Raw genomic sequence first — 136,118 nt, forward strand, 5'->3', positions numbered from 1 at the left:
TGTCCAACTGTACATTAAGTCCAGTGTATTTAAAAAAAGAAGTCAATAGAATCTTCTAGCAAAGAATATGTGCATAAAATGGTAGGGATAAAGATGTTAGGAGTGGGGAAGGTTGGGGTGGATGTCCGAGTCACACCTGGGCTCAACTGGCCTTTCTATCTTTTCACTGTGTCACGTAAGTAGCTGCTTTTTGTCCCGCCTGGCGCTCAGGCTTCCCCAGACTCACCCTGAAGATAAGTTAGCGACATCTTCGAGCTGTAGGAGCTGGTCCCGGCATTGACCTGAAGGCAAACGCTGAATTTTTTCCATAAGAATGATGTTACAGGTTGCAATTGGAGAAAACAGTTCCCAGACTGTAGGAGTTAACTAAAGATATTGACACGATTAAAAAAAAAAACAACAAAAAATAGTAAAGGAATGTATATAATACTGCTCTGTGTTTTACAGTAAGATTTGTTGCTCTCAGACTGTGTAAAACAAAATTTATTCATGTTTTCTGCATATTAAAAAAATCTTATTGTACCAATTGGTAAACTATTAAATGCATATAAAACTAGATGTGTTTTCGTTTCCTTGGACGCAGTGTTAAATGATGAACCGATGGTGCTGTTCCAGCGGCTGCTGCTGCGCGTCTGCTTTGCTGCCCCGCTTCAGTCCAGGTGGGGCCGCGGGCGCACAGCGCCGGCCCCAAGGCTGTGCTGTGAGGATGTGTGCTAACTTAGGAAGCTGCTGGCTTTAATGCTGAGCAGGGCTGGGTTCCTGCTCCCGCACGGCAGCGGAGGGGCTCAGCGCGCCGGCCTCCGCAGCTTTCCTTGCCGGTGTTGCTCAGAAAAGCGCTGTGAGGACGGACGGCTGTGAGGACAGACGGCTGAGGCGGCGGCACGGGGCGGCCCTCCTGGTGCGCCGCAGCCGCCGTGCGGTTTTCCCGTCGTGTGGCCCTACTTGGCTCGAGTGCTGTCTATAAATGGGCAGTAACGAAGGGCAGTGAGCGTTCTGTCACTGACAGAAGCACGAGGATGTGCTGACCTCAGTGCGGGGAGAGTGAATGCAGCGCTCCTGCAGCTCCGTTCTGAGCAAGCTGGGAGGGGGCAAGGAGCAGAGATGTGCCAGCCCAGAGGGCACCATGGGGTACATCACCGTGTGTCACTGCCAGGGGTGGGATGGGGAAGAATTCCCTCTCTCCCTTGTCTCCTGATTGGTACAAAAGACGGTCAGGAGGAGAAAAAGGTGATGCATTGCAAGAGAGGGCTGTGCTGCAACCGTGTGCTGCTGCCAGCAGGCAGGCTGTTATCCAGCTCCGGGATGGTAAAGAAACTGATAGCGTTCACATTAGTTTCAAAAGCTTTTAATGGACTAAAAGACACTAGTGAAAGAAGGTTCTTGTAGGAAAGATGCACTGTAGTTGTTTATTGATTGCTTTCCATGGAACTCAGATTTTTCCAATAGGAGCAAGTTCTTGTGCAGGAGCCTCCTCCTGCTTCACCCCTAACGCCTCAGCGCTGCGCCCGCCTGGCCTTGCTCCCCTCCCCAGTACCTGCTGTGCTGTACAGGAGCCCGAGGTACAGAGCACAGTGACAGCACTTGTTTCTCCAGAAGGTCAGTAAAAGAAGTGATGCAAATTAGCACAGGGTACTTAGCTATGACAGACAGAATGAGAGCCCGGGCTCCTCTGTCAGCACAGTGCAGGGTGCGTTAGCAACCACAAGTTGCTCTACAGCTCAATCTGTTGGGAAAAAAAGGACATTCCACTCCGTCGGCATCCCGTGGCCTGCAGAGGTGAACCCTGACCTGCTGCGTGACCGGCGCTGCCGGGAGCCTGCATCGAGAATGACGATGGGACGTGCGTGGTGGAGAGGGGGAAATACAGACACACTCATTTAAAGGCCTCCGCCATTTCAGTAACATCCATTGCCAGCAATGGAAACTCCCCTGGGGACAATCCCAAACCCAGTGTGCAAAGATATTCATTACGAAGGTATTGGCCACAGGTTTCAGTGCCGGGAGAGACGGCTCCCCCACCCCAAAGCCCACAATGTCAGGCTGTGACACCTGCGATGCCAATTCAGATACATTTGGCAGCGGGGTTAACAGCGCTGAGCTCTGAGTTACGGTTACTTCAGATAAGATCAAGTGCCCATTGCTGACTTCTCCCCTCTTCTCCCCTCTGTTAATAGGGCCACTGTTAGCTCCTCACTCAGACCTCAGACGCTGCCATTACCAGTCTCTCCCAGGCACTCGGGTTTCCACTGGAATGGAAGTTTGTGCGCTTTAAACATCAAGACCAAGCCCTCACTCTTTGGGTACAGTATCCTGTTACTCAGCTGCAAGCAGAGCAGAGGTGGAACTGTGAGTATCATATATATATTTATATATATTTATATATATACTTATCTCTGTCTCTTGACAATTAGAACATGAATGTTACAAAAAAAAAAAAAACCCTGACCTGCCAAACTGCCAACCAAAAGTAGAAAAAATGGTTAAAAGGAATCCAATAGCTATATATCCTGATGTAGAAAATGCTGTACATTCCCCACTTACTCACATTACAGGCTTCAGTCATCTCAACAATACAAATATGGCTGCTTCATTTTCCTTAGCACAAATTGGGACATGGACTGGGGAGAAATGAATCTCTTGGCTTGGAATCCACATTTTACAAGAATGCTGAGCAGTGGTTAGGGGCTTTTTTGTACTGGTTTTTAGCAAAGCTGTGTCCTTAGTCAACATAAAAATGACCTGAGAAATGTTATATACCTCAAGACAGTTCATTTGGAATTCATATGTACAGAGTAGAAATAACTGATGACATGTGCACACACACACGTACACACACACAGGCACAACAGCCTCTGGCTGTGCTCACCAAAGATGGGTCTTTCGTATGCTGCTGCATCCTGGCCCCCTGCCCCCTTCACGTGGCAGATACAAGCTCGGTCAGACAGATTACATTTCTCAGATTAGTTCTTTGCATTGTGTATTAATTGTACCAGTGCAATAACATTGTCAAAAAAAAAAAAAAAAAAAAAAGAGGAGCTGCTCCAGGGGAGTCCAAGACCCTGGTTCAGATTCAGAAAAGGGTGGTTTAACTTTTTTAAGCGAGGTACACATTAAGCAGGGCTCTGTGTTAAGGGGATGGCAGCAGAAGGCATGCTTGGCTCAGCTTCTTTATCCTCCCCGGCTCTGTCCTCTGGTTCCAGCTGTTCACCACTTTTTATGCTTTCTTGGAGCTGCTGGCGTCTCTGCACCTCTGCTTTAAGGTTCTCCAAGTCTTTTTGGCTGAGTGGGAAAACCAGGAACGGTAACTAACGTTAGACCAGCTTCAGGAATGGAGTGAAACACAGGGGCAAAGGCAGCCACTGCTGTTTGCTACAGATGGCAGTGCTGCTCATTTCATTTATGGGCAGAGACCTCCCCTGCTCTTCAAATGGAGCTGAACAGAAGAACCCTTTCACTGCCAGGGAGACAGGCTGAGAACAGCTCCAATGGGCACTACCAGCTCTGTGAGCAACCCACGGGCAGAGCTGCACACCATGGTCTTGGCCACTGATGGGCACATCAGTTCTCTGCCCAATTTCCTTAAGATGCATGGAGCAGGTCTGGATTTTAGGTTTGATGATAGCAGATAACTTCAGGGGACCACATCACCTTGAAGCAAGAGGTACCTAACCTCTGGAAACTACATCTTGGGTCAGAATGACTCTCAAGGGAAGCACTGGGTTTATAGTGTCTCAGGAACAAAGACTGCACACAAAGAACGCCTGATTGGGAAAGCTGTGAGTTAGGGCACTCTACCTTAGCGGAATGAAGAGAATTCCATTAATAATGTTGAGCTGCTCCAGGACACTGGTCATACTGGGAGCTGTGAACTACAGCATGAGATAGAAAAAAAAGGTTAAAAGTCAAAATTCAGACAGAACAACACAGAGCTCCTGAGCATATCTTGACCAAGCAACAACCTTCCTTCCCCCTCTAGAAGAGGCAGTACGTACAGACAACTCACATGGCAGCCTCATAGTTGTGAAGTGGCACAGCACTTATTTTTGTACCTCTTCACAGCCCCAAGTTAAAAAGAGGCAATTATAGATTTCTAGCACTTAGGGTAACAACTTCTACAAATTTAGAGCTCCTTGCTCCGTTACAGCAAGTAGCATTAGGGATTTATTTACTCGCACACGAACAGAGGAACAAGCTCACAGTGCGGGCGGTCAGTCCATCACAAGGACAGTCTCAGATACATTGGTTTCATAACAGTGCCTCTCATGTCTCTCTGCACATACATTATCCTTGCTCCAGGCAAAGAATAATTCCCTTACCGTGGTTTTGGGACAAAAGTCTGTGCAGCACTTTGTGGTTACAGAGCACCTGTGCCTATGTGCACAACCACAAACAGCCGTGGGACAAAGCTGCAGTTAAATACTCTGATGAGGGTAGAAATTAATTTCTAGGATAGACTGTCTCTCAGTAGCACCGCTACTTCACGGGCTGTCGTTCTGCATCAACTGTGAAATCAAACAACTCCACTTTCCTGCTTTTTCCCTCCCTCCAAGCATCATAACAAGGCATCCATTCCTGTTTAAAGGGTTTGAGCTGCCCATCCAAATACCGTCTCTTAGACATGACCATTTACCCAATTCAAGGTACTTAAGCTCAAATCATTCTGCCATGAACTCCTCACTTATCCACCCTGTTCCACATAGTGAGAAGAAAACCCAACCACCTCCACAGGGAATCATCCTGCTTTGCCTTTCTACTGGGAGTCACTCTGCAGCAGGAAGCCACACTCTCAGCCCTGCAGTGCTCCAGCAGCCACTCGTGTACAGCACAGCAGGGAGAGCACTCGCCCCAAAAGTCACTGCAGCTCCCCTAGGAGACACCACACAAGCTGGTGGGACCTGCCAGGTGCACGTGCAGATAAGGGCTGTCAGTTCCTGATGCGTGGAAGTCAAGGCAAGGCAAGGCAGCCCCCCTGGCTCTGCTCTGCTGCCCAGCCTCCCCTCACCACAATGTCCTTAGAAGGAGAACAATGCACCTGGGGAAAGACGTCAGCCTTTTTCTTTTCTTCCCTCAAATAGGATGAGGAAACCGAAGTATTTTTTAATTGAGCAACCTGCCTGCAGCCTGTGAGTCAGAGCAGTGGCACTTTTGGGTGTAGGTGCTCCAGGCTCCCACGCTACAGCGCCCAGTGTGGGCTGTCGGATTCCCCTGGGTGCCCCTTGCAAAGCAGTCAGCTTTGCTCATTTGCCTGAGCTCAGAAGAGCTGTACACAGAAACAGAGTAAGCAAATACTTAGTCCTGACAGCACTTCATTGTGTCTGACCCTCTGCCTTTCCAGGGACCTCCTACTCTAAGTGTCCGAACTGGCACAGCTGTTCCTGCTCTGCACAGGCAGAAGTCTGCATTCTTATGCTCACATGTCCTTCAGTAACAGCAGAATACCAATATGCCTCCACAGCAAGTGTTCTCAATTGCTCTCACATGAGGTTACCTTGAGTGGCATGATGTTAGCGTTGGAGCCGTTCTTGTAGATCTCATTCATTGTGCGTTGAAGAGCAACAGCTTGCTGAGTCAGGTATTTCAAGTACTCAGAGCTCTCTTTGGTCTTTTCATGGTGTTCTCCAAGCTAATCAGAAAAAGAAAAAAAAAAGAAAAAAGATTGCATTACAAATCAGAACAGGACTCAAACTAGGATGCACTCCTCCTATCTTTGCCAGCTCAGCATCCCTACAGAAAACTATCAGAACTACACCCATTTAAAAACAAAACTAAAAATCATTTGTGTAGGAACCTTGTTGTCAAAATTACACCTTTCCATCAAGTAGAAGCATGTCTGCAGGGCGAGAGGCATCCCCTCCACCAGGCTGTGCTTTCAGCACCAGCACTGAATCACAGCGTGCAGCTGCAGACGTGTTCAGACAGACCCAGGCTGATGCAGAAGTTTCACTGTGCATCAGCGAAGGCTCCAAGCAGGAGAGGCAACTGCCCACAGAACAGCTCAACGACCAAACTAGTTTGGGGCTGGCATTAAAAGACAGCTGATGCACAGTGGGAAGAATCAGCCATCTCTTGCCATACCCTGCCAGAACACGGGGCTCAGCCACTACCAGAAGTTCTGTCCAACGACGGGTACAGCAAGAACAAACTTGCAGCAGTCGGATCATAGACTTTCAGCATCACCACCAGCAAGCTATTGCACAGGACAGCAATTCTGCCCCATCCTTCAAAAGAAGGCTCCTTGGCACCCGCCAGAGCTGTTCATGAGAAAGGCCTCCCTGAGTTCAGGTTGTGGCGTTGGTTCGCAGTCAGTCCTTGCTTCTAGCAGGAAAACACCACACGAGCAGCACGCAGGCTCCTCACCTGGTTTTTGTAGATGGTGTAGCCTTCCTTCTCATGCTGCAGTGCTGACCGGAATTCTGCTTTGCTCTCATACACTCGAGCTACCAAGTGGTGGCTGAGGGAAAGAAAAAGGTTTAAAGGTATCTCAATGATGAAGCAGCATTTCTGTGCTACGCAGAGCACAACCAGCAACACAAAGGTTAGGCTACAAGTCTTAACAGCAGTGTCAAAGGTGGCAAATACAGGACTACATATAGCACCCTGGTGTGTTTACTTCTCCCCACCCAGCTGCAGATTAACATACTGCACTGATGTAGGCTGGATTGCTGAAATGCTGAGGAGGAACCTGACAAAGAAGAGACTGAGCTTGGGACTTTTTCCTGCTGCAACCAGGAAAGCTGAAGGTCACAGTGGTGCACTGTACATAGGCAAGGATGTGTTGGCCCAGACTTGTTAAGTGGAAAAAGAAGAGGCAGTTATAAGCTTTTCTCCTCTAAAAAAAGACCCTTTTGTTTCTTGAAAGCAGATGTGTGAATAACTCGGTCAGTCAAACCAAAAAACAAAGTTTTCCAGCACAGAAACAACCAGCAAACAGTGGCAAAGCTGGGATCCAAGTTTTTGTTTTCCAGCTGGGAGGGTTAACTTGGCTTGAACTTTGCTTCCTTAATGTTTATGGAAGAAAAAAGACTTCTATTTTTGGCAGTGATACTCCCTGGGAAATGAAGGGTCTCAACGAGCATCCCAGTGCTACTGAGAGAAGGAAGGATTATTTCTGCAGAATACACATCCATCAACTGCTAGAAAATAAATCAGACTCTTGCGGGCACTTAATAAGATTTATTTTCACTCTGATGAAGAACAGATGGGATGCAAGGTGTTAGTAGTAATGAGGAATGGACCACTATTTGGTTGTTTGTGAGCCAGGTCTGTATTCAAGGACAGAGCATACAGCACTGCCTTGGAAACAGAAAGCTGCTCAGTGTTTTAGTGAAATAAAAGGTTTTAATAGTGAAGGACAGAAGCAAATTATGTTTCCTCAAAGGTAGCTCCCCGAGGGCCAAAGCAATTACATACAAGTGTTTATATATCATGCTCGTCTCCCAGTATAATTACATGAACACTGCTCTCCAACACTCCCTTGCCACATGCTTGAGAATCTGGGAGGGTCAGGCTCATCCTGACATATTTTTGAATCATTAAGCAGATCCCCCAATTAATCTTAAGAACAAGGGATCTCTGTTCCAGACCGACCTGGATGCTGCAGCACGGCCACGACTGCAGGCAGCCCCGCGCTCCCAGTGGGGCTGGCAGCTGGCACTAGAAAGAGCCTCTGGTTTAAGAGCACACAGCTGGACACAGGTCAGAGCACTCCCACCCAATGTACACTGAGCACTCACTCACAGGATGGGGACTCAGCCCAGCGCTCCACCCTGCCTCACCTGAGTGCAACTTTCAAAGACTTGGAGCCGTGATACTTGGAGCTGATGGCCAGTGCGTTCTCCAGGAAGCGGAGGGACAGGTCGTACTCCATAACGCCGTGGAGCACCAAGCCGATGTTGTTCTGCACAGATCCACCACAGAGGTAGTCAAATAGGCATTCAGAAACATCAATTCCAAGTACACATTTACTGCTTCCCAGTTCCCATCCAGGTGCTTAGCTGCTTGAAAAGGCTCTTATGGCCAGAAGTCCTCAGTGGATCTTGCTCTAGCACATAACATACGACATTTTCTTCCTTGGGAGCTCAGCCCAAACAAGCCAGACAGAAGGAAAATAAAGAATCTCCTTTCTTAGACCATTCAAAAGCTGCCTGGACACAGTCCTGGGCAACCTGCCTGAGCAGGGAGAGGTTAGACCAGACGGACCCCAGAGGCCCCTTCAAACCTCAACCACTCTGATTCCATGAACCCTCTCCATTTTACCTTCCCAAGCCAAACAATCATACTTCTTTCCCCTTCCTCTAATGGTACTAATGGGTAGTAACTAATGGGTAGTTTTATAATGGTAAAAAAAAAAAAAAAAAAAAGCAACGTCTCAACACACAGTTTAAACAGCCAGCAGTATGCATGGTTTTAAGTCCAAGAAGTCTTAGAGATTAGATTCTCAAAGATATTGATTACTTACATCCAAGAGTGCCATTTCTGGGTGATCCTCCCCAAATACCAATAGCATGAGGTAGCGTGCACGGTACAATAAGTTTAATGCTGTAGAGAGTTGGCTGTTTGCAAAGCAGTACAAAGCAAGGTGCATCTATAATAGAAGACAAAATCCAGCATTCATGTTTTAACACTCTGTAAATCAAAGTGATCTCTCCTTTCTGCTCCTTTCCCCAGCTGGTCACACCACTGCAGTACCCACATAAAATACAGCACAGAGGAAGAAATTGCCAGTTGAAATGTTTCACTTCAATATCTCTTATGAACCTCAAGATGTATTTCAAAATTGACGTATATTTATAAGATGCTGTGATTGTGCTCTTTGGGAAGGCTCTTGAATTTCTTGTTTTGGCACAAGCCCAAGGTAAAAGCCAGAAGAATTAATGAATGTATGTAAATGCTCAGCAGACAAAACCCCTAAAGTCTCAGTGGGGACAAATACTGACCATGTGCAACGCTTATAATGCAAACACTTTCATATGGAGCTTACAAAATCGTAAGCATGAAGCTTGTGATGAAAATGGAGGATTCTGGGAGGAGAACTGCAACTGTTCTCCAGATTCAGGTGTGAATTAAGGCTCTCAGACTCCAGGTGCACACATGGTGTGCTGCTTCTCTCCCCATACCCTATACTTACATATTCTTGAATGGTGTTGGGATGTTCGATACCCAGGACCCTCTCACTCATTAGCACCGCTTTCTGCTGATTACTTAAGGCCTAAACAGAACAGAAGGCCCAGAGCAAGTCACACAGATGTTGTGCACTTGAGCAAGTAAGCACAAGACACAAGTAAGAGGACAAATGGGCCCTGCCTGAGCCCTCTGCTTACCTCTGAATAATCTCCCATAATATAATTGAGACGAGCTAGCAGCCTCAGGCAGGCACAGATTTCTACATGCATAGCACCATACACATTGTTGAACAAGTTTAAGGCTTCATTGATGAGCTCACAGCCCTCCTTCAAGAAACCTGAAAAAATATATATATATTCATGTATGTTCCCATATTAAATAACCTTTAGTAGAATGGGAGAAGTGATGCACGTGAAGCAAGATCTACATGAACTGGCACAAACAGTGGTGGGATGTGCAGCTTTAGGTCACTGCCCTAAGCAAGGACTAAAACTAAAACTGTCCTGCATCCTTCCTTGCTCACAGCTGGTGACTCCATGGCAGATGTGTGCTTCAGGTGGCCTCCGAGATCGCAACTCCTAAGAGACCACGATCCTCAACTACCAGAAGGCAGGTGGAGGATGTGCCATGTCACACACACCCTGCTCTCCCTTCCATCAGCAGCAGCCTCAAGAGGCAGAGGCATGCTGGAACTGTACCTTGCTGAACCTTTGCTTGCCCGCTCTGGAAGAAGTGGAAAGCATCTGAGGCTTTAGGGTTTACATGCTTCACTACAGGGAAGATGTTGAGAATGTCTTCCTCGGTGAAGGTGGGCTTGTGCCTGTTGTCAAAGTTGTACTCCTTCAGCAGTATCTAGAGGAACCAAAAAAAAGACAGGAGGTCATGGCCACCACTTTCAGAGGTGCTTGGCAAGGAGAGAGAGAAAAAGGAGCCTGGAATTCTGCACATGGAATCATAGTCACAGCTAACTGCTCATGTATCACTACTTGGAGACAGCATTTTGAAGGGTCCCATGAAGGTGTGCCCCACCACAAGCATGTGCTGGGAGCTCTGCATGCAAAGGCACAGCTGTGCTGGCACTAGATGTCAGAGCAAGTGACAGGAATTCAGACTGGGCAGGAGATGCACGATCAATTAACCCTAAAAGGAACTGGATTTTAAAGATCTTCTCATGGGATTAGACCCTGTATTCCAGGATTAATGCCTCAAAGACCTCTCAGGGCCTGCACTGTGTGCCTGCAAGGCTAACCCTGCCAAGCAGTTTGCACTGCACGCTTCTCCGTACCGAAGATGATGGGAGGAGGGAAGATATTGATCTTACTTGGACTCCAGTTTTGAGGGAGATTTCACGAAGAAGGGTGATTTTCTGTAGGTTATACATTTCGGCTGCTTGGTCAGCATTCTCACTGCAAAAAGCACACAAAGGCTTGAGCTCCCAGAGAAGTTTCTGCTCAGGAACATCCCTACTCTGCAGTGTACCATGCATGGCTCCCTCTCAGCTAAGACAGAAACCAGCAGCAATACCTTGGGTGCTAATGGTGCTTACAGAGCTGCACAGCAGTACTGAAATTCGGTATGCTCTTCACATCTCCCTGTAGGGTCTGAATAAGTTTGAGTACCTTCAGCTCCTGGCACGCAGTAAGCTGTCCCTGACATGGAAGGAGCGATCACTGGCTTCAGCAGCTCATCATCATTTCTCTTGGGCCCTGTTTGCTCCCACTTTCAGTTCAACATTCAATGTCTGCATGTTCCAGCACCATCCCTGGCCATCCCTGTTTCAGATGTTTTAGGAACAGCTGCCTTCAGCCTAAATCATCTTTCTTATTGGCAAGTGTTTTTTGCCTACACTCTTCACACTCTGCTCATGTCCACAGCACTAGGGAGAGCTTTCCCCTTCTTCCCTTTGCCTCACAGGCTTCATCTCAGTGCAGATTGCAGCTACTTCCCTCTGCTGCTCCTTGCCTGATTTCTTTCCATTATATGCCCACAAGATTTCCTCAAGAATACAAACTTTCATGCAAACAGAAATCAAAAAAGGAAGGTCATATTAGGTAACAATAAGAGCTACAGACATTTGTAAGAGTTCAGGCACAAGTAAGGGTAATTTTATTTGCTTACCATTCAAGACTAAAATCAAAGTAGCTCTTTGCTTCTGAACAAATATTCTTCCACAGCTCCTGAGGGGTCATGCTGGCCCAAGCTGTGTTATCAGCATTTCCAAGATTCCTGTTTTTCCTTTTCTTATTTTTTTTCTTGGAGACCAGCTCATCAGCTGGAAGATGGGCAATGGGGTTTGGAAAGGAGCTTAGAAAGCAATTGAGGAAGTGGCTGATGGCTGCTGATAAACCCGACAGCTCCACACCCTACAGTGAGACACAGAAGTCAGTTGTGGAACACATCTGCCATCACACAGCATTACTCTGATCCAACACTTGCACAAACCCAATCCTCCTAGAAATAGGAATATCTCCCAAGTGAAGGAGAGAAGAAAGGAAGAGGCAAATATTTGCAACTAGCACAGACAGAATTACGTAGATAATAAATAAAGGTACAACACACATGCAAATATACAGTCCTACTTTGGGTTGCCACTTGGGACACAGAAACTAGAGACTGTAAAGCAGATCTGACATTGGAATAAAACCAGGTGCACTGCCATGCTACATATGTACAGGATGCTCATCAGTGCTCATTCAATTCAGAAAAGCTCCTTATGAGGGTAAAAGCAACAAAAGAAAAGGCATTACAAGGAAAACCAGCTGTGATTTGTAAAAGCCTTCAGCGTAAGGAATGAGGATCGGGGAAAGAGAAGCATGAACATTTCTTCTCTGGGAAAACCAATCTTCAAGTGGGGACTTGTTTTCCCTTGCACACAGGCCTACACCTATTTTAGCTCTAATGAGACTGTAGCCCTGTTGCTAGGCAACACCCACGAACACTCTAATGAGAGAGGAAACTAAACAGCGCTCTATTTGCAAAAAAAAAATCATTAGAGAGGACACACGAGGCGAGAGGTTAGGCTGCAGGTCATACCTGGAGGTACGTCTTGAAGATGTGTTTCGCTGATCGAGTGATCAGTTCACTGATGCCAATTTTCTACCCCGAGGAATAAAAAGCGAAGACTAAGAGTCAGTCAATAACAACAATGAAAAACACACTTTCCTTTTGAAGTGGGCTTTTATCAAGATGCACAGAAGGCACCTAATTCTGCCCTTACCCTACAGCACAGAACTATTTGGCATTTGACAACGCTCCTGGGGATGGGGAAAGGCCCCCCCAGATCACCACCAGCCCCCCGGTACCGCAGAGCTCACCCTGCAGCCCCACGCAGCCGTGCTCACAACACCACCTTCCAGTCAGACCCAAAGCCTTGCCAGGTATTAGAGGCTTAAAAATGAACAGCTTAAAATCCAGCTGCGTGCTGCCTGCTATTACACCAGGGAATCCTTCAACAACTTTTCTATCCTAAAGGATACTCAAACAGCCTAACACAGCGAGAGCCATTAAGGAAATGGGAGTATAACTCCCCCATCAAACACCTACAGGTCCTTCTCCTTCCTTCTCTATTTTTGAAGCTGGTTTGTTTTCACAGAGAAACCAATTAGCCAAGCTGCAATCTGTACAGGACATGTTAGGCCAGAGGCAGCTGGAGCTGACAGTCTGAAGTTAAGGCTAATGCTTACAAAGATGTGATCCAGCTGAGCATGGCCGGGGGTCTTGGTGATGAAGTGGATCACTTTGCCTAGATATCGCATGTTGATGCCCCTCTGGTGCATGGCTTCTGCTAAGGTAGCCCCATCCATGGGGAGCACCGTGTGATCCAGGCAGTCCTTGACCTGCAGGGTACATGCAAATGTTGGTTATGAAGGACAGACATGAAGGCCACAGCCCGGGGTTCCCCTGCACAGGTACAGGACAGGGCAGGGACAGCTTTCAGCCCATGGGAGAACTGCTGTTTGTGTACAGCTTCATTGGTCTTTTCACTGGAAATGTTTTTAATCGCTGACTGTAAGGCACTTTGCTGATAATGGGAAATGGCACTTGCATTTCAAGATGTGTTGCAGTGCTGATAAAGAGTCATTAATCTGCATCACAGAGTAACACAGTTACATTCCAACACACAGAGCAGAGAGGACAGTGCCTGTGCAGCATGTCACACTGCATACTAGTGTATCACAACCCTTGCAAAACAGCAGTCACCATCATGTCCTTTTCTGATTCACTTCCCCTCTTTTTTTATTTTCAGACTGAATAGCTAGCCTTAAAAGCTTATGCTGACTAAGGAACCAGGGAATTTATAAGGAGGTACAGTTCAAAAGAAGTTTTCCAGTAATGAAAAACCAACAGCCCCAAGACCTCTCAGAGTGGAGATCAGCAGTCCCAGCTTCCCAGTTACAATGACAGCTGCAACACCGCAGTCACTTTAGAGAGAACAGCTGGTATTTCTTATCAGGCCAGGCACATGGGTAGGCACCCAAAATGCCTAAGACCTGCAGAAGGAGTTTTTAGATATGAGCAAGAACAACTTCCCAGTGCACTCCAAGTTATTAGCCACCGAGTCACAATCAAGGTCAGATAACACAAAAGCAGTGTGTGATGCCCAGGACTAGGGAGGATTACTTCTGTGGTCCTTACTGTCTCCAATTCTCAGCAATAATGTTGATGGCTAGTGCCAAAAATTCTTTGTTGGAGTGAGTGGGAAAACTGTTCTGTAAGACAGGAAATGGAAAACTCCTCTTGTGCTTGCACCAGAGATGCTGGCACTGTTTACCACAATGCACCCCTGGTGCCAGAACTTGGCTACCAGCAGCAGAGCACAGCATCTGCCTGGGAGGTGAAGTCAGCATACCATTATTGCAGTGCTTGCTCAGGGTGGCCAAGCTAAAAGTAAGCTTCCAAGAGAATACTGCTGGCCCTTAGCTGCTTACCAAACCTGGGATCTGGCACGAGAGCAAGAATGCAGCAGCATCCTTCAGTAACTGCTTCTGATCCTGCACCTCCTCTTTGCTAGACTCGGGAAAACGAACACCTATCAGGGCAAGAGGAAAACATCAAACATCAACTTAAAAGGAAAACTAACTCATGTACAGAAAACGTGTGGTAACAGCAGGTAAAAAGCTGAAGTGGATCTGCCTCCCTTAAATTACAAATGCTTCTTCAAAGCTTATCTAATCTGCAACATTTTGATGGGAAGAGTATTACCTCCTTCTCTCAGATACTGGTTGCGCTGTCCGTGCCCACTCATTCCCTTTTAACATAACTTCTGATGGCTCAAATCTCATCCTACCTATTAGCGAGTGCTGAGCACACTGCCAGCGCAAAAGAGTCCAGGCTAGGCTGGAGCACCACGTACAGCAGTTGGGCCAACAAACACTTCAAGTGCTGGAAGCTCAGAGCCTTTGCTTTGGCACATGAAAATTAAAACAAAGTTAAGTTCAAGCTGAAAAGTCAGTGCCAAAGCACTAGTTTTCACCAGACTCCAAAACATGTGCTCCTTCTGACACATTTATTCCAAACTAAACTCAACTATGTGGCCATTCCCCTGCAATCTGCACACACACAGCCTCTGCATTTGCCCCACTTAACATTTCGGAAGCCTTACTGAATTTCCAAATAAAGTGTGTTGATTCCAGACACTAAAAGCTACATCGGATGCCTGTGATCAGTGCATGTATTTCAAAGGGCACCATGACCTACTGACCGCAGTGTTACTAAAATAAACCCTGCCCTTCGCTGACGATCCAACATCATTCATTCCACTACAACTGTGTGGGTTTTTTTTGTGTGTGAACAAAAAAAATAGGATCAAATGTAACCTGTCCCCCCCCACATCCACCTCTTTTCACGTGGTCCAGCAGCTGGGGTGCTGGAGAGTCTCAAGATTTTTGGCAGCACTCTCAAAACCTCCCCGAGTGCAGCAGTGGGAGACAGCTCACTGCCTGCATTTGGTAGTTTGAGCACTGCGATTTTAGCTCTCTCTTTTCTGTGTCTTTGAGCTGCACGGGGAACTCTGCACCAAAAGCCAGTGGTATCAGTTAAGGCTTTGGAACATAATTTTGTCTGTAGCTGGCTGCATACAGCAATCCTCTGAAAACGGACCGGCACGAGCTCTTTATGCACATACCTGGTGAGAAAATATCTGGGTTAAACCGAATGTCAAATGATGTGTCACTAATGGAGCCCACAGCCTTGCAAGCATTTCGAATCACTTCTCTGCTTTTGGGATCGACTGGAGAAGGAAGAAAAAGGGAACAAATGAATGTGGATTTCAGAAAAGGACAACCTGGCTATTAAAGAGAAAAGTTTTGTTATTAAAAGCAATAATGATGGCACATTTTGCAGAAATCCATTATAAATGCAATCAATTGTAAGATATAAGGAAGGGAGAATAGCTGCAAAAATGCAAAATCAGATACTTTGGGATTTCTGAAGGTGTTTGAGCACTGCACGCTTCCCAGCCCTGGCTGCTGGCTCTGCAGAGCAGCTTGCTGGTGAGGCTCTCATTCCTGCATCAGAGCTGGTAGGCTCGTGCTTCAGAGACACTAACAACCTACCCCCAGGCAGTCAGGGTGATTGATGAACTGGTGTGTGAATGGCTCTATGCAAAGAGCTAAAACATTATCAATAGCAGAAGCCAGTACTTGTCCTGTTTAACAACAAATGATCACCCTAAGTGCCTCTGGTTTGGCATAGCTCCCATCAGAGGCACAGCCACCAGCAGGGCAGCAGGCCTGGGCTGCTTCTGATGCAGAGGATTAAATACCTGTTCCATCATCAGATGCAATGGTCTCAGCCAGCTCTTTAACCTGATCAAGTCCAGTCACGTTGTCATCTGTTTTACCATCATCTGACTCAGACTTCTCGCTTTCTGCTGTACCATTCTCCGGAGAGGTGCCATTTTCCAGTGCAGCTGAGCTCTCCTGTTTGTTGGCTTTCTGTTGCATCAGCTGCAATGCAGCCAGCTTCATGAATAAGAGATACCTACAGAGAAGTAAGAGAGGAATTCAGTACAGCAGGAGAATCTAAGAGGATCACCATTCTGCTATGAGGGGAAAAGCTCAGAGCTGGGGTAACAGATCACCCAGTTTCCCTCTGCAAAGGCAAAACTGACCCTCTATCAGTGAACTTTCTGAAATTAGAGAGTGCACATTATTCTAATATCTTCCATTAGCATGTCAGAAGAGACAAAGAAGTGGGTTTTCATTACATATCATGATGGAAAACTCATCTCCTTGCAGTAGTTACAAGTAGCTTTCCACACGCAACACAAGCAAACAGCTCAGGAAGACTCTTACTGCCAAATCCACAGAACTGACAAACAAAATCCAGCAGCAATTTTACTATGAAACCTGAGCACAGGGAGCTTTGCAAGCCATGCAGTGGCAGCCTCCAGCCAGGTCCTGCAGGCTGCTGGTCTGGAACCTCTCCCAGGCAGAAGTGAAGGTGCCTGTGGGCACAGGGCAGGATGGGGCAGGGTGCTGACTGCAGAACTGGTTGCTCAGCTGGCAGAGCTCCCCTGGCAGCAGCTGAGGGCTCACCTTCCTGGCAAGTGGAGCACAGACTCTGACTGTCTGTGGTAGCAGAGCACCCTGCAGCCCCCGACATGGGAAGCAGGAGCATTACCCCATGCAGCTGCACCACGTAACTGCCTGCTCCCAGAGCTCCCAGTCCCTCTCCTGCATTGTATGAGCCCAACACCAACACACTCCACCACAGAACTCCCTACAGCAGTTCCCACAGGTCATTTTTTTCAGCCATTAGTAAAAAAAGTAGCGTTTGAGATGTCTGGAGAGCCTAAAAAACTAAGCATAAATCCTTTCCATTCCCTAGATATCAGGTGACCAGAGCATCTGCAGAGAAAGGACATGAAACATCAAAACAAATCTGGATACTAAAGAGCAAACCACTTCTTCCCCAGTTCCCTACAGCCCTGTCAGAATCTCTACTGTTCCATCTCTCACTAGGTAAGCCTCTGTAATTGCACCTGCAGGGCTCTCAGCTGGGGCAATCAGCTGCCTGCTCCCAGGAGCTCTGACTTTGACCATTACCAGTTGCAAGCAGAAGACGTGGGAAGCTCAGCTCACCTGTGCTCTACAAAGGCATCAACAAGCTCTTGCCGGAGACAGCAAAGCTTGTGTCTGTGTTGCTTAGGGAACCCCATTTTCTTACACTCCTCTGGCATTTCCTCCCCTTCAACAGGTAGGAAGTTTAGATCTGGAGGGAAAGTGCGGAGCAGGTCCAGAATGTAGTGACGCCCATCGTTTCCAATAATGCCTTTGCACTCCACTGAGGAGCACAGCTCCACCTCCTCATTCTTGTCATTCAGGACTTTGTGCTTCTGGATCTTAAGCGGTCTGCTGGTCTTCTCTAGCAGCTCCAGGTACTTAGAATGTGAGACAACTGTCTTGCCAAAGTCTATTGACCCATAGATGACACTCTGTTCCTGTTCCCTTTCCAAGATCCCAGGAATAATAGACTGAGCTGTCACTCTGTAACCTCTGTAATCCACCACTACAGTCCCCAGAGTGTACAGCCCTTCTACATCCACAGCATTATAGGTCCGCACACCATTGAGATCATTGGTAGGTGCTACATAAGCAGCAACATCCCCACCAAAGTCCTTGTAGTGGTCACGGACGTCGAAGCCCAGACTGAAGAATATATTGTTCCAGATGAACATCTGCATCTTGGTCTCTTCACTGGGGTTGATGGCCATGACATTGCCATCAATGACAGCCATGGCACCTCTTGTTGCTGCTGCAGTGAAGTCACTGTGAACCTGGAGGCCGCCAGAAAGAAAGTCAGGTAAGAAATGGATAACATCCTCCCCACACCTCACTCTCAAAGCTCTCTGCAAATTTCTCCTTTGCTCCTCACCTCCTCATGGCCCTCCAGCAGGCAGGCAGGTCAGCTGACTTTTGCTCTTGTGAGCCTGGCCAGTGGCTTGGATACAAGCTCCAGGAGCCAGAGCACTAGGGATCACCACGGCTCAGTCTCATGAGCTCTCTGCGGAGGAGGGTTTAGTTTTAATCATGTCCACCCCTACCCCTGCTCCTGCTCCTCCTACCCACTTGAAGGAGGACTGGATCAAACACAACAGCAGAGGATTAAGAGGAGACCATCTCATGGTCAGCTGGGAGATACAGGGTCAAGGACTACAATTCTTCCCTGCAAAGCTGGGAGCAGAAGGCAGATATTGGTCAAGCACTGGAACAGATTGCCCAAGGAGGTCGCGATTAGGGTGGAGTCCCCATCGCTAGAGGTACTCAAGAGATATGTGGACATGGCACTAAAGGACATGGTTTAGTGATGGGATTTGGTAACTGAGATTGATGGCTGGATGTGATGTTCTTGAAGGCCTTTTCCAACATAGATGATTATATGATTATATGATTATATGATATGTGAGAGAGAACAAGACCCCTTAGCTCACAAACAGGGACTCCCATCTTGCAGTTTCTAAAGGGCAGCCCAGATGAAATGTCTAGGTGTGACATGGGCAGCAGCGAAGGGGCTGTGTAATGGAAGTTGCCTGCAGATCCCAAAGTTACCTTGAAAATGGCTCGTTCTCTCAGCAGCCTCTCAGGCAGGTTCTTGCGTGGCAGCTCTCGCGTGGTCTGCAGCTCTTCATTCCAGTCTCTGGTCTGAAAGAGTGAAAGCCTTGTGGGAAGCAATATGTGCTGTAGGTGGGTGCTGGCAAGCCAACATTTCTCATTTACAAGGGAAAGGAGAAGGAAAGAACTCAGGCTGCCATGATGTTCAGAGGAAAAGAATTAGCATCAGGATCACTCCTCATGAGTTGATCTCATTCCACATCCACATGGGATAGATCCTGTTAGTCCACGTTACTCAACATAGTTTATATGAAATGCCAGATTGCTAACACCAGAATAACCCAGTGCAGACCTGGCTAGCCAGCACACTGCAACACGGTCACCCCACAGACACTGCCTACATGCAGCCATGACAGTCCAGCACAATGCACATCCTGGCACATTTTATGCTATGAGGCTGCAACTGACACCCTTAGAAAAGTTTGCCGAGAGATATGAGAGCTTTTCCAGGCTTGACCAGAACAGAGGAACAGTCTAGTGCTCGCAAGGAGCAGTAGTGCCAATCAGAGTAGGGACACAGGATTTATAAGTACTTAAGAAGTTGCTGAAACTCCCACATACTCAGGGAAGTTGCAGCCTCAGCAGCTCAGCCCCCATCATTGAAGATACTGTTGAGAACAAAGACTCGTGCAAGTTTTCCTTGATGTACAAAACCCTTTCAAAATACCAAAGGTCTACTTGCTGGTAAAAGTTAACTGGTTCCCAGTGCAGTGAGCAGCAGGACTATTGCTAGGGTTCTCAGAGAGAGCTAGACTGATACCTGTCCAGGTATGTGCTCTTCATAGCCCAGCCTAGAAGTGTATGCATCTTCTGCTCGGACGCAGTCCATGGCATGTTCTGCTTGTGGAGCTGTCCAGCTGTACACTTGGAAAGGAGTTGCTATTCTTTCAAAAGGATGTCTCTGAACCCTAATTAGGGAGTGAACACAATTAGATATTTTCCAAATGAAGATTTTTTTCTATTCTAAGAGAATTTTCCCTCAGCTGCAATGGCAATTTCTAACAGCAGAACAAGTCATTAAACATGCAGTGACACCCCTTAACGACTGAGCTGGCAGAATCTCTCAGCTGCTATCTGTAGAATAAACTGGGCTCTCCTCATTCCCCTGTCCTCAGTTCCATCTCCCAAGCACACTCCCCATTCAGCACAAAACAGGAGCACATGCAGAGGATCACCACTCCCAGCCACCTCAGTCAGACTGGCTCTCAGCTTTCACTGCAGTCCGTAAGGGCTGCATTATAAACAAGCCTATAGCACCATCCACTAATGAAGTGAAAAAGCAAGCTTCCCCTAATGGCTTAGGAGAAGCTTGCTGTAATCTGTCTGCTCTCAGCAGGTGCCAGAGTCTCATCTGTATTTACTTCTGGCCTCACAAGCAATGCAATATAATCATTTTTAAATGGCCAGATAGTCGCTGTGGTGACTGGGAGGCCACTGCTAATTTCCAGCCCTTGTATGGTGTCACTTTCATCTTCCTAATGAGAGCAGAAGCAGAACTCTTGAAAGCCACACCATGTGCCTGTCAATTTGCATCCTGCTGAGCTGAGGCAGTTCATTAAGCGGACTCTAAAGAATGACAGGCTTCTGCAAAGGATCCACTGTCCTGGAGTAGAATAGATGGTCCCTGCAGCAAGGACAGGAAAATAAAACAATCTATTATTGCTCCTTATTAATATAGGAGCAAAAGGAAATTAGAGAAAAGAAATATGCATAAATGTTTCAAGTAATCATTCTCGCTCCACTGTAAGCCTGTGAAAAGCCATCGTGTGTTAGGGTTCCTGATATGTTATGCTTCAGTTTCTTTGTATTCAGAGAGAAGTGATGAGGTTATCAGTCTGACCCTGCTGCAGCACGAGGTCTGCTCTGCATCAGCTGCTGCTGAGGACAAACCAGCCATGCACCCTGGCCTCACCAAGCAACATCACATCACCAAAGGTGACTAGAGAGGAAGAAGTGCTGCTACCGTTTCTTCTGCAGAGCAGAGAAGTTTTTTTTGAAGGTAGGGCTGATCTGGTTAAGTAGTTCCACCAGGGAATGACTGAGAAAACTGGGGTTTGCAGGTTTGGGATTGAAGTTGTATGCAGTAGACCTGTAAGAGGAAAGAAACATGCTGTTGTCATAACTGAGACTGCCGGTTCCATAGGCAACCATGGAATACAAACTACTTTTTCCGCAAGTCAGGGTAACACAGAACAGTTCCAATTCATAATGGGACAGAGGGTAAAAACGTGCTCGAGTTTTGTTTTTTTTCAATACAGTCACTCTTACATTCCCAGCACTGTGCAGTTACAGTCTCTCACAGACACTATTTGAAAAAAAATCCTAGTCAAACCTGTGCCCAGGTTAGGAAGTGCTGGCAGACTGTGCTTTTCCTTTAGGGCAAAATGAGCTAGTTGCAATGGTCAGGAAGGAATTCCCTCCACCACTCAAAATACTATAATTAGTTGATGTCATTATGGGACGTTTCAACTTTCCCTAAAGCATCAGGCATTTATCCACAGCAGAGAAGTGGTACCAGGCATAAGTAAACAGCCCAATCCAGTAGAACAACTCCTACAAACCCCATGTGAGCAGTGAACTGAAATAAGCTGCTTTCCACACATACACAGAAAACAATCAAAATAAAAAAAATCAAGCACGTTTTTTGCATGTTCTTTTCCAATTGGGTATTACAAGATCTCTGCTGCAGGGAAGGGTAGAAGGAATGCTGGTTACTCACTGATTCAAGTAAAATCCTCTAGTGGATGCAGTGATACTGACATGTCGATCCTCCACTGTGATGACGTATAAATACATGAGGTCTCCATGCATCTTCCTGTTACCAGGTGGAGGGTTCCAGCCACTCATTGTCAATACCTTCAGGCACTGCAAAGGCTACAGAATACAATAGAAGCAGTTCCTGTCAGTAGGAATTAATACCCTTGAGTTACAGAGCCACTTGATGCGCAAGCCAGAGTCTTTTTACCTGCTGCCTTTGTTTGGTTCCACAAACAGAGCTTACAAAAGAATTGGTCTTTATAGCATAGCCTTCCTGAAGCCACTTGCAGTCCACTAATCTGCCTCAGTTTGCAGCTTTTCACACATAAGACACAGGTAAAAACAGACACCCTGGGCCTCTGGGCTGCACAAGGCATGCATTTCTTGCTGTACTGGTTTTCAAATGGCAGCTTCTAAAAGCAAGAATCCAAGTGCAAGGGCATGGGAAACCTAAGGATAATCTGTACTCTGATCTGCAGATCCTGTCTCCAGGACTTTTTAAATCAATGCAGGTCTCCCTTCACTGCTTCCCCTCCCCAGCAAGACTGGCCATGTTATGCTCTGCAGATGTCCAGACTTTGCATCCAGCATTTTGCACACTGGCTCTTGGACTTTATTCTCTTGGCTAAGCAGTGCTTTTCCAGCACTCATTAAGCACCAAGCAGAGCAAATCCCAAAGTCCAGCTCAGCGCAGTTTTCAATCCCTGAACACGTTTGCTGCAAGGTATATGCCGACAGCTGTTGCAATTGCACAGGAGAACTCTACCTTCCAGTCTCTGTTCTGGGGCTGAAGGGCACACAGGGGTCTCTCTTTGCTACCTGGCAGGATATGTTCAGGAGGGGTGCAGTCAATTTGTTCCATTTCAGTACCTTTTTTCTTTCGTTTTCCGCTGTCTACAATGGAGAAAGATGGAAAATCAGTGCTGAAAAACGTACCAGTCCATCCTTCAAGCAGAAGTTCTCAGAGTGTTTCTCTGCACTCCTGAGTGAGGTGGGCCAGCTGATTGTTACACTGTGTTTTAATGAAGCAGGAAGTCAGGGGAATGAGAACAGTGACCACACCATATAAGCCTTTTTGCCCCATACCTCCCAGGTCTCCTTCAGTGAAGACACTCAGGAATGACAGAGAATTACAGTCCACACCATTGAAAGCATCTGAAGGGTCAAGACTCTTCAGAAGGTCCCGAATGTGACGCACATGTATCCTGGCCTCTCGCACTGTGTATGGCTCTGATAAGCAGAAAGGGAGGAAAAAAACTGGAATTACACAGATGCTTAATGCTTCAGCGCACAATTCTCAAAAAGGAACCATAAGGAAGGGCTGCAAGGTGACCAGAACCACTTCCTCCCAAAGGAACTTGCCTTCCACCACTTTCAGCAGTGAGCCCTCTTGCAGTCCTTCAATAGTTTTCAGCTCAGCAAAATTATCAAGGACATTGCCATCCAGTTGCAGGGAGAAGCAAGTCCGATGGCAGGTGTCCTCACGGTCCATTAAGACTTGGTGGATCTCTTGCACCATCTCTTGAGGAGACACCTTAAGAAGGGAACAACCCAGCCAGTTATTCTTAGCCAGCTCACCCTCAAGCATGCATCCAAAGAAGACTCAAGAGCACAAACACACTAGGGACATTTCTGCTCTCCTAGCAACACTCAGCATGTCAGCATGCTCCAGTGGCAACAGGCATGTAGAGCTGCTCTGGAGTACACGCAAAGCTGCCACCTCTGGCAGGGTCAGCACCCGGAGGTGTCTCAGCCTTGCATTGTGCTGAGCACAGGGCAGGGAAGGAAATGAAGGTGAGGGGAAACCAGGGGCTCATCCCTTATCCATCCACACTGCATGTCTGTGCTGAGGATCAGAATGATGTGAGAAGAGAAGAGGCCATTTCCTACACTCACCTGCAGTGGTACCCACTGCATGGTGCTGCCCTCCGGGCACATGAACACACGGCTCCAGCCACACAGGATCCATGCTGAACCTGTGGTCCCGGGCTGCTCCCCTGCCTGCCTGCCCTGGCTCCAGCACCACTGACGTTGCTCTCAAGCTACAAGGACTGAGGGTAGTTTACATAAGCTGCTGTAAACAACGTGGCCTGCTATTATTAGCCTATTAAAACTAACAGCCAAAGGGATTTAAAGGAAGAAAAAAGCTGCCTGAGATACAGCTATTTCCACGGGGAATGTAATCTCACTGTTCTCTCTACTGATTTGGGGAGCTAAGGCTTCCTTCCTGCTGGGTTTAGACTCAAAATGCCTCCCCCCATATTAAAGATACTTCATCCAAATGGTTTTCGGTGAAGTGCGGAGCTAAATCACAGAATCAGCTGGGCATGTCAAAGCCTGTCCTGGCGTCATGGCCCATGTAACACACACTGCTGCATGCAGCAGAGCTCTCTGAAGAAACAAAAAGGGAGCTGTGTTGTTCCCTTGATGTTCAGGCAAGTGTGTGCCTTCCCCAAACAGCACCAGCACATGTCACTGTGCCAAACTCATCTTAGCCAGAAGGTGCAGCATGTCAAAATCCCTGGGCAGGCAGGAGGTTTTCCCTTCCTAAGTCAGACCCCGGGGTCACGTTTTCACATCCCTTCTAAAAACAGCCCAGAAATGGGAAAGTCCTTTCCTTGGTGCTCATCTCCATCCCTGAGCCCTGCTGAGATGAACATGGGGCAGCTACACCCTGCCTAATTCCACTTCCCACCCACCTCTGTCCTTCCAAAGCCTGCACAGCCTTTGCCAAACAGCTTTGTGCTCACATCACCTACTCTTTTCTTTCTCTCTAAAAGCCACTGGTTCAGGAGCTTATCTCCTGCACCCTCCATGCTTTGCTGTCTCCCTCTCCACTTAACCCCATCATGGAAACAACAAATCACAGACCCTGTGCTCTGCCCTCTGCCTCCACTAGTTCTGGGGGTCGTGAAACTCGCTCCATGTCCAGCCCACAGCCTGAGATCCTCAGCAGCCCCCACTCATCCCCTCCCGGCTGGCAGAGAGGTACCTGCAGGGAGAAGGGCTCTATCCCGGGTGCACAGATCTTGACAGTAAATCCCGTGTCTTGGATGACAATGACCTCCTGGTCGTTCCCATCTTCCCCTGCGTCAGCCTCCTCATGTCCATTCTGCCTGGCATCCTTCTCACCCTTCAGGCTCTCGTGGGGGCCACTGCCGTTGACAAGTGCCACGCCAGGTGGGTGCTCTGGAGAGAGGGACAGTGGTCAGCACACCAGGGAGGGGAGGATGGCAAGCAAACCAGGGATTAAAACCAGGGGTTAAAGGCAGAAAGCATTTTGTTCTGCAGTTAGTGTTTACTGGACACAAGTGCACCAAGCCCTGCCCTCTCCTTCCTTTGCAATATCAACACAGTCCCACTCGCCTGCAGGGTTTGCACCTTCCACAACCCGTGAGGAGCAGGGAGGGACGGAAGCAGGAGGATGGGGCAGCTTACAGCACATTTGGCTTAGACTTCAGAAGTCTCTTAATTAAAGAATGGGTGTGTGGTGCTCCGCAGCCAGAGGCAGCTGTCCCCGCACCGACACGCTGCGTGGCTCCAACGCACCTCCACAGCACAGCTGCTCAGCTGCAGGCAAAGCAGTGTCACGTGGAGTGCATTACTGCACCGGCAGCTCCACACCCTGCACACAACAAAACCGCCCTCCACATTTCCAGAATATTTTGTGGATATCCCACAGGGCCAGGATGAGGCTTCGCCTAAGCCACTCCATTCAAGAAAAAGGTGATGACACTTTAAGTGTTCACTTAGATGCGTCACAGGGACAGGGAGCTCTGTACCTCCCTCCGAGTTTCTGCAATGGTTTGTTTTCTTTTGAAGCAAGGTGGAGATGTCAGAGCTGAGAAGACTGAGGAAGCTACAGGCTCCCAGAGCAGCCTGCACCCACCAAGCCGGTCTGGGATTACTGCACTGTTGCCCCTGCACGTGCAGGGAGGAGCCCTGCTGGAGCATCCCCGCACAGAGCACAAACTCCTGCCGCACTGCTCCAAAGGCCGCTCGGAGAAACCCGTCTCAAAGATGGCTGGCACAGCTGAACTTACACAGAGTGAAAGGCTGCATGGAACACCAGGAAAGCGTGCTCGTTGCAAGAGGCAGCAGGTAAACACAGCTACCTTCAGCAGCTTCTGCTGCCTTCAACATCGCAGCAGATGCCATTCATGTTCCCTGTCACTTTGTGTAAGTCCCCAGCGTGAGCTGTTCATTTCTTTGACAGACAAAGACACGGGCAAGCAGGGCACAAGGCAAGGCTCTGGGGAGCTCCATCCACACCAGGAAGGAAGGAGAAAACCTCCATAAAGGAGTGCCCCACAGGACCATGCCTGAAATTCAGAAATCACAGCCTGTGCCTGCAGGTCAGGGGATAGCTGTTGGTGACGGCAGGAACAAGCTGCAGCTGCACACTAGGAAAAGTATCAGGAAAACAGCAAAGCCAAATGCTGAAGAGGGGAGGAGGTGGCACAGACACCGTTTCATGGGGAGCACTGAAAATGTGTTTCCTTAACCTGCATTTTATACCTGCTAGAAAGGCCAAGGGAAAGGATTAGGTTTCATCCTTGCTCCCAGACAGCGAGCACCCAAAGTGACCGTGCTATTTCAGTCCTGGTGCTATTTACAGTGAGGCTGCAGGTGTGTGTGCATGGCCTGAGGCAGGCGGCTCAATGCCCAGCTCCTGCCTGGTCTGAGTGCTGCTGAGCACACATGGTGATGGAGCGATCATGGAGAGCATGAGTTAATAACTCTTCAGCATTCAAACACATCTTCTTAGCCCAAGTCAGGCATCATTTTTTTGATGGCCATGTCAAAATGTATTGCTGCAAGCTGGTCTGGTTTGGAGGGTGTGGGAAGTACCAGTACCAACGGCATTCAATGCCTCCAGCCTTCCTTCCTTACATTTAGTAACATAGAGATAAAAAAAATCTGAAGACTAAAATGCTCCCTTTTTCATTAATGAGTTTAAGAATGCATTTCTTGGTACCAGCCCCACTTGCATCAGGGGCACACAAACCCCGCCCTGCTCTTCCCAGCACTGAGCAGCATGGTTCCTGCCCTGCCCCTGCTGGCTGTACAGGGCTGAGCTCCAGGTGCACACGCCAGGCACAGAGCAGACACAGAACAGCACTGAACCTGTGTCACAAAGGTTCCTTTGCATGCAGCACAGCCACAGTTTCATACAACAGCTCCTGCTCCTTTGCTCTGGCTGCAGGAGTTGGCCCTTGTTGCAGCCAGTCAATCATCAGCCACAGAGCCATCCTCACACTTGCTAACAAGGGCAAGGAGAGAGTACCACAGGGGGTACCTCACCACCCTCCTCATCCTCCCCCCACACAGGCTCTGATGGAGCCTCCCCTCCCTTCTCCCACCCCACCACGAGCACACGTAGCCCCCAGCCCTGCACACAGGGCCACCAGAAACACAAAGCACAGCAGGGACCCACGCTATGCACCTATCAGAAGGAGCTTCCTCTTTTTCCTCCTCTTCTGCTGCTTGGATAGCTGCACTGCAGGTCTGGAGTTCCTGGAGCACACAGCCCCCCTCCCAGCGGCCTCCTCCCAGCCAAGTGCAGACGGTGCAGCCACGCCGTGGCCATGCAGGGCCCTTCGGGTCCTCACTGAGTGGGCCGTGCCAGGGCTCTCCGAAGAGGCAGCACGCTGTGACCCATGGCCCAGCAGTGAGGTTGCACCCGGCCTGGGGCCCTCTGGCTGCGCACTGCAGGTCAGAACCCCACAGGCCGCCCCGGGCCCTGCACCGCGTGCCACACCGCAGTCCTCAGGTTTCACGTGGCCCTGGCAGGCCGCAGGCAGCGCGGCACAGCACAGCGGCTCCAACGGCCCTTCCTCAAGGTCGGCGGGAAGGACGGCGGCAGGGAGCGGGGCAGCACCGCCAGCCCCAGAACAGCTGTCGCTGCAGGCTGCAGACACTGCGGCTTCGCCCTCGCCCGCGGGCAGGGCCTGGGCACGTTCGATGCGTTCCTGCAGGCCTCCTCCCGCCGCTGCACTGGGGATGACGTCGGGGAACGGCACAGAGCCCCACGAAGCTCCCAGCGCGTCCGCAGAGCCGGCTGCACTCGGCGGGGCCTTCAGGAGGGGCGAGCGCTCACCGGGCTCACCGTGCAGGCTGCAGCCGCGCGCTGGGAAGAGGAGCTCGGTGACGCGCCTGCAGCAGCTCATCACCGCGCTGTTTCCCATGATTCCGGCTCACACAGCACCGCTCAGAACAGCCAGCTCTGTCTGCAAGTCTCGTCCGCATGCATGTATTTAAGTTCCCAGCAGGCGCACGGCAGAGCTCACCTCCCCGCTCCGGATCTGTCCCACACAGTCACTGTGACTCCTGAGAAATGCTCTCACGACCCCAGGGCGGGGAGCCCAGCGCCGACCCCACACACGTGGTCTCCTCGCAGCCCCCGCTCCAGACCCGCAGCGACCCTCACCCACCGCACGAGGCACAGAGCAGCTCCCACAGCTGGAGGCCGCGGCTCCGCTCACATCAGACGGATGCACACGTGTGTCTCCCCAACAAGTTCTTCAGATGTGCTCCAAGAGCAGATGCCCGCCGACTGCCCCGCTCCGTGAGCTCGATATAAATAGACGAGAGCTGTATCAAGCACTGTACTGGTGCAGCATGGGACAGGCGCTCCGGCTGTGCCAAACTTGTTGGCAGGGAGATGCACTGAGTTACAGGAGGTGGGTGGCTGCGGGGCGTCTCGGCTGGGCCCGGCCGCCCATACTGAGCAGGCGGCACAAAGGGCCTGGGCAGCTGCAGCCAAGTTTTCCCAGACGCATTTTCTGTCTTCTCACACTGCTCCACCGTATCAAACCGGCCACAAAAACACACTGATGGCCTCCTCCAGCCACTCCTCTCTGCTGTTTCTGTAAATCCCAGCAACCGATGCGGGGATTACAGAGTCTGAGCCCTGTGCAAGCAGTGAGAGCTGGGGCAACCCGTGCACACATGGCCCCTCTGGAGGGGTACCACACATTCCCCTGCCGAGCAGCACAGCTCTGGCCTCAACAACGATCACATTCCCAAAACCAGAGCAGAACCAGGAGTGCAGAGCTCATGGAACCACCGGCCAGGGCTTGACACCCAGGAGGAGACCCCCAGCAGGGAGCCCCGGGAAGACTGAGGCTGCCTGCAGTGCCTCATGCCTCGGCACCAATCTGCTGAGGAGAAAAGCAATGGCTGGCTGAGAGCAGAGCCGGGGATCTCACATGAAATGGTCTCTCTTCCTCTGTTTTAAGAACAGAAAAAGGAAACAGGAGAAATCTCTCCCACTCAAATCCTTTCAAGCCCTCAAAGTTACCCTCCCAGCCAACAGAGAAACCTTGGCTATGGCCAACATCCTCCTCTCAGAAGAGCTGCTCTCCTCAAACAATTCCACAGCAGGAGAGAAGCTAACCTTGAAATCCTGGTAACATGAAGTCTCTGACCTCGGGAGCTAACATCAGGTCTCAGGTTACATCTGCATCTACAACTGAAAGTATTCCTGATATTTCTGAAAGAGTTTAATGTGCGGACGGTGCCAACTCTCTCCTGGCCAGGAGCGCAGCACAGCCCGGGTGCCCGCAGGTCCGAGCTGCTCAGTGCAGGACAGGGCAGCCCAGCTTGGGTTACATTTCAAAGCAGATCACCTGAAGTACAATTTGTTGCAATTAATAAAGTCACTAAGTTTAATGACAATACATCATTACATTTCAGCAGAGCTTACTTCACCCCATAATAGCCATGCAAGCCCAGTCTGATGAAGCAGCTTGCCCACTCGTCAGCTGGAGACGCGCTGGTTCCGAGGAGAGGCGGCCACATCCAACAGGTGGCTGATGCTGTGCAATAGTTCACATGCAGCAATCCGCAGAGATAAAAGACACTGAGGAAAAGCAATACGACGCCATCCTGTATTAGTGATGCAATGGGATTTAATGATGTAGAAATAAGACTGCCAGCATGCCTTGTGCTCAGAAGGCACATAGCAGAACAACTAAGCCACCCATACTCAAATGGGATTATGTGCACCCCTCCCACTCCCACCCTCCTGCTCTGTGCAGCACTGACCCAACCGCAGGCTGACACTGCAGGAGCATCAAAAAGCAGGGCTGTTCAGCAATGGCCCCAGAGGGGCTTCCTTTGTGGGCCCCACCTGGGAGGGGGCAAAGCTCCTCATGGGCAAGAGGTCTGCTCCACGAGCACCGGGAGGCTTTGGTGCAACCAAAACCAGAGTGAGAGCACTGCAGCACGATGGCTTTAGCACAAGAAGGCTGCTGCTGGTCTAGCAAATGCAAATTTCATTTCTGCCTAATAACAAATTAATCAAAAATAAATAGCTTACTGAATCCAAATAAATGAACAGCCACACTGATCACAGATGGCCCCAGTGGAAATGTTTTGGTAGGAGAACACACAGCACAGTCTCCCTCACCTCCTAGAGGAAACCACAGCTTCCCAGAGACCTGCAGAGCTTCCTCAGAGCAACAAGCGCTCCTTTTAATAAGAGCCCACAGTGAAGGGTTAGAGCTGCTCTCTGGCTGTCATTAAGCTTCAGTTGGCTTTAAACCACCAGTGGGAAGAGCTCTAAGCACTGATGTTAGATCTCAGCAACCCCACACCACATTTGCCCGGCACAGGGAGCACAGCGAGGCCACAGCCTGTCCTGAAGAGCCCATGGGGAGCAAGAGGGGCAACCACTCAGCATGAGCATCCAAGCAAAAATCTGGCCACACAGACCTACACAATTTAAGCCATGTTTCAGACTGATTCCAAGGTCTGTGGCTGTTTGTTTTTTTACCAACGTTTGCCTCACAGCCCTGGGGCATTCACAGGTCTCACAGCTACAGCACTTTGAGCCACCAGAACACAGCATGCTCTGCATCCTGCATTGCCTCACTGGTTCTCTGAAACAAATTTAAGCCCATTCATGAGTTTTCAGTTTGTCCAAAACTTCAGAAACATTGTTCTGAGAGCAGTGAGGTGACTGCTACAGATCACTATAGCAGTTCAGCCAGCACAAGGTGGGAGCGAAGACTAGACTAAAAGCAAAGGGCAAAGATTGATGCCAACAGAAACACCAAGGTTACAGCTGAAGCAAAATAAGAAAGAAATACAAACTAAAAACAATGCTCTGGTTTTAAACCATGCCCTTACTTTACTGTTACTTAGGCACAAGGAATCGCGCCTCACTGGACTCTCAGCTGGTCTTTTCCTCAGACCGCTCTGGTGTTCATTTCTGCAGCGTGGATCCATTTTCCCACTCAAAGATGAAGGTTCATCACCTCTAGAAGTGCATTTAAGCTGATTTGTCACAAAAAACACCAGATAACCTCTCGTCTTGGAGTCAGTTTAAAAAAAAAAAAAAGCAAAATACAGAAGAAAACTCAACTGCCTAGGGAGACCCAGCCCTGCCCAGCCCCACACTGCAGCAGATGCACCTCCAGAGCACCACCACTACCCAACATCCAGGCAGCATCAGCACTGTGTGCAAACACTGCCCCATGGACCGGTTTTACTCCTCAAATGCAAATAAAGAAACGCATGAACTTCAGACCTTTAAAACTTTTAGAAATAACAGCTTTCTAGTACAGCTAATGCAGCATGATGCAGGAGAGCAAGCAGGACGCTGCCAAGCCCAGTCATTTACAGACTGCTAAGTCAAACAGTTCTCTGCAACACAAAGTTGTTTTTACTGTGCAGAAGGCAGCCATGTGCCTGCACCTCTCTGTGTGCATATTCCTGACCTACTTCCACTTTCTAACTGGGAAACCCAAGAGCAATGCTGCTCGGGGATAGCTGAGAGCTTCCGGCTCTCAGCATGAGCTCAGTGCCACCCCCCAGCAAAGCTGCACCAAACACCACCCCTTGCTCATGTCCCATCCTCATCACACATGTGCTGCTGTTATCACAGTCCTTTCCTCTGCCTCATAGCAACAATCCTCTCCCTCCTGCGTGATGGTCCAGCTCTCCCCCTGAAGTGTTACAACCGCCCATTAGAAAACCTAGCTGTCAGCGATTCAGCCCCTTCCAAACCATAAGCAAACCTCCAAGGTCAGGCGACAGACAGGGCCAGCAGATCCCCTGATTAGGAATCTGAGTTCTGACTTTGTTGCTAACAGACAGCAGCACTGCCTCCATAGCAGTTCTCCATTAATACCTTCATTCTCTGCTCTTTTAACAGCGAAGGTAAATGAATACATAAGTGGACTGGAACTCTTTTCCTTAGAAAAAAACAGCCTCCAGGCAAAGCACTGACAGGAAGGACTCTATGCCAGGTAGACACACTGCTAACCTGCACACGAGACAAGCTTGTTCTGAAGCACTGACAACTGCAGTAACAAAAATAGTCCAAAAGTGCTGCACACAGTCGCTGTCCTTTGATCTTGTGCTAGTTAACAAGAGAGGTAACTTAACCCATAACTGCTCTTGCTGGAAATCAGTGCAGGTACCCAAAGCATTTGTATATTTTTGCACCCAGAAGGATGAAGCAGCCCAGCACATTTGTCTGTCTGAAGGTGGAGAGGGGCAGTCACAACTCTTGCCACTTTAGAGGCCAAAGAAAGCAGCCCCCCCGTCTCCATGACTAGCACAACAGAAGAGCATATCCTGTTATCCAGGAGCCCATCCCCAGCAGCCACCCCTCTGTGTGGCACAGCCGCCAGGACCCTGATGGGCAGTGCTGGGCACATGGGGATGGAGCACAGCTTTGTGGGCCCTCAGCCAGCTCTGCAATGCCCAGAGCCCGCTGGATGAGGCAGGGGAAGGCTTTACCTCCCTCCCCCAGGACCCAGCTCATGCTGAGCAGGGATCACACGATGTAACTTTTTAACCTGAGCTGTGCTTGGCATCTATTTGAATAAATGGAGCACGGGGGGCGGGGGAGGCTCTCCCCCACACACTTGAATTCCTGCCAACCTTAACGCCAGTGAACTTTGCTTTGAGTGACAAACTTCAAAAAGTCACCTCATCACCATACAAACGGGAGAGGGAGGCAGCAGCAGTCCCTTGCTCAGCCAATGTGACCTATGAGGAGCAGCCACGCAGTGCCACACTTTTACTCTTCTTTTTGCAGGTTACCGAGCACAGCAGCAGGCCGAGCTGCAGAGCAGCACTTGGGACGCTCACCTCTTGGAGGTATGGCACTCTGAGCCCAGGATGACCCAGAATGCTGGGCAGGGCCGGTGCCCACACCCTGAAGCAGATGCAAAGTGCCCAGGTCAGGGCGCAGGGCTGCCCACGTCGCTGCCCCCCTCGTTTATTTGCTGTTGGGGCTTTAACGAGTCAAAGCACACAGCATTCAGCCAAGATCTCTCATGAGCTATCTGCTCTTCCCCGGAAATCCCACACATCTGCTTTTGAGCATTCTCTGAGGTGACAGATTCTTGTAGTTCACAATTTCACGGCGGTTCAGTTGTCTCTCACCTATTACAAAGACACCACCATACCGTGACACCGGCCCCAGCACAACTCAGTTTAGAAGAGCACACGAGGCGAGCTGCATCTTTGTGGCCCCAAGATAACTCCCTTATGAGATTATCTCTTACAGACACATACGCATCCCTCTGCAGTCACCCTGCGGACACCAACACCCAGTGACCTCACGGCAGCCCGCAGGGCCCGGGCAGACCCGAGCCGGGCCAGGCAGCAGTAAGGGACGAGGGCCGCGCCACGGCCACGCGAGGCCCCACACAGCGCGCAGCTCCGGCGCTACGGGAGGGGCTTCGGCGCCGGGCTTCGCACGCAGGGTCCCGGCTCTCAGCTGACCTCGGACACGGCGGTGCTGAGCGGGGCCGACCTGGAGCGCACGGCTCCCAGCGCGGCACGGAGCGGCCTCCCCAGCACTCCGCCCAGGCCCACACCGAGATCCGCCGCCCGGGGAGGGCCGCGAAGGCCCCACCGCCCCCCGCCCGGCCCGGACGGCGCCCGGAGCCCCGCGCCGCCGCCGGCTGCCGGAGTCTGGGGAACGCGGGCCCCTCCCGGCCGCCCCCCACCCCCCCCGGGCGCGCCGCGCCGCGTCCGCTGAAGGTGACCTTCACGGGGCCGGGGCTCCCCGTGCCGCCGCGCCGGGACGGAACGCGCCCGGCCGCCCCCGCTGCTCCGACGCCCCGTCCCCCGTCCAGCGCGGGGCCCGACCGAACCCCCCCAGCTCCACCGCTCCCTCCGGCCCCGAGCGCAGCCCCCGCGGCGCGGTGCGAGGAGGCCCCACCGCCCCGGGCCGCCGTCGCGGAATCCCCCCAATCCTCCCGGGCCGCGCCGTCACCGCCGGGCCGCGGGAGCGCAGCGGCGAAGGCCAGCACCGCTCGCGACGTCCCCGGGGCCTCCGCGTCCGCGCCGACGCGGGCCGGGCCGCGGCTCCTTCTGCGCCGGCCCCGCGCCTCGAGGCGGCGGCGTCCCGCGGCGATCCGGCCCGGGTCCCGTCCAGGCCGCCCGCCGCGGCCCCCTCCTCCCTTTCCCTTACCCTTACCGGGCCGCCGCTCGGCCTCCGCCGCCCTCCTGCCGCGCGGCCCCGGCTCCTGCTGCTCTCCTCCCTGCGCGGAGGCCGGCACGGCGGCCGGCGGCATCTCGTCCGCTTTGCTGACCATGGGCGCCCCGCGCCGTGCCCGCCGTGTCCCGTCCCGCCGCGCCGCGAAGGACAGCGCCGCTCCGGCCCACGTGGTGCGGCGACCCCGCTACGGCGCGCGGCCCGGGACCAACCTCCGCGCCGCCCGCAACGCCTTAAAGGGGCCGCGCGCGCGCAGGGCGGGGGGCGGGGTGGGGCGCGGCGGGCCGGCCAAGGCGGAACGCGGCGCGGGGCGGCGGGGCCGGACGGGCAGGGAGGGGTCGACTCCGCGCTGCCCCGCGCTGCCGCGGCCCGGGCCCGGCGCACGGGCATGAGGCGGGCCTCACCGCGGGCCGGGCGGGCTGGGACCGACTGCGGGCCGCTGCCGACCTTCCCGACGCCTGCAAGGTCGCGCGCGGGGCCCCGGGGCTGCGGTGCCGCCGGAGCGCTGCGTGCGGGACGGGCGGGGGACGGGCGGGACCGGGACGCGGGCGGCCGCCTTCCTCGGGAGTGAAAAACGAACGGCCAAAAGCCGATTCCGTTCGGTTTGCGTCCCGGGACGCCGCGCCACGAGGTGGGCCGGGAACAGCGGCACCGCGGCGGGACCGGGCCGTGGGGCCTCCGGGAGCGCGGAGCTCGGCCGGCCCGCAGCTGTGTCCGGGTACCGGGCTGGGGATGGGGACGAGGACCGGGGCGCTCGGCTTCCAGCCGTGACGGAGCTGGAGCCCGGGGCTGTGGGACGGGGCTGCTGCCGGTGGGAGCTCAGGGGGCTGCGCTGGGGCAGGAAAGGGCAACTCCAAAGGGACTGCATTGTTTTCATCAAGAAATAATAGTGGTATCGCAGTGGCTTCTCACGTACAGCTCACAGCTCCGTTCTCTGCTCTCTGGGTACGTAGAGAATACGTTTTGAAAAGCACTTGGTTAAAAAAGTCAACGTGAACGTGGTGCGGGTGAATAATGGTGCCATGTAGTAAACTGCACCCTCACATAAAGCAGCGCAGTGTCAGAGCGCTGGCTCCCTCCCATCGCCGTGGATCTCCCAGCAGGAGGCACACGGTGCCACTGCCCCGCTTAGCTCTGCTCGTCCAGCTGAGAATGCCCTGCTCTGCTCTGATGGAGCTGCAGCTGCTCGAGCCAGGGCAACTGAGTGCAGGGCCCAGCCTGAGGCTCTGCAGAGCCGGTGGGACAGCAGGCTCCTGCACAGCCCCAGCGGTCCCAGCACGTGGCCCTGCACCCACCGGGGAGATGTGGCTCAGCATCCGCCTGCGGACCTCGGCAAGAAGGTCTGGCTTTACAGACACAGGAAGATGTGGGAGTTCAGGGCTTGGCATATCATTACTGGTGTGACTGCAGTGATGGGAAAGTGGATCTTTGAAAGGGCAGCCTGCAGAAAGCCTCGAATTCTGCCTTGGTCAAACGAGCAACCGGACTGGACCTGGGTGTGGGCAGCTCCTCCTGATGTGCAAGAGGGGTGGGACGCCAGCTGGCAGGCTGGATGCAATCAGGGAGCGCTCTGCCAGGAGGGTGGTAGCACTTCAGATGGGCATTGGGCCCATGCAGCCTCGCTCCCCGGGGATTAAGGCAGGGCTCTGCCAGGCTGTGCTGTGCAGGACAGCACTGACACTTCTGGTGGGTGGTATGAAGTCAGGGCGCTGCTGAGCGCCCCAACAAGCACACCACCAAAGCAGGAAGGATATAGCCAGGGGTGCTTAGGTAGCCCCAGCAAGCACATTCAGAAAATAAGGCTTTTTAATTAATGGGGTCAAGAAGGAGAGCTCCCCAAGCAGCCTGCCTGGGGCACTGTGTAAACCGTGGGGCTGCTTCTGCCACATGCACAGCTCCTCTGCCTCTGCTGCGAGGTTGTGCAACAGGGTGCCCTCCTTGGAGAGCAGCTGCAGCACAGCAGGAAGGATGATCACTACACCAGTGCTCCAGGCACAGTGGGCTGCAAGCAGTGCAGAACAGCAGCAGTGGGTGCAAGAGCAGTGCCTGGCTGTTGGTCTGCACGCAGGAGTTGCCAACATGCTGTTTTATATATATCAGGTAATGTTTAACAATGGAGCATTATTGCTATGCATCCATTTCCAGTCTAATAAGCTTTATGCGTCAACGTTACACATTGCTTGTTCCATACAGAGCATGTAGGTGTCAGCAGTTACACTCCCAGTCTATACGTGTCCATGTACAGAGCTCTGCAGCACAACGTACAGCTAACCGCCCCGACTCACGCGGAGCTGAGCAGCGCTGAGCAATGCAGTGATGGGGCACTGCCCTGTGCTGCAGCCAGAGCTGGGGGCAGTGGACCCCCTGCACACATGGGCAGGGCAGGCACTGCCTGGGGCTCCCTGCTGCTCCGTGAGCTCAGTGCACCCAGCAGCATCCCACAGGTTAAACACAGGAGCACTGCCTTTCTGGGTGTTGGGATCATTTAGATCTCGTCGAACATTTTATATAAATACAAAGATTAAAATAATTTATTTCAACATCATTTCTATTACAATCATACAGTGTTTTCCCTTCAAAGCAAGTGCGTTATGTGTATACATATATATAAGTGCGTATATATTGTACTCTAGAGCTTCCCCCCTTCAGGAGCAGCAGTGACCGCAGTGCAGTGCATGAGGCCGGCCCTTCCCAGCTTAGGGCTGGCTCCAGACTCTCATGGCCCTGCTGCCTCCCTGCCCATTCAGGCTGCCATGGGGTGGGCAGAAGCCACGAGGCACTGAGATGGGATGTGCCCCTGGAACTCAGAGCTGATGGCTGAGAAGGGGGAAGGGTCCTGCAGCTCCCACAGGGTTGCTTCATTTACATACTAGGCACTAAAAATGCTGATTGTTAGGAAGATATTTACAGAGAACAGGAGGGTACTTACACGGCCTCCCCTTTCTAATGCTCAGGTTGGTCATGAACAACATGATTTTATCAATAACTTTATAATAAAAATGCAACACGCTCTGTGTATCAGGATTGTCTAGGAATGAGGGGGAACCAGCTGTGCAAATCACAGCACAGGGACGCACAGAGATGTTTTACCCTCTTTCACATTAAAAGAACACTGGGACGTGCTCTCAGCAGAAGCACTCAGAGCCCGGGAAGAGCAGCCCTGTCCCAAGGCCGGGAGGGGTTTACCCACAAGATGCCAGGCTGTGTCTCACCCACTGCCATGCAGTGCCTTTCTGGGAGCATGGCCAGAGGCCGCTGGGGCAGCACTGGGGGCACTGGGGGGGGCCTCCCACCAGAGTTGGACACTTCTCCCAGTGGGTGCCCATCACAGCCAAAGGGCAGCATGAAAGCTGCTCGCCTCCTGCAGAGCTGATCGTACTTTGGGGTTTGATTTCACCATCTGGAGAGCTGGCCTGAGACTGCGACTGAGAGTCTCCTAAAAGCATTGTAAGTTACAAACACCGAGCTACAAAAATAGAGACCTCTGGCTGCATGGCGCTCTGGGGGCTGGAGGCAGGTGATGGTTCAGAAGGAGGGCCATGCTTTCCCAGGGGTTTGAACTGAGCACGAGGGAGGTGGGCTCCGATGGTTCGGACACCGCAGGCAAAGCGTCATCTGCAGCCTCTGCTCCTGATGGGGCTGCACTGTGGCCAGCTCTGCCCCGTGGGTGGCAGCGCACCAGATCCCGCTTTGCCAGTGCCTTGCTGACATGATTTCAGTCTGTGGTGAGAAAACAGCAGCCGGCTGTAGGTGCCGATGAGGAACACGGTGCTGGCGTGCGGACACCCCGTGCGGGTGACGTGGGTCACAGCCGTGCTCCGGCGGGGAGCAGCGCCGGGTGCTGCAGACGGGCACCTTTCGGTTTGGGGGACCCCTGCAGCAGCCTCGTCCCAGCCTCGTTCCTTCGTCGCCCCTCGGCAAGCCTCGTGCAGCGCTGCCCCAGCCCGCTCCGCACGGCGCAGCCCGGCGGGCTCAGCGCGGGGCCGAGAGCGGAGCGCTGCCTCCCCTGCCCCCTTCCCGGGGGACGGCGACCTCGGCTGCTGCTCAGCACGGTGCTCCGGGGTCAGCGCCTTCCCAGCCGCTCGGGCCGTGCCCGCCTCGATGCTCACTCCCGCGCGCGGGCACCGCGGGGCCCAGGCCCCGGCCGCTTGCCGGGCTCGCCCTTGGCTGGCCGAGCCCCGGCTTCGGGCTCCTGCGGCGGCGGCTGGGGCAGCCGTTGCGCTCGGGGGACCGCGGCAGCGCGGCGGGGCCCGGCGTGGGGCTCCGGCGGTGACGGGCGCTGCGGGGCGGGCGGCCGCGCCGCGTAGAGGAAGAGGGCCGGGTCGGGCATGGCGTCGTGCTCCTCGCGCGCGGGGTCCCCGGGCCGGGCGCCGACCCCGGCCGGGCGCCGCGGATGCACCCTATGGCCGCGGCGCGGCTGCCTGCCCTCGGCCGGGGGCTGCGCGGGGGGCGGCCGCCCGCCGCTGCGGGGGCCCGGCAGGCGCTGGGCGGTGGCGTGCAGCTGCAGGGAGAGGTAGGCGGCCGCTTCCGTCTGCTTCTGCAGCTCCGTGTCGAGGATGGTGACGCGGTGGCTGCGCCGCTTCAGCTCCTCCAGGAAGCGCCGCTCTTTGCTGCGGAGGCTGGAGCGCAGCGCGGCCACCAGCGTCTCCTTGTGCCGCAGCTCCTTGCGCAGCTCCAGGTTGTCCTTCTCCTTCTCCTGCAGCTGAGCCTCCATCGCCCGGCACTTCTCTTCCAGCTCCCGGTCCAGCGCGTCTGCGGGGAGGCAGCGGTTAGGGGAGCTTCGCTCCGTGCGCGGCGCGGTTCCCAGCACGGGGCGGCCGCGCGGGGTGCCGGCATGTCCCAGCCGTGCCGTGGGGTGCTGCGTGCTTCTGGGAGTCGTGGTTGCAAAGCCGCCCACGGGCTGCCCAAGCAGAGGCTCCCTCCCAGTGCACGCAGCCCCTCCCTGTACCCCGTGGTCCCCTCTGCATGTGGACGGTTTCAGGCTGGGAGAGAAGAGTAAAGCCCAGCAGTAAGAACATCAGCCCAGCACGTAGGGTGTTGCTGCCCTTGTGCCAAGAGACTGAAAAGCCAGAGTAGAGAACAGAGAATGCTAATCTGGGATTACCGGGCAGTTGGGCCAGGCTCAGCTGAGCACCTCAGCATAAATGCGTGTATGTGTTTTTCTGGGGGCACACACATACACACGTATATGTATGGGCACACAGGAGCCCATATATCTGAAGCTGTTTTCCCTGCTGCTCTCCTTGCTGAGCGTGCAGGAGGGATCTGAGCTCTTCTGCACAGGCGCTGCCAGCTGCGATGCGCTCCCCATGCTGCCTCCCTGCTCCGAACACCCAACCTGTTCAGCTTCTTTCTGCACTGCAGCAGTCACTGCCAGGCACGGGCCTTGGCAGGACATGTTTGAGCAGTGGTGCCGCAGCAGGCAGCACTTCCCCACGGCTCCCAGCCAGGAGTGGGGACCGTGCCCTGCCTGCCCCAGCCTTTCTGAGTCACCCAGCAACACCTGGAGATCAGTGATTTCACACAAGCCCTGCCTGTGACTCCTGCACACTCTGTACCGCCCTGCCTGGGCTGTGTGGGCTGCTCCACTGCGGCTCCTGCTGCCCGCAGGAGCATGGCACTGGCTCCCACCCACCTATCCCACCTTCCTGTACATGCCAATGCCCTCTGTGGAACACGAGCACGAGCTCAGCACCAGGCCAGGTGCCCCAATTGGCCTGAGCCCCCGCCAACTCCCTGAGGGCTGGGTGCAGGGGGTTGTGGCTTCAGGCTGCCGCCTTTCAATAAAGAGCATTCTCAGTTCTACAGGGAACTACACACTGTTGGTGTGGGGACTCCAGGGATGTGGCACCACGCGGCATTCCCTGCACTCCACCATCAGAGGTGTTGTGAAGATGTGAGCAGTGTGGGGCAGGGGGATGTGGTGGAAGGCGGCCGCTCAAGCACAGCCGGAGAGGTGGATGCACAGCCCTGCACAGCACACAGCGTGCCCAGGCGTGATCCCACAGCTTGCAGGAAGCTCTGCCTGTTGTGATACACACTGCAACAGCTTTACAGCTTTGGCTCTTAAGTACTTTCTGCAAAGGAGAAATGTTTTATAATGAGATCTTAAGGAAAGAAGCTGCACGCAGTAATTATTACTGAGTGGTATTTGAAGAGTGATCATTTGGCGGCATCTTAATTTAGGCTGTTGCCCCATAAATGTAGCAAATGGGATTGTACTCTTTTGGAGCCGTTAAGGCATCTTGACGGGCAGCGCCCTGCGGGTGGTGCTGTGCAGGCGATGGTCGCTGCCATGCACTGGCGCTGCTAACACCGGGCGGGCAGGGAGAGAAGCCGAGCCCGCGGCATGCAGCCATGGCATCGTGCTGGGACGGCGAAGGGATGGGGTTTGGCTTCAACCCAGAGAGGAGGCGGAGCTGCTTCCATAGCATCCTCTGCTGGGCACGGCAGCTGGGCAGTGCTGGGCCCGGACACGAGCGAGGGACGGGATGAGGGCTCAGTGCCACGCAGCTCGCCGTGCTGAGTGCGCCAGGACTTTTCTGTCCCTTTTTTTGGAACGCATGGAGTTTTTTCTCATGGGATGTAATGTTACATAACGTCACTGGAAGAGGTTCCGAATTGACCTCCAAATGCCCAGGACAGCGCACAGGGGTTGGGGGAGTGCAGGGGTCACCGACTGTCTGTGTTTGCTTTCTCCCGGGGCTCAGGGGTCTGCAAGCTTTGAGTCGCTCCCCGGGGATCTGCAGTGCCCCTGCGGGCTCTGTGTAAGGGGATTAGCAAAGCAAACCCGAGGAATGCTTGCTTTCATATGCAAATCCTCCCTGGGGCATCGGCACGGGCACTCAGGGCCGTTCTATCTGAGCACAGAGCCCCAGCGATCCTTCAGGCCGGAGGCCCCGTCCTCCCGCTGGGCCCCCCACCCCTCGGAGCGCTGCAGCCGTCCCCCCGCACACTTACTGCTCTCACCTTGCTGGCGGGCCTCCAGCTCCTTCATCTCAAGGTCGTGGGTCAGCTCTGGAAGAGAAACCAGACGGCAGTGAGACGCGGCGCAGCGCTGCTTCTCTGCCACCGCGAGCGGCCACGGAGCGGCAATGCGGGCAGCAGCGGCGGGCAGCGCTCCGTGCTGGGAGCTCTGCAGCTCCTATCTGCTGAACCATCTTCGGCGCTTTAAACCAGGACAAGAGCGAAGCAATGGACTGAAAATAGACCAAATCTAAACTGCCGCCTGAAGTATTTCATCATTTACTGCCCGCAGAGTGATCTCTGCCTCTGTGCGTGATGCAAGCAGACCCACAGCAACCACAGCCCCACGGACCCCACACAATTTCTCAGCGAATATCACAGACCACCAAACCACCAGCAAACAGGAGGAGCAGAGGGACGGCAGCATTCCGTCATCCCCGAGCTTTTTGTCTTCTGAGTATGAATTTAAACGGTTAATCTCTGCCCTACATTTTTCTTTTAATCTGCTTTCGTGTTGACTCTAATCCCCATCACCGCCACCCTGAAACGGAGCTCTTGGCTGAGGCTGCTCTGCCGTCTGACTTGGAAAACAAATCTGTGGTGAGAATGCAGAGTAACAGAGAACGTAATGCAATTTCTGGAAAGCTTTCAGCACTCCTGCCTGCCCCACGGAAAATCAATGGCAGCTGTGTTATTTTACCGAAGTTAAAATAATGGGTTTGGAGTCTCAGAGAGATTCCAAATGAAACCTAAAGCCGTCTCCTGCTGGAAAAGATGTTGCTGCCTGCACAGTGATGCTCAGGACGGGGTCCCCGCTTCTGTGCTGGGGTGCCTGTGCCTCTGAATCCCTCCCTGTGTCGCTCCCACGACTGGCCCCACATGTGCCCTCCTTCCTATGGGTGTCAGGCTCCTGTGTCCCCACTGGTGCTGCAGCCACATGCAGCAGTGGCTGTGATGCCCTCTCTGCACGATGTGGTTCCAGCAGAGGCCATTGCTGGGCCCCGCAGTGAAGATCCCCAAAGCCCAGCACCATGTGGAGCCCTCACTGCCACCACGGCCCCTCCGGGCAGCACTGCTCTCCTCCTGCTGCTCTGCTAACACTGGGATGTGCTAATTATTGCCACAGCAGCTGAGCTCATCTTCCAGTAAAAGGAGAAACAGAGGAGTCTGAAAGGATCTACTGCTATTTCTGCTGTGTTTATACTTTGCAAATAAAATGGGAGTGGGAGGGGAGCCAGCACTGCTGTAATGAGAGGATCCTTCCAGCAGATGAATCACTCTACGCTGCTTTGCTGCGTTTGTCTTCCTGCAAAGCCTCCATCCGAGGATGTTGCACTGTGGGACTTTACTGGGGTCGGCTTCCCCTGACCCCATGGTGCAGCTGGGGGATTGCTATCCCACTGTCCTGTGCTGGCAGTGCAGCAGAGGGCTCAGTGGGTGCTGCAGTCCCTCTCCAGCTGTCGGCGCTCCATTGGTGCACAGCTGTGAAGCCGAGCTGCAGGAGGACAGGCACTGCTGGCGGTGAGTCCACTGAGACACCAAGGTCATGATGCAAAAACCCAAGGTCATAGCAGCACATACAGGTGCAGCAATAACCTACATGCCTGGACCAGGCAGGAAAGTGCTGACTGACCCATCTACCTCCCTCGTGCAAATGAATAGCAGGCAGTGGCACTGCAAATACATCCAAGGTCACCCCAGAGCTACGTAAGAGCTTGGACCCACCATACCCCACAGATGCAGAGCCGTGTGCCTCATGGATGGGGCACGGTGCTTGTTGCAAAAAGCAAATGGGACAGGGCCATTGCTGCCAGGGCAGCTCAGAACCTCCCCGTATGATTTATGCCTGAGGGTCCCCTGGCCTCACGTATCAGGAGAGGCATGGATACAGCTATTAAAACAATGAAATGGAACAGCAAAAGCTCAGAAAGGATGGGTGGGAATGGACAATTTTAGAAATGCCCTCATGTCTCTGTTTCCCGGGAATCAGTGATGATTAGGAGCTGGAAGACAATGAGTAATTGGCCAGGCTGAATTATTGATGAGAGCCACTGGGGTGGACTCCAGGGGTGGGCAGGAGGACGGGGGGAACTGCCCCAGCCCAGGAACCCACGTTCCTCCAATTCTGAGAGGGAGCTCAGCACAGTCCCATGCCTGCTCATCCATCGTCAGTGGAGTTCAGCCATTTTCCTTCTCTTGGGCAAATGGCATCTGGGAGAAAGGGAGAACCAGCTCTATGTTTTAATAATAGGACTGTCTTTGAGGGCAGGATGGGTTGTGCTGTGCTCCCTGTGCCATAGTGCCCAGTGCTCACCTGAGCAGTGCTTCTGCAGGCGGAGGATCTCCAGATGCAGGCCATGGAGCAGCTCCATCTGCTCCTTCTTCAGGAAAGCAATGTGCCTCTGCACACTCTGGATCTGGTGCTCCAGGGACACGGTCTCCATCGCAACTGAATTTGCAGCCCACGCCTGAGGGAGAAGAGAGGGCTCACAGTCAGAGCACAGCTCGGTGGGTCACCCCAGCAGCACCAGCCCCATGACCCGTGGGACACAGAGCCCTGGGCTCTGCACCCTGTGCTCCACAGGGACGTGGCTGCAGGGCAGCAGCTCTGCACCCACAGCCCCGCAGGACAGCACCCATGCCTCTGTTTGGCCCCACTGCCTCTTGTTGCAGGCTTGGGCTGAGAGCCCCAGCACTGCGAAAACAGAAAATGCACCATACAGACCCTTGTATTGAATGGGCTCATTTCTGTTTTAAGTATGGCCTTAGGAAATCTGCCTCATCACTGAGCAGAGATACAACTGGGGCAGGATCACCCCTATGAGCCACACAGCGGTGATTTCAGTTGCTCAGTGAGCCCCATATTGCAAAGCAGCAACTGCAGAACGAGATCCAGGGCATGAAAAATACAATATGGTCTGTCCAACCCGATCAGCATTGCATGGCAGGAGCTCAGCGCTGCCGCACGCTGGGAGGGTCAGCCCCGGGGCATGGAGTTCAGCAGTGTGCAGTGCTGCGTGCTGCCTACCTGCACGGAGAGGGAAAAATGAACCTCTGAAGGACCCTTAGATCTTGGAAATACCACATGTCCCTGTGCCATGCACCAAGATCAGGAGGAAACCTACAGCAACCCACTGCAGAGGTCACTATGAGTTTTGCCAGCAAGGCCACAGCACAGCACATGCTGTCCTGCTGCTGGGAAGCCAATCCACATTCATTTGCTTCTGATTTTCCATTCTTTTCCACAGAAACTTCAGAAGTAAGCAAATGTTCAGCTTGCATTTATAGCATGCCCAGCCCTTTAACGCAAGACATTTTAAGCTAATTCCCACACTCTATATCAAATCAAACTCCATTTAAGCTTGACTCTGAAGTAAGCAATTTTGGCAGCAGCTCTGGCTCAAAGCTTTGTTCTTGCCAAAGCATCTACAGATATGTGAAAACCTTGAAATCGGGGCTCCATGTACCCTGCCTTCCATAAGGAGGAGAGGATGCTCCAGTGCCCGTGCACTTGGGGCTCATTCCTGCTGTGGCCATTGCCCCACTGCAGCCCCAGCGCTGGGCCACTGCAGGGCCCGTCCCGCACTGGATTCAGGTGCTCTGCTGGCACATCCTGCACAGCTACAGCCACTGTGACAGACAGGGAGAATTTTTAGCCCCCTCCTTCCAGCCCTGATACAAAACCCTACAGCACACTGTGCTCCTGGGTGCTGCACGGCGGGGGAGGCTCTGCGTGTGGGGGTGCTGTGCCTCCTGCAGGCAAGAGGCTGGCTCAGCTCACAGCCTGGCTGGGCTTTCCACTCAGGTGCTGCTGCTCCACCTGCTGCTGCGGTGCTGCAGCAAAGCCCCCCGCCAGGGGAGGCAGATAGGGCATGGGCTGGGTGCCTAGAGCCAGCCGGGGCGGTGCAGGAGTTCCCTGGTGCCTGCAGCCCAGGAGCGCACCTTGTGGCAGCAGCACGTCCTCCCCCAGCCCTGAGGGTGGGGAGGGGCTGCAGGAGGGCCAGGCACAGCTTTGGAGCAGCTCCTTTGTGTTAGTGGTGGGACCTCATCTCTGGATGTTTAGAAAGTAGGTTGGGCAGAGCCCCGGAGGACATGTGCTGCTATTTTCAAGTGCTTTGTTCTATCTGCTCGAGATGTGCCCAGTAGAAATGGCTGGAGTTCTGCCATTGAACTTTCCCTCCCCTCCTTTAAGTGGAAAATTATCCTTTTCATAACAATGATTTTTTTTCTCCTTCAAATCAGTAGTTAAGTAATAAGTTGATTAAAAAAAAAAAAAAAACAAACAAAAAAAGCTTTTGGGAGTTAAGGTCTGCTTTGTCTGGTTTGGAAGGCAAAAGATCTGTGTAGTTGACCTGTGTGTTTAAAAACAAAACCAAACAAACAAACATAAAAACCCAAACAAAAAACAAACCGTGGTTTGTCTCTGTGGGTCCCGAGCCCCTCATTCCATGGGGCTGATTTTTGCACCCACAAAGAGCCATCCACGCCTTGGGCAGGGGTCTCCTGGCAGCCACCTGCATGCTGCTCTTCTGATGGCTGAGAGGAGCTGTGGGGCCGCAGTGGGGTATGTGCACATGGAATCCCTGACAGCTCTGCGACAGGTAACGATGTAAGAGCCACTCACTCTTAACGATGTCATGGAGTCTCAACAGCATCTGTAAGCTGTTTGAGCATTTCTAATGTTATCAGAAGGGAACGAATGAGTTGTTGCCTTGCTGGAGTTATCTGCACACATTACCCTAAAGAATTTCCAAACCCAATTCTTGGCAACCATTATTTTCCCTTCATTGCTTTTGAAGTTAAGTGAAGATTGCAACGGCGTTTTGAACATTCAGTTTGAAGCAGTTCCTCTGGTCACTGCACACAGCAAAATCACTTGGGAGGTGCTGGGAGCTAATAAGGACGATTTGCTGCTGGCTTAATGACACCTCATGGAGCCGTCGCACCTTCCAGAGAGCAGTGCCCATGCTCCTGTGTTGATGGCTTCACAGCCCCCAGCAGGTGCTGCAGAGTAGCTCCCGCATGCTGGAGCAGGGCAGGAGTCAGGGCATGGTGAGTGCTGCTGCCCTGGGGGATGGCACCGGTCTGCACAGAGCAGCAGAGGGGCTGGAAGAGGTCCTGCTCCCATCCCTCCCTCACCACCGTGGCTGTGACTTTGCATTTCCAGACTCTGAGTTGGCACCACGAGTGGTGGTGGAAGACTGCACAGAACCATGTACTGCGTGGCTCTGGGGAGACAAGAGCCTGCAGCTTCGGGAGGTGATGTCATGCGGCATAAAAGCCAAGGGTAAGCGATACTCCCCTTTGGTTTAAAGGATGCTCTATGCCCTTGTTGCTCGTAACTGCACACATGCATGGAGGGCAAGAAGGAGGCAGCAGCCTGCTGAGGGTTGTTTGTGCCCCTCCCAGAGGGGACACCTGCAGCCCAAGCTGTCCCCTCCCTGCAGCTCTGCCTGCACTGCTGCTCTGCTGCAGGCATCAGCTCCACTCGTGCCTGAGACTGCACCAAAACCAATTTGCATAGAAGAAGGCTGCACTGGGAGGGCAGTCCTCAGCAGCAAAGGCTGTGCTTATCTGCCCTAGCACAGCCCCATGGGGTTAGGGCTGGCAGTGTTTTTCAGACAGCACCTGGATGCACAAAGGGCCCTTCGCAGTGGGGTGCTCCTGGGTTTTGCAGCACCTCAGGGTGCTGGGTGCCATGCGAGATGTGCTGCATTTTAGCATCACTGGACATCCAAAGGACTTGATTCCATCACAGATTGCCTTCCAGGAACGAGTGGCCCCTGCTGCCCCTGCAAGGTTTTGAGCACAGGACTCCCAGTCTCCTCCTTAGAGACACAGAGAGCCTTCTGCAAGGCATTTGGGATCTGACATTTAGAGTTAAAAATAACTTAAGCACCAGGTGAGTTACGGGAGTTTTCTGAATTGCTCTTGCACTCTGACTCCCATCAACTTGCAAAAGAAAAGGACTGAAGCAACTTCCTGCAGTAACTTTAGTTTAGTTACAGGTCTGCAGATTTGCTTCCATGGCAAAACTGTACAGAAATCTGTTTATGTTAACTGGGATCCCAGAACTTTGACCTAAGGAAACAGCCTTGGTTCCTGATGGAGCATTTCAAAGGCAAATGTGTACGTACTTCATGTCTGCATATCCCAGCACAAAAACTGTCATACAAGACCCAGCCCCTATTCGCATAATCACGTGGCCAGTTACCTCAGGAGTAAGAGGGCATAAACAAGGTTTGCAGGAACAGGTCAATAATTCCTCCAGTTGTGGTTCCCCTCACCATCACAAGAAAACATACTCAGGAACGAACACCGATACATATCAGAAATTCATTCCGTTCCTCTTTATGATCGCAAAGAATTTGAGCGCGTTGAAGTTTGCAGCAATGTCATGAAGAAAGTACTTCTTTAAATGTAAGGAATGTATGGCAAAGGGAAGCTGGGAGCTTGAGAAGGTCACAGAGGCAGTGACGGCACCAGGAATAGAAACTAGAGGTGAAATCCCAGCCTTGGGAAAGTCAGCGGGAGCCTTCCTTGATCTGAGCAGAGCAGAATTACACTCAGCGTCCTATTTCCTATTCATTATCTAACAGTATCTATTCAAAGATAAAATCAATAGGAGGAACGTTGATTATAAATTATTGTGCTTTCCAGCAATTCCTTGCACACCGCTGCCGGTCCGACAGCCAAAGATGGGGACTGCCTCTGGCTGGCAGACGGCGGCGGTCAGGCCGTGCTCTGCCGCTGCCCGCAGGGAAGGAGCCGCGGCCGGGGCTCAGCACGGGGCAGCACGCGGCCCTCAATCGGCGCTGGGAGTCGATCACGACCTGAAACGGGCGATCCCTGCGGCGCGATCCCGCACTTGGGGAATGTCGCAGCAGCGCTCTGGGGGCCCTCGAGTCCTCGCGGCCTTAACCCCGCGGAGGGGGCCGACCCCGGCGGCGCTTCGAGCCGCTTTTCTGCGGCAATCGCCCTCGGAAGGAGCGACGCGACGGACGGCCGCACTCGGGGCGCAGCAACTTCTAGAACAGACGCGGAGCGGGCAGCGGGCAACTTCGGGAGGAGGAGTTCCCCCCGCAGCCCCCGCCGGGACGCCCCCTCCTCGCTCCGCAGCCCAGTGCCTCCCGTTCCCCCGGTGCCGCCGCCCCGCTCCGGCGCTCGGTGCCCGCCGTGCTCGGCCGGCCGCCGCCCGCCCTCCCGTTGGCTCCGGGCTGCGCAGGAGCGAATCTCGCCGAGCCCCGGTTGCAGCCGTACCGCCCGCGGGCAGCGCCCGGCCCCCGCCCCGCCGCCGCGCCGCGTTACCTGGGGGGAGCGTCGGGGCCCCGCGGGGCGCCCGCTGGGCGTCATGGGGCGGCCGCGCCGGGCCGGGCCGGGGCCGGGGCCGGGGCCGGGGCCGCGCCGGGCTCCCGCGCCGCCCGCGCTGCCTGCGGCGGCCCCGCCTCGCCCGGCCCGGCCCGGCCCCGCCGCCCGCCGGCAGCCGCGCCGTAAACAGGCGGCAACGTGACCGGAACTGGGGAGCTCCGCCGGGGCGCCGCGCCGGACCGCCGCGCCGGGCCGCGGTCGGGAAGGGCCGGGTCGAATCGAACCTCTCGGCGACGAACCGAACCGAGCCGCACCGGGCCGCGCAGCTCCGTGCCGCGCCAGGCGCCCGCGGGGCAAGGCGGCTCCGGCAGCAGCGGGGCGCGGCGAGGCCTCTCGGGGGCCGGCCCCAGCGGCGGGGGCATCCCCTGAGCGCCCCGGGCCCCGCCGGGCTCCGCTCCCCGCTCGCCGCTCCCCAGCTCCGCTCCGCTCCCGCCGCCGCTGTCCGCGGTGCTGACGGCGCCCGCCCGCCTCCACCCGGTCCCAGCGCGCCCCTGGCTCTGCCCCGCACCTTCTGCGGGGACCCCCGGCACGAATGTGCCCTGCAGCGGCCACCCGCTCCCCGCAGCCCCTCCCTCGCGGCTCGGAGCCCACGGAGCCGTTTCGCAGCAGGCCAGGAGCCCAGGAGCCGATCGAAGACCTGTGGTGTTTGTGCTTCCCACGACTTGTTAGAGTTAGTACAATTCAGAATGTGTGTGGGGATGCCAAATGTGGGGTAGCAGTAGCTTCAATAAGGAAACCGGTGGGGAGACACTGTCAAAAAAGAGCTTCCTTGAATCTGTGGTCAGAGGGATGATGTGAAAAGGTTTACTCATATGGTTGGTAATTCTTCACACCCTTACATTTGTGTCATCCCGAGCAGCTGAGGCTCCACTTGCGAAGATAACTGCATTCATTGTGTCTCTCTTACAGCAGGGGAAGCTGAAATGTGGCCTGTTCCATGTCACATGGCACTGTAGAGAAATGGTAGAGTCCTCCCATCAGCTGACAGCCTGCTGATCTGCTCCCCACTCTGAAAGCTGCTGCAGAGTGCAGCGTTCCCAGGCAGGTGCTGGTGGGGCTGGGTTGCCGTCCTCACCTTAAAGTTGTGCTGTTCTGCATAGGGAAGCTTTAGAGTATCGCCCCCCTGTGCACAAACAGCACGTGAGTGTGTTGTCAGGCAGCCCACAGGATATGATTTGTGGTGTCCTTTTGTCATCCCTCTCCTGTCTCCTTTCTGGACGTCTGACACCCTGACCAAATGTCTGCGCTGTGCACAGCACTTGGACTCTGCCATGGGAAACAGTCCCACATTCTGCCTACAGGTAGACAGGCCCAAGTTCAGCACATGGAGTCTGTAACATCCCATGCTTTGGGGGAAATGGATTTGCAATGAATTATTCAGACAGTGGTACTTACGGCACAGCCAGCACAACTGAGAGCCTCAGTGTCTCCTAATGCTCCCTTGTTCATACAGATTCTGGTGTGGCCTTCCTCTAAACTTGTTACCTCTTAAAACACAACCTCTTCCTGCAAGGACAAGTTGTTATGAAGTGAGGGATATTTGTGTGAATTAGGCTTTCTTTTTCAGAGAAGCACTGTCTCACTGGGTCATCCCTCACCCATTTGTACCACTGTGTCAGTACTGCCAGGCTATCCTTTGCCCATCCCAGTCCCCTTGCTGTGTGTCGGAGTGTGGCTTTTCAGTGCCTCCCTGCAGCTTCCCCTAACCCGTGTGTCTGCTTTAGTAGAAGTGAATTACAGGCGGGACGGGGGAGGGTGGTTTTGGAGTGCATCGTGTTTCACCAGATCTGTACAGTTTTCATTGATTTTCCAATGAATAAAACAGAAGCCTGCAGACAATCAAGGTCAGGCGTTTGGGGACAGACAGCTGCCTCTGAATGAGGTCATTGCTCCAGGACACGGCCGTGCCAGCACGCGAGGACAGCAGCAGCGCTCAGCATCCAGCAGGCGTGTGGCCGAGCAGCTGCCCTGCAGCAACTGCCCCACAGCTGGGGTTGGGCTGGGGGATCTTTAGAGGTCTGTGTGAGCCCCTCTGTGGCTCTGTGAAATGAAGAAACAACAAAAACGAGGGGCTGTGATGAGTGTGTTATGGAAGCTGGCAATGGTGCAAAGAAAATTAAGTATAGCATGCTCGCTTTTATGACTGGAAGAAGTGAAGGTCTAAGGGCAAGACAGGACCGGGAGTAACAGTAAGAATTCAAATACACTTCTGAAACCATAATTTGATGATGAGGCCACACGTTCAACTAAGATGGGATGATATATGGATCAAATGAAAAAATAGAAGAGGAACAACGAGTTTAGAAGAAGGCAAGATATACGCACGATGCACGCGTGCTATTATTAATTCTAAAGAGCTCTCCCATGTGCTCGCCCTCCTGTACTGAGCTGGTGTAACGGCCGGATGTGCCGGTGCGGTCCCCTCGCTTTGTCCCGGTGCAGCATTGCCCGCCCGCGGTCACCCCGCGCCCCTCCCGGCTGCGCCCTGCTCCGATGCCGGCTCTGCTGCTCCTGCGGGCCGGGAGCTTTGTGACCCGCACAGCGGCGGTTGGTGCCACCATCTGCTGGCGTGCACCCAAATCGGCCCACCGAGATGCCTTCTAACGGGAGTGCGGCAGCACTCGGCCTCCCGCTGCCCCCCGCCCTCACTGGCTGTTATCCGAGCGGTCCGGGGCCGCCCGCAGCAGCAATCCACTCCCCGCGGGCGCTGCGGGGCTCTGCGGGCGTTGTCCGGGGCGCGGCTCCGCAGCTCCGTGCCTGCACTGCCCCCCGGCGGCTCTCCGCAGTGCCGGCCCTCAGCCTCGGGTAAATTGCTGGGGGAATTCTGTATGTATTTCGTTTAAAAGCTCGAGTTTAACTTAGCCTCACGTACTGCTTTTCAACTGAATTGGAACGTTGTGTGTGCGTGCCTGCTAGCTGCTTCGAGAAAGTAAGCTTCTTAAAGCAATGGAGGACTGAAAGCTTGAGAGTTTGAGTAAATTTATTATCAGCTCAATGTTTACAGTGGGGTCTGACCGTATCTCACCTGCCAGGTGTCTGCTCGAGCTGCCATTCCGCCAGCAGCTGCTCCTACACGGCCGAGCGGAGCTCTGGGCAGCCCCAGCGTGGGACACCCGGATGGGTGGGAAGGGCCGGGACCAACCTCCCCTTCGGGGCTCTTCTTCTTTCAGTCTGCCAGGCCTGCAAAACTGTTCCTACAGATCACAGGAGATCTGGGGCCAGGACATCCCTTTGGAGAAACCGCTCTGAGAGCGATTTGAACCTCTTCGGAACGATACCCCATCTGTTTCCTAAGCACCACGGGCCGCCCGACACCGACAGCAGTTCCGGGGATCGCAGGAGGAAAACCAGCGCTCAAAGAGTAACTCTCATCTGACGTTCCTGAGCGCCGGGCCGTTAGCTCCTATGGACGGACATCGGTACCCGACGGAGTCCTTCCCGGAGGTTCGGGCCGCAGCCCCCGGGGAAGTTCTGCGGACCCCGAGGACTCGCGGCGCTCGGCGCTTCAGGCGCTCGGGAGGCGGGACGGCGCGTCGCCCCGCAGGCACAGCCGTGCGCCGGGATGCAGCGCGGTCTCGCGAAGTCCGGTCTGCAAACCGGGGCTCCCACGGAAGCGTCGCTGCGCGGCTCGCGCCGATGTCCCGCGCGGGCGTTGCGTAACGCTTTGCGTAACCGGAGCGGCCTCGCGCCGACCGCGCGCACCTGGCGGGGGGGTCCGCGCCTCCCGCACAGCCGCCCCGCCCCGCACCGCCTCGCCTCACCCTGCGGCGCGGAGTTCCGAGCGCGGCGAGGCCGCCCGACGGCGGAATGGCCTCGGGCAAAGCGGCGGGGGAGCGGCGCTGGGAGCTGGTGCGCTGGTGGGTGCGGGTGTCGTGGCCGCGGGAGCGGCCGGGAGGGGTTCCGTAGGGTCGGTTCGGGGGTCGCTGTGCGTGGGGTCCTGAGCTGTGTGAGCGGGGCCGTCCCGGTGCCAGGAGGGGAATCCCGGCGCCTGGGGAGCTCCGGGCGCTTTGCCGTGTGCGTGCAGCCCCGGCAGTCCGGCACCGAGCTCTCCTGCGGCGCTCCGGACGCACGGCGCGGCCCCGCACGGGAGGCGCAGCTCCGGGCTGCGGCTGCTCGGGCGGCGTTCGGCATCTGCGGTGCCGCGGAGGCGGGAGGGGGTCGGAGAGCTTCCCCGTCCCAGAGCTTTGTGGTTTGGGAAACTGCCTCCGTCCCGCGCGGGAGAAGCGTTGGCGCTGACGGCGATCTGCTTCCGCGCGTGCTCGGCTGCTGTAGTTGCACCAGGAAAGTCTCGCGGACGGGCATGGATGCTTTGGGGGCATTGTGGCTCTTGTTAGGGGGGATACTGGAGCAGCGGTGGAGCGTGGCTACCCGCTATTTCCTTTCGTGGATGGAATGACGGCAGCGGCCGGAGCCGCTGGGGCAGGCTGACATTGGGAACGAGCTTTCTCTGTGTCTTTGTATCTTTAATTGTATAGTTTGTGACGTTCGAGGCGTGTGACTTTTGAGCAGGGCGCTGTAGCCGTGCCAGGCTGTGAACGGAGCGGCTCCGGGGGCTGACGCAGTGCTGGGAGCGGCCCAGGGACTGCCCCGCGTCCGGGGAGCGCGGCTGGGGCCGGGGCTGGGAGAGGGGCTGACAGCCGCCGGGGAGGGGAATCATCTGAGGATTTTTTTTTTTCCTCTCCTTGGCAGTCTAAGTTTGCACTTCTTGCAAACTTAGACACAAAATGTTGTGATGGCTGCTTGACCTGGCTGTTCTGCCATCCCTCTTTACCCCCTCCTTCTTTCCCAAACGACGTTTGGCTTTGCGTGTTGCTGCTTTTTTCAGCAGTATCACATGCAGGAGCTGTCAGAGAGCATTAGGACTGTAGAGCCCTCGCTTCCATCTTCCAGGAGAATCAGCAGCTCAGTCTGTCCCAGGCTCTCTGGGATCCTCCCCAGCTTACTTCTGGCAGGAGCAGCTGCCTTGTGCTGGGCCCAGGTAGTGCCTCTAGGCTTCTCTTCCCTCTTGGCTTCTGTTTGTCCCAATTATTGGGCACAGGAAGTGAAATTCCAGGTGTGTGTATGTGTGTGTGCATCCCCAACTGCTGCTCCAGAGACTTTAAATAATTTATGACTTGCTGATGAAATGTCATGTTCAGAGGAGGGTGTGTGAAGCACAGCTGAGATGCAGGCAGCGGAGTTTTGTGCTGCAAGATGGGAGCAAGGGCAGGCATGGCATCTTGCTCACGTAACGGAGAGCATGCTCTTCTTTTCAAAATAATAAACATCGATTCATAACTTGATTATCATTAAGCTTCAACATTGGCCTGGCATTCAAAACAAGGTTAGGAAGGCATCTGTCTGCTCCTGCAGCCGGTACTGGCACTGGGGCTCAGCACACCCATGTGTGAGCAGGGCAGTGGGGACACAGGTGCTGAGGGGTGCTGGGCAGCAGTGCTGTGCCTCGGTCTCCTGGGGAAATGTCCCCACTGCTCTGCAACTGTTGTTTGTCTTGTGCATGAGGAGCTGCAGCGGGATGTCGGGGGGATGCTGGGGGGATGTCAGGAGGTGCTGCTCCAGGGGTGGCACCTGGCTGGGGCTGTGGGGATGCTGTGAGGCTCAAGAGGGGCACTGATTTTGTAATTTTGCTACTTTCACTAAAGAACATGCTGCTATTATTGCTGCCTGACTTGCAACTTCAAGCAGCGTTTCTGGGCCAGCTGCTCCCTGTACCCTGCATCTCCCTCTCTCGACAGCACCCTGCTAATAAATATTTCAGCCTTTCTCGCTGTTATTTTTAGGTACGTGAGGGAGGGCCGGTTCCGCATCGAGGAGAGGACGCTGACGGCCTTCCAGTGGCTCTACTCTCCCCAGCAGCACCGCATCGTCAGCCGCGCCGACCTGGGCTCACCCAGCAGGTAATGGCACACGGTGCCCCTGCGCCTTGCTTCGCCCGCAGCACGCAGCTCACTCCGGGTTTGCTCAGCAAGTGCATTGGGATCCAGGGGCTGCCCAGCCCTGGTGCAGCTATAAGCGATCCCTCTGGGAGAGTGTATGCTCTGACACCGCAATTTTGTTCAGTGCTTGAAGTCTTTCCTTCTGAACTCCTTGGAAATGTGTCTTGAAGCCATGCTGTGTGTGTGTGTGAGGGCTCTGTCTGCCTCTGGTGCCACACGCACTGCTGTTGGGCTGGATCTGAGTGGTGGTAAAATGTCATTCACACAAAAGCCCGGTGGGCCTGCAGGAACATATAGCACTGTGTCCACGTTTCTGCTCGTTAGGAGAGCTGGGCAGCCCCTTTCTGGGTGGTTGTGTGCTGAAAGTCTTTTCCCTGCCAGCAGACCCTCCAGAGCCCTGCAGCATGCCTGCCCACAGGTGGGGTCTGCCCTCAGGCACACAGCAGGACTGGGAGGAGGAGGAGGAAGGGCTGAAGCACGAGCTGCTTCCAGAAATGGGGTTTCCTCTGCCACCAGAGAGGCTTTGTGGGAACAGTCAAACTCTCTGTGATTGCTATTGATTTTTTTAATGAGTTTTTGCAAATTGCCATCAAAGTTTATATTAATCTCAGTGTCCAGGCACATATCTCATGTGAAACTTAAATGCTTGTAATGTAATTTATAATTAGTGTTAAGTGCTGCTGGAGTTAATTCCATGGGATTGATTTGATTTCCCAGCAGGCTGGGAGGCGATCCATAGTGATCCGCAGGGCCATGCTGGGCTCTGCTCTCTGGGGATGTGGCAGGGCCTGAGGGAATGGCATGGAGCTGTGCTGGGGGGCACTGAGGGGAGATTCTGCACCAGAAGGCAGTGAGCACGGCCCCAAGCTGCCGGGGCTCCAGGAGCTCTTTCTTTATGTGGTGATGGTGATAAGCTGAGCAGGAGGGTGGGCCATCACAGGGAGGGTTGGTGTAGTGGGTGTTGTGTTAGTTTTGTTACTGACACATAGCACTGCTCATCGGTCTCACCTGAGCAGCACTCACTCAAGGATGGGGACACGGAGCCCGATGCAGTTCTACATACACAGTGCTCTTTGTTCCACATCTGAGCTCGGAGACCTCTGCCCTCCAATCCCACTGATGCACACCTGTAATTTCAGCCATTTTTTTAAAACTCATTTAATTTTGGTGGGATTGCTGGTGTGTGACAGCGTGCCTGTCTGGGAATATCTGCGCTCTCAGAAGAGTCTGGGACAAGTCCCATAAACCACAAGGGGTGGCCCCAAACCTGTCCCCATCAGGAGGAAAAGGAATTTTGCCTTTCATTCCTCTGGATCCAGAGTTTGGCCCTGGGAACTCTTTTTTTTTTTTTTTTTGCCTGGACGCAGTCTGTGTCTGTCTTCAGCTCAGCCATAGCAGATGGAAGGGCTCACATGAGGCTGAAATGTGCTTTACAGTGGAATTCACAGATTTTTGCTCCATTTTCTAGCATGGCAGGTCTCTTTTCCCTTTTTTTTTTTTCTTTTTCTTTTTTTCTGCCTTTCTTTACCATACAGTCCTTTAGCTCCAACAGCTGCAGGGAGGTCTGTGGGCATGGCCCCAGCTGTGCTGCCGGGGTCACCTGGCGATGCTGCAGAGCCTCACAAGCAGCAGCTGCAAGCACTGCCCGCAGCTCCTCTTTCCCGGCCCCCGGCGAGCGGTGCGATGCACTGCGGGGGCTGCGGGGCTGCAGAGCACGGCTGTGCCCCCTCCCCCCCCAGCGCCGGTGCCTCTGTCAGCGGAGCACCCCCAGCCACGGTGCCATAGCTGCAGCTGCGCCCCGGGCTGCCGCGGGGCGGAGAAATCCGTTTCTCTGCGCTCATCCGACGCTGATGCTTGCAGTGTTAATTGTGCGTAGAGGGAGCAGCCTGGAAATCAAGGTAAGGTGCTTCGAGTCCTTCCAGATTTGAACTGCAGTCGCAGTACATGGAAGGATTTAAATAGCATGTGGAGACTGGGATGCAAATCTGTACGGTAAGCCTCTGACAGGAAATATTAAGGTCTGCATTGCTCCTTGTTTTGATCCGGGATGGGCTTGGCTGGATGTGAGTGAGGCGCAGCTGGGAGAGCTATTGTTGGAATGCTTCACAATTCAGTCTGCATTTAAATAATGCAGTGAGCACTGGAGGCATGTGGGTGTTCTGTGTCGGGGATGGGGGCACCCCTGCTCACCAGGAGCGTGCCCTCTGTGTGACGATCTCTTGGTGTAGTGACTGCCAGTGCTTATGTTAAATGCTGAAAATTCAAAGGAGGCGACTTCAGAAGGGCTTCTTGGTGCTCTGCTCGTGGGAACTGTGGTGGCTGGTGGGGGCTTTGAGCAGCTCTTGGTGGGGCTGGGGGTACCGTCCAGCCTGTAGCAGGGCACCTCGCTGCCGGGGAGCTGCAGAGCTTCTATCTGACAGAAATAGGATGAGGGAAGAGACTGCCGTGCTGTGTTCCCAGGCACCCTCACCCCGCGCTGCTCCCTGTGCCAGGGTGGAGGCACCATGCCCACGGGCACAGCGCGGTGCTTCCTTCGTGCTGCTCAGCTCCGCAGGCAGGGTGAGTGGTGCCTGGCGTGGGGCTGTAAGGGCTGCGTATTGTTGGCATCCTTGTGCACGGGCATGAGATGGATCCTGCTGCCTTACTTCCTCATCTTTTGCATACTCTGGGCTGTACTATTTTATTTAAGGCTGCTTGTTGCTTTAGGAGCATAAGGGACACAATATCTGTCCCCATGGTGTGATTTATTGAGAATTGGAAACAAGCCAATGAGTCTAAATTCGGATTCAACAAGAGCTGTGCTTCCAGACGGCAGGCGGCCTCCCTGCGTGTGCTGCTTCCAACAAACACTGCCCTCTCCCTTTGCTGCGGGTTCCTCCCAAAGGGCAGCTCGTGACAACCACAGCAGCAGCGCTCTTCTCTTTGAGATGTGGCATCCTTCCTCTTCCCCCTGTCTCCATGAGTGCTGTGTAGAAGTGGGTCTGGGGGCACTCAGAGCCCATCTGCTGCTGCTGCCCTCCACCTGCAGCCACGCTGCTCTGTGCATCCTTAGCGGCTGCTGTGGAAACAGGAACAGGGCTTCAGCAGCAACGTTAGCATGAGGCATTTTTTCCACAAGCTAAAAACAGCTCATCCTCCCCATACCTCTTTCCAAATTCATGGGGGCAGATGAATCCCTGCTTACGCTTAACATCTGCCTCCAATTTGGGTGCCAACCAGAAGGCTGTTTCTTAATTTTTCATTTGGACCTAGCCCAGATCTTGCAAACCTGCCCAAAATGGTGGAAAAATCCAGGTGATGTTAGCAAGGTCTGGCAAGGTCTTGACAAGCTTGTATCCAAACCTGGTGTGTCCTGCTTGCAGCGTTTGGATGGAGCCATTTACAAGTTTGGCCTTGAGTCTGAGTGCCAATTGCTGCCTAAACCCAATCTCACAGCAGCACTCCTGGCTGCAGGCAGCCACATCTCAGCCATCTGCTCCTGGGCCTTGAGGGAGTGGGTGCGAGTGTCCCTGAGTGCTGTGCAGGAGGGCTGCAGGCGTGCAGGACTGCACGAACGGCTTCTTCCTTATGGCTTCATTTAGGGAGCAGTTCCAGGGGCTGTTTGTCTTAAAGCTTATAAACTCCTAACTTCTAGCCCAAATGCGCTCCAGTTTAATTCCTGTGCTTTCCTCCCACCCCCACATTATGCCAGCCCTGCTTTGCAGTTTAAGCAGTTCTTTTTCTGTCTTGCCACAGTTTCTTTGCAGGCTGCGGTCGCATCCCGTCTGCTTGCTGCAGGAATTGGGCTGCGCGCTCCCTGCTCCCCCAGCTGCAGCTCTGGAGATACAGGTGCTGCTGCCCGCCTCAGGGGAAGCAGCAGGACTCAGTTTGTCCACTTTCGTCCTCCTCTAGCGGGAGTTTTCCCGCACCTGGGACAAGGCTGCCTCTCTTAAATGCTTTGAAAGCTGCTGATAATGCACGTGCTGAACTTCCTTGCTATTTTCTGGCCAGTTGAGCATTTTGCTGGGAATTAGCTCTCCATTTCTGTCTGGATGTGTGTGCAATTTTTGCTCTATGTTTCAGGCTGATCCTCCCAGTTAAACCTCGGATGTAATGAGCCTTCTCTAATGAGTTTAACAAGCAGGCTTTAGATAAACAGCTGGTGCAGCTCCGTTCCTTCTACTCCCGAGGAGCAGAGTGGCTCCGTCTGGCAGAGGCCCTCGGATTCTCTGTGCCAGGCAGGTGCCTGGTGGGTGTGTGGCTGTTGGTGCCGTGCTGCCCTTTGCTGGGGCAGGCAGCTGCTCTGCTCACTGCTGGTGGGAGTCGTGGCACCGCTTGGTACTGCAGTGCTGCCAGCTGGGGGATGGCTGCCTTGGAGAGCTGCGCTTGCAGCCCCAGCCTTTGTGGGATGCTGCTGCTTGAGGCATTGAGTTCCTCACTTCATCTTACTCCAGCAGCATTGCTGTTAAAAATATTCCATGTACTGAGTCAGAAGTAATTCAGACTCCTTTCCTTTGCTCTGAGGCTGCTGATATGCGCAGCGTGTTCTTCCTGCCAGGACAAAATCTAATATTTCTGGGTGCCCACAACCTTCCTTAGAACCATAATGGGAAGATGAATGCCCTCAGTGCGCCACATGCAATATTGAAGCACTGATGATGCAATCCATCTCCCTCAGCCCACACAGCAGAAGGAAGAATTGCGCTGCCCTTCCTGGACAGAACCCGGCTCTGCCATGGGGGCCCTTTGTGCTGTGCAGACCCTGTGCTCAGGTACTGACACTGCATCCAGCACTCCGTGCTGCCAGGAGCTGTGCAGGGCTATGGAATCGTGCAGCTGCCCAAGGAACTCTCAGAGCCAGGATCTCTATGCAGATGCATGTTTCTGAGGGTGGCTGGTGCAGGCACAGCTGGAGCCTCTCTGGGCTGCCTCCCATGCAGCTCACCCTGTTGCGTTCCTCTGCAGTGCAGCTGGACACAGAGAGGCAGCCCCACCGCCCCAGCTCCATCCCCAGCAGAGCTGCCCAGCAGCCGTGGCCCCAGCATGGGCTGGCAGTGTGCTTCCCTTTGTAAACAGGATCAACCTAGTAGTTTGTACTCATTAAGCTTTAATGGCACGCAGTTGCCAGCACACTGTTATTACTGCAGCCTCTCCTCCCTCTCGTCTCACTCCTTTGTTGCCTGCTCTTGCTGTGCCACCATGGAGCCACCTGAAAACCTGGGCACCCCCTGCTTGCCAGGCCCCACAGCTCCAGCAGGGCTTGGCTGTATTTGTTTGCTTGTTAACAATTGGATGCTCTGCCCTGTGCCTGGAGAAAAGCAGGCTGGGGCTGTGTGGTGAGCTGGGCAATGTGCTCTTCTGGTTCCGCTGGAGATCCCCTGGGAGACTGTAATTTTGTGTCATGCAGATGGCACCACGGAGGCATCTTCCCCTAGGCTTTTGTTTCCTGGCTCTGGCTGATCAGTTCTGATATGGCTGCACCTGCTCTGAAAGGAGGAGGCTTTTTTCCTCTGTCTTTTTGTGCCCAGCCACGTGAGCTAACTTGGAGGGAAGGAGCAAAGCAGGAATGTGTCCTTGCAGACAAACTCCTGGCTATGCTGCAGAGTGCGGCTGCCCAGGCAGGTGCTGCCCTGCACACAGCAGGGAGGTGCCCATGGAGCTGAACTGACGCTGATGAGCACAGGGCAGCAGGCAGAGCCCTGCAGAGCTTGGGTTGCCATGTCAGGATAACTCTAGGCTTTGCTCGGCCCAAATGCTGCCTTTCACTTTGTGTTTTTCTTGGGGCTTTGGGGCCGGCTGCTTGCTGCTCTGCTTCCTGCAGCCCTCGCTGTTTGCCTGATGCCTCCTGCAGCTCCAAACCAGTGAGTTCACACAGGGACTGGGGTGGCAGAGTGAGATGCAGTAATCGGTGCTTACAGCTCTGTAAAAGCACATTTCTACATGGAAAGCTCCTGTTTTCCTTTGCTCTCAGAGTTGCTTCTGATGTGATGCCAGCTGTGAATTGAGGCTTCCCATGGCTACCTCTGCCATGCTGGTGTTTGCAGGGTGTGCGGGAGCTGCTGCAGCAACATTGTTTTGATGCAGTGCAGAGCTCAGCCATGTGGGGAAGCTCCTGCTGCTGTTTTCAGACGTGGAAATGGTGAGCAGCTCTGGGCAGGGATCAGCTGGTGTGTGTCAGCCAGGCGTGACCGCGTGGAGTGAAGTGAGTGCATTGTGCTGCTGCAGCAGCAAAGGTTTGGTGTGGAGCAGGAGGCTGGGGAGGAATGCGCTCCATGGACTCCATGGAGCTCCAGGTGCTTTGTGGTGCCTGGGCTGCAGCTTCCAAGCCAGCAGCATGCTTTAGATTTTACATTTTTAAACAAACATCCTTAAGAGCTTTAAAATACAAAGGATTTTCATCATATATCTTTTCTTTCAAGGGAGATTAATGAGGGCAGAAAAGTGAGAGCTGTAATAGCTGAGTTACAGTCTGGGCTTTTGCCCTGGATGTGGTTTCTCCCTGTAGTCCTCTATTTCCTCCTCCTTCCCCATATCAGGCAGAATCCGAGTGTCTCTGTGTAGCACTCTACGTGCTGCTCTCCCGTAGCCCATAGGGTACGCTGGGTTTGCTCTGGCTTCTGCAGTGCTGAGACTTTCGGAAGCATGGTTAGGATTCCCGAACTTCCCAGCAGTGGGGTGTGAGCCCATGGAGCTGCTGGGCAGGTGGTGTCACTGCTGACATGACATGGCAGTGCTGTGTTGCAGTGGCTGTGCGGGTGCCCACGGCTGTGACACAGCTGCTGGTTTTACCTCCAGCGCGACTCCACTGCGCCGTGGTGCCAAATGCCGCTGCGGTGCTGCATGGCTCTGGCCGTTAGGAGTAATGCAATGTTTGTGCATAAGGCTGTGAAAAGCCTGAGGTCACAAAAAAAAAAAAAAAAAAAAAAGGAAATGACTTTCTGGTGGGTGTGTGCATGTGCATGCGCCTCGGAGCGAGGCGTAGGGCGGCCAACCTGGCGGCCTTGGGGTCCCCCACCCTGGCAGGAAGCAGCCGTCCCCTGTGAGCCCCGTGCAGCATGCTGCCTGCACGGCCACCGCATCCCCCGGTCACAGCACCGCGGCAGCGCCGAGCGGCCACCATGTTCCAGAGGAAGCGCAGCGTCTCCTTCGGTGGCTATGGCTGGTGGGTGGCTTTCGCTTCAGTGCCTGCTTGTTCATGGCTTTCCTTTCCGCTCTGGGAGCTCATGGTACAGCCTGACTGCTGCTGGGAGTGCGGGGATGCTGGGGAGGGTGTGCTGCTCCTGTTGCTGCTGTGCTGGTGCAGAGCTCCCATGGCACAGCACCTGTGGGGCACCCTGTGGCTGTCAGCTCCCTGCTCACTCCACGGGTACTGCCCAGGCAGCGATGCTCGCAGCAGCCTTGGGAGCACATGGGATGCTCCCACCTGGCTTGGAGCCCTTGATGCCTCCCTGATCCCTCCCTGCACCCACTGTCCTTGCACAGAGCACTGTGGCTGCCACCCTTGTGCCGATCTCAGTGGAATGCTGTATTTCTTGTGTCCCTCTTCTAAGAGTTGTGTTGATCTATAGGGAAAGGCTGTATGAAAATAGCACTTTTCTTCCTCTGTCCTTCCTCCCCTTTTTCTCGCTAAGTTGTTTTATGCCATTTCAGGGCAGTGCTGTGTTTATGGTCAGGTCCTAGGAGCTGATGGCTGAGCTGACAGCTTGGCAGCTCTGTTGGCACACAGCAGGGTGTCCTCCCAGGGCTGTATGTGGCTGCTTCCTGAAGCTGGGCTGCCTGATAGGCAGCAGTGGTTTGGAAAGGAGTGCTGGTGGCTGCTGTGCTGCCTGGGCCCCCGGGAAGTGCTGAGCAACTGGGATGCGGTGTGGGATGGCAGCAAATTCACCAAGGGTTTGCAAAGCCTTTTGGAGTCAGGTGTTCTGTTGCATGGGTTTTTTTCCTTGATATATAATAAAAATTACAAGGAAGCACTCTGATTAACTAATTTGTAAATAGATTTTGTGACATTTGGGCTTGTTTTGCAGTGGAAAGGAATTGTGGTTTTGCCTTCCAGCTGCCATTTGTGGCAGTGCTGGGCTCGTTCCCTGAGCAGTCAGGTGGCACAAGTGCAGGTGAAGCTCGCTGTCTTCTGCTCTGCAGGGCACGTGGGTAATCCAGGCTTTGCTCAGTTCTTCTCCTTCTTTGCTTCAACAGTTGCAGGGAAGAGATAACAGCTAACCAGTGAGCAGCACAGGAAAATTGTTGTGCGCTGTCCTTCAATGGCTGCGTGCTGTTGGAGTGCTGGGTGTGGGCTGATCAGGGAGCAGCATCAGCTTTTCTTATCTTTTAATATCAGAATCAATTTCTGCACAGTGAGAAGTGCAGGCAGCGCTCCCCACAGCCCGGCTGCCCCATTCTCACAGCCGCACGCCCTTCCTGTGGCAGTGCAGGGAGTGAGCCCCAGAGCTGGCCGGCACGCCCCGCGCCCTGCCTGGGCTGCAGCTGCTATTCGCAGACCTGCGCCGAGAGCACTTGTTTTTATCTCTGCCGGCCGCATCCGTTCCCACGGACGTGGGAGCAGTGTGCCCACACGGGGCTCCCTGTGCTCAGACACAGCACTGCACAGCGCAGGGATGGGGCGCTGCGGCGGTGAGGTGCAGCAGGTGCATGCTGCCAGCTGGGCTGCAGCCGGAACGCAGTGCCACTGGAGTGGCTGCCCCGCACCGAGCACCCTGTGGTCACTTAGTGTGCAGCCGTGGAGCACAGGGTGCTCTTTCTCATTCTACAGAATCAGCCCCCATGGGCTGCAGCACGGCACGGTGGGGACGCAACCCTGCATCACTGCTGCTGTGGCCTCGTGGTGATGGGGAGGTGCAGCACTGCGGGGCGGAAGCCATGCTCCTGCAGCACTGTGGTTGCAGTGCACGCAGCAGGGCTTTCAGAATTACTTTTTTTGGCTTTTTGTTATTGTTGGTTTAAAGATAGGGAACTAACCCACGTGGCAGATATCGTAATACTTGCAGTTACTGCCAAAAGACATCATTTTGCGTTTCGAGACATTATAATGATTTGCATCAATTAATATCAGTATGGCTTTAACCACAATAATTCTGTGGGGACCATCATTTATCACCAGTACCAAAGCAATGAATGCTGCACCTCAGCATCTGGTCCTGCTGCACTGTGGATCCTTACCATGTCCCAGACTTCCTGCAGGGCTGTGGGGTCCAGTGTGGGTCCCAGTGCACTGCACTCAGCTCTGTACTCATCACACAGACTGTTGGGGGGAGGGGCTGGGGAGTGGAGCATTGGGGCAGCTTGAGCACGGGTAAGTGGATTTGAGAGCGTGGTGGGAGAGCTGAACCCATATGGAAGAGCCAAGAGGGAAGTACAGGAATAAGCTGAGCTGTGTGTGGGCAGGGTTTGTACCTCAGATCCTCAGGCTGAACATGGGCGCATGAGCGGGATCCGTGGTGGTGTAGACACAGCCCTGTGCCCACAATAACACTGCTCTGCTCTCTCCCCAGGATTGACAAGACGATGCTGGCCAGCCTGAAGATGAAGTGAGTACTGTGCTCTTCTCTTGTAAACCATTGTCCTGCGAAGTGCTTGGTGGGCTGGGCTGGCTTTGAGTGGGGAGGGTTCGTTCCCAGCCCCGGCCACCTCCATCTGGTGCTGGTGCTGCTCCACAGGGCTGCCCTGTTGGGCACTGCCTGGGAGGCACCAGGCACATCTCGCATTTGCGTTGAGGTGGGGTGAGGTGTTTTGGTGTGATGGTGGTGTTGGTTCAGAGCACAGGGATGGAACCTGCTGCACCCAGACAGCTCTGGGCATCCCAGCATGTTTCACCAGGAACGTGTCCATGAGGCCGCAGTTCTCTTGGAGGTCTCACCAACAAAGCCAACCCCAGCTCCAGGGACACCCCGTGTCAGCCCCTGTCTCTCCCCAGTCCCACCTCTGGTGTTGGGGATTTTCCACCATGAGTGCTCCTGCTGCTCCTGGCACTGTTAGCATTGAGGTGTGCTAGCGCAGAAATCTGGCTGAGCCTCCCTTGGGCTCAAGGTAACTTGTGCGGGTAACTGCTCATGTGGTTTCATTTTATAATCATTACTTGTGCAAATTATTCATTAATGGAAAAATATACAGAGAGCCTTTGGGGAACCTGCTGCATGAACAAGCCCATGAAATGCCCTTTGCAAACAGCACAGCAGAAGCGCCGTTGCTAAGCTCACCGCTCGGGTTTTTGGTGAACTAATGAGAAGTTTAAGTCAACGTTTACAGCTCTGGGGCAATCTCGGTGCGTTTTCTTTTTCTGTGCCTTGTACATCATGCTGTGCTGCGCCCTGGTTTTAAATTTTTTTTCAGGGTCTTTGTAACAATTCTGAGGCAGAATTGTTGCACCTTCTGTGTAATTGTTGGACCTTCTGTGCCCACCGTGGGCACTGAGTGCCTTCGCGTGGCTGCACGCTTGGCTGTGGGGCGGTGACCACGGTGTGCACACGAGGGGCTGCAGCTGGGTGCTGGGCAGGGCTGTGATCCCACAGCCCAGGAGTGCTCATCCCCTGTGCTCCCCTGCACCGTCAGCCTGATACGGGGGCAGATGCTGTTTCTGGTTTCTTTCTTTCTTTATTTTTTTTTTCTTTTCCCTTCCTACATAATGCATTTTGGTGATAGCAAACCATCTTTGCTGCTGAGATGTGTTTTTCCTGACACATGAGTGCATGTCTGCAAAGCCTCTCGGAGCACGACAGGGGAAGGAAAACTACTTCCTAAGAGGTGACTTCAAGCACTCGTGAAGTGCAGCCAGAGCTCTGCTGAGTGCAGCTATGGGAGCAGTGCCTGCAGTGACCCCTCCAAGCAATGTGCTTTTCATGGAGCAGAAGCTCCTTTCCACTGTTATCAGTCCCTGTCACATTGCAGCAGTGCCATGCTGGCCCCAGCATGATGCCGGGTGCTGCTGGGGGCTGCAGGGCCCCGGGGTGCTCTGCCCACAGTGCAGGAGGGGCTGTGGCCACACAGTGTCACATGTGGCCCAGAGGTGTTCGCACAGCTGCATGTCCCTGCAGTTGCTCCATCTATTTGCAGCTGATGCTTTCCACAACCTCTTAGCACTTTGGCTTTGTGCACAGATTGCCTCGCAAAATGTTTCTGTAATTGGGGCCCAGCCAGAGCCACATTAGATATTTGTAAAAGCCGTTTTGGTTTTCTAACGCCCTCTTATTATTGCTGCAACCTTCTGGCTGGGATGCCAGGCGTAGGCAATTTGCTCCACTGTATAACTTGTTAACAAAGAGACAAACTGCTGCCTCCACGCCAGGAAGTGCTTCAAGAGGCCTCGTGTGCTGCAGAATCAAATGTGACCTGCAGAAGTCAGGTGGAGGAGAGCAGTGAGTGCTGCTGGGGCCTGGAGCTCTCGGCTGCAGAGGGACCCTGGGGTGGCTGTGTGTCCCTGCAGGCTCCTGGGGTGGGAGCGGAGCTGGGGCCCACTCGTGCAGAGCCGCAGAACACAGCAGGCTGAACACAAACACACAGGTGGCACCAGAGCTTCAAAGCAGTTTTTCCCTCTATCTGTCTCTCCCTTTTCTTTTTTTAATTTGGCTTTCATTAGTTCCTATGGTAACCATGAATATGTCTGAGGGACGTGAGACTGGAGAGAATAAGTGGATGCTGCAGAGGGGGGAGCGCCGGAGGAGGGAGATTGGCAGTCCTGGCATCGTGGTCAGGGTGTGCACGGCCTCATTCTGTTCCGGGAGGCATCGGGACGCACTCGCAGGTGCAGTCGGCGAGCAAACGCACTGCAGAGCTCCGAGCGTCTCTGTGCTGTTCAGGAGCTGCCGCTGAGCTGCTGCCTTTGGGTCTGGCCTCCAAAATGCCCAGGAAGCTCTGGTGAGTGCAGGTCCAGCCGTGCCCCGTGCCCGGCACGCTCTGGCTTTGCAGCTGGCAGTGCGTGCAGAGCTTCGCTTTGTGCAGCAGTTCTGCTGCTGCAAAGTGTGCAGCAAAGGCTCTGGAGGTGCTGGGGCACTCAGAAGGGTTGCATTGAGGTTGTGACATGCGGAGCCATGGGCTGCTCTGCAGAGCTCAGGTGTGTTTGTGCTGTGAGCCGTGGCCATGGGCTGCTCTCGGGAGGTGCCACCAAGTGCTGCCTGGCTGCATGCAGCCCTGCTGGGGGCTGGCAGCTCTCTGGGCTGGAGCTGGTGCTGGGGAGGGTGGGATGGAGGGATGCTACTGGCAGGAGCCCCGGGAGACTGACACCAGCACTGCTGTACTGCCAGGTGGGATGTGTGCAGGCAGGGATTGGTGTGTGTGGGAGTGGGATTCCAGCACAGAGCAATTCTGCAGATAGAGTCACTTCCAAGGCGGGAAAGTCTTCATGACAAAGGATCATTGTGTGTCACACAGCCGCTCTGGGTCAGGTGAGCTTGCTCACACTGATCTGCACAGGGCAGATGCAGGGGCTGCTAGAGCCAGGCAGTCCTAGAGATGCTCCCACCCCATCCCGAGCTCATTGCAGCTCTGTGCTGGGCTCAGTGCAAGGTGGGACGCTGGGATGGGATGCGGCTGTGAGCTGCTTGGGGCTGTGCCTATGGGGACCCTCTGTCTGAGGCTTCTCCTCAGCCCTCGGGGCTCTGTTTGTTTTCTCCACTTTCTTTGTCCTTATGAAGCAAAAATCACAACGAAATTGTGTTTCTGTGGAACAGAAGAGCCCTGTGCACCAACTGCTGCAGTTTGGGGTGTGCACAGCTCACCTTCCCACAGATGAGTGCACGGTGCTCACCTGGCAGCGCGGGGCTGAGCGAGGTGAGCTGTGCCCGGGGCTCTTCTGTGCTCATGGATCAGAGCTGTGCTAAGGGGAGGGCAGCGAGTTGGCTTCCTGCTGGGAGCTGCGGGGCCGGCTGCCGTTATGCTGTATCTGTGTGCTCAGGTCCTGCGGGGACAAGGTCTGGGAAGAAGATTGTTTGAGAAAATACCTTTGATTTTGTTACCCTCTGTGAAAATGGATAATTACGTGTAAATGTATATTTGAAGTTGCCCTCTGGCTGCAGTGGTGCATACGGCTGTGAGCAGTGAGGCAGCACACTGCGTGCCTTGTTTGGGTGTACGACTGTGGATCTTCTGGGCAGCGGGATCTGCCACCTGAAGCTTTCAGGAGCGGTCCCCTCACCAGCCCGGCTGCTGATGAAATTAATTAGTAAAGAAATGTGAGAGAAAAATTGCTTGTGTGGGACCGGTGTGCGAGTTGCACACGAGCAGCGTTCCCGCAGCTCCCGGCTGTGCCCTGGGGAGGTCGGCGTGCGGCGCTGCGGGGCGGGCGGAGCTGCGGGGCGCCTCGGGGCGAGGAGAGCCGCGGAGGCGCTGTGCTCCCACTGCCCACCAGGTGGCGCTGTGCTGCTGCCGGCGGAGGGCGGGGAGGGAAAGGATGAAGGCGGGGAGCGCCGCGAGGCGGGCGGCGTGTGCGGGGCGGTGCTGCAGCCGTGCAGGGAACACCGGAGATTTGAATTATGGTTTGTGCTTGGGCTTTTGGGGCAAAAAATAAGCACACTTCCCAGACGAGTGCGGGGCAGAATCTCCGCGTGGCGCTGTGCACGGAGGAGGGATGATGGCTTACCGTGCGTCATCCTGACCGGCTGTAAGACACCCTTCTCACCCTTGGGAAACGCTTCTTCGTTTGTGACGCTTCTGTTGTCAGCTGTATTGATTTTTATGGATGTGCATGCAGCTCATTTCATCAAAACAAATTCTTCCGAGCTTTTCCGGTGTGATCTTTCTCGGTCCCCTGACTGTAATCTCATCCCTTTTTTTCTATAAAGTTTTTCTGGAAAGCTAACCATCTGTGATGGGCCCATAAATCAGCTGCTTCCCCTTGTGCACGTTTGGGTTGGCTCTCACAGTGTTTCATGTGGCAGCAAGGGGAGGGGAAGCAGGATTCACTCAGAAATGGATTGATCACTTAAAAATGTCAGTGCAAAGAAGTATCAGGGGAATGCAGCGTTGTTGCTTTCTGTGGCTGCTGTTGGATCTGAGGAATGTGGCAGAGGGGAACACCACCTGAGATGCTGCATGGAGGTCTGAGTCCTTCTGGCAGTCAGAGTGCTTTAAACAAACAAACAAGCAAACACATAAACATTAAAGTCCAAACAAACAAACAGTAAAAACCCTCCACTCTGGGTGGGTTTGGGCTCGTGTCCAGCACTATGCAGCGTGACTCAATCCTGCTCTGGGGGGAGAAGATGGCACACATGGAGCATTTCCCTTCTTCTCACGCATGACCAGCAGTGGGCACACAGACATGGCTTGTCTCTGCTCTGTGCTGTATTTGCTGCCCTGCAAAGGGCTGTACCTGAATGCATGCAGTGCTGAAGGCACAGAGCCCTGTGCAGCGCGGGGAAGCGGAGGTGGGAGTCAGTAATTTAAAGGGAGGAATGTATAAAGCAGTGAAAGGAGGGTGAAAGTAGGGCAGTGCGTCTGGTGTCTCGGATGAATCATCGGCCAGCTCTCGCTGCTGCTGCTTTATTTGCTCCTCATGCAAAGAAGTTGGTGTCGGTGTGTTTTCCTCACTGGTTTGGGTTGCTGGGCTGTGGAACAGGACAGCGCAGCGCTGTGCCGGGCTGGTGCAGGTGGTGGCTGCCTGTCCCATAGCGTGGTGCTTCTCTGAAATCTGCGCTTTGCCCTCGTGACAGCGCTGCTGTGGGGCTGAGATAGGATGGCCCTGCCCTGCCCTTCCCACAGCAGCACAGGGGTGCCCTGGCACTGCACTGGGGACGTGCTCTGACGCTGCTGCTGGGCCCGGGTCATCTGCAGGCAGATGGGACTGCAGAGGGTGCTGAGGGCAGCACGCTGCCATTGCACTGCCGTCCTGCCAGCCTTCCTGGGCTGCTACAGCAGGCAGCTCTTGGGCTGGTGTGGCTGTCCTTGGGCAGCACTGGAGCAGAGAGCACTGTCACCTCTGGGCCGATGCAGGCAGGGCAGCTGCAGAAGCATGCAGCCCTGGGCAGAGCCATTCACATGCAGTGCATGGGGACATTGGCTGATGCTGTGTGTGAGAGCAGAACAGCTGTCACAAATCACATTCATTTTCTAAAGGGGGGAAAAAACAACTTGGAAGAAGCCTTGATATCCTATTTTCTTTATGGACAGAAATGAATTTCAGTGGGCACAAAACTGTTTGCTTCTTTTTTTTTTTTTTTTTTTTTTTTTTTGCTTTTTTTCCTGTGGTACTATTTAACTCAAGAAGAAAAGTCTGGAAGGATCTGAGGGGCTTTGGCATGGTCCTAGCAAGCAGGGGCATAGAGGCAGAGGTTGGTGCTCCTCAGGGTGGGGGGCACTGATCTCATGTGCAAGAGGAAAACTTTTGCAGGTGGAGGGGGAGCTGCCCCTTGGCCCAGGATGGCTTCTGCTTGTGCCAGCCCTGGGCAGCTGCTGCCACATGGCACCTGTAAGGCAGAGGTGAGCCAGGGTGCTCAGTTACCTTTTGGACTGGGGCTGCTCACTGCATGTCGTCCTGCAGGACACCCCATGCTGGTGGCAGTGCTGTCAGTGCCGTGAACAGGGACATGGAGGGATGGATGGCAGGGGTTGGGTCTGCAAGGAGGGCGCCCACCCCGTGGGACAGCCCCAGCCTTGTGGGGCTCAGCAGCTGGCTGAGGATTTCCCAATCCAGCAGTCCCAGCACTGCTCCCCTATCTGCAGTGAGCAGATGGTGCTCGCTGTTTCCAGGAAGGGTGGTTATCACTGCTGCCTCCTCCGGAGCCACCCAGCCCCGTGCCCTGCAGCCATCCTCAAAGCACGTACCAGAGCGTGCATGGGATGGAGGAGCTGTTCCCAGAGAGGGAGCGGCTGCGGCCCCAAGGAGCAGGGAGTGTTTTGGCCATTCTGCCTGGTAAGCTTAACTTACATTAATGTTGGGGGCAGATCCTCTAGCGGGAACCCAGCAGAGCCCCACTGATGCTTTTGGGACTTGGCTTTTTTTTTAGATTCCTTCCTCTTGGTGGCTTGCCATAGGTGCTTGGGTTATTTGGGGATTTATTAATGCAGAACCCCAAGCTATGACGTGCAGGCAGTTTGCTGCGATCCTTCAATATGTGCGCAGCTCCCAGGAGACAATGGACACAGCACCGTGGTGTGTGCTGCTGCTGAATCCCATATGTTGAAATGTTGTCATTCCTATCACAACAGCTTTCACATGTTTAAAGCCAGATTATCCGCAATTACATCTGCCCAGAGGACTCAGCAGCCACGTGGGGCTATTTTTAGCTCTGCTTCAGAAGCAATAAACTGCGTTGGTTTGTATATTTCTTCCCTCCTGCTATATTTATGCTTTGTCAAAATAGGAGCTGTTTGCAGAGCATCAAAAGGAGGCCACCTGAAAGAATATCAGCCCTCCAAAAGCAAATATTGTTGTAATGGGGGGAGGGATGCTTAATGGCTGGACTGATAAAGGCACCATCTGGCTGCGGATGTGTGCTCTTGCGTGTCCTGGTTTGCACAAGCACAGAGTGTTCCGTGGGGGCCGTGTGCTGCCCGGTGCTCCCTGGGCAGGGGGGCCCTCCCTCCCCACCCACTGCTGCTGTGCTGGAGCCACAGGCAGTGCCTGGCTCAGGCCATGCAGCTGCAGGGTGGTGAGCTCTGGGAGCTGCACCCGCAGAGGGGCACAGCAGCACTGGGTGTGGGAGTGCAGGCGCTGTGCCAGAGCCCATGGCTGATTCCTGGCGATGATTTGATGTCACTGTGCTGCTTCCATGGTTGTCGCTTCTTGCACTGAGCTGGGTCTTGGCAGCCAATGGGGCCCAGCACTGCAGCCAATGCACCTGGAAATGGGCTTTCCATTTCCAGAGCTTTCTTTCCAGTGGTGCTCATAATGTGCAGCATTGTGCTTGGTTAGCAAATGGCAGGCAGTGATCAGCTGAGAACATCATGTCGGTAAAGTCAGTTGTAAAAGGCTGGAGCATCTCAGGTTCCTATGTGGGAGAGAGATGGGGAGGTTTGATGGGTGCATGGATAGGTTGGGGCTGTACTGTGAAATCTCTCTGAAGACTCAAAGGTCACTCCTCTCAGATACAGTCCTCTCTGATTCCTCTCAAATGTTACTGGTGTCACGTACCATGCACCATGACAGCTCCTTTCTCGCACAAGCAGTTTGCTGCTAATCCTCTCCAATTTGGAAAGCTGAGCTCAGTGTTCTTTTTGCTGGGATGATGCGGATTCTGTGACTCGGTGACATCCTGATAATAATGAGCAACCCTGGCTCAAATGGGTTATGAGAGTGGGGAACAACTCCCATTGGGTCTTCAGCAGAGCTCCAGCCATCAATGCAGCTGCAGGAACTGAAGGGTTTGCCCTATGCTTGCATGTTAAACGGAAGATGGGGAGGTTTGCTTCAGGGCAGGACAAACAGGGGTAGTGGTAGAAGATCGAGTTGGGGGCTGTGTTGTCCTCTCCCTGGCAGTACTCAGAGCTGAGAAATGGAGCATGGCAGTCCTGCTATCACTCTCCTTTGTGAACAGGAAGCGGCGCTGCTCTGAGCGGCTGCGCTGTGCCAGCACTCCTTCTGCAGCTCTGCCCATGGCTGTGCTGGGCTGCTCAGCCCTGCTCCTGCTTGGTCAGGCCCTGCAGCATGAGATACTGAATGACGAAAATGCCCATTTGCCAACACCATCTACTGCACTTTGTATCTTTTAATCAAGAGCAAGAGGCAAGGGAAAGGCTGTAGAACAATAGAAACCCATTTCTGAGCGTGATTGACTTGAGCGCACTCCCTATTGTGGGGATGTGTCACTGAGATAATACCCATGTTTTAGCTCTACAAATTATGCCTTTTCACTTCCTTGCATCAAACAAGGTGTCAGAGGGAGACAGTAAGGGAGCTGCTGGATCCCTGGCGCGGGCGGAGGAGTGCAGCTCAGAGTGCCACGTTCCTGTGGTGCTGGGGCACCGCAGTGCACACCGCTGCAGCAGTGCAGGGTGGAGCAGGGCAGTGGGTGCTCCGGGTCCCGGGGAGGAGGAGAGCTCTCCTCTGCCTGGCACTGGCCTGCTGTGGGTCCCGGGACCAGGCTGGAGAACGGCTGCAGGACAGGCTCATCCTGCTGCTGGCTCCAGGAGCGCTGGGCACATCACTGGTGTTGGTTTGCTGCACATCCTGAGTCTGGCTTTATTAATGATGCTAATGATAGATGATGGCATTTAGCTCACTGATTTGCTAGTGAATTTCAAAGGAACTGCTCCGACTGTAAAGACTTATTTCCTCTGCTGATTTGATCTGATTTAATTTAATGCTGAAATCTTGAAACTTGTTTCTTCAGAAAGCCTTGATTCATAGCAAAAAATACCCCAAGTTATCAGGCATATGATTTCCATTTAATTATGCTGCTGCCGTAGGCAGGGCAACTCCGTGCTGCGTTCCACCAAGAGATGCGGTGCAGCCGAGTTGGAGCTGCCCGGGGGCTCAGCCCTGGTGCCCAGTGCTGCACCCCGATCTTATCTTCTCTCTGCCCCTGCTCCTCTGCCTGCCCTGCAGCACTTCACTTCCTCTCCCTGTGCTGCTGTTTCCGTGCCCTCCAAAGGGCTTTGATCTGCTGTGTCCCATTGACTCTGCGAGGCTGGTGGGGCTGGACACCACGATGTGCTCCTGTGTGTGCTGCCCAGGGCCTCCTGACAGCTTCCCGGCTGCGTCTGTGGGGTGGCTGTTGAAGAGGGAGCAGTTACAAAAATAACACCGTGAGAACCTGTGGACATGTAGAAATATAAGATAGGTATTTGTAGGTACATAGATGGTTATCTACAGATCTTCTCACATAAAAGAGACTGCAGCCCCTGGGCTACCAGGGATGGCTTTGTGCTGAAGACAGAGCAGAGTGCTCCCATCTGTCCCTCAGCTTTTTGGGTCTGGGGGTGTCACTGCAGTGCCTGGGGTGAAGGGTTCTGCCCTCTGTGCTTAGCCTCTCTTTGTCTACAAGGTTTCTTTGCAAGCCATGACTGTAACACAGGTAGTTTTCCTGTGAGACATGACCCATTGTGGCCGGGCATCTTGTGGCTGGCACTGGAGCAGCAGGCACAGATTTGGCCCCAGAGCAGTTGGCCGCCAAGTTGGGTCCTGCCAGGTCAGTGCTGCACAACGCCGCCTGCGCCGGGCAGCTGATGGCAAAGGGCAGAGGATGCTGCAGGCATTGCACGGCCCCGTCACTGCGCTCTGGTACAGCTCAAACACAAATAGTCACACTGAAATTCACTTTCTGTCCTTTGTGCTTTAAGTTTGCTTCAAGGTGGTAGTACAGATTCGTTTATTATCGCTGTGCTAACAGCGTAGAGTTTGCATTCTGCCTGCTGTTGCAATATGCAGTGACGTGAGAGGGTTCACCTGGCAGGAAGGCACCCAACAGCCCATGCTGACAGCACCCCCGCACTCCCCTACCCCGCTGAGGCAGCACACAGCCCCCCTCAGCTGATGCTTTCCTACGGTTCTGACAGTTTCAGTCTAAGCTCTCCAGCAGGCACAGCTGCTCCAGGTGGGTTTTAAAGTCAGATTAACTGCGTGAATGTGGCAGCAGTGGCACAGTGCTGCCAATCCTGTGCGTGCTGCAGCGATGAGCTGCTCTGCACAATGCTATGGGCATTGTGGAGCACAGTGCAGGGCAGAGCTGCTGCCGATCCCACACCCCTCTGTTGCGCAGTAATGGCTGCATGGTTTGCAGGAACAGGGGTCTGTTTGCAAGCAGCAGAAAACAGCTGATTGCACTGAGCAATACATGCACTGAGAGACTCATCCTGCTCTTTTCTGTGGAGCAGAAACACGGGCAGCAGTTTAGGCAGGGCTGAAGGTCCGGGTTCCCAGAGAGGAGCAATTTGCACCGCTGGAGTTAACTGAGTGGTGTTTCTGCCTCTTGCTGAAGCTCAAATTGCGCCTGATCTCTCTTCCACAGGACACGAAGGGGCCCACGTGTGCCTCTGGGGATGCTGCTGGTGTGGCTGTGCACCGCCCCATACCCACTGACAGGTGCTATGCCCTAGCATTGCTCTATGCCCATCTGCTGCTCCCCAGCAGCACAGCTTATCTGAGGTTCTGTTGATCTACAAACACTGCTGCCGCTCTCATGGGGGACCTGTTCCATTTTTAATGGGTACTGATATCTACCTGCACTTTGGCTTCCCTGCGAGACGAGAGGTCATCTGTTTGTAATGAATTTTTGCTCTTTCACTGCAGCTTTGATTGCTTTCCCTGTTTGTTTCCTGGGCAGGCCAATAATTGTACTGCCGAGATGGAACACTGTGGGCCCCGCTTTGCTGAGGGCAGGCAGAAGGTCAAGGCATGCTCTGGGCTCTTGGTGCAGCTGCTCGGGTGCATGCATTGTCTCTATGGGTGCAGTACCAGGTGCTGTGGCAGCACAGGGTCACACCAGACCCTGCTTTGTGCACAGGGCTGCCGGTGCTGGGCTGTCTGTGTTCTAGGAGCACGCTTGCTGTTTCCCGAGCGCAATGGAACACCTGAGCCCACTGCCTTTGTCTGTGGCCAAGGTGCTGGGGCTGCTGGAGGCACACAGCACTCATCCTGCACCGCACTGAGGAGAACCAGACCCAGTGCCTTCGGTCCCACATTTCCTGCAGCCACGGCAGCGGGATGCTCACCGCCATGGGCAGGCAGTGGAGAGCAGGGAGCACTGCCCCTCCCTCCTCGCTTTGTTTGCTAGCTGCTAAACAAATGACCTTCTATCAAGAAAACAATTGAATTGAGTTTTCTGACCTTATTAAATCTCTCCATATGGAGAAGGTAGCAAGCTGGATGTGGGCACAGCAGCCTCCACCCTGCAACCAAGGAGCAGTACAGACTCTACTTGCAGCACTCTGTGCACCTCCTGCCTGCAGACTGGCTGTGCTGCACACAGACCCCTCCCCAGCTGCCCCTGGGCTCTGTCAGCGGTGTGTGCTGAGGCTGAGACCCTCACCTGCATCACAGCTGTGTCTTAGCTCCACCAGGGGCCAGAGCACATTGCTCCCCTGCTGATGGGAAGTGGCAGCCTGAGCTGGGCTCCCGGTGCAGAGGGGTCCTGCTGCCCCTTGGGCCGCTCTGCAGATCCCAGAGCTGTGCTTTTACAGACTTGGGATCTGCATGAAGTACATGGCCAGTCTGAGGCTGCTGCAGCAAGCCCTGATCTTCTGGCCCTCATGTAAGGATGTGTGTTTGTTGTTTGAAGAGGATGTTGATCCTGAACAGCAGACTGGCAGGGACTGTGCCCAGAGCAGAAGCAGGTTGGGAGCTTCCTTGTCTCGTTGGTGGGTTCTCTGTAACCATCTGTAACATGAAAAGTGATTAAGCTTTCTCAAAGTCACCTTTTGCTGCTCTTAATGATGCAGCAGTGCTGGAGTCGATGCTCTGGAGGCTGTCAGCTCCTGGGGCTGAGGGATGCTTCATCTGAAGGGAAAAACCTCATCTGCCTTGTGATTCCTTGATATTTCCTTTGTGTCTTTCTGACATATAGCTCTAATCAGATTACTTGGGGCTGGATGTAACATAATCTAAAGCTCAGTTTCTTGTGATACTTAAAACTGGATGTACTTCTATCCTCATCCTGCAGCACATTTTTAAATGCTGTAATCACCTTCTTCATTTGCAAGCTCCCAAATCCTTTTCTTCCTATGACAGGAGCACAGGGATGTGGCTGCTCCTGCAGAAAACGGGTCGCTGTTTCTGCCTGTGCTCCATGCTGCCACTGCTCCCTTCCTGCCTTTCTCCTCTGGTGTGGGCAGAGCTGCAGCACCCATTTCATCCACTGGGACCATGGCTGTGTGCCATGGTAGGGTGCAGGGCTGGGCGGTGCCGTGGGCAGCAGCGAGCAGCTCGATCTCACTGACGTACTAACACAAAAGCCAGAGCCAACCCGTGAATTTTCAGTATTAACCACATCGCTTATTTGGGGGAGATTCTGCAATGTCGGGGATGAAGGTTTGGTCTTCTCACAGTGTGGCATTTTCAGATCTGCCTTTCTTAGCAGAATGTCCAGGAGAAAATGCCAAGCGCTGCACTAACAATCCAGCAGCCCAGGTGATTTATTAATCATAGTGTGTAATTGTTCCAACCTGAAACGACTTCTCCCAAGCCCCTCAGGACTCAATTTTGTAGTTCACTGCAAATACTGTTTTCTCCGAAGCAGAACCGCCCGGGCAATTCTAGAGAGAGTTATTTCTTCCTAAAGCAGTGGCAGCTGCTCAGCTCGGAGGTTATTTAGGCACTGCAGAGGTAACGCTGCAGCTCTCAGGAAGGACAAAGATTCAGAGGAGCCCCCGAGGTGGTGGGGATCCCCTCCCAGCTGATGGCCCCATGAAGATGAAACGCGATGCACTGCGTGGGGCACAACAACAGCCCGGAGCCAAAGTGGAAGTTCCACCTGCCCTCTTGCTGCCCGCATCCTCTCCTACAGCACACGCTGCCCCTGGCCGTGCTCACAAGGACACCTGAAGATGCTCACAAGGACACCTGAAGATGCTCACTGCGGCGCTTGGCAGCTCAGCCCTGAGCAGGAGCAGTTCTGGCAGACGGATCTCACCGGAGCTGACTGTGCCCCTGTGCAGTGCTGCTGTGCCCTGCAGTGTCCCTGGGGAGCTGAGCACGGCCCTACCTGCCTGCTCCGACCCTCACCATCGTCACCCTGCCTTCCTGCTATGAATTATAGATCCGGTGCAAACGAAGTCCAGAAGAAATTGATTACAGCAAAGACTTGTTTGCAGAATTTGAGTGGAGAGGAGAATAGGGCTAAGTGTGTCTGCGTAAAGTGATTCTCTATTTCCAAATATGAGAGAATTGAACATCTTTAAAAATCAATACAAAGCCACTTCAGCATAAAACAAGGGAAGATTAATACTTAACTTGTCTGGAAGTGGGGAGGAGAGACAGTGGAAGATGTCTCCAGAGACAAAGAGAGACTCAATGAGATCTGAAGCCTCTTGTTTAATGTGAGAGGTAAAAGGTTTAAAATTAAAACCCCTCCCCCTCCATTAAATGAAAGCTAATGAGGTGCTGCAGAACTGATACAATTTGACATTGAAATGGGCTCTGTTTTTTTTTTTTTTTTTTTCCTGTGCCTCAGAAATTTGTCAGACTGATGATTTCTTCTTGGAAGCAGCCAGGTATTTCCACAGGAACAAACTGATTTGCTGGTCCAACCAAAACTTCATTAAAAGATTTTGCAGTATGTGTTAGTGAAAGTGAGGGCAGTGTCCAGGGTTAATGTATTTTTTCCTTCTGCCTACTTGCATCCTCTTGCCCACTGAGAGCAGTTTGGTATCCTCAGATGTTGTCCTGGGGAGGCACAAACACATCCTGGGTGCTTTGTGAGCTGGTTGGGTTCTTTGTTCTGGGGAGGTAAGGAGTTCTGTGCTCGTGTGTGGCAGTGACTTTGGCTGCTGCACGGGGGCTGCTCTGCCCCAGCATTCCCAGGGGCCCACTACAGAGCTGTTAAAATACTAATCTTAGGTTTAAGTCTAGATCTCAAATGTTTCAGGAGTCATGTGTGTGCTGTGCTGGTGAATGCAGGTGGGGCAGCCATGGCTGTGCTGCAGTCAGGTTGTCCTCAGGCTGAATCAGTGTGGCACGTGGACAGAAACAACCTTCCATGCACTTCTGCCTGACTTGGAGCGGAATGCATAAAGAAATCGCAATGAAGATGATGGGGCTCTTGTTTGAATTCAAAGAACACATCTGGTTAGGGCTTGTGCTGGGGCAACGAGGCACTGCGCAGGTTACTCAGAGAGGAGGTGCTGCCCCATCCCTGCAGACAGCGGAGGTGGAGGGGCTCTGAGCACTGATGGAGCTGTGGCTGTCCCTGTTTGTTGTGAGGCAGTGGGATCCGATGGCCTTTAAGGGCCCTTTCCAACTCAGAGTGCAGTCAGTGTAGCGCAGCCCCTCCGTGTTCCTGTGGGCATTCGGGGGCACAGAGGAAGGTGGGGGGAGTGGAGGGACCCGGCAGTTCTATTGCCGTGGCAACATCGACATCCAGGGAAGGATGCTGAGCTCATGGAGTAAATCACTGAGTTTACTTAATGAAAAAAAGTATCTGTTGCCAGGAACGAGCTGCGTGCTAGCTCAGCTCCTGCTTAGGGGCCGAGCCTGGAACTAGTGGTTCTTTGGCCTGGCTGCTGCAGAGGGTGGGGATGTGGGGACGCTGGAACCTCGGTCCCCGGCACTGGCACGGCCGCAGCCCGACGTGGAGCAGCCTCGGACTGTCCCTTAAAGGAGGGGTTTCGCAGTGTCTACCAAAAGCAGAAGGAAACGGTTGCAAGACGGGAAAAAATCCTTCCCACTGTTCGGATATAAGGGGGTTGGAACCGAACCTCATCCCCTCGGGCGCTGAGAAGCCCCGCTGTCCGGGGAATCGCGGGCCGTTTTCGTTAAAACCTCGGCGTGAGAAGAGCAGAGCCGTGCGGTGCCGCGGGGGCTCGGCGCAACCCGGCTCTCCGTGCACGCGGCGTCTTCGGAACCCCGCTAACCCGGCAGCGCGCAGCGACAGCCGCGAGGAGCGCATCCCCGGGCAGCTCCCGCTCGCCCCGCCGCGCCGCTTCGGGCGCTCGTCTCCGCTCTTTTCGTCGCCGCCGCGGGCGCGAGAGGGGAAAAGGGGAAAAAAGCGGAGCCCCGCCCGCAGCCGTACCCAGAGCCCGGCGCGGCCCGGCCGTGCGCGCAGGGGGGGCGCGGCGGGCGGGAGCGCGCGGGGAGGCGCGAGGAACGCGGGCGCGCCGCCGCCGCCGCAGGTGCCGCGCTGGGGCCGGGCGGGCGCGGGGCCGCAGAGCGGCGATGTCCCGGGCGGATGCCGGCAGGATGCACTCCCGGCGGGCCGGCATCCGCGCGGCCGTGGTGCTGATCGGGCTGCTGCACAAGTCCAGGAAGCAGAACAAGGAGAAAAGGTAGAGCGCAAGTTCGTTCCTTTTCTTCTCTCTTTATTGAAGGGTTAAACAGAAATCTGTCCTTGCCGTTGGGTAGCCCGAGTGCGAGCTCCGGGCCGGGGGGCTCTGATCGCGCGGGAGCGGTGTGCGCCGTGTTCCCGGTGCCGGCCAGGCCGTCGCTGCGGCGGTGCTGGGTCGGTACCGGCGGGTGGGGGTTACCTCAGCGCAGGGCGGCGGGATCGGGGGCTGCAGCCGCTCGCGGCGCTCCCCGCGCAGTGCCGGCTGCGTGCGCTGCTGTGCAAGGCGAGCCCGAGCACGATTCTTTGGCATGAGAACATTGAGGACCGCTTTCGGTGCCCGTGGAACTGCTTTAACTCAGCGAACAGCTTTGTCTCCTCGCTGAGGAACAGCTGACATGGTTTCATCTTTCATCGACTAAGTCACGGATTGTACTTTATGTTCAACTCCGTGTATTCAGGAAATAGCCTCTTTGCAATATTGTGTGAGCTGGCGTCTGCTCTGCACGGCTCCCGCATCCCCCCACTTATTAGTGCGAATTGCTGTTTGCTTCAAAGCCTCTCCACACTCTGATTTATTTGTGTGGTCTCGGTCAGGGAGTTCTCTCCTCCAGGACTGCGCTGCTCTGGCAACTTTGTTGTTAAAAATAGTCCGAAATATGCATCCCAATCCCAGTGGTGTGCATACCTCCCATTCGGGGTGGGAGCAGCATGGGCACTGCTGCAGATTGATGGTTTCCTTTTTGTGTTGTTGTTGAAATGGTGATTTTTAAACAAAAACATATGAACGAAGAACTGATTATGTGGAGTCTTTCTTATAACTACACAACTCAGCACACTGACCCTTGGGAGTTCCTTCTGCCTTCACTCCACAGTTTTGGGTCATGGGGCCCTGTGTTCTGCTGCTGGAGGTGCTGTGCATGGGCCGTGGGTGTGCTGGGCAGCAGGATTTTAGGGTTGCTTTCAGTGTAGCTCTGCTGCTGCTGCTGCTCTGAGATATTTTCTCCTTTGCTGGGGCTTTAGGTAGAGCAGCGAGGCTCCCAAAGTGATTCCTTCCCATGGCGTGCCAGATTTCTATGAATGAGCTCAGAATGACACCTGAAGGCTGAGAAAAAAATCTGGCTCCAAACTCATGGAATCTGCCCTGTAACACAGGAGCCTGATTTTTTGGATTTTGTTCCCCATCAAGTTGAGCAGAAACCCTCCCAGCGATGCTCTGGCTGCGGGGTTTATTCAGAACATTGAGAGTCATACAGACACCTCAAGGGGAGAACCAGACCCTCAGGAATTTTTTCTCCTGTCTGCTGTGGTCTGAGGAGCCTTCATGGGAGCAATAGTGAGAATTCAAGCAGTACTTTAATGTGGCTGTTTCATCTTATGCAAACTGCCAGGGCCATCAAAGTGACATAATCTGCAGGAAAAGGAAGGGACTGTTAGCGGTGTAGTCAAAAGGGACTCTGTTCCTCCACCTGCTCCTATTTTCTTTTTTTCCTCCTACATTCAGGCTTTGTTCTGCATTTGCAATTGAATTTTGCTTTCCATGAGCCATATGCAAGTCTGGCAGGATCGGTGGCAGCTGCGGAGTCCCTGGTGGCCCACGTCCCTGTCTTATTAGCAACCAGCAAAGTACAGCACAACAAATGGACTTTGGCAGGCTCCCGTTGCAGGAGCAAGGCGATGCTCACCTGGGCGCTCTGTAGGTCTGTGCGTGTCCTGCACTCGGGCTGAGGCAGAGAAGCAGCGCCCTGCACCGACACAAGGTGCACACCTTGCTGAAGTCATCGGGGTGAAATCTTTGCACTGCTGAAGTTGATTTAAACATTCCCATTTGTTTCAGTGGGGTCGGGGATTACGCTCACTAAGGCATCCCATGGATTTCTGGTCCCTTCCCACCATTGGAACCGCTCCCGTTCCCCTGCCCCACAGCCCGGGGCCAGATGGAGGCAACATCCCTCTGCTTGGTGCTGTTCTGCATGTGGTCGGAGGCTCTGGTTTCTGGGAGCTGTTCTGTTTAATTTGCAAATTATTGAATCAGTTCAGAAGCGGCTGCCCAAGGTTCCTTGGCTCATGTTTTTTCAGGAATCGGATCAGACAATCCTTCTGGTATTAAATGGTCCATGAGTCCCTTGGCTGATTTATCCAAATGCTGCTGGAAATCATTGCTTCCTCTCCACTCCTAGAAGTGAGACCAGAGAACAAAATCTGCAAGTGATAAAAATCTCTTTCCAGTATTATTTGCAGAACCAGCTGTACTCTCCTACCAAGACAAAGTGGGAAGTCCTTGGTGGGCTGGAAGGGCTCCAGCTCCTGTCCAGCTGCAGACAGCAGCACGAGTGGGGCAGGCGGGCGCTGAGTGTGCCATGCCCTCCTGAAACAGCACAGGAGCAACGCCTGCACGAGTGCAGGATGTCCTGAACTGCTCCAACTACAGTCACTCGTGGTGCAGGGGAGTAATTAAAGCTATAGCCGTTTGTAGTTAAATGTCACCTTGCTCTGAGCAGGGCTTTGGTTCCTTGCTTGTGCACACTGTGCAATTGCGGCAGTTCTGTGCACACAGATGCAGGCTGGTAGTCTGGAAACACAAAATTTACTGCAAACAATCTAGACCAGAAAATATTGTTCTCTTTCTTTGCTGATTTTCAGGCTTCAGTGCAGAAAAGCGATAGGTAGCCAAGGGTTACTGGGGAAAACGTTGCACTGTTGAGGCTCTGCCCACACCTGCCCTGAGCTGTGGTGCACCTGCAGCACTGGGGCCGGAGCCGGGCAGCCCTGCAGTGCGTGCCCATGGCCGTCCCCTGGTGCACAGGGCTGCATGGGGCCAGTGCTGCCTGTGTGCCCTGTCTGGGTGAGCCCAGGAGTGGCTGTGGAGCCGTGGCGGTGCGCGTGGGGAGTCAGCCTCTGGGCAAACTTCAGATGTTGGGCACTGAATGTTAAATAAATGAGAGAGGGAGCAGCTGGCAAGGTGAGGCCCATCAAGGGCAAAAAAAAAAACGATGGCTCCAAAAATAGAGGCTGTTAATTTACAGAACATCTTTACTGTCCTTCTCAAGGATAAAGCATCCCGACAGCTGAACTTGTTGCAGATGGGTGTGCTGTGAGGGATTAACACCTCCATGGGCCAGGTTTCATCAGCAGAATTAAGCGAAGGCATAAATGTAACCTGTGATGCTCCGAGCACTTAATTGACACAGCATAACAAAAGGCAGCGCTTACTGCTCGCTGCAAAACGGCGTCACATAATATGTTGACATCTCCCCTTCCCACGCACAATTTGTATCAATGCTCTGTCAGGTTAGACTGCCTGGTAAATCAGACGAACAAACAAAAAGGCAGAATGCGTGCAGAAGTCTTTTGTTAGATGTTAGTGAGAATATAGGAAGAAAGGTACAGCTGAGAGCTCTGTACAGGGTGCTTGTGTCCTTGCTTGTGTCCACACAGCCATGCTATGCCTTAGGGGTGCATGTTGGTTCCAGCCCAGCTCATGCCCGGAGAAGCCCTGCGATGTTGCTGGAGGGTCAGTGGGTGGAGAGCATCTCAGTGTCCAGCTGCCTGGTGGAGCTTGGATGGCACAGCCGGAGGAGGTGGACCAATGTGGTTGCTGGTGGGTGGAAGTAGCCACCTTCCTTCCCACAAAGATCCCCAAAATGGGTTTTTAAAGGCAAACAAACATATCCATGATGTGATTATGTTGGAATTCTGGTGTTGTGCCAGGCTGGCACAGAGCAAGCCCCCCAGGCTGGGGCCATGTACATGGTGCCATGATGGTGCTGTGGGCTGTCATTAGCAGGGCAGCTGGTGTGGGACCTCTTGTCCATGCTCCTGATTTCCTGATTGCCAGGGAGCTCCTCACGATGCAGCAGTGCTGCCTTGCCGCTGGGTGCATTCAGCAGTGCAGCACAGTGAGGGCATGCTCCGCACCCAGCAGCACGTTTTGAGCAGCGTTTCAGCACACCAGCATGGTCTGCCAGGCTCAGGACCTGAATTTGTTCATGCTTCTGGGATGTGACCAGAAGTGCTCTGAATATCAGAGAATGACTCCACCCACCCTGGCTGCTCTGTGGGTTCCCGGTGCCCGCGCTCAGAACGGGGCAGTGCCGCAGAGCCGGTGGTGCGTTGGTTCCTGCTCCCCTTCAGAAAACCCCGCGGCTGGGCCTGGTAACTGCATTAAGGTATTTCCTTAATTAGATTTACTAAGTATGTAGGATTCTAATTCTTTTTTTTGCCTTCTTTCTTAATTTGCCTAATGAGGAAAATGAAGAAATAACATTACCTAAGTGATGTCTGCGCAGCTTTCCGGGAAGCCTCTGCCCTGCCCGGTTTGCCCTGGCCCTGTAGGGCTCAGTGAGGGGCAGCCCGGCCTCCATCCCCCTCTTCCCCTCCCCCCTGTGCTGATTGTCCCACTGCAGCTGTGGGTGAGCTCGGGGCAGAGCTGGTGGCTGTGGGCTGTGCTGTGCTGTGAGGTGCTCAGGGCGGCACAGGGCTGTGCCAGATGCCAAGGTCCCTGTGCTGGTGGCACTGTGGGCTCTGCTGTGAGCTTCAGGTGGGCTCCCGGGGCTGCCGTGCCCTGTGCAGGTGGGGACACACCGACCTTCCCCCGAGCCATTCGTCATCCCATGAGGGCAGACTGCTGGGAGTCAGGCTGGTGGCCCTTGATCCCGGTGCTGACAGAGAACTGAATCACTGCGCTCGGTACTGCAGGTCACCACAGTGTGCTGCTGGCATCAGGGCTGATTGCTGGTGAATGTTCTGTGTGCTCACCCTGAAGTGAGATCGCAGCTCCAGCAGTTTGGCCCCAAAGAAGCAATCAACATGTGATAACAGAACACGTTGTTAACTTGTGCGAGTGATTTTATAATACTTAGAATGCGATGCTATGGCAACCTGTTACAAATCCCAGATCAAATGGAATTATTTGTATGCATCCCCATAACTTTCATCTTTGGAGGTCTGTGCCTTTGAGGCTGCTCTGCAGATTGGTGCAATCAGACAGAAAGAGGGTTGAAAGGAAGAGAGCAAAGATGGGTGCTTGTGTCCATGTCTGGCTGCCTGCAGTGCTCCAGGAAGTCGTAGAACAAAGAGTGCAAATTGCCATCTGGGCACCTTCTCAGCAGTGGAGCTGCGGTGAGTTTGTGGGGAGTAGGAAGAGAGGGAACTCAATGGTCAATGCAGGTGGTCAGCACGTGGCTTCTGCTGCTGCCCATATGCGGTCTTAAAGCATTTCCATTCATTTCTTGGGTGTTGGCCCTGGGTCAAGGCTACTGATGGGGGCCTGAGCCCTTCATTGCCCCATGACCCAACGCTGGCTCCGTGGTCAATTTGAGTCCATGGCTTCCTGTTCCATAGTTATTAACTATCAGGGAACTATTGATCTGTGTCCTGTTAGCACCTTCCCCCAGATCTCAGCACTGAGCTGCAGCCCCTTGCCTCTGCTCTCTGTGCCTGGCTGAGGGCTGAGGACCAGGCAGGGCAGGAGCCCCGCACTGCCCTGTCCTACATGCTCAGCTGGGTGCGTGAGTGCGTACATGTGTGTGTCTCAACAGATGGAGTCAAAGTCCATCAGGGCCAGGAGACGTCTGTTAGCAGAAGCAATTGTAAATACGAGCAGGAAGGCAGGAGGAGCAGTGGGCAGCCCTGTCAGGCCCTTCTCAGTCTGTCATTGCAGGGACATCCCTGCACAGCTGCCCTTTGCCTTGCACGGTAGCAGTGGGGTTCTGCTTTTGCCACAGTGGTCTCATAGAAAACCAGGTCTGCAAGGGCGATGTGGCAGCTCCTTGTGAAGCACCACAGGCACATTCTGCATTGGTGCAGCTGTTTCTCCTGCAGTGCAGTGCTGTCCGGTCCGCAGTGCCCAGCGGGCTGTTCTGCAGTGCAGGGTGCCCAGCAGAGCCCAGCTGGCATAGGGATGCACTGCAGGGATGCGCTGCAGGGACGTGCCATGGGGTGCGCCCCTCCAGCTCTGGGCTGGGAGCAAAGTGAGGCTAATGCAGGTGTTTGTCGCAAGAAGCTCTGCTGGTGTCCCAGTGTCGGCTGCAGGCACCTACCACTGTCTGGTGGGGCCCTGGTGTGCACTGCTGCTCGGCTCCCCATGCACTGCCTCATGCTGTGCTGTGCCATCCCAGGCGGGCTGCCATGGGAGCAAACCTCGTTACTGCGTGATAAACAGTTGGACATTTTGGCCCCATTTCTGCAAGACTAACCTGGCAGGAACGAGAGGAAACAAAATTAAATCTCAGATTTTCTGACTCCCGGAGTAGCATCTGGCAGTACTGCTGCGTGTGACGATTTGATTGTCTGCCTGAGAAGGGATTTTTTTTTTAAAGGCACAGAGTGTTTTTATCAAATCATCAGTGGAGGGCTTTGAGTGCAGCTTCTCAGGGCTGAGGAGAAGTGGGGTTGCATTTTTTGGCAGGCTCTTGGTGCAGTTCTTTTTCCCCTGCTTTCCAGTGTCACATCCCCATGAGACCACCGTGCCAGTGCCACTCTGCTGTGGGTATCCATGTGGTTGGCCCTTGCCAAAGCCCAATCTGGTGGAGCCTGGGGGGGTTCACGCAGCACCACCATGCTGAACTCAGTGGGGCCGTGGTGCTGAGACACGAGGCCGGTTCAACCAAAAGAGACCGGTCACCCGTGTTCCTTCTCTCCTTTCTCCCAGACTGGGCCGCAGGGGTTGCTGACGACACCTGTTCTGTTTTGCAGGAAGCAGGAGCTGCTGAGCAGCACGGATGTGACTCTCCCAGAGCGGCCACTGTCCCCTCCGCTCACTGCCCCCCCCACCATGAAGGTGAGTGCTGCACTGCAGGGCTGAGCACCCTGTGCCGGGGCCGTGGGCGCGCGGTCCGGGCTGGGTGCTGCTTTTGGAAACGGAGCCGGCAAGGAGCGGCACTTCCAACGCAGCGCCTGTAGCAGCTGGGGCCGTTCCGAGCGGAGCAGAGTAGGTGGTTTCTGGAGAGCAGCCGGCAGTATGTTCAGACACCATCAGCTACAGCGCGGTGAGCGTGCCAGCGGGCCCCATTCTGCTGCCGCCGCGTTATGCAATGCCGAGCGGCGGTGCCAGGCGGGTGCAGAGCCCAGTGCTGCTGTCTGATCGGCCCCAGCTCCATGTGCTGCCCCAGGCACCCACCTGCGTGCTGCTGGCACCTGCTCTTTGGCCCCAGCGTAAGCCTTCGAGGTGCGCAGCTCCTCTGCTCTCGGAGTAACCCAAGCAATTAGTGCGAGTGGAGCTTCCAGACAAAGGAAATGGCAGCTCTTCCCCCTGGGTAGCTGCAAAGCATTCGATATGTTGCCACCTGGGAAATTACTCATTAAACTGGTGAAGATGAGATCGAAGAGAAGCTTACAAGACAGCTGAGAACCTGGTTAAATGGTTGTTAAGAGGAGGGGGGCTGGGGATGAATTGAGCTAGAGAAGTTTATTAGTGAGGTTTCTCAAGTTTTGGCTCATTTGCACTTATGTTGGAGGCCCGGGTGCACAAAGCAGGAGTGAGCTGGCAGAGCACACTGGTGGATGGCGGGCGTTATGAGGGGCTGGGGCTGAGGAGGTGGGATAGGGGGACACATGGAGCTGGCAGTGAGTCCTGCCCAGCACAGCTCACTCACTCCTCCCTGCCTTGTAGCAGCCCCCAGCTAGGAGCTCGCAGCTGAGCTGCACAAAGTGAGGAGGTTCATCCCTGCATGCACTTTGTGCTTTCTGCTTAATTCTGGGCACAGGCTGCAGACAGCTTGCTGGAGGCACTGGCTTCCTGCAGAACAGCCCATTGCTAATTCAGCTGTGTGAGCAAACTCCTTCTAAGAGCATGCAAGCTATGCCAGCAAAAATGTGTTTTCCTGGTGTAACTCAAATTCCTTGAAGGAGGCAAACTACAATGGCAAAAACCTTTTTTGCTGGTGTAATTCCACAGTGAGGCTTGCTTCCCACCAGCCCTCAGCGGGAGGAATTTGTCTGGCACTTGTAATGGGCATCACCGTGTAGGAACAGAGCGGCAGACCGAGCCAAAAGAGAGCAGAGCGGAGCGGCCACGGGGCAAAGCCATCCGTCTGCTCCTGGGCTCCCCTGCTGCTCTGCTATGTCCGCCCTGGAAACTCAAGGGGAGAGGAAGGGGCAGCAGGTGCAGGCAGGGACACGGCCCCAGGGGCAGTCATGGCCTCGCAGTCGCAGGCACTTCCAGCCAGGGGACAGGTGGGCACGGCGTGGCACAGCCAGACCCGGGACCTGGCGTGGTGCAGGCTTTCTGACTGGCCTTGTGCGGAGAGCAGCCAGACTGAAGGCAGGCTGGAAGGGCTGCGCTGATACCCGCCCATGGCAATGACAGGTGACCCCGTGGTTGCGGCTGGGGCGAGGCGCTGCCTGGGTGCTGGTTGTGCTGGGCTCTTTGCTGCGCTGCCCGGATGCATCTGGGAGATGGGGATGTGCTCGTTGGAACCAAGCCCCTGTCCCTCCCTCCCCTCCCGCCCCACTCAGCTCTCTGTGCCACCTCTCGCGTCCGTGACGGGGAAAACCTCCCTGAGCCACGTGCGAACTCTCACCCGCTTCCTGCCCAACCTGTTTGGGGCACTTCCCGCGGAGCCACCCTTTTAAATAACAAAGCAGCAGCCCTGCCATGCCTCTGGCTGGAGAAACATTAACGAAGGGAGGTGTCGGTGGGGATGGTGGCCCGCCTGGCGCTGGGTCGCTCCGCGCTGCGCTGCCGGTAGGACCCGCGGTGGCCGCAGCAGCTCCGGCGGCGAGGCTGAGAGCTGCGGGCAGTGCGGGGCTGGGATGGATTTCCTGCGGGGGCTGCTGGTGAGTGCCACGTGCGGGGCTGCGGGCGGCGGTGCGGGCGGCGGTTGGCCGTGGGCACCTCTGGGTGTGCGGCCCTCAGCTGCACACTCGTGGTGCGGTTTTCTTTCTGGATGTTGTTTCCATTGGAAACCTCCGCTGTGGGCACTTTGTGGCTGTGCTTCTACTTCTGCTCCAGGTCGGTCCTTATCTGCTCGCTGCATTGTGCCCGCATGTGGGCTCAGCAGCACCAGCTCTGCCAATGGGGCTTTGGGGCAGATCTCATGATGATGGAGAGGAGCAAATGCAGCACTGTGCTGGGATGCTGGAGGTGATGCTGTGATCTCTTCTCTTCGCTGTCAGGAGAATACTTTTAGCTGTGAGGTAGTGAAGGCATGTGAGCTTAGGAAGAAAACAACAATGGTACTATTTTTGGCTTGGATATTCTGCATTTCTAAGGTCACTGAATCACAGAATCACAGAATCGTAGGGGTTGGAAGGGACCTCCAGAGATCATCGAGTCCAACCCCCCTGCCAAAGCAGGTTCCCTACACCAGGTCATTACTACCAGCTCTGGGACAGGTCTGTCCTGCCTGTGGAGGGAGGGAATGGCTTTCTGTGCCGGTGGTGCCTTTGGTTGCATTTGTAACACAGCTGCAGTCACTGCTGCCAGGAGCAGCCGGGCTCAGTGACTCAGCTCAGTAAGAACAAACTGGTGGCTGAACCACTGCAGGTGACGCTGCTTCTGACTGAGCAGCACAAAGGTATAATTGTCCTAACTATATTTACCAAAATATTTGTGGCGTGGTAAAGCTTGGCTTCAAGTCTGCATAAATTCCTAATGGCTACAGACTGCTCTTTGCTTTATTAAATGTGTACACGTGTTCTACTGGAGCTCACTTGGAAAGGTGGATCGGGTTCTGCTCTGTTGTTTTGCCTGTCTGCCCTGGCTGCTGGCAGAGGGGTGACAACTATTTTCATTGTCTCAGAGAGCGTGCGTGTATTGCAGACACCTGGAGATAAGCAGGAACCTGAAAGGAACTTAAAGTAAAGCAAAGACTTTTTCAGTTTGGACGCAGAGCTCTTTTGAACCTAGGTACGTTTCTCCTGCTGCAGCTGCAGTGATAAAGAAGGGGCATAGTCTAAGGGCAGGACTGTGGCCAGGGCTGCAGGCTGTGCTGGTGCCCGGCCATCGGGCAGCGCCTTCCGCTGCGCTGTGGGAGTGGTGGCCGGCGGCTGCTGCAGCACAGCTCACCTCTGCTGCGTCTGTGCGTGAGAAAACTTGTGTGAGGCACCTTTGGTCTTGGAATGATTTTCATTTCTTCATCTCCCCCTCTGATTTTTCTTTCTTTTCTGTCTTTAGAGGAATTCAGTTGGTTCTAGGGCTCCCCTGAACATACTCTGGTGCTGTGCTCTTTGGCACGGTGCTGTGAGCCCCTGCCCCGAGTCCTGCGTTCCCCTTCTGCAACCACTGCTGGGAGCCAGAGGTGTCACGGCCCTTTGTGGCCGTCCTGCAATAAACACGGATTAAGGTCTGTGGGTGGGGGAGGATAAAGGAGAGGAGAAAGAAGTCCTTCATCATATCCCTGTCAAAGTCATGTATTGGTTTACTAGGAGTGCCCCAGTATTGACATCTGGAGGATGCTGGATAATTTATTTGCTTGTATGTGGGAGTAGGAGGGGCCATGCAGGGTGACTGTGCCACCGTTGTCCCAGTGGTGTCCTGCCAAAGGCCAGCATGCAGGGCCGCGCATTCGGGAGCCACTGCTCACTGCAGCACATGGATCAGCACACCTGGCCAGGCCCAGCCCCAGAGCAGAGCTTTTGCTGCTGGTTTCTGTGTGGAGCAGCAGCCTGGGCTTTGTGCCCACCTGATCTCCAGCACCATGCAGCACTGAGCGTGTGCTGCATCCACAGCGTGCAGTGCGGCTCCTTCCCAGCCCAGGCCTGCAGGATGGCTGAGCTGTTCTGCTCGGCATTGCAGCCCATGTTGGCAGCTCCCGGCGCCCGGTTGGACAGCACGGTTCTCTTTTCTTTTTCAGTCTGCAGAATTCTTCGAGATGTTGGAGAAGATGCAGGTGAGCTGCAGTGCGGTGCGGGGCGGCGTTGGCGTGAGATGTCCTGCTGGCGTCTGTGTGGTGGCAGCTTCTTCGTTGCTCAATCTGTTCACTTTGTTCCAAACAGGCACCAAAACTTGAAGATCAGAAAGCTGGAAGCCAAAAACATAAGGTTTGTTAGATTTTATTTCTTGTGTGGATCTTTCCAGGAGTTCCCTGTTATCTCCAGAAATCGGGGCTTTAATGTGTGTAGTCAAAGGCAGTTGTTTAAAGGACTAAAAGGGATTTAGGAGTTATCTAAAAGCAAGGCACTGATTGAATTGCAGAGATAAGAGAGTGGTGCATGTAAATCCCTAATCCAGCTTTGCGTCCAAAGCGGTGCATCTCTGTTGAGTGATGTGTGCTGGCTGGTTCTGTGGTGCTGTGCGGAAGCTGGCGTGGGTGCAGGATGAGCAGTGCCATGGGCAGAGCAGGGCAGAGCTGGGGCTGCACCCAGCAACATCACTTAGTGTGTTAAATTGGGTTTGGGGTTCAGGGACAGATGGAACCTGGGGAGCAAGCAGTAGTGCGCAGTTCTGTGATTCCCTTTGCAGGAGGACTACATCCCATACCCCAGCATCGATGAGGTAGGTGCTCTGAGACATGCTGCTGTGCCCCCAGGGCAGTGCCCTTCCAGAAGTGTGCAGAGTCTTGCTTCCAGCAGGAGCTGTGAGGCACGCTGCTCCTGCCCAGCTCTGCAGTGCCATACCTGCTCCCCGCAGAGGAGTAGGGCACTGCAGAGGGGCAGGACCTACCCTGAGGTGTGGGGCAGCCCATCATCCTGTGCCTCCCCAGATCCTGGAGAAGGGCAGCCCCTACCCGCTGGTTATTCTGCCCCAGTTTGGGGGGTACTGGATTGAGGACCCAGAGAACCTCGGCACGCCCACCTCATCCGACAGCAGTGTCTGCGAGGAGGAGGAGGAGAACTTCAGCCCCAGCCCCTATGGGTACAAGCTGGAGTGCAAAGGAGAGGCCAGAGCCTACAGGAAGCACTTCCTGGGGAAGGTGGGTGCGGAAAGGGCAAGGGGTTGGCTGAAAATTTCTCCCAGCCAGGAGAAAAAATCAAATCCTACAGCTGTGAGTGGAAAGGGCGAATGCTGCAGCCTTGCTCTGGGCAGGGGCAGCAGGGCTGCTGACTCACAGTGCTGGATGCTGTGCCCAGAGCCTGCGAGGCTGGGGGGAGGAGTGTCATCCTGCCATGTGCTGAGCTCCACCGCCCACCTGCTGCTTCTCTCTGCAGGACCACTTAAACTTTTACTGCACAGCCAGCAGCCTGGGAAACTTGATCCTGTCCATTAAGTGTGAGGAGGTGGATGGCACCGAATATTTACGGATTATACTCAGGTACAGAGGAAAAACATGCAGTGTTTAGCAAAATATCTTCTTGAAAGACTCTCCATTTGTTTCTCTGTAAATACCGCAGGCAGGATGCAGCACACCCGTTGCCATGGTGTGCAGGGCTCGGGGGGCTCGGGGTAGGGCAGAAGCCAGAGGTACTGTCCCTATACTGCTCTGTGCTGGGGCTGCCCGACCACTGGTGGTGAACACAGAGCTTTGATCCACTGCTGAAATCACATCTGGAACTCCTCATGATCCACTGTCATATCTGCTGCCATTTTTCCCCTAATCTGGCAAGGGTGCCTGAGCCGTTGCCTCAATTCTCTTTCAAACAACGAATATTTTAAGAGATGCAGAGATGAAAATAACAGTGGAGCTCTTGGTAACTGACCAAGCCCAGCAGAACACCATGTTGCAGCACCTCCTGCAGTGTGCATGGCACAGAGCTGTGCTGCTGGCAGGCAGGGAGGCTGCAGTGCCTCGGGCTGCATGGGATCCTCCCCAGCTTCTTTTCATTTCTTTTTCCTTGTTAGGTCCAAAGTGAAGACATTGCACGAAAGGATTCCTCTGGCAGGATTTAGCAAGCTGCCCAGCATCCTACAGATCGCGAAGGTAACCTGCGTGGGGCTGCTCCGGGTGGGTTGCTGGGTGAGCTCAGGGAAGGGGAGGGGGAAGCTGCACCCAGGGGCTGCCCCACTGCACCTCTGGTCAGCACCAGCTGGGCACGGGCATCGCAGCAGGACGGGATGCCAGGGGAGCTCCTGCAGCCAAGGGCTGGGTGTGTCTCTCTGATAAGATGTGTGCAGCCATGCTGATGCCCACTGATGCTCACAGCACTTTCCCTTGCTCCCAGGCCTTCTGTGATGATGCCTCTGGACTGAAGTTTAATCCGGTTCTGTATCCCAAGGTGAGGAACTTACCTTGCATTCAGTAGAGATGAGGTTGGGATAATTCTGCCTTTTTCCCCATGATCCAGTAGCTTGCTTTTTGAGCACGGGAACTTGTGCAGAGCTAGGAGGATTCAGTACCTTTGAGAAAGATCTCCTCGGTGCTCTGTACAGATGCAGGGCATAGGTACTATTTTCCTTAGGGAATTACAGAAACAGAGTGGTGAGGCCCTGGCACAGGCTGCCCAGAGCTGTGGATGCACCATCCCTGGAGATGCCCAAGGCCAGGCCAGAGGGGGCCCTGTGCAGCCTGCTCTGGTGAGGGTCACCCAGCCCACTGAGGGACTGGAGCAAGGTGATCTGTAGGGTCCCTTCCAACCCAACCATTCCGTGATACTATGGTGAGAGACGCACCTTGCCAAAGGGAAGGACACACAGACTATGAGGTATGAACCAGCCCCAATCTGGGTTTGGTGCCTGCAGTTTAGCTGGAGCCCAGTAGGACTGAGCCTGTCCTCACTGTGACAGGGCTGGAACTCACTAACCCTAACCCCGCTCCAGGATCACTGGAGCACTGCAAGCTCTTCAGCTGCTGTAGAAACCCATTATGGGAAAGTTTTTCAGCACACTCATCATCTTCAGCCGTTTGTTATGTGTCAAACATGCAGCAGGCTCAGCAGTGCTTTGCCAGGACTCTCGGTGCCCTTTGATGTAGCCCAATTGAGGCAGTTTCATTCACCCGTTCTCATTACCATCTTGCCACCATCCAACACTGGGAGCCCAAGAGCAGCCGCTGCCCACACAGGACAGTGACCCCAGGTCCCACTCCTCAGCTGCCATGGGCTCCCAGCTGTGCCTTGTTTCACTGCAGGCCTCCCAGATGATAGTGGCTTATGATGAGCATGAGGTCAACAACACTTTCAAGTTTGGTGTCATCTACCAGAAGTTCAGGCAGGTGAGTGAGCGCTGTGAGCGTGGAGCATTGCTGTGCCTGGTGCTTCGCACTGCTGTTGGCACTCAGGTGAATGAGTGCCACGTGCAGCACGTGCTGCAGCTGGTGTCCTTACCAACTGCAAGTCTCTGGTGACTTGGATAGGGCCTGACTCATTAAAATACAATGTGACTGAAGAATAATCGATATGAAAATCAGCTGTAGGGAGAAATGGATGTGGAAATGCACTGTAGCAGCCACGGTGCCTTAATTAGATGTGTGTTCAGACAGTGCAAAGTGGTGCATTGGTGGGAGCTGGGAGCCATGCAGACACGCCTGTGAGTGCTTCCATTAGCCTGGGGATGCTGGCTGCAGAGCACGGGCACAGCTGGGTTGTATAATTTGCCTCAGATTATTCTGACAGGCACCCTCATTATCTTTACATACTGCATTTTATTTTGGATTGAACTCATAGAAGACCATTATCAAGGTCTCATTGTTTCGAATACACACATGAAGGATTCAGGTTGGCTGCCCGTTCCTCTCTCAAGATGCATCTGTGTCTTTGCAGACCCAGGAGGAAGAGCTGTTCGGCAACAACGAGGAGAGTGCTGCCTTCAGGAACTTCTTAAATTTGCTGGGAGACACCATAACACTGCAGGACTTTAAAGGGTACGTAGGAAAGACTGATTTTACAAATAAATTTAGCTAGAGACCATATAGTCTGTAAAGTATCTATCGTGTGAGAGCAGAAGTCAGCTCATTCATGAGCAGCACAGAGCAGCACAAATAGCTCTGGCTCGTGGGTCACAGTCAGGGGAGTTCACAGAGGAGATGGAACTGCCGACAGCAGAACTTCCATCCCTGCAGCCCGAGGCTGTGAGGCAGGCTGCTGCACTCGGCTGTAGAGGAAGGGGCTGTGGCAGTGCGGTGGTGCCGTGGGGGTCTGCTCCACGCCTGGAGCTGTGACTGTGCTGCATGCCCTGGGCCTCAGGCTGCACTGCACCACATGCTGCACGGTTTGTTCCTTCCCGTTTGCTAGCAGGTAGATAAAGACAGATGAGATAGTTTGTTCCGTTGCCTCATCCCCTGACAGCCACCAGTGGGCTCTGGTGAGCTGTCAGTGACCATTTCTGCCTTTCTCCCTGACTCTCTCCTCATTTCCAGTTTCCGAGGAGGCCTGGATGTCAGCCACGGGCAGACGGGGGTTGAGTCCGTGTACACCGTGTTCCGGGACAGGGAGATCATGTTCCACGTGTCCACCAAGCTGCCTTTCACGGAAGGGGACACCCAGCAGGTGAGGGATGAGGCTGGAGCGCCCGCGGGGCACGGCCACCTGCCCGTACCAACCACGCTTTCCCTTTCCACCCAGCTGCAGAGGAAGAGACACATTGGCAATGACATTGTGGCAATTATCTTTCAAGAAGAGAACACACCATTCGTCCCAGACATGATTGCCTCCAATTTCTTACACGCCTACATTGTGGTGCAGGTGGAGAACCCCGATGCAGACACTGCATCCTACAAGGTATGGGATCCCAGCTCGCACGTATCACGTTTTGCTCTGTCTGTCCATAGCCACGTGCAGGACAGGCCGCATCTCCAAACCACACATTTGCTCATGTGTGCTCAGGGTGCTCAGGCATCTACATAACTGGAGAATGTGTATATTGAGCATATGTGTGTACATGAACACATACACTTGTGTTTGTGCTATTACAGTGTGTGTGTATACATACATATGTGTACATATAAAACGTGCCCATGTAGCAGTATGCTCATTTACAAGGGATTTTTGATGCCACAGATGTTGCAATGAGCCCCAGAACAGCTCATACCGCCTAAACACAGAGCCCAAGTGTAGGTAGCATCACCCCTCCATCAGGAGGCGCAGCAGGACAGTTTCTCACTCTGAAAGCACACCACTTAGGGCCGTGAGGGAAGAAGGTTTGTGAGAAGTAGATGTGAGCAGTTATCCCATGGACACAGGTGGGCTGCAGCCCGGGGCTGGGCTGGGGGCATCACCCCAAGTGGGCTCTGTGCTGTGCGCTGCCCTCAGCCCACCGCTGCCCCTGCACACACAGGTCTCCGTCACGGCCCGGGAAGACGTCCCCTCCTTTGGCCCACCACTGCCGAGCCCGCCAGTGTTTCAGAAGGTGAGACAGGGCTGAAAGTGCATGCCAAGCTGGGAATTGTGTGTGGGTGTGAGTCTGGGATGCTTCAGGGCACACCTGGAGGTGGAGCTGGGTGTGGGGTCTGTAGGGTCATGGCGCGGTGCTACCAGCAGCAGGACAGTGCAGATGTCCAAGCCCCCACTCTCACTCCCTAGAGCCCCGAGTTCCGGGAGTTCCTGCTGACCAAGCTCATCAATGCCGAGAATGCCTGCTGCAAGTCGGACAAGTTTGCGAAGCTGGAGGTACGGCTCGCTGCCTTTGCCCCCTACTGCCCCACATCACCCCCACAGTGTGCTAGAACTGCTCCTCCTTGCTCTGAGCTGGGTCAGCTCCGGGACAAGTCAGGGACCAGCAGAGTGAGCTTCCTCGTGTCCTCACACCCGGGGCCGTCCTGCTGAGCCTGGTGTCATTCCCCAGGACCGGACACGTGCCGCCCTGCTGGACAACCTTCACGATGAGCTCCATGGGCACACACAGACCATGCTGGGGATGGGGCCCGAGGAGGACAAGCTGGAGAATGGAGGACATGGGGGCTTCCTGGAGTCTTTCAAGGTAAACTTTAGTCTCTCCCCAACAGGAAAGTTAACGTGTACTCAGGGCCGGAAGGTGTCTTTGTGGAAGGTGCAGAAGTGCACTCACTCTGGGCGTGAGTGGCCCTGAAGGCAGAGGAGGGTCCCCACGTTGCTGGTCTCATGCTGGGGGGTGGGTGTAGGCTCAGCTGCATCCTGTTGGGGTACAAGATGCAGAAATTGAGGCATGATGCAGCTGTCCTACAGCGTATTCACGATCTGAGACGCTGATTGTCCTCTCTGCACTGTGGTGCACGGAGAGCAGACACGGCTTTTGGGCTTGCAGGGTGCCCTGGGCCGCATGGTGCGCCCAGCAGCTGGAGCTGGCATCTTCCTGCCCCGCCGCCTTGGGGCCGCGCTGCTGGGCTGTGTGCTGGCGTACCTCCTGCGCTGTGTGCTCTGAGCACCGTGGGGCTGGAGCAGGGTGGGATGTTCTGCTGGTTGCATCACACTGACAAGCTCTCGGCCCCTTCCTCTTGTTGGCTCATCTGGCAGGGTGTGGTAGGGGACATGCCATGCATGGAGTGCTGTGCTGGGGCTCTGGCAGTGCCAGGAGGAGATCCTCCTGCCCACATGCTGCCAGAGCTGGCAGCAGAGCAACCTGCTGCTCCTGCCCACAGACACCATCAGTTTGTACAAGTTGCTGATCCCAATAAATCCAGTCTGATGGATGCTTGCTTGCAGCTCGTTACTCAAGGGGCAGGAGGGGACACCGTGGTCCCTATGCGGTCGGGTGCTGCAGGGTGCAGTGTGGGTTGGTATTGAGGGGTTTTACATGGGGCTGAAGCTGGCAGCAGAGCGGTGCCTGTGCATCATGGATGCAGTGCTGGAAGCCTTCAAAAACATGGCCTTTGGAGGCTTGTTTCCTCCGACACCTCTGTGTCCTGAGCTGTGCTTAAATGCTCTGGAGGAGGAATAGCTGTGGCCTGCTGGGTAGCACAGCAGAAATTTAGGATGCAATAGCTGCAAAGGGAAACTTTCCTGTAATTGGCACACCAGTATCACAGTCCAGTTTGGGCTCTGGTTGCTATGGTTATTACAGTAATTAAAATAAGTGTATAGATTTTTTTAACTTGCGCATTTCCCTGCTGCTCTTCATGGTGTGTGCCAGACTTCCAAAAGATCTCGTGGTCTTATTTGTGAGTGGCTGGGACAACAACTGAGGGAAGGCTTTAAAAATAGCTCGAGTCCTGTTCAAGCATCCAAAATGGGTGTTCAGATTCGCAAAAGGTCTCTGCCTCCCGCATGCACAGCTCTGGTTCCAACAGTTTGAGTCAAAACACGTTAAAGTCATCATCAGCCCCCACGTATTCAGTTCCTGTTCAGAACTGCACCTTTGCTTCTTTCTCTGCACCCCTGGGCCGCTCTGCAGGGGCTGCACAGCCCTCTGTGCTCCCTCTCTGCAGCACCGCTGTGATCTCTGTCATCGGGATGACCCCATGCTGCCAGAGCAGGGGGAACCGCAGCCCCTTCAGTGCGCAGAGCTCGGGCGGTGCTCGAGCTCCCAGGGACTGCTCCTTCCCAGGAAGCAGCGTGCACTGAAAGTGGCGCAAAGTCTCAGGGCAGCTGGCAGCAGGCTACGGGTTGCTGCGTGCTGCATGGAACCGTCAGCCATGCAGGGCCAGGAGGGGCAGGGGGGGCTCCTCGCAGAGCCTTCCCGCAAACCCGGGGAGCGGTGCGAGGGTGTGCGCTTGGACGCTGCCACACCGCCGGGCTGCGCTGTCACTCCTCGGGGGTTTCCGCAGGGCGGGGCCTGGGGCTCTGCTGCTTTGGGTGGCAGCGGTCCCGGGGTGTTGGTGACCGCTGTCTCCTGTCCCTCGTGGCCACAGAGAGCCATCCGCGTGCGCAGCCACTCCATGGAGACGATGGTGGGCAGCCAGAGGAAGCAGCATGGTGGGGGCATCCCGGGCAGCCTGAGCGGGGGCATCGTGCACAACAGCGGCGAGGTGACCAAGACCACCTTCTCGGTTAGTGCAGCCCCACGGCCCTCTGTCCCACTGTCTGTCTGTGTGTCCGCTCCCTCTCATGCCGGCGGGCTGCTGTGGGGTTTCTCGGATGGGGTTGTGCACTCCTCGAGCTCGGGCTGTGTGGTTCTTTCAGCCCCCGGTCTCGGCAGCCGCAGCCAAGAACCAGTCGAGGAGTCCCATCAAGCGCCGCTCGGGGCTGTTTCCACGGCTGCACACGGGGTTGGAGAGCCAAGCAGACAGCAGGGCGCGATGGTAAGCACAACATTCCCGGTGCTGAGGGTGGCGGCAGCCCTGCGGTGTGGCTGTGGTGCCGGAACCTCCCTGTTCTGCATTAGGGCTGTTTCTGCCACGTTCAAGGCTGGGGGGTCTTGGGTGCCTTCCCTCTGACTTAAATCAAAGATGTGGTGTTCTAAGAGCATCTGTTACTCTGAGTTTTGGCACATGGTGCTAGAAATATAATTTGACCATTCGTTTTAAGTCTCCTGTGTAACTCACACAGCCTTTTTGTGCCCTCAGTGACAGTATTTCTGGAGCACAGAAGACACCAGATACTGGACATTCATCCCAGGAGATGAAATCTGAGACCTCATCCAACCCCAGCTCCCCTGAAATATGCCCCAACAAAGACAGGTGAGCAGCACAGAACCAAGCTGCCATAGTCCCTGCAGTCAACAGCCAGAGCACCAGGGGCAATCAAAAATAGGTTCTACTATGAATAAGTTGAGGGACTAAAATAGAGGTTCTGGTGATTCACACACACTGCTTCTTTATGATTTGAAAATAGCCATCTTTAGAAAAGAGCAGCAGCAAGGAGCCCTGTTGGCAGGAGTTTCCAAACCCTGCAGGTGGGGGCAGGTGCATGGAGTGAGCTCCCCGTGCAATGTTCCCACAGCTGCCAGCTCCTGTGTTCCTCCTTTGGAGGGGAATGCTCCCAGCAGTGCCCTGGCTCCATCCCATGGTGGCTACTCTGTGCCCAGCAGAGCTCATCCCACAGTGCTCAGCTCAGTGCTCGGTGCAGTGACCACATGCTTTCCTTAAGTGTCTCATCACCCCCCAGGCCCTTTGTCAAGCTGAAGGAGAATGGCCGGTCCAACATCTCGCGCTCCTCCTCGAGCACCAGCAGCTTCAGCAGCACGGCGGGGGAGAGTGAGACACTGGAGGAGTACGACAGCATGGTAGGAACCCAGTTCTGTGCTGTAGCTCTGGGGGGGGTCTGCTTCTGGGGGCTCCTTGGGGGGACGCCACAGCCTTGTGCCCCTGTGTGCTCCCGGTGGGTGCCAGTGTGATCCCAGCAGGGCGGAGGGAAGCGTGCGTGTCCACTTGGGTTGGCTCCTATGGGATGAACAGTCCTAAAGGATAAAGGCTGCTGTTCCGTGCTGAGCCATGCTGTGCCATGTTTTGCTGTTCTGTGCCACGTTGTGCTGCAGAGCGCAGCTGTGCTGGGCATGTGCAGAGCACCAGGTAGCAGCTTGCTACAGGGAGTGGAGTCGTGTCCCACTCTATCCGTGCAGGGCAGCCAGCCATCCACAGCATCGCCCTTCAAGCAAGACGTGTTCATCTACAGCGCATCGCCTGGCAGCGATAGCCCGAGCGTGGGGGCTGCGGCCACCCCGGTCATCATGAGCCGGAGCCCCACAGGTGGGTTCTGGGGCAGCCTGGTGTTGGAGCAGCTATGGGAGAGGCAGTAAGGCTGCAGGATGCACCCTGGCTGCAGGATGCGGGGCCCCGACTGTGAGCAGCTCGCCCGGCTCACCCATCCTGCAGCACGGAGCTCTAAACCAGCACAGGGAGGGCTTCTAGGGCTCTCCTGATGGACATTTGCAGTAGCCTTGGAAACTCGCTGTCTCCAAGGAATGAGCTGTGACTCAGGAGTTATTTAATAACCAAGCAGCTCTCTTTGAGCCTGGCTCTATTACCCTTCCTACTAACCAACTCTGCACTAATTCCATCCATTGGAGCCAATTAGCAAAGTGAGGTAGGAGTCAACATGAGCCAAATAGGCAGAGCGGGCGCCCGCCCCTCACCGCGCAGCGCAGCGCTGCAGTTTCCCTGTGCGCTGTGGTCCTGCTGGAAGGAGCCATGATTCAAATGAAAGCACACTTTAGGAACTCGGGAGCTCTTTGCAGAACAGCCGGAGAGCTACAAATCCACCAGTAACAGCTCGGTAATTGGGAGCAGCTTGACAACTGGGAGCGGCTCCGGAAAAGGACAGAGCTGGAAGTGCAGCCTGGCTCTCTTTCCTTGGTATCAGCACCCCACCAGTCCTTGTTTTATTAGCAATTTTCAGAATGAACAAAACAGCGTTTTTAATACTTAAAGTGTTTATTTTGCATTTTCCTGCCAAAAGCATTGAAATCCACCCCTACTTACATAGATCAGTCATTTGCTGCAGCCTTTTCAGTGGCATTTCCAGTAGAAACACTGTGAGATGTAATTAAGCCTCAATTTATTCCATCAAAAACACTTAATGTACAGATTTTGCCAAACGTTCAGTCAAGATAGACTAAATATTGGTAACATTGGTGACAAAATATTAAAGCTCCTGGCTGCCGCCTGATTCAGCAATCGCATTTGCTTGTGGGTTATTACTTTGCTTTGCTTTTCTCCACCTTCCAGCAGATATAAAGAACAGAAACTCCCCGAGGTCAAACCTGAAGTTCCGCTTCGATAAGCTCAGCCACGGCAGCTCCAGCACGGTACGCAGCGTGGGGATGCCCTGCAGGGCGCAGCGCGGGGCTGTGGGGCAGTGCTGCTGTGTGTCGCTGTGCCTTTGTCTGCAATCCAACCTGAATTCTGGTTTCTCATTTAGAGTCACTAGCAGGAAAAAAGGAAGTCGAGAACTTTTCAGCGGTGAGTATTTGTAACACTGTTGTGTGAAATGATTCATCTCATCTGTGGTCAAATGCATATATTTTAACGACAGCACGCAGCGACCAACTGCAGCGTTTATGATTAAATGTGTGGTCAGTACCAGATCTCTGGGCATCCTGAATGCTTTTGTAAGATGAGGACAGCACTCAGTGAGAAAAACAGTAGTGATCAGTGACAGAATGATTGGTGTCCATCAGTGCCATGATGCAGCGCTGCATTTTATTTCTCTTTTTTTTTTGAGAGTATCTCTGACACTTTTATCCTTTTTTTTTTTCTTTCTTTTTTTCCCAGAGAATTTTTGTTTCAACAAAGGGAAAACTTCACCACCCCGTGGGAACGCACACACCTCACACTCCAGCACGGTGCCCTCCCCGCTGCAGCCAACCCTGTGCCGCCAGAGGACATCACCTCCCTCCCGGCCTCCGAAGCCCCAGCCCTCCCCGTGCCCCCCTGCCTGCCCTACGGCCCCAGCAGGCTGCGGGCGGGGAGCTGGGCGGGCACCGGAGAGGTCTGGAGTGTCCCTCCGATGCTCGCACTACCTGTGCACACACACTCCTGGGAGTATTTTTCCCCGTAGTCAGGCACGGGCAGCTCTGGTTCTCCGCTTTTGGAGCTGGTGTGGCAGTGCTGAGGGACTGGGGCTCACGCGCTGCCCCTGCTGACCCCATCCCCAGCTCTTGGGCTGCAAAATACTTGGGGCCGCACAGCCCCATGCTCCCCCCGGGTGCTGGCACAGGTGGCAGCGGTGCCGTCTGCCCTCTCTGCGTGGCCCGAATGCTTCTTCCCTGCCCAGAACTTCAGCGTGGGCCCGGGACAGACAGAAGCCAAAGCTGCATTGTAACTGAATCCCAAACTGGTGCTCGGAGCACACTGAGCCTGCGGGCTTTGCCTCCTCCCGGGGCTGCTCCATCCGCCGGTGGCCGGGATGGCGTTGGGCTGCTCCACCCTTTGCAGCATCAGCTCCCGCCTCTGAGCGCGCGTCCGTTCGCTTCGAAAGAGGGCGGTTACGGCTCTGCAAGGTGACCTCCCCGTGCCGCTCTGCAGGAGATGCTTCTGACCACGCAGAAATCCCTCGGCCCTTAGGGAGCTTTGTCTAAGGTTCGCTGTAAGTCTGTCTACTATGTTCAGGGTGGTCACGGATTTCCCCCATCCACTTTTTAAATGCTGCAGAGGTGCAGCGCTGCACCTCGCCACAATCCGTCACCTTTGCAAAAGTAACCGCCAGAAGCGATGTTCTTCATTTCAAATGGAAACCGTTTTTTGAGTTCATGATTCCTAACGACACACAGCTGGGAGTGCCGAAGCCGTCCGCGCGCGGCTGCAGCCCCCGCCCCACAAACGGCCCCGGCGGTGCTGTGCGCGCCGTGCCGCCCCGCGTGGCCCCGTCTGAAGGAAGGGCTGCGGGCCGGTGGGGCGGGGATCCGATTCACGAAGGAATCGCGTCGCGGAGAACGCGAGGAGTCCCGACGGGCGCTGAGCGCTCCCTCCCGCGGTCCGTGAATTGCTTTTAAGTCGCGTTTAAATCTCGAGCTGCTCTTTGCCGGAGGCGGTTTCCCTCGCTTTGCTGCGCCCCGGGAGCGCCGAACCCTCGCCCTTCCGCGGAGCGCTGCGCTGCGGGGCCGCCGCGTGCCCGGGGCTCGGTGCGGCTTTCCCGAGGAGTTGTGTGGTTCTGTGGGTGTCGTTGTTCGCGCGCGTGTTGATCTCCGTGAGATCTTTCAGCAGATGCAGTGGCTGCTCTCGTCCGGGCTTTTTGTTTTCGGGTCGTTGTTTTGTTTCTGTTATTACTTGAATCTGCGAGGTTCCTTCTGACCCGGAGCGGTTTGCTGTTGTCGGAGGGCTGCGGCCCCGGGGCCGAAGCGATGCGTGGGGCGTCGCGGGCCGCGGTGTGGCTGCGCCGCTCTGCCCGAGCGGACCGTGCGGGGCGCGGCCGTGCGCTGGCGGAGCGCGGAGGGGTTTTTGTGCTCCAGCGGTGGGTGAGGACGTTCCTGCGTATATATTGCAAAACGTTTTGTGCTTCTACGTGACACACGCACACGTGTACGCACCTACATACAAATGGAAGTGCTTTTTTTTTTTTTTTTTTTTTCCTGGATAAAAAGGGACCGTCCTAAGCACAGACTCAGTTTGTTTCCAGAGTTTCGGGCTCTATGGCGACGGCAGATGCAGGGCTGGAATGTTTCCTCGGCACCGGCAGGCACGGTAACCCTGATGAAAGCCGCTACCCCGGGTTTCTTCAGCTGCTGCTGGGGCAGTTGGTGCCGGGGTGCCGCGTGGCCCCGATCCCCGCGGGGCACATTGCACCCACACTGCTGGGCCGCGTGCGGCTGGGATGCGCTCAGCTCGGAACCTTAGAGCATGCTTCGTTGTTTGAAGGAATGTAGCACTGCGTGTATCCTGTGAAGGAAAATACTGAATTTATATCATTAGAATGTGAAGAGAGTTTTTAGAGTGAAAACAAATCTTGAAAAAATGTATCTGACAGAAGTCTATTTTTTATGTGGAGAGGCGGTGCTTCGTAGTTCCTGGTGGCCTATTTCTGTTGTAAATAATGTACATTTAATTTATTGCTATGGTAGCAGATTGTATTTGTTATGTATAAAACTAAAGGTTCACAAATGTATATTTTGTTGCTTAAATGTGTCTTTGCAAAATTCACAATAAATAACATATTTTGTGTCCATATGTGTACTATGTTGTGCACATCTGTGAAATGACAACATTAGCTGAACACGGTGAGGATGTGCTGCCATTCCCAGCTCTCTCCCTCCTAGGATGCTACAAAATGCTTTCATTTTTTGGAACAGTGTCTGTGTTTTTTCCCTACAGCTTGGGCTGAATGATGAGCATTGCTTTTGACCAGCATTTTTTCCAGCAAAAATGTGGAACGGTGATGAGAGTGAGCCCATGGATGTACCAGCGTGAGAACAGGATAATGTTGTGGGGTGGGAGTGAGTGGCAGAGGGGTCAAGGAAGAACAAAACCAAAGTTTGGATTTTCTAAATCAATCTTTATTACAAAAATAATTCTTGCAGCTCCCCCCTTTGCCAGTAATTGGGAAGACTGCTTCATCCACTCTGGCATTCAGCAACTGCCATCACCTTCAGCCTGGCCCAGCCTCCTGCTCTCCTGCACTGAGACACCCAGCAGTGCTGACAGCACCTGAAGCTCCTGGGGCCGTGGCTGCTCCTTGCTGAGCAATTGGGGCACTGTGCCTAGTAAGGTTTGGGCTGGGGGGAGAGAGAAGGGGGTTTAGTGCTGAGCACGAGGGAAAGCACTGACAGTCATGTGGGAGAAACAGGAATGTGAAGTGCACCCACCTTAGTTGTGCTCCTCGCTAGGGTAGGAAAAAAGGAAAACAGAAAAAAAGAAAGGAGGCTGTGAATAAGAGGACAACAGGCAGGCTCTGCAGCCCAGCACAGCCTCACTGCATCTCAGGGGCATCTTGGCCACCGGCATGGCACAGAATTGCACAGCATGGTATAGCCCTCTCACCTCCAACCCAGACACCCCTGTCCCCCCACCTGAAGCTGTTCTCACCTTTGTGGAGATGATGGAGTGAGGCCACAAGGCACCCAGTGAGGCCGAGCAGTAGCAGCAGCAGCCAGGTGGTGGAGGTCGCTTCTGCAGATGAATCAAAAGGAGGATGGGGACAAATGAGGGCCGGGACCAGGATGGCTTTTTTGTTTGTTTTACTCAAAGCAATGCTGAGAACAGGAACGGGTGAGTGGGCCGTTCCACCCCCTCCAGCCCTCCATGGGATCAGTGCCCAGACAGCAACAGCACAGAGCTCGGTACCTTTCACTGCCACTGTGACGCTCCTGCGGATGGGTGCCTGCAGGCTGGGGTGCTCCACGCGGCACGTGTAGGTGTGGCCGTCGTCATGCAGGGTCGCTGTCAGCAGGAAGAACCTGGAGAAGCTGTAGGTGCCATTGCTGTTGCGCCGGTGGCTGCTGGTGAGGACGTTGGGCACGGTGTCGGGGAGCTGCCCGGCGTCCCGCGGCTCACGGAGCCACTGCGCATGGATGTCCGCAGGGTAGTAATTGCGGATGTCACAGACCAACTTCTGCTGCTCCCCTTCCACCAGGGACAGGGAGTTCACGTTGATGGTCACCGTGGGCTTTTCTGGTGAGCAAAGATTTATGGCACTGTTGGGTTTTTCGGCTCACCGTTTCTGTCTCCATCATCGAGCTGAACTGACCACAGATCTGTGCACTGCGTCGGAGCGCCGTTACCTGTTATCTGCAGCAGGACCGCCTGCTCCAGCACGAGGGCTGCCGCCTGCACCGCGCAGATGTACGTCCCCTCGTCACCGAGCTCCACGCGCCGGAGCAGCAGGGATGCGTTACCGCGGGGCTCCTGCGGGAACATCTCAGCGCGGCCGCCGCCGGAGGTGGCGATGCGCCTCTCGCGCTGCCCATTCTGCCGCAGCGCCCACTGCACGGCCACGGCCACCCGCGGGTCGGCGACGAAGGCGCAGTCCAACAGCGCGTCCTTCCCCAGCGCCGTACGGACCCGGGGCAGCCGCGTGCGCACCGCCAGCACCGCTGCGGGTCGGGACGGCGGTGAGGCGGGCGGAGCGGGGCCGGCTGCCACCCAGACAGCCCCGCCACCCAGACAACCACGCCGCACGCGCCGGCTCAGCCCAACCCCGCGCCGGGTGCGAGCCCAGAGCCCGAGCTGCTACACCGCGCCCGGGGGCACGGCCCCGAGCCCTCCGGTAACTGCTCGTATTGCTGTCCCGGAGCCATTGCTAAGCCTCTTTTATGCCTCGCTATATACGACAGAGAGGGAGATGTAGTGGTTCCCCCACGACTCCTGCCGTAACATTGGATTTAATGAAGCAACACCTCCCCGAGCCGCGTTAGGAATAGTTGCAGAGCTGCAGGGGGAACGGAGCGCTCCGCGGGACCTCAGCACGGGCTGCGGTCAGTCCCAGAGCGAGGGGACTGAGGGCACCCTAGGTGGCAATCAGAGCCAGCTGAGCCCAATTAGCCTCGGGGGGAGGAGTACGGTGGGGCTGAAAAAGAGAGCTGGGAAGGTGTGCGCCTCACTTGGTGGTATGACTTGCTTGGTTGTAGCTGTCTCAGAGAAGCTCCTGTGATGGGGTGAGTAAAAAATGAAAATTTGTTTTTTCTTACGGGGGAGGGGCGACGTGGGGTGAGGGGAGCATCTGGGGGTGTGAGTGCTTGTGCTGTGTTCTTGGCTCCCTCCAGCAGGCAGCGCTGCTCGCTTTGCTGCCCTCTGCTGCGGTGCCTCGTGGTGTGTCCCCACTGTTAGACTGTGGAGTCCCGGTCTCCCTATTTTTAAACACTGCAGCCGCTTATCTGTGCTCAGCTAAGGGCGAGCCCTGGCAGGGTGCGGTTCAGTAACGACGGTCTGCAGGCTGGACCCGGAGCGCCATTTCTCGTCCGGATGAGGCTGCAGCCCTCTGGCAGATACCAACTGCTTTCTGCTCCTTCTCTGGAGCCTTCTCCCTCAGCTCAGCAAGCAGCTCATGCTGTGGGTTGTGCTTCCAGTGCAAACACTGTGGAAGTGTTCTGCCTGCTGAAAAGCTCAGATCAGCCTTAACGTGTGTCTGTGTTAAAGCCTTGGTGGCTTCTGTATTTGCTGTTAGGGCTCTTAGAGACGATGGTATAGAACTATGTAAACAGAAAACAGTTATGCTTTTGAAAAGCTGCTTTGAAGTTATTCATTTCTGCAATGTGTGCACAGCTCTCAATACAAGGGAAAGCATATGCTTTTCAGTAAATGTGTTTTGCCTTACAGTTGCTAAAATGTTATCTTGAGCTATCTGTAAACTTATGGGGCTGGTAAAAATAGTCTGAGGTCTGTAAGCCCAGAAGAGAAGTGTTTGGGTGGTGACATTAAGCAACAGCTGGTGGGACACAGAAAGCCAGGCTAGGAGTTAATAGCACCCCAGCATAGCTGGAGAGGAACAGGTGGTTTCCCTCTACATAATCCCTGTGTAAACGACTCTGGCTTGCTGCTTGGGGTGCAGTTTGGGACACAGCTGAAACGGCTCAGTGGTAGTTGCTAGCTAATTACCTTCATAGCCTGCAGGTCTGACAGTTGTGCTCCAACCCCCCCCTTACCCTCCCCCTTCCTTCATTAGGAATGTATGATGTTCCCCAGAGAAGCATTACCTGACACGCGTGTCTGCTCTGCGATGCCTTGGTGAAGCTGTCCTGGAGTTTGGTGCTCTCTGTCCTCGTGGCTTTGCACAAGGAAGGCTGTAGCTGTGTATTTCCCAGCTGTGTGCTTTATGGTGCAAGTGAACCAGGTGTCCAGGCCGTGGGCTCGAACCTCCCTCCCAGGCCAGAGGATCTGAGTGTTGGCTGTAAAGTAAGGGCTGATCCTGCAGTCAAGCATGTTGATATCCTCATCTGTGTGCTGCAGAATATTCACCGAGGGCTCTGTATGAACACATGCATGGACTTGTTATGATCCCGGTTCACCTAAGGGCAGCAGAAGCAGTCCTCTGTCTGCACACAGCTCTCAGTCTGATCCTGCCCTGCTCTGTCCCACCCCGGTGCACTCCAGCAGGACTGATCTCACCTAGCTGGGATGACATTCTGCCTGGCACTGCTGGATCTTGTCCTGGGATGGGGCTGCCCAGCTGCCTTCCTTGTGTGGGAGGGGACCAGCTCTCCCAGCACAGGTTGGGCTCTCACAGGGCAGTGGTCTCGTTGGATGCAGATCTTCAGCGGGAGGTGAAGCTGTGCTGAGTTGTGAAATGCTGAATTTTCTGTATCCCTATCAGCTAAAGTACAGCAGGGCTGCCTGTCTGCTCACTTCTTGCCAGGAGCCGGGCTTGGTCCTCTGAGCACATAGCTCACCTTGTACAATGAACGAGGGCAGGCTGTCTGCAGGAAGGCTTTCTGTCCAAGGCCTTTGAGCACCTTCTGCTCCAGCCACAGGCAGCAGCAGCCTGACGTTCAGCAGCACGGTCTCTGTTTCGTTGGACACGGGAACGGTTTTTCTCATTTCAAATATGCAGGGAAGTTGCAGGCTCCTCCTGAGCCCTGGCTCTGCAGAAGCAAAGCTGTTTGGGGTCCTTGTGATTACTGAAAAACAGATTATGTACACTCAAGCTACGTTTAAAATTTTAACAGTTGATTTTGAAATCGCCCCGCGGATGCGGGAGGTGCCGAGCGGCGGCGGAGCTCCGTGCTCATCCCCACCACCCGCGTCCCTTCCGCTTCCCAGCCGCTCTCGCAGCGCAGCCGCCGCGCCCCCGGCCCCGTCCCGCACGTACCGGCGCTCAGGAGGCAGCCGGCCGCCAGCCACGCTCCGCAGCCCATCGCTCCCTGCCCGTCCTTTCGCTTTCGCTCCCTTTCGCTTTCGCTTTCTCCGGTTGCGCAGCGGGAGGGGCTGCCCGGCCCCGCCGGGATGGGGCGGTCGCGCACCGGGCCCGAAGGCTCGGACTGCACCGCACCGCGCCCAGCGGGACCCGCAGCGCCATTCGGGTGGCGCCCGGGGCGACGCAACCACTGCTCCGCGCTCGGGGACGCGTTTGCTGGAAAAGGGAGCCCTCCGGGTTTGTTTCCCTGCGTTGTTGGGAGCAGCAATAACAAAATACTACAATAACAACGAAACTTTAACTTTATTGAGCAGTAAAAAAAACCAACTCCAACCTGTACATCCATCAAGAACAAACAACATAATATTTATGCCTTGTAACCGACACCAAACAAGTGAAACCAGGAGGGGCCTTCAGCTGTAGCCGGGTTCAGTCTGTACTGGAGAGCCGCCTGCTGGCACTAAGTGTGGCCGCATCCATCCCCGCAAGGTGCCCAGAGCTGGGGCTGTGCTCAGCGGCTCTGTGGCCATCTGGCCCTGCAGACCGGAAGCTGTGCTTTATTGCCCAGCCCTGCAGTGAGGAGCGTTGCCTTCCTACAGGGCACGAAGCTGGGGCTGGGCAAAGTGAGAATGCTTTCCCTAAGAATTTGTAAGGAGAGGAATGAATCATTTGCTCAAACCAGTCTGTGGCCATCAAAATACACATCGTGAATGAACTGGAACATCTTTATTTTGACTTTACGGGTGAGGAAAAGATACACAGACGTTAATCTAATGAGAACAAAGCAGAGCTGTGCGCCTCCCCAGCTGTCTCTCAGCACAGCTGCACACCTGGCTCTGAGAGCTGTGGGCATTTGACAGCCAGGGTGATGGCACAGGGCTGGATGGCGGGGGGCTCAGGCTGCAGCACAGCAGAGCTGTGGGTTGTGAGCAGTTCTCACTGTGTGAGACATGAAATGTAGTTGTTATGCAGCGTGAAACTCTTGACAGTTCCTTGTGTGTAGAGCAGTATCAGCCCAAGATTGTTAAGTTAAACTTTGTGGTGTGAGGCAATGTCGAGATTTAAAGGTAAACAAACAGCTAAGACATACCTTTAAAGGGGAATATAAATATTTACAAACCTGACAGATGGGTGACTTTGGAGTTAAAAGCTGAGTATTGCAGCCGTAAAGTTACTTTGTGGCATCTGCTGTGTCACAGCCCGGCCCAGGGCTGAGCTCTGGAGCTCGGGTGCAAGCAGTGCACTCCCCAACTTCGTGTAAGGGTCAGCAGCTGAGGGAGCAGCATCTCTAGGCAGAGATCACACTCCTCTCACACCCTCATCAGAAGGGCTGAATTAATTTTTTCTTTGCTGTCTTTCGTTGTTCCATAGTGCTTGTGGCCCAGCAGATGGCACTGCCATCACTCCTCTGCTGCACAGTCACTCAAAGAACGTGGACTTAACACTTGGGAGAGAAAGAACTTCAGGGAGCTCTGGGCCTGCAGTTGTGCTGCCTCATCTCTGGAGGAGCCCCAGGCCGTTGATGGGGCCCTGATCCGGGGGGGCTCCATGGTGGGGGTGGGGCCGGGGGGCCCTCTGAGGTCCCTTTCAACCAAACCGTTGTATGGTTCTATGAAAAACACCTCGTAACAGATCTCACTGCAAGAACTGCCTCCTCTGTTCTCACAGTTCAAACGAGGTGTGAAGGCTCTGGGAGCAGACATTTGAATTCAGGTTCCATAAGATTTCGAGGGCAGCCATTGAGGTAAAGTGTTTGCTTTTAGAGGTACAGGCAGTCTCCGCTATAAATGATGTGTTAGAGAGTGCTCAGCTGCTAAGTCTGCTCATCAGGTGAAGAGTAAAAGCAAATATTGAAAATCATTTTCCCAGGAAGTCATTAACTTAGATGACCTACAGGTCGGGACTGTTTTCTGGACAGGAAGCTCATTCAGTTTTAGCAGAATTGAGGACCTCATTCTGCTCAACCTTGCATGTTTGAGGCACTCATCAGAACTTACTGCAGAAGTAGCTGCAATTACAGCACGCTGTGTACACAACTGGTACAGCTCTTCCTCCATGTAATTTTGATCTTAAGATGTTCAAATCAGGATCCTAATTTTCTACGTCTTAGACTTGCACGATGAATGGCACTTGGAAGCTGTGCTACTCTTCATTTTCTTAAGAACTACAGAACATCCAATCAAACATGAATCTGAGCATAAGAGCAAAATAGTCATTACAGCATTTATCTGCTAGAAGTGTATTACTAAATTACATACTGAATTAAGGTGTTTTCTTTAGACATGGGACTGCTCATAGGCTTGGCTAACTTCCTCACCAGGCAGCAGTCCTTCATTTTCTGTGCTGCAGAACTCATTACTGCTTTGCTTTGTCTTCCATTTGCTCATCTCCTGCTGCCCCACGGTGTTACAGCGCAGCTCAGTGGCACTGCCACACACCTGCCTTTCAACCGTCCCGTGCTACAACTTCATAGCAATTGTTAATGATGATGCCCTGCTTACTTCGGAATTCCCGTTTATGTGCCTGTGGTGGGACAGTGTTGTCACATCCGAGCCTCACTGCTCTGCGTCATCGTGTAACCATCAGGCTGCTGGGAACGCTCGCTGCCTTCTCTGCAGAGCGCCAGGAGGCGGTTTGGGCCTGACGCGGGGCAGTGGGACAGGCCCGTACCCGCACCTCCGAGCACCAGGAGCGGCTCCTGCTGCCTCCCGCCCGCTTCCCGGCAATCCGCTGGTCGCAAACAGCTCCGTGCGCACGCGGCGCCGCTCCGCCCGCAGGTTGGCGCTCCGGCCGCCAGGTGGCAGCAGCGGCACGCGGCTGAAGCGCAGCGCTCGGGTTGGGCGCAGTGCGCGGCGCTCCGCGTTGCGGGGGAGGTTTTTTCCCGGCCGATGCGCGCGGCTTTACGGCAAATAGGAAGGAAGGCTGATAGGAACTGCCACGGAGCAGCTTGAAAACGTGTCCGAGCTCCGCAGATGAATTAATGTAATTTGTCATAGCTCTCAAAGCTTGGGAGAGCGAGCCGCGCGGAAGGGACTGTGGTTCATCAGCACCTCCCGATGCGTTTGTATGAGCAACACCGAAGTGGTAATTTGATGTCTCTCTTGCCGTGCATCTCGTATAAATAGTGGTTTTTGTAAGCATTATGTTTTCTTGGTATGATGCATCGGCCCTTCTGCAGAAAGTCCCTACAAAATTAGAAATAATGATTCAGTGAGTAATTTCAGAGTCAATGCAGGGAAAGAGACAAACTGGTTTCATGTACTGCTGGGTAACACAACAGCACCAGCGACTGGACTGAGGTCAGAAATTTTTAGCTTTAATAATTCAAGTGTGGTTTCTCTTACTGTAGCAGTGCATCTTTGCAGGTCCTAGGCAGCTCTACAGGAGCTGTGCAGTTACTGATGAGCTGCCATGGCGTTTGGTGCACGCCCAGAACAGGCAGTCGTTACACCACTCGTGTTACTTCTTTTTAGTCTGACTGCGTTACCAGGACCAGTGCTGCCAATTTTGCTGACTCTGCTGCTCCAGAGCGCCGTTACAATTGGCATTTGTGGAGAGGTGTGGTGCCAGTGTTTGGAAATGCTCACAGTACCCTCGGAGTGTTATTAGCAAAGGGATGCAGGCAGAACCAGGGCTGGGCTGCTCGTGCACTGCCCGCCCTCCGGCGGTGTGGTTCCCAGGGAGGACCTCATTGCTGCCTCGTGCTTCAGAACCACTGCTGACAATTTATTCCAGCTGAATAATTTAAGAGGTTTTTCTGCTGTTCTTCAGCTGTTCATTTCCCGCATTAATTGTGATCCAAACTGATGTTTTCAAAGAACGCTCCCGCTGTGTCCCTGCTGTCACCATGGTGACCATGCTCCTGATGCACATTCCTCCTCTGTGCTCCTGCAGACAGAAAAGTGAGGCAGTAATTCCTGCTCTCCTGACGCAGCAGGAGATGGGGCAGCGTGTTTGCAAAAGCACTTTAATGACTTGATCTATATTATCAAAATCCCTTCAATCCCCAGGAGCAAAGCGAGCCGCTGGTGGCACTGCTGTGCTGGGAGCAGGTGGGCACTGCTGGCTCTCGTGCTGGGCTGCAGCTCTGGGATGCGCTGCCTTCAGGCGTGGTGCATGGAGCTGCTCCTGAGAGCGCTAAGTTTATACTGGGAGGCAGGAGAAGCTGTTTGTGCTGAGCCTTCCCTCTAATCTCAATCTGCTGCTTGATGCTCGAGGACAGGGAACAGAGAGGTAGAGATATGAAGGAAAGGCAGAGGGATGGGGAGGGGAAATCAAAACCGCTCACTGACAGACCCTGAAACTCGTGCTCTTCATCTTGGGATTTTTGGCATTTGGCACTGCTTTGCCCGAGTCTGTGCTGAATACTGATGTATGAACTGGGGTGGCTGTTGTAATCTGCAGAAAGCACGGCTGTCCTTAGTCTGGTGGTGCAGCACTTCATTTGAGGTTGCCTGAAGGAAACCAACAGCCAACCCAACCTGGATTCCTGAAAGCAATGTGTTCTCTGGGGTGGCTGTGAAGGACAGCTGCCCACAAACTCCAGCTTATGTGCTCTGCACTGGAGTGTTGTGCTTGCTGTGTGATGAGGGACACAGCCTGGGCTGCTGCATGCCCGGGTTCCCTGAGCTCTGCTGGCAGGGCTGGCTGCTGTGACCATTCAGTAGACTGGGGGAAGATTGTTGAATAATGGTGTCCCTCTGTGACAAGCAGAGGCCTGGCCAAGGTTCAGGAGCTGACTTAAGGCCTGGCAGTTCCTGTGGTCTTAGTGCCAGTTCCGCAGTCTTTAATTTCTGTGATGTCTCTAGCTATGTTTCTTAGGTCCAATAATAAACTTTGGAAAGGAAAACCAGTATGTATCTCCTTCTGTGCTCACATGGGGAGTCCTGAGATAAGCTGTGTGGCTGCATGAAGTGTCGGGCAGCACAACCAACCATGCTGCTGCCTTCTGCTCTGTGCCACTGATTCCTCTCCCCTTTGAGTTCCCTTGTATTACGAAGCCCCCCGTGGCTCCTTCTGGACAGCCCCCCGCCCATCTCTGCATTGTCCAGCAGTGTTCTCCTTGCACCTCCTGATGCGATTTCCCCTCTGCTATCTGAAGGCAGACGTTGGCTGCAGTTTGTAATGCAGTAGCAGCCTTGTGGGACACACCAGTCGTTCCTCTGAGGGGCTGATCTCTCCGATAGGGGCAGCATTACTTTTTGTTTTGGCTCTGCTGTGCTTCCAGAGCGTCAGGCAGAGGAGTGGAGCAGTAGGGTTTGCCATGCTCTGTCTTCCCTTTGCTTGAGATCTTTCTAGTCGACTTTTTATTAAACAAATTAAACGTGATGGGAACAAACCACAATTGCTCATAATTGATAATTAGTGTAAAGACTGGATTGTGTACCACTGATACCAGTGGGGATATTATGACTGACATCAATAAACACAGCATACAGTATCTACAGAGAGGGCTGCTCTGAGCATGGCTCTGTCTCTGAAGAAATGACCATGTTACTGGCAAGAAAAATTAATCCATTGGCTTTTGTTTGCATGCATTTTGCAGGAGCAAATCCTGCTTGTTTTCAATTTCTGCACTGTGAGAAGCGCATTGATTTTTCTTCACTTCTGATTGTTCACATTACTGGATTGCTTTTAAATAGCTGACAGAGAGATCATTCATTTTCCTGCCCCAACATATTTTACAGCACATTTTTGTTGTATTTGTGCGTGCGTTTTTCCCAGCAGTTATACACCATATTGATCCCATTTACAAACTGCAGTCCATGCATGTGTTAGGAGCTGATCCTCCAAGGCCTTTGTTCCCTTCCCACCCTCCCCAGCAGCTTCACATCTGCTTTTCAGGGCTTTGATTGGAAAGTGGAGACAAGGTTCTAAGATGGCCTCTAAGCCAATGGTCAGAAAATGCTGTCCCAAACACCCCATGCCATAGGATGCAGCACTGTGCTCACAGCCAGACTGTAGTGCAGATGCCAACCAGTGAAGGGTTGCAGCCAAGGAGCAGGTAGGATACTGCATTTTTCTTTGAAGATTAGCATCAGGAAAATATGGAGCAGCTGACCGTGGCAGTGCTTATGCCATTCCATTCCTGAAGTTTACCTCTAGGGAGTGGTGAAGTGTAATTTTTTTTTTATGCTTGCAGATTAGTGACATTAAAAGCCAGATCTCCTAAAATATGCAAGCTTGTCCTGCCTGGAAGTTATGTCGACCTCAGCAGGAATTGCACATATTAAAGGCTATTGCCTAGAAAGGTTAGAAACATCTTGTCTGTTCAGCAGGACGACTGAGCCAGAAATAGCTCAGTGCCTGGGGCAGGAGATGGCAGGGGAATAACCAACCACTGGGTTAACTCAATGCAGAATACAAACCCTTCATTATATCATCTTACTCTTTTTTTTTTTTTTTTCCTCCTGGCCCGTAATTTATCTGCCTTTTGCTTTGATAGTAGAAAAGCGAGCTCTGAGGGAAAGGATATTAATTCCTCGTAGCTCTTCACCCTGGAAAAATAATGGGACAACTCAGTGCTCATAGTGAATGTCACTGAGGTCAGTGAAGGTGCTGCAGCTGCCCTGAGCAGTGCCATAGCAGTAGCAGTGTGCCATGGTGGGGGTCTCCCTGCTGTTGGCACGGCGGGGTCCCAGCACTGCAGCAGCTCCTGCTCCACCTGAGATCTGTGTCTGCACACTGACAGCATGGATGGCCTGGAAAAACAACAGCAGCACTTCATAGGCTTGCTTTACGCCTTTTGGTGTAGCTCTAGCCTAAAAGAATTTTTTAATGGAGTTTCAGTGTAAATCCTTTGGTTTCCAGGGCATTTAGCATGGGCATGAAGGCAGCACAAAGCTGACCAGAGAGCAGACTGCGGGTTTGGAGCGAGGAGAGCTCATTGCAGCACCTGTCACCACCCCACAGAGCTCCCTGGGCACCTGCAGACATTTATGGATTGCAGCATTTATTTCCTGAGGCGACTCATACGTCTTCCCCCGAGAGCGATGCGGTTGCTGGGAGAGCACGTTCCTCTGATCTGTCTCTATCAGGTCTCGTGCTGCCAGTCTGAGTGAAGCATCCAGGCCTGACTTGCACCTTCACTGGAAGAAGATGGATTGGGTGTAGGACTGGTCCCACACGCTCCAGAGGGCTGCTGCCTGTTTCTAGGGCATTTGCCAGCAGACAGATTCAATTTAGTTCAACAACACCATCCTCGAAAGCAGCTAAATGAAATGAATGGCTGATGCAGCACTGCTCAGCAGGGGGAGCGAGGTGCTCCGGGTTTACCCACGCTGGGCACAGTGCTGCTCAGTGCCTGCAGCTCCGGGGGCTGACTGCAGGGCCACGGGTGCTCATAATGAGAATTAATAATGAATTTATCACATTGCTCTTGGTGAATTATCTCCAATAATCACGTGCAATTTGCTACTTCAGCGGATACTCTGATCGTAAACAGGTCTGGCAGAATAAAGTCATGGGAACTGAATCTAAAAGGAGGGAGAAAATGGTCGAGATTAATTACATGAAACGTTCGAAGGAACATTTTTGCACATAAACATTTGCAGTGTTTGCCCAATGCTAGCAAAATGAATTCTAGACAGGAAATGTGAGGAAAATTACCTTCTGATGTGGTACTGCATTCAGTGCAACTGAGGCTGAGCTGCAGGTAACTGCCCATCATAATGGAGTGGCACTCAGTGTCCCCATTTGCTCCTGCCTTCGCTTTTTTGTGCTCACAACACCGCTGGGTTCACGGGGCTGTGCTGACACAGCCAGCAGCTCAGGCCATTGGCGTTTCCTTTGGCATTTACTGCAGAGCATTTTGTGAGCAGGGCAGACTCTGGCACCAGTGTTGTGCTGCAGCACTGCTGGGAGCTGCTGAAACCTCGTCCTGCTGCCCGGAGCGCACACCTCTTCCGGACTGCTAACAGGTCCCACTCGAATTACGTTGTTTTAGTTGCGGTCGGTGCTCGCAGTGCCCCCTCCCTGCTTTACCCCCTCCCTGCTGCACGGCGACGTGTGAGAGTTGGATTTCACAGCACTGAGAAAATTAACGCTTCGGAGCATTTATCTCCATTATTGATGTTCTGTCGGCTGCAGCACTTCGGAATTCTCTCCAGAGAAACGAATGGTGCTGACAAACCCAGTGAACTTCTGTTCCCATCTAAATATCTAGATAAAGGATGGCATTTCTGTATGCAAGAAACATTATTTGGTGATAGCAAACTATTATCTGTTAACTGTTTTCCCTGTACCAGGATATTTGTTAGGGTTTCTTTTTTTCTGGCTGACATTCTGAAGTGTGATTTGGCAGGTGTTATTTATGCACATGTTGGTCTCTTACATCTCTTTCCACAGAAGCATTAAGGCGTTTAACTTTCAGTTAGGGCACTAATTTCCATTACTTTCAGCTAGAAATGTCTCCTGGAGCCTCGGTGACCCCGCGTCTGTGTGTGGGTCTGTGCAGCACTGCATTGCTGCATGGCTGGCACTGACACTGCTCAGTGATCGGGGGGTTAAGCTGGGGCTGAGCTGTGGCTGGAGCTGCGGCTGGCCAGGACCGACACACTGGAGTGATCTCACCCCTCGCTGCGCCATGTGCTGCCCTCCTGCAGCTCCTTGGTTTTGTTTTCAGCTGGGTCTGTTAAACAAATCCCCCCAACCAAAGTCACCGCTAGATGTTATTAAGTTTGTGAGCAGAGCCTTCCTGGTGGAAGTACTGCCAGCACATTTCCTATGCAGTAGAAGCATGTGTGTTTCTTGAAATAAAAATGAGAGTGTAACAAAATTATAAAGAATTCAAATATTCAATGTTTTGGATGGCTGAATTGGAAGTAAATACCCAGGAAGGATGTATGCATTTCCTCATCCGGCCGCCTGCAGTGCATCTCAGTGGCTGTGCAGGAGCCTGGGGACAGACAAGGCACCCACAGCTCCAGCTGAGGCAGCGGGCTGCTCTGCTCATGGCCCAGGCAGGTTGGGGTGTTGTATTCAGTGACCTGAGGGCTGTCCTGACAGAGCCTATTGCTGAGCCATAGCAGCCACACATCCACAGGGCGCTGCTGAATTTTTAATGGACTTCAGCTTGCTTGCAGCAGTGAGCCAACAGCCCTCTGTGTGCCGCAGCAGAGCCCAGCACAGAGTCCAGCCAGACGCTGCCCGGTGTGAGCCCCTGTGCATCACCCCCAGCACACAGCTCATCCACCTGCACTGTGCCACTCCTTGCTGCATTCCTTCGGGCTGCAAGAGGACTCTGCACCCGGGGAGGTGAGGGCAGCTCAGTGTTGATGAGCAGGGTTATGGTAATGCAGATTATGGAAATGTTTTGGGTTTTGTACAGTTCCTGGTGCCACTCATGGGAACAAGTGTTTTCTGGTGTGTGAGCAGGCTGCAGAACAGAACCCTGCACCCTGTTAAAAATGCTTTACAGGAACAGAAGTGTCTTCGGAGGTTTACTTCTCTAATACCCAGCCAGTGGCTGTGAGCACAGCACGCGCTGTGCAGAAGCCAAATAACCCTCCAGGAATTCTTCCTATTAAAATAATTGCTAGGGCAGAAGAGTGCTGCAAACAGCTGTGGTTCATCCTATAAACATATTCTTCCTCCTTTTGGAGCCTCAGGTTCCAGCGTATGCCAGAGCCTGTCAGCTGCAGGAGTGGTGGAACATATTTCCTTTACAGAAATGAAATGATTACTGTTGAATAAATATGTTATGCATAGGCCTGAACTATCCAGTGAGTATTGCATAAGTGAAGAGGAAAAAAGTGACATGTTTCACACTGAAATGAGCTGAAGCAACAGTTCATCTGGTAGCATGATGGCAGCAGAGCTGTGCTAGCAGTCTGGCAACACTGAGTGCAATGAAAAAATCCCCTGGAACCAGTTCAGCTCTGAACGGCAGCATCCTGGCTTGGATGTGCCCATCTGTGGCTGGGAGGCAGTGGGACACAGCGGGTCTCTGGGGCGAGGTGTTCCCTCCTGCTGGACACTGTTCCTCACCATGCTGTGCACGGGTCTGGTTTGTTTCAGAGGGCTGTGAGCTGGGGCTGTACTGGGCTGAACCTAATCCCTGAATACCAGGATGCTTCTCCTGTAAAGCTGTAGCTGCGAGGGGCGTGCCAGAAGTGTGTGTGTTGGTTTGTAGTACAATGGGACTTGTTGCAGGAGCAGGTGTAACGTTTGTAGCACAGAGCCTTCACTGCACTCAGACGTGGGAACAGACTTCTGGGGATGGCAAAGTATTGCACCTACAGCTTGTTGTTGTTTAAATACGCTCAGATTGGTACAGTGCCGGGGAAGAGAAGCACCAGCTGTTGGACAGGTGCCTCTCTTCAGTACCTGGACAGTACTTGTAGAAACTATCATTTGCATCTTGCACTGTTTCTTTATTATTCTGACCATGGGCCTGGACAATGTAATCCAATCTTGCCTCACAACAAGGCTAGGCTGGCTCTCAGCACTATGGAAACGCAAGGGGTTCCCTGATGGGTTCTGATTGCAGTGCAGCTGTGAGGAGAGCTCTGAGGTCAGCACAGCCCTTCCTGTGGCTCTGCGGCAGGCAGGGGCTGCAGCCGGGGCAGTGGGGAAGCAGAGCACAGAAGCATCAGGGAAAGGCGCAGCAGCCGAGGGGTCCATTTGCCCTCATGCTGCAGGTCTGGCATTTGACAGCCCAGACTCCTGGCAAAACCATTTCTTTCTCATGTCCAGTGGGAGCGGATGAGCAATGCACACTGCTGCCCCTGGACACACTGCACTGCTGCCAGCCCCCCGCCCCGCCGTCTCTCCCTGCAGCACACAGCTCTGCTGCCCGCCTGTGCCATGTTTGCACAATATTGTTAATCAGAGGCACAGTTCAGGGCTTCTGAGTGGCACATCCAGCTACGCGGGAGCAAACACATGTTGTAAAACCACTGTGCTGAGGCCACCTTCCTAATGAATGCAAAGTGGGAGCGATCAATCAGAGTGAGAGCAGTCAGCACTCAGCTCCCTGCATCTGCAAACGCAAATTGAATGAACAATAATGAGTGTTATCTAATTAGTCCTCACAGCTGCAATGTTACAGCCCTGTATAGGACATACCTTGTTAAATTTCATGGTATGTATAATAGAGTGTCTGAGTTAAAATGATTGAGATTCACCACGTGCACACTCAGCACAATAGACATAGGTAGATTCTCAGCGATAAATGTATTGTCCTCAGCAAATGGCCTCTGCATTAGCTAACGCCAGGCTCGCTCCAACAAAAGCCAGTTAGAGAGAGCAAATCACCAGAGGCAGCACATGGACTGGCTCAGGACTACGGGTAGCTGGAAGCTGGGGTCACTCCTGGGCAGGAACGCTCCTCCGTGCTGCTCCACATTGGACCCTGGGGCTGGATCTGTCCCTGAGGCAGCTCTATTCAAAACCACACCAGGAGTTTGGACAACAAAGTGCTTCAGGCAGCTCTTTAGACTATCACCTTTGTGTTCAGTATCTGCTCCTCCAGCAAAATCTGTGGTGACACTGCAGGGGATGGTGTTTAAATATTAATATTTGAGCAGTTTATGTTTTTAATACATCCTAATTTACACATGTGTGTATTGGACTCATGGGTCTCAGTCCCTCCCAGCTGGCAGCAGGGTGGAGGCAGCTCCGTGCTGATGTCTCTCTGCCTCTGAGTCCTGATGACTGGGCACATCCTGGTGCCGTGGCAAGACTCACCAACCCACGGCTTCACCTGAGCCATGAACATGAGATAGACAACTCGGTGTATTCAGAATTAGATCTTTTTAACAAACACTGGTTCTACCCCTTGCTGCTTTAATAAACTCCTTGGTAGCAGGCTGGGGTCAGTTGTGCCTGGAAACAGGGAGGAAGGCAGCGTGCCTCCCCAAATGGGGGAGAACTTTAACAAGCTCGGTATCATTCAGGGGGAATTTTGCAGCTGCAGTGGGAAGATGTATTTGCACCAGGAGCAACCATCACGTTGTCTCTTCCTACAAGAAAATCATTAATAAAAGATCCATTTGTTCTTCTCCAGGCAGTTCTTATGCCACCATGCACAAGATGTATTTTTGGAGCGAGGTGATAAGTTTGTAGGATGCAACATCAGTTTTACAGTAGAGCCGTTGGCATTAGTGAGAGCAGAATGGTAACAGAAGCCATAAAAATAACAGATGGAAGACAGATACAATAAAGTGGAAGCGCAGGCAAATTATAAAACCATTCAAACTGTTCATGAAGATAAAACAAGAAAACAAAAGCATCTGAAATCACGAGGACTGGGTGTCTGCTGGGGAAAAATCTCTGATTTTGTCGTTTGTGGTGGAGATGTTAGTGTTTGGAGGAGCTTAGGGAGGAGCAGTGATTTGTGCTGCCGAGGGAAGCGTTGCTGCTGCACTCACCATTGGGGAGGATCATTGCTGTGTGCGGGCATGAAGATGGTGTTTTTTTCTCAGCCCACACTCCAAATGTTCATGTTTGACTCCTGTCAATGCAGTTACTTTATTACTACACTAAAATATCATCCGACTGCAAGAAGCGCGGCAGCAGGAGGGCTCAGCGTGCACTGAGCCGGGAGGCTGCAGCTCGGGGCGGCTGCTGGGATGCGGGCAGAGCCAACGGCTGCTGGGGACCGCAGCCAGCATCCCGTGTGAGCCGGGTGGGCACCAAGGGAGCTGTGCCATGTGTGAGCTCCAGGTCACGGCAGTGAGCAGATTAGGGGCGTCCTGAGCCAGAAGGCACACTGGGCCGAGGGGTTTGTAGCCACAGGGAGGCTGCTCCTCTCTGAGTTAACTGAGTTCCTCTTAAAGCCATCCGCCCCTCCGGCTGTCACGCCTCTCCCCGTGTGACTACACAGCGCCTATCACTGCACCACGTGCCCCCTCATTGCTCCTTCACACTGCTTATCCAAAACCTCACGGAAGGTTCCCACAACATCTGATGCTTATTAATGCCTCAGTTGCTGAAGATGCTGGTCTGCAGCCTGGTTTCTTTTCCTCAATGCCTTTATGAGTGTGTTAAGCAGTGGGAAATGAGATCAGAACGTTTTCTAAAAATTCTATCCTGAAGGTAAACAAAGACCCTTGGTGAATTTCTGTTTGGAGGTGTGACAGTTCCTAATCCAATCTCACGTCTTTGGCAGAAGGGAGGAATTGGTTCATGGGAGCTCCATGCGTGCAGTGAGCAACAGTTTGCATTGAGGGCTCTGCACGGCCGGGCTGCCAGCATGGGGCAGGAGGGGGGTCTGCTCTGCCCAGCAGTGGGTGTGGGCACGTGGGGGCAGGGGAGGCAAACAGAATGCACCCCGGCACCTAGAGCTGCATAACTGACTCTCTGTTCTCAGAGACTGGCATTATTACTCTAAATTTCATAATTCTTCCTAATAAAGAACTCACTTCAGGATCACAGCATTTGGAATATTGCACAGAAACATTTGGATCATTGCAGCGGTGCTGGGAGTTATAGTAATCATTATGTTGTACTGTGAAATGGGTGCAATTAAGAGAGACTTCAGAGTGAGATGTGGGAAAAGATGAATGCTCGGGGGCTGAACGGGATGAGACAAAAAGGTGGTCGATTTGCTCTCCCTGAGCTCAGTGTCCCTACAGCCCCGCAGCACTCACCGTGTGCACCGTGTGCCAGGCACAGCCAGGCGGGCAGCGCAGCGATGTGAGCCCTGCAGGGTTGGGGGGTGGACCTCACCTTCTGCCCCACACCCTTCTGAAAGGCACAGAGAAGTGGGCACAGCCACCAGCAGGGAAACCCACACTGAGGGAGCTCCCCGTGCCCTGGCACAGCTGCACAGCACACAGCTGCTGCTGCACAGCACAGCACACCCCTGAGTCCACATCCCCCAGAGCAACGAGTGACCAAAGCTTTTGGTGACCTCTTTGTAGCTGTGTGTTCCTGCACTTCTGCACAGAAGCGATCTGAGCAGGAGAAGCCATTGGCCCCTCTGTGATGCTGCAGAGCTGCTTGTGTTTTTCCTTTTCTCTTTGGCTGGGATTACAAGGATAACGCTGCTTCAGAAACCTGTGGTTTCTGTGGTTCTTAAAGCACTTCAGTGTATTTTACATTTAAATAGGAAAGAGGCCTTCTTGAAACAAATCTATTCCAGTTGGCTTTGCACACTGATGATTAAAGAACACGGTTCAATTTTTCCTCTCTTTGTGAGCAGTGTCTCATTAGCCGTGCTCTTATTGCTGCTCATATCCGTCACGATTTGTGTCAGCAGAGCGCTTACACGGACGGACAGCTTATTATCAGCTCTAAGTAAGAAACAGAACGCAGGAATGCTGCTAAAAAAGGGGAAAGGTAATTAAGGCTGGTGCCAGCACATAAACGAATCTTGGCATTTCCACTTTCTAAATCCAAACGAACCCCCATCTCGGTGCTGCAGAACACACAGGGAATGCTGCAGCCCTGCATGCACCACTGCTGCACGGCCCCATGCGGTGCTGCGGGCGGCTGTGGAATCCACAGGAACCCAAACAGCTGCTTTTTCAGCCCCCACCAGAATGTTATCACCCTGATGTGATCCTTCTGCAGAGCAACAAGGCCTGGTTATGTGATGCATGAAGTGGGAGTAGGAGTGAGGGTCAGGGAGGACAGATTAAAGCGAACTGGGACTCTCTAAGCGAGGAGGAAAGGGGACCAGAGGGAGCCCTGATAGCTCTGTACAAATAGTGAGAGGGACATAATATGGAGGACAGGGACCCATTACTCTAATTAGTGAATGAGAACCGAACGAGAAGTAATGGCTCACACTGCAGCAGCACAGCTGTGATGGAAAGGTTCTGAGCAGAAGCACAGTGTGAGCCAGTGGTCTGTGGGGCTGCTGGAGGCTCCAGAGGGCCCAGGGAGCTCCTCGCTGTGCTCCTTGTAGGGCTGGGGCTGTTCACAAAGCGTGGGGAGCAGCCCTGCACAGAGCACCTGCTGTGCTCTGGGATGTGGCTCAGAGCACTGCCCGGCCCTCACCTGGTCCAGGTACAGAGAAACTCCATCTGACTGCAGCCAGTGTCCCACAGCTTCAGGCAGGAGAGGCATGGAGCTGCTGCAGGGCTGAGTGTCTCAGTGCCTTTGAGAAGCAGTGAGCAAACGTTCATATTGTCTGAGAGCGGAGCAATTAGCTTGTGTCACCACCGTGCAGTGTTTCTTTTGCCATAATATGGAGCTTTTAAGAAGAAAATTAAACCTGCCAAGCACCATTACATTATGCGCATGATGAGCATCAGCCACGCCGATCTCAGCAGCGTGCACTGGGGAACCCAGTGGGGTTCAGACCACGCGCCCTGTGTAGCTGGGCAGTACATCTGAGGTGATCTTTTTGCTGGGTTTGTGTGTACGTGGTGCTTCCTGTTCAACTATGGAAAATGTTCCCATTCCTGCACTGATTCCCACTATCTGCAGGTGACACAACAGGCACAGGGCTGCAGCCTGCTGTTCTGCTCCTTTCCATCGTATGCATCATACTGAGGTGGAAGTGCATGTGGGAATAGCTTTGGAAGCTGAGAAGGAAACTCTCAGAGTGCATTAGTGGTTGGTGAGCTGGGCACAAAAACCACTCAGGAAATTAAAAGGAGGACAAGATTTTGAGGTGATAAAACATTTAAAATATGAAACTTGCATTTGAGTCAGATCCAGAGTTAATTTTATCTTTTCAAGCTGCAGCTTAGGAGAACTTTGGTTCCATGCCAGCAGGCGAAATCTTTGGGCTATTGCAGAGGAGAGGAGGAGGAATCTGGTGGTGTCAGAGTGGGTTCTCAGAGGTATACTGATGGATGCACAGCACTGAACACAGTCACAGGGCAGAGGCGCTGATGGCACAGCTGAAAGCTGAGGGCAGGGGCTGCTGCACTGCTGGGTTTGCTCATCATCTTTGGTGGCTGTTACAGAGGTTCAGATTTCATCACGGACATTTGGTGGAAAGGGATGATAAAAGCCAAAGGGGAAAGGCAAGAAAACACCATTTAAGAACTAAATGCAAAATTACGAAGCCTCGGCTTGCTTCAGCAGGAGAGATTTTTATGCATTTTTTGGCATTTACAAATCCTTTGTGAAAAGGTCACCCCGTACTTGGAAGCTTATTAATACTGAAGATCGCCCAGAAAATGTCATGTCTTTTTACCATGATATTTACACAAAAAAGAGCACCCGAGCACATGCAAGCTCCCAAGGCATGGGCAGGATGGTGCAGGGGGCCGGGGCACAGCTTGGCTGGGGGCTGTGCTCCTGCACACCTCGCTCTGCCGCCCGTCCCTGCAGAGGCTGCCCTGATCTCTGTGTGCTGAGGGCTGAGCCGGGGGCTGCAGGCAGCACTGTGCTGCCCATTACCCACCATGGGCTGCACAGACAATGGCTTGTCTTCATCACCATCACCACATTATAATTGTTGCATGAAACAGATCCAAAATAGGCCTCTCTGTTCAGCATTACCATGATTAATTTCTTTTTTTTTGCGGCAAGAAAGACAAACAATAAAAGGTTTTTCTCTCTGCTCTCTTCAAGCAAGCAAACAACGTGCAGCCCTGTGGGCTCAGGTCTGTGGCACTGACCTTGCCCAGGGCGCAGTGCAGGGACTGTCAGTGCTTCCAATGGAAGGAGGCCCTGTGGTTACCCCCTGAAGCCCAACTCACACTTGGGATCATCAGTGTCAAGGAGCAAATACCATGGGACAACGACTGCATCCCCAGTGATGTGCCTCCTTTTATTGTAAATTACTGCCCTGCATGCCCTTCTACCTACACACAAGTGCGGGGCTCCTTCGGAAACAATACCTTGCTAATTGTACCACAGTCATTTTGCTACATCAAACATCTTATTTCATAAAGATGTGAGTGGTACGGGATAATGAATGCCTGCCTGGGGAAATTAAAGTAATCAACCACCAAGGCCAACACATCTTAGAGCGAGTATGGAAAAAATTGCAGATAAGGGCTTTTAAGCCATGGGGCGGAAAATGCGCACATTATTCTTTGACCGGTTTTAAAATATGAACAGATGAAATTTCTTCATCAACTACAGCGATAAAATAGCAGGCTGTGGTGAGCAGGGACCTCTGCCTCTGGAAACCACACTGCAGGGAACCACAGGAGCGCCGGGCGGGCGCAGGGATGGCCCCTCCTGGACACGACCCTGCAGTCTCCATGCCCCCTGCAGCGCATGGCTGAGGCCAAGCTGCCGCTTGCTAACTTTGGTTCTGCACCTCAGTGCTGGCTTCTTCCACCTTTAATGTTTCTGGCAGGGCTGAGGCATTTATTTTAGTAAAACAGCAAAAACAGTTTCAAGAACGTTGGCAATCTATGCAATTCTTGTCAAGTCGCTGCTTTTTTAACGCAGTGGCTTGGATCGACCTGGCTGAGCTCTGAGCACACACAATCAATCAAGACCAAACCTTACACTGTGCCCGATTTTCTCATTTTCAATAGTGTGCACAGCAAGCTGTGCTGCCTGGCACCACACCGCACTGCCCACAGCCACTGTGCCCAGCACTGCATTGCCCACAGCCACTATGCCACAGCATCCCATGGGGGCTGCTCAGCACCCAGCAGCACTCCTATCACACTCCAGAGTGATGTCACAGAGCCAGGGATGCAGGAGGTCGGCTGCAATGGCACCCTGACCCCAGGCATCAGAGAGCGCTCCCTGTGCCAGGCCGCAGCGCACCCCTGTGCCCCCACTCTGCTGCTCAGGTCTGCTCTGTGCTGGAGCTGGCTGTGTGTGGCACCCAGAGCCCCACCAGCTGCACGCGGGCGGTGGGAAATGCCCCCGAGCCAACTCCATAAAAGCTGAGTGCTGGTTTTATAAATGCGCCTCATAAACAGCAATATTTCCTAATTCCACAGAACAACAAGAACAAATCACTGGCTTCTTCCAGAGATGGATTATTTCCCTTTAGACAATACATTGATCCTAACAGAGTTCCATCTGTCTTCTGGACTTTCAAAGAACAGCTATTACCATTCAATTATCACGCTTCATTAAACAGGCTAAAACCTATACAATGCACAGGTTTGGCTGGAAAGAACGTTCAGCAGCTGTGCTGTGCCGTGCAGTCCTTGCTAAGCTCCTGTGCTCAGAACAGCACTGACAGCACGGTGCATCCGGCACAGCTGTGCGCTGCTCATGCATGTGACACTTAAGAATAATTATATATAAAGTTCTATGACTCAGGTAGTTAATTATCAAAGCAAAAATAAAGAACAGTGAACTTTTCCCAGGATTGCTGCAGCCTTTAGAGCCAGGCTGTCTTCTGCCATTACCTGTTCTAATTAACTGCAGCCCTCAGTGCTCACAGTGCACCAGAGCCATGAGCTGGAGCCCGATGGGATGCCTGTGCTGCAGTGTGAGCACACAAGCAGCAGCATCTGCCCTGTCTGGGCCACGTCCCATCTCCCATGGGTGTTTTTGCAGTACAAAGAATAAAGCTGCACCAACACGAGACCATCTGAGAGGACCAGTTGAAAAGAACATCATTATTCTTTGTTCAAAATCTATGCCTTGGCTTCTGGGTCAAAAAGCCATTTTGCTTTTTTTTTTTTTTTTTTTTTTGCATTTATTATTTTCACCAGAAATGGAGCATTCTTTGCAGCTTTGCAGATGGAGAAAAGGAAAAAAATGTCATCGCTCAGCAGCACGTAGGCAGCCTGAGCTTGTGATTACACAACAAGAAACAGCGCATTCTGTGCCTAATGCAAAATTAAACATTACGAAACTCTCTGAGTGATGTGTTTGGTCCCAGGTGGGATTGGTTCAGCAACACAGACAGCGATGCTCATCTCCCACCACCGCACCAGGCATCAGCAGTGGGAACACAACTCCTGTGCTCCAACGAGCAGTGAAACCAGGGCTCTGCCTCCACCTCCCAGCAACTGCACTTCCCCTTTTTTACCATGGGAATTTTCCGTTCTGATTAAATTGTCTCTTTATCCGTACCTTCCCTCTAATTTTGTCTCTCCAGCCCATCCTCCCTGCACTTTTATTTTTCATTTTCTTCTTTCACCAGCACAACACGCATTTGTACACGTGTGTTGGGGAAAGAGGAATGGAGAAAGGAGGAGAAACAGAAGAGAAAATAGAGAGAGCTCAAAAAGCACTGACATGGGACATTGCTGGAAACATGCTGGGTTTCAGCATGCACTTAAGAACCCATGAGTTGACCACACCACTAAGACCAGCTCCATTGGTTGGAAAGCCCCTTTCACAAAGAAGAAAAAATTCCTGTTCTGCTGCAAATCTGTGAACTCTGAGTTCTGTGCCTGAGGGCTGTGTGGTGGGGCAGTGCTGGGCTCTGTGCCACCATATGGGTGAGGAGTGCCAGAGCTGTGCTGCAGGACCAGACCGACCCAAACCACTGCATCCCATCACTGTGCTGCACTGCCTGCATCTGCATGTACAATCTAATGAAAAATGTATGACTGTTAAACACACGCATATGTCATAATTAAACACAAACAATCATTTCCAAATAAGTGTTTACCACATTACATATGCCGTTCTGCAATTAATTTCAATGACTCTTTCTCCTTGCACATGAGCGTGGAGGCAGCTCCCGGCAGCACATGGGGCTGCACTGACAGCATCCCTGCCTGATGCACAGGTTGGAGCTCTGTCAGTGTCAGACAGATGCCTTGTTCTCTGCTGTTTGTTCTGAGAAAGCCTCAGAGAGAGATTTATAGGATGAGTGCTGTTCAAACATTAATCCCAGGAAATTCAGTTAGGAAAAAAAGAGGAGAGGTGAAAGAAGCAGGAGCTGCAGGGAGGGATCACCACTCCCACTGCCCTGAGCCCCCCCCTGTTGCACACCATCCCAGACCCTCAGCCCACAGCAGAGCCATTCTCACTGTCTGGAAACCCCTGGTGCTTTCCAGCATCGAAGTGACCCCTGTAATGGGACTCACACGAGGACAGCGAGCAGACAGCACAAGAAGAGAAAGTGGATTTCATTTCTATGTATCACCTTCTATTAGCATCAGAGGAAGGTCTCTATTACACACTGCTTGTCTGCAGAGAGGGCACGCTTAGCAAATTGAAACTGAAATCTGTCTGTAGAGGAGATGGACACTGCTGTCAGCCACCACTCCCTGCCCAGCACAGCTCTGAGATGCACAGCTCTGCACAAAGCTCAGCTGCAGCCCACGAGGACAGAGCGGAGCTCCACTTGGTTCTTTGTGCACAAACAGAGGGCTTTGCCCCCAGAGCAGCCCTTCCAAATCCCAGCAGCCCTCCTGCATCCCAAAGGCTGCTAATTGCTAATGAACAAGTTTCCTTGCTAGCATGTAAACGATGAAATTTGGCTTTTATGCTGCATAATACGACTCCATAAACTACCTTGTGAGATGGAGATTTTCCAGGGTATGCCAACATTCCAATTATCAGCAAATTGCCAGCACTTGGAACAGAGCTGCGTATTAACTCCAAGCAAGCGAGTGTTCACTGAATTATTTGGAACAGTAAACAGCTCTTTCTGGGGTGTGTAAATAATCCCAGGGTATCTAGGAAATTAGAAAAAGAGATTTAAAAAATAATTTGCTTGAGTAAAATTTAGAAGGAAATCAGTAAAAGAAGGGTTATCCACGCAACAGAGGTTGGTTTACAAATGCCCTCCAGCCCAGCGCTGACCCTTCGCTCAGTGCCACCCCATGGGGCAGGGGCAGCCCTGGGCTCTGTGCTGTGCCAGGATGTGGCCCCCAGGTGGGTGGGAGCTGACAGCTGATGGGCTGCTGAGCAGCAGAAGGCTTAGCACATGGGCAGGGCTCTGGGCTTTCTTCCCACTTTTTTTTAAATTTAAAATTCAGCTCCCTCATCTCTGAGCTAATGCACTAATGGATAGTCACCATTACCCAACTTCTGACCTAATGGGCACAGTAAATAAGTGAAAGGCTCATAAAATCAGATTTACTGAGCGTCCTTCCTTTTGCTGTCCATTAACTGAAACTATTTATTAGGTTAAGGATACCTGGAGTACAGAGCTGTGTTCTCTTGCATTAACGCTGTCACACTGACGTCTCAGCATCCAGGGACTCCCAGCAGCCATTGGGTCACAGCCCCCAGCACACCCCCTGTGGGCACAGGGTAGGCACAGGGCTGGGGGAGCAGGGGCTGCAGGAACCCCATCAATCACTATGGTTGTCTCCTCTGCCACAGCCTATCCCTGCACTGGGAGCCCCAGCCACATCCCAGCTGTCTGCCTCTGGAAATGGACACATCAACCTGCTGTGTGCCATATAAACCCTCCTCTCTGTAGTGGGCTCTGGCGACAGCTGTGTCAAAAATGTATTTTAATTTTTGATAATTTCTTAAGAACCTTTAAAAGAAATGAAAGCTCTGCACCCTGGTCTGACAGGGCAGGGAAGCCCTGATGCTGTGCATGCAGACACTGAAGCCCCGTGCTATGAAACCAGGAGGTGCCTGAGGTGCCACGGGAGCACCCAGAAGCATTAACGAGTGCTTAAGATTTAATTCTGCCATGACACCTCCTTGGAATCACACTGCTAATTGATCAAATTTTGCCTGCCTGTTATTTAAACTTTCAATAAAACATGGATGAATGGGAGGTGTGATTCTCTGGGCAGAACGCAGCCTCACACTGCCGTGCCAGGTACGAATAGCAGTGCCCCACACACAGCATCCAACCTGTGAGCACAGAACTAACCACAGTGGTGCACTGATTCCTTAGTTGCTCAATGGAATTTTCTCTGCAGTTTCTCCCCCCCAGACCTGGACAAGGCACAGGGTGTGCAAAAGAGATGGCAGAGTGCAGCCGCTGCCCCGCACACGGCCATGGGCTGTTGGCAGAGCTGTGTGCCTGCACTCATATTGGCACTCACAAGAGCAGAAATGCCCTTATATGTGTCCCTTAAAGTCGTGTTTTCAGCATATTCACCTCTTGCCTGACAAAGACCTCTTCTATCACGCAGAATTAAAACCAAAAAGGGGCACTAATGAGAGGAGGAACAAGTAGGAAAGCAGCAGCTACTTTGTATTCTTCAGTGGTTCTGTTTGTTGTGCAGTGCTAAATTAACTCCCATTAATTCATCGTGAAAACCAACCTTAGAGAATAGGATGGAACTTACATTTTCTGCTCCTGAACTAATGTTGCATGGAAGCACTTTATTTTAAGAATAATTAATGAAAATGGTGAAAAAAGTCTTCTAAAGAATCTGAAACGTGTCAGTGGTAAATGGTCACCATCTCTGCTGAGAGCACTGCCTACAGCACAGCCACGGAATCCCACAGCCGTGATGCAGCTTTCCATCCTCCTATACCTCTGCAGACAGGAGGTCAAGCTGGGTGCTGGCCTCACGCTGGCAGCAGATCAGGCTGCAATGGGTGCCGGCTCCACGCAGACGCCTTTGGGCATCTCTCCCGGAACGGCTCATTCTGCTACTTCTAAATTTACTTCCTCTGCCACCACTTAAAATTTAATCATATCCTCAGTGACTCATGCAGGAAAATGCTTAGCTGAATAGCAGCTGAATTCAGAACAACAGGGCCACAAACACAGCACAGGAAGGGGCTGTTTGTTCATTCCAGCATTTTCTCAAGCAAATTCCTTCTGTACTGCTGAGAAATGATGCAAAGAATGCACCATCTCCAGCACCGTGTGTGGCATTTGCTGCCAATGCTCACTGCACACGCTGATGCCTCCCGGCTCGCAGAGAAGCCAACAATCCACAGCTCACAGCTTGGGCAGCCCTTGGAGGGTGCAGCTCACAGCCATACCCAGCCCTGCACAGCACACAGAGGGCAATGGGAATGCACCACTGCTCACAGGGGTGGGGAAAAAGGGCTGCAAACAGCAGGAGGACACAGGGGGAGGACAGATGGAGTCACTTCTATTGCTACTTTTCCTGGTGTTTCCCTGAAAGGCCTGACTACCTGTGGAAAAACTGAGGATGAAATAAGGAAAAGATTTATTGAGTCTCAAAGCCTCCAGTTAAAATTAAATGCAGTGAGAAAAGTGGCTTTCCACATCTAATTGTCTTTTCCCCAGCACCTATGTGTCAGTCTCCTCTAAAAGCCTATTAATTCTGTAATTTAGTACCAGCTGGAGCTGCAGACAGACAAAACCACCACTGCATTTTGCTCCCAGTTCATTGACTACCTGTCATCAGGCATCAGCGTTAGGGTGCTCTCCCCTCAAACACTCCAAATACTAAAAATTAAAAACTTTTTATAGGCTATTTAATAAAAAATGTGCTGGCACATCAGTTAATAGAATGGATTCTGTGACACTTTATGTTGGGATTTTAATTACAGCTAAAAATAACCCAGCATGTCAGGAGAGACACAGAGAACCCCCCCAGCAGAGGGGGTTCAGCTCAGAGGGTTCCCACAGTGAGACATCATTTATTTGCTTAGCAGTGAGTTCAGAGTTTGCCCTGAAAGTAGATAGAGTTGTTAATGGAGACAGGAATGGGAGGAAGGGCTGGAAATGAAGACAGCAATGGGAAGGCAGGCCAGTAGGTGCACTTCTCACTGCCACTGTGCAGCAAGTCCCTCCAACAGCATCGAGCAGCAAAGCAGGGACAGCACCGCCAGGAGCAGCTCCTGGGCTGGGAAGGATCCCTGCACTCCTACCCCGCTCACCAGCTGCTGTTCCTCCGGCATCATTTCTGATCAACCAGGATACAATTTCCCTATTTCCCCCTGCAAATTAAGCAGAAGTTGATAGGAACTTTTCCATTACCTTGTCAGCTGCTCCAGCATCCAGCTCTGCTGTAAACTAGTACAGGTTTTATAGCTGGCACAACCCAAACTTTGAACCCATTTGCCTATTTTGAGGTGTTTTAAGGAGTGCTTCATCTAGTTCCTCAAGCAAAACTTCTACATAGTATCTCTCCCAGCCTCTTGTTGCCGAGCTGCTTCTGGAGAGGTGCAGCAGCACCAAGAACTGCAGCTCCCTGCAGGCAGCCCCCCCAAGCTGTTCCTCACCTCTCTGGATGAGCTGTTAGGTACTCAGGGAAACAGTTTCTCCTTGGCACAGCTTAAACCGAGCAGTCATCTAATTTCCTCTAGAGAAATGCGTTGGAAAAATCAGTAAGATAAATCTGTCATTACAAATAGCAATAAACACCTCCTCTAGCAATAGCTGCATATTTAGCAGAAATATCTGAATAGTGACAGTGCACAGTAAAACCCACGATGGCCATAGCTCTGTGCTGAGCACAGGACCCACTGCTCTGCCCTTCCTGGCACTGCTGAACATCAGCACAGCCCTGAAAGTGCTCTGCAGGAACGGCTGGGCCACTGCCCCACTGCTGCCACGAGGCAAAATGTGCAGAGACACAGGCACCAAACCCACACTTGTACTCAGAACCAACACAATTCTCACCTCCAGCATCCAGCTGGAACTCATCCTGTGTCTGCAGGTGGAGGAATGCACTCTGTTCTCATGCAAAATCTTGCTGATAGCAAGCAAAACAGCTGAGAATCTCATCACTGTTGGACAGGCACAGCTTCTCCTGAAAACATTCACTGATGGAGCTGCCACTGGAGCACATGCAGAACCCCATGTGCAGGACAGCACCGCAGAATCCCCCCCAGCATGGTGAGGACATCCTTATCCCCTGCCCAGGTTCTTCCATTTGTCACAGAATTCAGCATGCTGCTCTCAAGTTAAGCATCAAAACAATGAATACAAAGGAGGAAGGAAGCGTTCACTTGCTGAAGGAGAATTACTAAGAGCACACCGTTGTATTACAACACATCTTCTATGACTACACCATTTGTATTAATGTATTGGAGGCATCTACAAAGACAAACCACAGCCTGGTTCAGAATGAAGAGTGCAGAGATGTCTGCAAAGCACCACAGGCCAAACGCAGCACCAGCTTCAGCAGCAGCCTGGGGGCTCCTGGCTGTGGGCTCCCATCCCTCCCCAGGCATTGGCCTGTAGGCTGCATGCAGGAGCTGTGCAACTGGAGGAGAGTGGCCCCAGTATTTCTTAGGGCATCACCTCAATGTCCTGTTTGCTCAGCCCTAAGGGACACAGCAGCACCCCGCTGCCAGGCAGCAGTGCAGGCATGAGCTTGGACACAGGCATTGCCCACCCCATCCTGAGATCCTGCAGGAAGAATTAATTAGTGCGGATGATAAAGCACTATGGGGAAGGAGAATCAAGGTTAATAATGGATATTAATAAAATATCAGCAAGGAAAAATGAGTGGTTGTGTCCCAGCTAAGCCATCTCCACGAGCGCAATACGTCCCTGCCGCTGTAAGTGGTTATTTCTTGATAGATCAGGAGGGGGAAATAATGGAGAGGAAATAATGCTGCGAGATGGCAGCTCCACGTGCTGCTCTGCTCAGTGCTCTGCTGGTGACAAAGCTGGTGCCACAATAGGAGCCAATGTGGCAGCTGGGAGCAGTAATTACTCTGGAAGCCATTACTGACACATGTTTGAGGGGGGCTCCAGCCAGGTGCAACATTGCCTGCAATGGAGTGGGCAAACTGCAGGCAGTCACCTTCCCGTGGCACCACGCAGCACAACCAGCGCCGGTGGCAGCCCATGCCCTGAGCTGTGCCAGTCTGGGCAGCACCAGGCAGAGCACAGGCAGCATCCCAGGCTCCATGGACAGCAGCACCATGCAACGTGCAGAGCCCACAGCGATGACAGAAAAACCACAGCACTTAAAATGTAAACTTAAATAGAACACAGGCTGTAATGAATCATATACGCAGGCAGAAGGATCTAGCCTCGGCACAGAGCTGTAAGGCTGTTCTTACTGCCATTCGTTTGAACTATGCCTTATTCCCAAAGACCAGGCTTGGGGAAGGAGACACTGACATGCTGCCAGTTGTCATCCTGCCCCAAAATGTGACCTAGATGTTTCTTCATCACCCCCAAATCCTGCATTATCACTCCTGTGAGGCTCCTCCCTGCTTGGTGCAGCTCCATCCCCACACGGCATCACTCATGCATGAGCCAAGCAGCACCCAGAGAAGCCCTGCAGGCAGAAGACAGCCCTCTGACTTTTACTACAGACCAGTGTTCTCACCAGGGCCAGGATGTGAAGGGCAGTAATAAAAGGAACAACAACAAAAGCATCGAGTCCATTCAGAGCTGAACAAAACACATTTTTTCATCTGTTGAAGCCATTAGAAGGGAATGGAAATTCAGCTCACTCTCTTCCATCTCCCAGAACAAGAGCATTGGACAAGGGGAAATGGTTTGAAACTAAAAGAGGAGAGATTTAGATTGAATATAAGGAAGTTCTTTATGGTAAGGGTGGTGGGCATAGGCTGCCCAGAGAGGGGGTGGTGCTCTGCAGACAGTCAAGGTGAGGCTGGAGGGGCTCTGAGCTCTGATGGAGCTGTGCACTGTGGGGCAGTGGAACCCGATGGCCTCTAAAGGCCCCTTTAGCTCAATTCCATGGCTCTGCGGTTCTATGAGAGCTCCGGTCCAGGACGTTCTGCCTGGAGGAAGCCCCAGAAGTGGTCCCAAAGTGCAGCACCACGCATGGTGCAAGCTGCTGGCTCCTGCTCCACAAAAGAAAGTGTGCATTTATAAACAGTAATCCCTCCACAAAGAAAACAGGAGTCTGTGGTGTTCCATGATTTGTATTGATCTATGTCACTCCAAAGCTTCTCACCACATGCTCTTTTAATAACTTAGCAGTGAGATGAAAAGCTGCTTTCCTGCTGCCAGAGGAAGGTTAATGCATTATAAAGGAGAGAGCATTTGCACTTAATGGGTGAATTCTAAAAGCTTTGCTGGATTTCTTGAAGGCCACTTCTGGAAAGTTGATTCCCATTCAGAGAGCTATTGCTTCTTATAACTCAGCTGTGCAGCACTGCAGGACTGCCCTGAGGGAGCACAGGGTGAGAGCTGCACCGCCAGGACCGACCTTCACAGCACAGCAGCACCAGAGCCTGAGCACAGAGGGACACAGCGATGGGCACCGGCCCACGGCAGCGCGGTGCGGAGCAGCGCCTGCAGCTGGCAGCGCCTGTGCGACGGACACAGCACTCCCACCACGGTGGCTGCAAGGAGAGAACTCGAGCAAAAAAGGGCTTTGCACAAAGATGGCCATAAATCTCAATGTGTTTACAACAGAAGACTGACCAGAAGAGTTTATTAAATCTATAAAGGATCTGATGTATATCAAACCGCTACATAAAGTCAATACTTTGGAAAGAAGCAGACAATAAATACTCTGCAAGAGGCAATATTTCTATCACAGAGAAAGCAATCACATAAAGATTAGGAGACCAATTTCAATACTGAATGTCAGTCTGCCGTAAGGAGACATTTATTGTTTCTCTGAGTTATCACAGAGGAGAGAGATAGCTGTAACACTGCGCTGAGCCGAGCTAGCCACACTATCGAAGTTAGAAATACTTTCACCTTTTAAAAATCATCTTTCTGCTTTGTAAATATAAGGGCATCCTTTCACAGGGCAAAGGGAGGAGCAGCACAGCTACAGCTGCCAGTGCCTCCCAGCGCCCCGCGGTCACAGCTCTGCTTTGGCCTGTGATGTGGTCTCCTTCTTTAATGGAACTGTTTCAGCTCCTTATGCTATGTGGGCCATGCTAAAACTGCATTTCCCTGTTAACACTGCTCTGTAATTAGCACCACTGGATCAGAACTGGTAATAACACCGTCTGCATTGCGCTGTCAATTACATTCGTTCTGCCACACAAACCACGATGCACTGCTGAATGCTCTCTGCTACTTTGATCGGTTGACAACCTGCCTCTGATCTTCCCTCTGTCAAGTCCCAGCAGATTGTGTATCTGCTCTCCAATTGACACAGAATGCTTATTACCACAGAAAAAGAGAAAAGAAGAATATTCTTGTTTACGCACACAGCTTCTGCAGCACAATCCGGAAACCTCAGAATTACCACTTACTTTGCAGTTCAACTGCTTTTGGTTATGGGAGAAGTTACGCCAGGAGCAGCCCTGTGCACAGCCCCATGCACAGCTCCACACACAGCCTGGCCTCCCCCCGTTTCCTCAAGCAGCATTCCCTTCCCCTCTGCCCTGGCAGCTCCTGTGCAGCGAGCACTGGGAGCACCCCTGGCTGGCACAGCACCGCGGGCAGCCCCAGGGCTCTGGGCACAGGGTTGGGCACACAGCCCCCTCCCCATCCTGTGGACAGCACTGGGAGCAGAGCTGTTCTCCAGTGCCACCTTCATTCCATCATTATCTCCTTTAAAAGGCAGAAGTTGAAAATGAGATGCAGAGCCAGTGG

The 136,118-nt window shown here is 53.5% G+C and overlaps 4 protein-coding genes across 25 annotated transcripts; 1 reads left to right on the forward strand and 3 right to left on the reverse strand.

The window, feature by feature from the left end:
- Positions 1 to 561: 561 nt before the first annotated feature.
- CLUH (CLUH binding protein of NUMT mRNA) lies at positions 562 to 34,168 on the reverse strand. Of its 3 annotated transcripts, none has more exons than XM_031591408.2 (26): positions 33,940 to 34,168; positions 24,487 to 24,683; positions 22,857 to 23,028; positions 22,581 to 22,724; positions 22,261 to 22,388; positions 21,457 to 21,611; positions 20,701 to 20,826; positions 19,498 to 19,645; positions 18,675 to 18,767; positions 17,208 to 17,902; positions 15,887 to 16,104; positions 15,248 to 15,352; positions 14,052 to 14,152; positions 12,807 to 12,959; positions 12,157 to 12,219; positions 11,242 to 11,486; positions 10,445 to 10,529; positions 9,822 to 9,975; positions 9,321 to 9,460; positions 9,128 to 9,208; positions 8,459 to 8,584; positions 7,776 to 7,897; positions 6,358 to 6,451; positions 5,489 to 5,623; positions 3,796 to 3,869; positions 562 to 3,279 (listed from the first exon to the last, which is right to left on the reverse strand). In XM_031591408.2, exons 1-26 carry the CDS (start codon positions 34,055 to 34,057, stop codon positions 3,111 to 3,113), a joined length of 4,041 nt encoding a protein of 1,346 aa, XP_031447268.1. In that variant the 5' UTR covers positions 34,058 to 34,168; the 3' UTR covers positions 562 to 3,110. The 3 variants fall into 3 exon arrangements, with proteins under 3 accessions (XP_031447268.1, XP_031447267.1, XP_031447269.1); XM_031591407.2 differs by having other exon boundaries at positions 33,934 to 34,168; XM_031591409.2 differs by lacking the exon at positions 33,940 to 34,168 and adding an exon at positions 26,941 to 33,319.
- Positions 34,169 to 35,959: 1,791 nt separating this feature from the next.
- CCDC92B (coiled-coil domain containing 92B) lies at positions 35,960 to 48,520 on the reverse strand. Of its 2 annotated transcripts, none has more exons than XM_090122561.1 (4): positions 48,232 to 48,301; positions 43,238 to 43,391; positions 40,918 to 40,974; positions 35,960 to 38,709 (listed from the first exon to the last, which is right to left on the reverse strand). In XM_090122561.1, the coding sequence occupies exons 1-4, from the start codon at positions 48,274 to 48,276 to the stop codon at positions 38,063 to 38,065; spliced, it is 903 nt and encodes a 300-aa protein (XP_089978687.1). In that variant the 5' UTR covers positions 48,277 to 48,301; the 3' UTR covers positions 35,960 to 38,062. The 2 variants fall into 2 exon arrangements, with proteins under 2 accessions (XP_089978687.1, XP_089978689.1); XM_090122563.1 differs by having other exon boundaries at positions 35,962 to 38,709; positions 40,927 to 40,974; positions 48,232 to 48,520.
- A 3,472-nt stretch (positions 48,521 to 51,992) lies between these two features.
- RAP1GAP2 (RAP1 GTPase activating protein 2) lies at positions 51,993 to 103,328 on the forward strand. Of its 18 annotated transcripts, none has more exons than XM_090122471.1 (25): positions 51,993 to 52,148; positions 54,072 to 54,188; positions 63,713 to 63,748; positions 85,760 to 85,844; positions 89,860 to 89,895; positions 90,002 to 90,046; positions 90,468 to 90,500; positions 90,709 to 90,918; positions 91,154 to 91,257; positions 91,785 to 91,863; positions 92,105 to 92,158; positions 93,010 to 93,093; positions 93,641 to 93,741; positions 94,237 to 94,366; positions 94,442 to 94,597; positions 95,154 to 95,225; positions 95,399 to 95,485; positions 95,661 to 95,795; positions 97,642 to 97,779; positions 97,913 to 98,031; positions 98,296 to 98,409; positions 98,837 to 98,954; positions 99,207 to 99,417; positions 100,396 to 100,629; positions 100,942 to 103,328. In XM_090122471.1, the coding sequence occupies exons 1-25, from the start codon at positions 52,099 to 52,101 to the stop codon at positions 101,310 to 101,312; spliced, it is 2,919 nt and encodes a 972-aa protein (XP_089978597.1). In that variant the 5' UTR covers positions 51,993 to 52,098; the 3' UTR covers positions 101,313 to 103,328. The 18 variants fall into 18 exon arrangements, with proteins under 18 accessions (XP_089978597.1, XP_089978600.1, XP_089978599.1 ...); XM_090122474.1 differs by having other exon boundaries at positions 51,995 to 52,148; positions 99,291 to 99,417; positions 100,399 to 100,629; XM_090122473.1 differs by having other exon boundaries at positions 51,996 to 52,148; positions 99,291 to 99,417.
- On the reverse strand, positions 102,925 to 108,127 carry LOC116227894 (tapasin-related protein-like). Of its 2 annotated transcripts, XM_031591405.2 has the most exons (8): positions 107,906 to 108,127; positions 107,487 to 107,714; positions 106,794 to 107,063; positions 104,883 to 105,194; positions 104,446 to 104,772; positions 104,188 to 104,271; positions 103,968 to 103,984; positions 103,630 to 103,877 (listed from the first exon to the last, which is right to left on the reverse strand). In XM_031591405.2, exons 1-8 carry the CDS (start codon positions 107,949 to 107,951, stop codon positions 103,863 to 103,865), a joined length of 1,299 nt encoding a protein of 432 aa, XP_031447265.2. In that variant the 5' UTR covers positions 107,952 to 108,127; the 3' UTR covers positions 103,630 to 103,862. The 2 variants fall into 2 exon arrangements, with proteins under 2 accessions (XP_031447264.2, XP_031447265.2); XM_031591404.2 differs by lacking the exons at positions 103,630 to 103,877; positions 103,968 to 103,984 and adding an exon at positions 102,925 to 103,044.
- Between the last annotated feature and the right edge of the window lie 27,991 nt (positions 108,128 to 136,118).

Source organism: Phasianus colchicus, chromosome 21 (genome assembly GCF_987193195.1).
Source record: "Phasianus colchicus chromosome 21, bPhaCol1.hap1.1, whole genome shotgun sequence".
In the NCBI taxonomy this organism is placed as follows: domain Eukaryota; kingdom Metazoa; phylum Chordata; class Aves; order Galliformes; family Phasianidae; genus Phasianus; species Phasianus colchicus.

Bases quoted from the DNA above. Each gene is read 5' to 3' on its own strand.
- CLUH (XM_031591409.2), bottom strand. From the start codon at position 27,682: ATGGGAAACAGCGCGGTGATGAGCTGCTGCAGGCGCGTCACCGAGCTC. The intron at 8,585-9,127 runs GTAAGTATAGGG...CTTCTATTATAG, and splicing joins CCAACACCATTCAAGAATAT to ATGCACCTTGCTTTGTACTG. The intron at 6,452-7,775 runs GTGAGGCAGGGT...TCTTTCCCTCAG, and splicing joins TCTTTGAAAGTTGCACTCAG to CCACCACTTGGTAGCTCGAG.
- CCDC92B (XM_090122561.1), bottom strand. From the start codon at position 48,276: ATGACGCCCAGCGGGCGCCCCGCGGGGCCCCGACGCTCCCCCCAG. The intron at 40,975-43,237 runs GTGAGCACTGGG...TTTCTCTTCCAG, and splicing joins CCTGCAGAAGCACTGCTCAG to AGCTGACCCACGACCTTGAG. The intron at 38,710-40,917 runs GTAAGTGTGCGG...GCCTCCCCGCAG, and splicing joins CCGCCAGCAAGGTGAGAGCA to ACGCGCTGGACCGGGAGCTG.
- RAP1GAP2 (XM_090122468.1), top strand. From the start codon at position 69,677: ATGTCGTCCTGCAGGACACCCCATGCTGGTGGCAGTGCTGTCAGTGCC. The intron at 95,486-95,660 runs GTACGGCTCGCT...GTCATTCCCCAG, and splicing joins ACAAGTTTGCGAAGCTGGAG to GACCGGACACGTGCCGCCCT. The intron at 98,955-99,206 runs GTAGGAACCCAG...GTTGTGCTGCAG, and splicing joins TGGAGGAGTACGACAGCATG to AGCGCAGCTGTGCTGGGCAT.
- LOC116227894 (XM_031591404.2), bottom strand. From the start codon at position 107,951: ATGGGCTGCGGAGCGTGGCTGGCGGCCGGCTGCCTCCTGAGCGCCG. The intron at 107,715-107,905 runs GTACGTGCGGGA...TCTGTTTTTCAG, and splicing joins CGGCTGCCTCCTGAGCGCCG to TAATCACAAGGACCCCAAAC. The intron at 105,195-106,793 runs GTAATGCTTCTC...CCCGACCCGCAG, and splicing joins AGAGCAGACACGCGTGTCAG to CGGTGCTGGCGGTGCGCACG.